A 144,179-nucleotide genomic window follows, 5' to 3' on the forward strand; every position below is an offset into this window, starting at 1 on the left:
CTTTTATACCTTCAAGCATCACCCCTCGGCAAAGGACTGGTGGTATTTTTCCCTCCAGTTTGGCATGAAAGGGTTGCTGAAAGGTGCTCCCTCTTCAATCCATAACTGGAAGGAGAAGTACCTCTTCGTCCATTGCCCGACCTTGAGGCTGGGATTACCCCCTTGGGGCTCCCTAAGGGACTCTGTCCGCCAGGCTCCTAGCCTAGAGGAGGATGACCTTCAGGCCGCCCAGAGGCTTCTTGGCTATTCGGCTCCTTCCCTTCCCAACCTTCTGAAGGAGCAGTTTTTGTTCAACATCAGCCTGAGCCCCCTGGATCCTGCGAGTATCTCATCTTTCCTTTCCTCTTTTTTTTTTCTTTCTTTCTCTCTTTCTCTTTTTTTTCTCTCTTTTTTTTTTTTTTAGGTGCCACTTCTTCCTTTTTTTACCCCGTCACTAATTTTTCTTCTTTTTTCTCTCTTCTTCCCCCCCCCCTTTTTTTTTTTTTTAGGGATGGACGTCGAGGCAGCACGGATGCTCGCCAGGGGTCTCAAGGCCCACAAAAGAAAAGGCACCACGGCCTCCGGATCGATGAAGAGGGCTAGAGCGGAGGAGACGAGCTCGGCCGCGCCTGCCCAGGCAACCTTCACAGTCGAAGTTCCTTCAGATGCCGAACCTCCGGCTCCCCAGGCCTCTTCCAGGAGTCCCCCCACTGAGGTTCCCATTCTGGGGGTCCGTTCCAAGGAGGCGCCCGGGGTCGAGAGGGGGAGGAGAAGAAAGTCGGTGGCCTATAGGGCGAGTGGCCGTCGGGCTGCCATCGAAGAGTCCCACGGTTCTGAAGAAGAGCCAGGGAAGAATCCCTTCAATGATAGGGACTTAATAAAGTGGCTGATTGATGGCTGCATCCTGCCCGAGGTCATCCAGAGGATTGATCGTGCCGATCCCGAACAGCGGGTTTGGGACTCCCTTGGGTCCTTTCTTAAGGTAAACAGATTCACCTCCCTTCTTCCTTTCGCGCCTTTGTTTAATTAGTTCTCCAACTCTTATTCTGACCTCCTGGCCACCCTTACAGATTGGGCACTAGCTCCTCGCCAACATCGAGGCGACAAACCGGGCGAGAAGGGATGCCATCCAGGCGGAGGAGCATCGTCGGACCGAAGTCATCCGCCTTCAAGAAAAAGTTGCTGAGGTAGCCAACCTCCATGAGGCCCTGGAGAAAGAAAAGCAGGCCCTGGAGCAAGAGAAGCAGACCTCGGAGGAGACGGCGAGGAAGGCGGAGGCCGAGGTCGCCAATTTGGCGGAGCAGATCTCGATCCTGGTCTCGGAGGCCAGGGTTCTGACGGTGGAGGAGTTCAAGGCCTCTGCGGAGATGAGGGACCTGAACGTCAAGTTCGGCTAAGAGGCCTTCATTAAAGGATTCGAGCTCTGTTAGGAGAAGGTGGTCCAGAGATTTTTCGAGCTCGACCTCAGCTTCTTGGGCGAGGCATCTGAAGATGAAGCCGGTCCCTCTCCCACTGCTACTGCAGCCCCTCTTTCGGGGACACTGAGCTCCCCAGCCCCTACTTCAGAGGTCTGAGACCTCTGACCTTGTATTTTTTCTTTATTGCAATTTTTTTTTCTTTTCCCTCTTGTCCTTAAGAAATATTTATTCAATAAAATCAGGTTTCTCCTTTTGGAGGGCTTCTCCACTCTGCTCCCCCTCTCTTTTTTTCTTGCAATGAGATGCACCTTGACGCTTTTGCCTCCCGATGGCAGTGTCCTGCCGAAGTGCTTCTCCTGCCACAGGAAATTTCACTGAAGTCCATTATCCAACGTCTGAAGAAGGAAGTTCATCATTTGATAAAGAGATCGAAGAAGATGGAGGGCGAGCTTCGCAGGTTGAGGGAGAGCCACTCTGAAGCCACCGCGGAGGCCACCCACTTTCAGAACCTCCACGTGAAGGAGATCATGGAGTACAACCGAAGGAAAGTGAACTTCGAGAAAAAACTTGAGGAACATAAGAAGTGCGCCAGCGATCGAACTTGGGCTCAAGCTGCCAAGATCAGTTCCCTCAGAGTGGAGCTGTCGGCTGCACAGAAGAGGATTAGCCAATTGGAAGGAAGCTCATCCCGGCTTCTGACTTGAGCCGACAGCGATCGAGAATGGTCGAAGAAGGTCTCCGACCTTCAGCAGCAGCTCCAGGATGCCGAGGTGAGCTATGAAACGTACCAGGCCGATTGGTGCAGGCAAGTGGACGAATACAGGGAGAAGCTCAGGATGGCGACCGACGAGGTTGCCCACCTTCAGAGGCAGCTAGCTGGAGGGGCTCAGCCTGCTCCCACTCTGAATTCCAGCGAACTCCAATCCCTGAGAAGAACCATAGAAGAGCTATCTGTCGCCCTCGAGGAGGGGAAGGCTGAGTTGCAGCAATTGAAGATCCAACTGGTATGCGAGCAGCAGGCCGTTAAGGATGCGGAGGCAGAATCCGAGGTCCTGAGAAATAGGTGTCGAGAGGCGGAGAATGAAAGCCAACGATTTCATCGAAGATACATGGAGATATTAATGAGAGAGAGGGAATTGAAAGTAGAAGTCGAAAGTTTAAGGCGCTCCCTGGCGAGGGTCGAAGCTGAAAGTTCGAGGTCGGAGGAAGCCGGACCCCCTTAGGGCTCTTTTGTCATTTGTTCCTCTAAGTGTCTTCTTTTGTCGCTTGTCTGTTTGTCGTCGCCATTGTCGCTGTCGTTGTTGTTATTTTTTCTTCTTCAAGCTTCCAGGCTCTGTAACGCATGTTTTGCTAATGAAATGAAAAGGTCTTTGCTATCTTACCCGTATGTCGTGTTGAACTGTCGTGTGCCAGACTTCTTTCATTTTTGTCCAGCGTGATGTCGATGTTGTTCGAGGATTTCTTGTTCATTTGTGTATTAGGTCATCATTGTCGAGTTTCTGGTTCGGCATCGACGCCGCTTGGAGGTTCCTGGTTATCGCCGTGTCGGTTTGCCTTTCGTTTGCGACCGTAGATCTTACTTTCTCTTCCTCCCTCTTCATAGAGATGAGGTTCTTTGTGCTTTTAATGTAGTTCGACCTCCATTTTTTGTTGGGGTAGGGGGTCGTGGTGGCGTAGAGGGGTCGTCGTGAAAGTTTTCTTTTTCTTGTCGGGTCTCGAACGGTCGGACCTTAGTCGGCGTCGCGACGAGGTTCTTCCTCTATTTCTGATGTGGTCAGTTTCAGCCCAGGTTAGGACGAGGTTCTCCTTCTGTTCCTAACGGGGCTGTGGGGGCACATATGGGCGCTGTACGACCTCTCCTCCCACCCGGTCTGAGTGTAACCGGGCCTTCGACTTTGCTCATGTTAGGGCGAGGTTCTCCTCCTGTCCCTAACATGACTGTGGGGGCATATATGGGTGCTGTTTGGCCTCTTCCCCCATCCGATCTAAGGGAAACTTGGCCTTCGACTTTGCTCATGTTAGGGTGAGGTTCTCCTCCTGTCCCTAACATGGCTGTGGGGGCGCATATGGGCACTGTTTAGCCTCTCCCCCCATCCGATCTAAGAGGAACCGGGCCTTCGACTTTGCTCATGTTAGGGCGAGGTTCTCCTCTTGTCCCTAACATGGCTGTGGGGGCGCATATGGGCGGTGCAGGGCCTCTCCCCCCATCCGGTCTAAGGAGAACCAAGCCTTCGACTTTGCTCATGTTAGGGCGAGGTTCTCCTCCTGTCCCTAACATGGCTGTGGGGGTGCATATGGGTGGTGCAGGGCCTCTCCCCCCATCCGATCTAAGGAGAATCGGGCCTTCGACTTTGCCCACATTAGGATTTGTTTTTGTTGCCCGAAGGGGTCATCCCCTATCGTTACAAGTCCGTGCCAAAAGAAAAAGATGTGTAGATCTGAAAGGAATTTTGATTTGAAATAGAGTCGTTCGTTGTATATTTACAAGTTTTCAAATCCTAGTGCTGTGGAAGGTCTACTTCTTGCCAAGGTCCTCCAGAGACGGAGTTGATGATCCCGATTGGAGGCTGATCTTCGGGCTGCTCTTCCCTCCTTGGCGGCTCAGGCTACGGCAGGGCCCTTGGCCGATCTTGTCTACCCTTAGGTCGGCGTCGAATGAATCTGTCGAGCCGACCTCATCGGATGAGTTCCTCGATCTCATCTCGGAGCTGGATGCATTCCTCCATGTCGTGGCTGTGGTCACAATGGTAGAGGTAGAACTTGTTCGGATTGTACTTTTCGGGGTGCGTGCGCATCCTCTCTAGCCTAGGGAGCTGCTATCTGACCTCCATCAGCACCTGGGTTTTCGATGCATTGAGGGGGCATAGTTGCAGAATCTTCTTGGGGGAGAACCCCACCGAGCCCGACGATCCGAGCTTCCCTGCCTGCATGCTTGAGGAGGAGTCTGGACGCACTTGTGCCCGGGAGGAGTTCGAGAACATGACCGAGCTTCTCTCGGCCCTTTTTCGACTATGGGCTTACTCGAGTCTCCCGCCTGCCGCTCTCTCGCAGTCTCCTCATCCTTCATTTTAAAGGCTTCTTCCGCTCGGGCGTACCCTTCGGCCCGAGCCAACAGGTCAGCAAAATCCCTGGGATACTTCTTCTCCAGGGAGAATAAAAGGTCATTCTTCTGAAGGCCGCCCTTCAGAGCGGCCATTGCTACCGACTGGTCCAAGTTCCGAACCTCCAGCACGGCGACATTGAAACGGTTGATGTAGGCCCGAATGGACTCCCCCTCCCTCTGCTTGATGTTGATGAGGGACTCTGAACCCTTCCGGGGATGCCGACTGCTAATGAAATGAGCCACAAACTAGTGGCTCATCTGATCAAAGAAAAAATGGTACCCGACTTCAGCATCGAGTACCAGTTTCTCGCCGCGCCCTTTAAGGTGGATTGGAAGGCTCAGCACAGGATGGTGTCGGGCATGCCATGAAGTAGCATCATTGTTCGGAAGGCCTCCAGATGATCAACCGGGTCTGAAGTCCCATCGTAGCTTTCAAATTGAGGGAGCTTGAAGTTTGGCAGAATCGGTTCCTGCATGATCATTTGAGAAAAGGGAGGATCAGTACAAATATCCTCACCATAAGCGAGGGGAACGTAGCAGAGCTCTTCGATCCACCTGTTCATCTCCTGGAGCCTCCGATCCAGGAAATCCTCTCGACTGCAGGTCTCGAGGGTCTTCTGGCAGAATGGAGGTAGAGATATTCCAGGGGTGGAATCATGGTCTGATTGAGGGCTCTCCACCCTTGGATTCATCTTTCTGGGAAAGATGGGGCGGCTGGCCCAAGTGGCCCGTTCCACCATCAGATTTTGGAGTTCCGGTGATGCTCTTTCTAGTCGCACTGATGCCTACGGCTGCTGCGCTGTTGCATGGCCTGCACAGCTTTAGTGAGGCCTCTGACTTGCTGCACCAGCAGGTCGAATTGCTCCACGCCAACTGCCGTTATCGGAGGAGGAGGAGGCTGGAAAACTGGAGGTGAGGCCAGAGCCTGAGATCTGGCCGCGGAGGTCGTGGATCATCGCGTGGATACTTTGCGGGGAGGCATCGGGCAAAGACCTAGTGGGGAAAGGAGGAGTGGATGTCGGAAACGATGACCGAAGGTGGTCCCGTTGAGCACTCCTTTAAGAACAAGGGTACTGCGAAGACACACCCCTTCCTTTAGCGCCAATCTTGTTGGTGCAAAAATCTGCCTGCGTCGGAGAAGCTGGAGTCGAGGGAGTCGCGGTCGCCGTCGGGACCTGCAAAAGAAGTCTAAACCGGAGGTGGGGTTGCTCCGGCAAGACCCTCCGACGCTCAAGTCAGTTCTCTAGCTCAACAAGAATGGAGTGTTCGAACGGAAATTTTAGCAGAGTTTTTAGGTAAGAAATGAGAGCTTAGAGAATAACGTATCTGGGGTCCCCCTTTTATAGGTGGAGGGGGCAACAGACTGATAGCGATGTTTGCCACTGTCTGGTAGTAGGCTGCCCAGGGTCAGGAGGAGTTTGTTGCGAAGAGTAGTGGAGTGGAATCGTGGCTATCACCGGGACATGCCATGTGGAGTCTGTTGTGGGGAGTGGAGCGATGTTCGTTGTCGCGACTTGCCAGAGGGTGGAGGAACCATGCGGTATCCATCGCAGGAAGTAGAGCAGGATCGTGGCCATTATTGTGGTCTGCCAGGGAGTGATGGAGATGCGTGGAATCCATCGCAGGAAGTGGAGCAGAGTCATGGCCATTGTTGCGGCCTGCCAGGGAGTGATGGAGCCGCACAAAATCCATCGCAGGAAGTGGAGCGGAGTGGTGGCCGTTATTGTGGTCTGCCAGGGAGTGATGGAGCCACGTGGAATCTGTCACAGGAAGTGGAGCAGAGTCATGGCTGTTACTACGGCCTGCTAGGGGGTCCAGGCCTGTTGGCCGAAGTTCGGTTGGAGTCTGGTCTCCACAGAATCTCGGATGGGGATCATTTATCGAGGAGTCTTGGCCAACGCCGCTCGTGGTAGTAACTTGAAGTAGTTCATTTGCAGCGATAACTTGGAGTGGGTTGCTTGCAAAAGGAGCTCGAAGCCCGACTCTCGTAGGAGTTCGGATGAAGTCTGCCTGCAGTTGGAGTCGGAGATGAGGTCCAGCTCCCATAGGAGTCCGGACGAGGCCTATCTGCAATTAAAGTTGGGGGCGAAGTCCGGCTCCCATAGGAGTCCGAACGAAGTCTACCTGTAATTGAAGTCGTAGGCGGAGTCTGGCTCCCATAGGAGTCCGGACGAAGTCTGCCTGCAGTCGAAGTCGGGGACGAGATCTGGCTCCAGCAGGAGTCCGGACGAGGCCTTCCTGCAATTGGAGTCGGGGATGAGGTCCGGCTCCCGTAGGAGTCCGGGCGAAGTCTACCTGCAATTGAAGTTATGGGTGGAGTCCGGCTCCCGTAGGAGTCCGGACAAAGTCTGCCTGCAGTCGAAATCGAGGATGAAGTCCGGCTCCCGTAGGAGTTCGGACGAGGCCTTCCTGCAGCTGGAGTCGGGGATGAGATCCGGCTCCCGTAGGAGTCCGGACGAAGTCTACCTGCAATTGAAGTTGGGGGTGAAGTCCAGCTCTTGTAGGAGTCCGGATGGAATCTATCTGTAATTGAAGTCGGGGGCGAAGTCCAGCTCCCATAGGAGTTCGGGCGAAGTCTCCCTGCAGTCGAAGTCAGGGATGAGATCCGGCTCCCGTAGGAGTCCGGACGAAGTCTACCTGCAATTGGAGTTGTGGGTGAAGTCCGGCTCCCGTAAGAGTCCAAACGAAGTCTACCTGTAATTGAAGTCGTGGGCGGAGTCCGGCTCCTGTAGGAGTCCAGACGAAGTCTGCGGGTGAAGTCGTGGGCGGAGTCCGGCTCCCTTAGGAGTCCGGGTGGAGTCTTCCTGCAGCCGGAGTCGGGATGAGGTCCGGCTCCCGTAGGAGTCCGGACAAAGTCTACCTGCAATTGGAGTTGTGGGCGGAGTCTAGCTCCCGTAGGAGTCCGGATGAAGTCTACTTGTAAGTGAAGTCGTGGGTGGAGTCCGGCTCCCGTAGGAGTCCGGGCGAAGTCTTCCTGCAGCTGGAGTTGGGGATGAGGTCTGGCTCCCGTAGGAGTCCGGACGAAGTCTAGAAGATGGTCGATCATCGTGGAAATTTGGGTGGAGTCCGTCCGTCGTGAAGAATCCTGTCGACGCTAGTGGGGGCTTATCCGTCAGCAAAACTTGGGAGTGTTGCGAAGGCTAGGCCACTTGGGGGGTTTGAAGAGACGTCGTTGGAGGTCGGAAGTCGGTTGGATCCCCGGAGGGTCACTCCTGTCACGAACTTCGGCTAGGGAATATTTTATACCCAACACTGTGCTATTAACTGTAATACTCTTTTTGAGTTATTATTTTTATTTTGGAAGGGTTCCAAAACATGGGAAGGTTGATCCGAACCTTGAATCGGATTGTATTGGGTTGGCTTGTACCCGAAAAATAAGTGGACTAGCTTGGGATAGCTAGAGTTGGAGTTTTTGATGAGTGTATTCAGGTTGAATACAAGTTAGTGGATTGAAATTCTCAAGTAGGAGCTTGGGGAGTGGATGTAGGTGCAAGGTTGGCACCGAACCACTATAAATCCTCTTATTTGTGTTGTGCCTAATTGCTCTTCTTTAGAACTTCTTTATTCTCTTGCATTTTTACATTCAACCATTAGCCTTGAATCAATTACACTCTTCTTACTTATCTTGCTATTGTTAAATAATCTTCATAAATTGAAAGTTAAGTTTAAAATTTTTAGAAACCCAATTCACCCCCCCCTCTTGGGTTGCATAGCTGGGCAACAAAGAGGATTCAAGGGCTGCATTGGATGAGTCAAGCACCAAGATGGTGCAATAGCCATCTACAGGTGAGTGGGTTTTTCTATTTAACTATGGTGATTCCTCCACTATATTTTGCTATGAAAAAGAAAGCTATATTTCAGTTATTCTATAGCTTATTTATATATAATCAAGCATGGAAATAGAAAGTGGTATCTTATTAGGTGTTGTTTATAAATATATATATTTATGTATAGCTGGTTTGACCAACATAGCATTTTTGGCTTGAAAATATTTAAAACCAGCTTATCAGCTTTGAGAATTTATCGAGCATATTTTTTCAGTAGGATACTCATAGGAGTGATCAACCTATGGGGTGTGCTAAAGTATCAATCTGTGAAATAGCAAAAATAGCCGATACCTCCATAGCAAAATAGCATGCCTAGTGGGGCTCTACAATATCAGATGCTCCATATCGATTGCCCATAGTAGGGGTTTGCTGTGGTATAGTCGACGGTAGCTAGCAAATTTTCTTGATCTAAGATGATTTTGTACATAGCTTATTCTTGTTTAGCATATAACATGTATTGATACAGCATAATTCAATAGCTTTTATCAGTATTTTTCAGCCTTTTTCTAGTAAAATTTTTGAAAGCATATCAGTAGTTTCAGCTATATGTTATGATGAATATAAAAGCTAAGCATTCCTATTTACCCATTGTTAGATGGTTTATCCATTCACTGGAACTAGTGCCTCATTATGTGTTCTCTTTTCCTTTTTTCCTCGGTATGCTTAAGGCATTATAGCTCAACATAGCAGTTGCATCTTCAACACTTATTCTAGCAAAGGTTGGTCATGTCAACTAGTGGGTGAAATAGTCATTTCGATCATGTCGGCTTAGGGAAAAATATCTTTTTCTTTTGATCATTCTATCTCACGTAAGGAGCTTATTTGGGATTATATTTTGGGGTTGTATTCTATGTTGGGCTATGTTTTGGGTTAAGTTTGTACAAACTAAAAGAAAGTGATAATGGAATGTACTTTAAACCTAATGTAAAAGTTATGGATGATGAATGAAAACCTAGTGTTGCTCTACAACTATGTTAGATGATGGAGACTTGACTTTAACTTGAAGTTGTGTTGATTGTTGAATAATTTGAGTATGATATTTAAATTGAATTGTAGCAGGTTGAGTACTTAAATAGAGCTGTAGCCAGTTGTAGTAAACGGTCAGAGTTTAATAGTGTCTTTTGAACCACGGCATAAGATGCTACCAAAACTCTACCTAGTTGCCACACCCTTGCGCGAACTAGGGAGTGGTGTGACATTTGTTGGTATCAGAGCAAAGGTTATGGGTTGCATGGGCATATGCATAGCATAATTAATTCTATATAGTGTTGCCTAAAAAATTAACTTTAAAAAAGAATGAGTAGTCCTTGAATCGACTTAGCCGATTAATGAGTCGACTCACTCAATTGGCAGAAACTGGCCTTTTGTTTGCTAAGACTGAGCTGACTCAATTTTTGTTTGAGTCAACTTGATTTTTTTTTGAGCCAACTCAAAAATATTTGGAGCCAACTCAGTCTCAGGCCATAGAAATTGACCCTCTATTCCTCTATAGTTGAGTTGACTCAATTTGGTGTTGAGTTGACTAACTGTCGTGCCAGTTAGGTGTGCTAGTTTCTAAAGCATGTCGGAGTCAACTCCAATCCATTTTGAGTCGACTCAATTTTTTCAGATGCTTTTTTACATTGGATTTGTCTCCAATTCATGTTTAATTTGCTCAAGGTATTTTTAATTAACTCCAATCTGCTTTTAATGGTGTATTCCATCTATAAAAAATATTTTTAAGAGTAGTTTGAAGAATAATTTTGTGTTTCAATATCTAGTTGTCATCAAATTATCTTTGAGGTTAGTAAATTTGATTGCTTCAATTATATATTATAGGAAGATGGTACAGAGAAAATCAGGACTTGATGGAGAACAACCACCAGTAGGAGTTAGAGGTCAAGGATGTGCCCTAGGTAGGGGTAGAGGCTGAGGTCAAGGTAGATTAAGAGGAGTTGATAAGGATAGCCAACCTCATAGGACATCTATTGAAAAATATATCCTAAAACCACTCATTTGGATGATTATGCTCATTTTATAATATGTATATGAATTATTTATCAATGAATAGAAGTTATTTTGGCATCTTTCATCACAAAGTTACATCTTCCTTGCTAGAACTCTTATGTTATGATGAAGTCCTTAGAACTATAAAGTAATCGATAAAAGAGGATTTATCATATAGTTCTTAAACATGTTCATGACCAAATGATATATCATCAAAGGGCGATGATGTTTTATCGAGTAAAGGTCATTGCGTGTCATATAGGTTGGTTGTCCTCTTAATCAAAGAGTGTAGAGATACTGGTATGACATACAGGTGAGATGTAGGAGTACATCATCATTAAATAAGTGACTCACCGACTGAGCACTCTACTGTCAAGAGCAGCTCATGAAGCATATGGGTATAAGTGTCCTTTTGACCTGAGATCATCATAGTGACTTACAAGCAACTCACTGTGCTTTGATGCTGGGCTATCTGTATTTTTGATACAGTGATAAAAGACTACTAGGTATAGTCAAGTACTTGCGAAGTCTATGTGTGGATCTGGATGGAATTTATTCCTTCAGATTATAAGAGCTGATGTATCACAGTATTTCAATTTAATAAAATCTTGATCAGAATAATCTATGTGATAGATTTGAAATATTGGAATACAATATGGATGATCTTTTAGGGTTGACAGTTTATTCCTAGATCATCCTAGAGCACTCAGGGTCAAAGGGATTAATTACATGATAACCATATGCATAGGTTCTTGAATATTATCTTACAAATATTTGATCTATCCAGATGTCGGAAACCATTACTAGACGGTAACTTCAATTAGTATAGAAAAATGATTTCTGTGCTAATGACTTAGCGTTCAAATCTACAGAGTCACACACAAAGTCAAGCAACGTAGAAAAGAATTGACCTAAGTCTATATATTCAATTTGAAAGTATATGACTTAATTTAACAAATAGATTAACTTGATTAAAAATTAAGTTATGGATCATAAGGGATTAAACAGTTGACTATGTCTAGCTAGCACTGGACATGATGTTCAGGTTCAATTCTGGGAATGAATAAGATTTGATCTGTGATCCAAGGAGTCTATGAAAGATTGAATTTAAGAGCTAATTAATTTTAGATTAGATCTAATTTAATTAGACTTAATTGGGTTGAAAATCTAAATTAGACTTGATACTTGTTGGTGCAGAATTTCATCGATGCCGGAGAAGCTGGAGTCGAGGGGATCACGACCGCCGTCGGGACCTACAAGGAAAGTCTAAATCAGAGTTGGGGATGCTCTGGCAAGACCCTCCGACGCTCAAGTCAGTACTCTGCTTCAACAGAAATGGAGTACTCGAATAGGATTTTAGCAGAGTTTAGAGATAATGCTTAGAGCTTCGAGGAGAACGTATCTGGGGGATCTCTTTTATAGATGGGAGAGCGTAACCAATTGACAGCGACATCCGTAACTGTCTGGTAGTGAGCCATTCGGGGCTACGTGGGATTTGTTACGGAGAGTAGTGGTGTCCATTGTCGCAACTTGCCGGGGAGTTCGGGCTGGACGGCTGAAGCTCGATTGGGACATCTGGTGGAGCAGAATAGCTCTCTGTCTCAGCAATCTAAGAGAAGCTCGGATGTTTTTGAGATTGCTGACGGGTTAACTATTGTTAGGTGCCTTAGGCGTTGATGTTGTAGATGGAAGTCATCTGCTGTAGAAGCTCGGACGAAAACTTTCTATTGGAGAAATTCGGTTGGAGTCTGATTGCTAGAGAAGTCCGTCTGAAATTTGTCTGATGTAGAAGCTTGTCTGAAGACTATCCACTGGAGAGGTTTGGTTGCATGAGGAATCCGACAGAAGGTCGACCGATAGCGAAATTCGGAAGGCATTGTGGAAGTTCATCTATTGGAGGAGTTTGGAGGACACTATGGAAGGTCGACCACTGGGGGGGTCTGGAGAAAATTTATCTGTTGGAGGGGTCTGGTTGGCACTGTTGAAGTTCGGTTGGCGCTGTTGAAGGTCGATGGCTGGAGAGGTACGGAAGACACTGGAGACAGTCGGTCATTGTAGAAGTCCAGCTGCTGAAGCCCATCCATTGTAGAAGTTCGTCTGGAATCCATCCCCTGTAGAAGTTCAGATGGAGTCCGATTCTTGTAGGAGTCTGAAAGGAGGCCACTTACTGTAGAAGCTCGGATAGAGACTGAAAGGCGGTCGACCACCATTGAAACTTAGATGGAGTATGGTTACTGTAGAAGTCCTGCTGCTGGAGAAGCCCGGATATTGACAAAGTCTGAAAGAGGCTCAGAGTAAAGTCGATCGCTGTAGAAAATTGGCTGATAGTGAAGCTCAGAGAGCATTTGGAGCAGTCCGATAGAAGATTGAAGGAGCTCATTATTGGAGAAGTCCGGAGGGTACGATAGGAGTTCGTCCGTTGGAAGAATTTGGAGGACACTGTGAAAGGTCGACTGCTGGAGGAGTTCGGATGGTACTGTGGAAGCTCGGATGGTCGGGAGAGTTCAGAAAGATGCCGCACAAGGTCGGAAGCCAGAAGAGTCCTGGGAGGGTTGGCCTCTTACGAACTTCGGCTGGGGTTATTTTATACCTAACAATACTAAATTATAAACAGTTTGGGATTGACAGTTTATTCAAAATTGATTCGAATCAGATTCGAATTAGATTCGAATTGACCCACATTTGGATTGAATCCTTAAAGTTCACTTTTGCTAGGACTCTCTCTCCTCATGGCCAACCAAAAGGGGATGGGATGCTGGTTATTGCTACCCCACTCTTGGGTGTAAGCGTGGGTGCATGGGGGTGCCTCATTAGGTGCCCATCCTATCTCAAACAGGATTCTTTATTAGATAAGAGAAGGATTAATTTAAAGCTGATTTGAATTAGGACTCCTAGTCTATTAGATCATAAAAAATCATCTATAAATATGGAGGACCTCTAACCATCAAAATATAACAATTGGATTCTTTGCTAAGGTGAGAAAGAGAGAGAGAAGAGGCATGCAAGAGTGGGAACCGATCCCTCTTCCTTGGTGTGTGGAGTTTGAGCGTCCAACTCCTTGGCATGCCAACTTACAGGTGTGAGGCATCACACCTAAGTTTTTCTTCCTCCCCTACTTATTGCCTTAAGAAGGTACATCAATTTGAGGTTTCATCCTGCTTTCCTGCGAAGCTTGGAGTGCGTGTGAAGTAGAAGGTTTGTACGTTCAAACCTTTGTGAGACTTTGAATTCAGAATCTTTTGAGAATTTGATCTTTATTTCACTGTGAATCAGATAAAAGATAAAATATTTGTTAGCTTATTATAGAAAAATTTTTAGATGCTCCCTGATAATCCATTCATGAATTGGTCCCCTTTTCGTCAATCTGGTATCAGAGCAAGGTTTTGATACATGAATGCATAATTGATTTTTTTCTAGCTAATTTACATATGATATATAATTAAAATTTTATGTTAGATATTAAATCTAATTTATATCTATTTAACTAAAATTTATGATCTGATTTTTATTAGATCTCATGAGCCTAATCATTTGGTTGGTTAAGGTTTGTTATAAATCTATTATAACAAAATTTTATTATTATAATTTTTTTATTGGAATGATGACCTCTTTTAAAATATATTTAAATTAATTTTAACAAAACTTTTTTATTATTATTTCAAGTTGAAAGTTAGACTTATTTCAGATCTGAATTGAATTTGTTTTGATAGATTTTAAATCTAATTTCTATAAAAAATCTGCACAACATTGAAACAGATCTAACTAAAAATTTAATCTTTATGTGTTCATATGTACATCTAATTATTTTTCTATATGATTTTAGATTTAAATTTAATATTTTGTATCTTGTATAAATTAAGTTTCAGATTTGATATTATGTATATGATGCATTAAATCTAATTAGATTAGATGAAGAACATGGTTGATATGGTCAAAGTTATGTTCATACTTGTTTTGTTTTGATAATTACATGTAGATGTGATTTTTATTTGAAATTAGATTTCAGATCTTACTAGCCTATTACTCAGATTGATGAGATCATCAGACCATCTGGTTATATGAGAAAGTAGGGATTGATGTCTCTATCTTGCCCATTTGATGGGTTCTCTTATGACGTGTAGGATTATCATTGTGATCTTATTTCATGAAGAAGGATAGTGAATAGATTTTTATAAACTATTTTGATCATAAATAGATCTAAAGTGATTTATAACTCATTACAATAAGATAAATTTAGATATAAAAATTATTTTAAAATATGAATAGCATGCTGTATTAGATGTAATTGGTAGTGATCTAAAAATAATCATAATATATGTGATGTATATATAAAGTTTAGATCATACTTATGCATGTTTAATCATTAAACATAGATATGAAAATTAGTTTTCATGATATGAAATATATGGTATGCTTCACTTGAAATCCTAGAAGAATAGTTTTACAAATTGAAATAAATATTTCACACACTTAATTTAGAATTAACTTTTAAAGTAATCTAGATTTGAGAATTGAAGATTTTAAGACACCACATAAATAGATGGGCAATGGATTAGCATGAATCAGATCATCCTATTGGGTTAGACCTAGGATTAGAAACATATATTGACTAAATAGAAAAATTGGTTAAATCTAATTAAGGGTTGAATTAGATTAGTTTGAAATTTTTTTAGATCAACCTCAATAGTTGAAGCTTAATCAAGTCCATATTTTCTGAACTTATTAAATGGACCATGATCATGGCTCAGTGGTTGAGCTCGAATCTTCTGGTAAATCAAACTAAAATTAATTAATCAGTTGATGTCTAAGATAAATTTGACAGTTTTGATCGGTGGTTATTAATTGGGAGCTACTCACCTAAATAGCATCTATGGCTAGTTAATGGCATGTCCCTCTCACCGATCTCACTTATCTGACCAGCATGGTAGATTATGTTTTGATTAGATCACTAATTGATTCGAGCTGACTCATGCTATTAAGATAATTAGTATGATTGATTTAGGTATCTTTAGATCAGCTTGTTTAAAGTCTTTTTCATGATTTGGTGAAGTCAGTGGGAGCATTTACTACTTGCAGGTCAATTTTTCTCTTATTCTCAAATCATTAAATCAAATCTTCTAATTATTAGGTTCTTAAAATGATATAGTTATGAGGATAACTGGTTCATAGCCTCCTATTAATGTGTGTGATAAATGAGTCCAATATTCTAAATAGTCATTGGAGGTGCCACACGCCTGATGTCTATTGGGTATTAAAATTATCATTCATCATATGACCATCTTATTGTGCTCTTTAGATCAATGCTCAGGTTAGCCACACTAGGGCTTGGACATTTGTTTGCTGGATACGCTTGGTGTAGTCATGTTGATGGTTGGACCTAACCAAAATTTTCAGTGGAGGCACCACATGCCTGTTGAAGAGATGTCTGGGGCAAAATCAAATTGTTGGAAGTTGTTTGGAGAAATAATTGGTCATGAATCTATCCATGGATGCATTAAGATTGGCTGAGCCATACTCAAACCCAAATACAGTCTGTGTGGATTCTAGTACCCACTAAGAAATTAATGTAATTTCTCAAATTAGAGGTAGAGGCTATCAATTCCTATAAAATAATGAAAGAACTTTTAGACTAAAGTCTATGTCTTTATGATAAAAATAATTCATATGCTAATAGGTTTATGTTTCTTCTTTTCAGCTATGACCACACACTATCGCTCCATTCGCTGTTGGATAGTGATAAGCTAATCGAACCCAACTTTCCTAGTTGGTATCAAAAGTTGAAGATCATTCTGAAGCACGAAAGGATCTTGCACATGCTTACATATCCAGCACCTGAAGAACCTACTGCTAATGCACCACATGCTGTGAAAGATACTTATTTGAAGTGGCTCAATGACCGTATGACTGTGCATTGTATCATGAGTACAGCCATGAATGATGAACTTAGCCATAAGTTCTGGGATGCGCAACCAGAGGATATAATTCAAATGTTGAATGAGTCCTTTGACCCCCCTGAGGATGTGGAGAGACATAAAATCTCCTGCACTATGTTCAATGCCTGTATGCGAGAGAGGGGCATCAGTCACTGATCATGTATTGTACATGATCGAGCAAATTGAATGCTTAAGTAAACTTGGCTTTCCATTACGTGAACAATTGGGCAAGGATTCTATCCTGACCTCTCTACCGAAATCCTACCTACCCTTTTTAAGTCATTACAGAATGACCAAGCCTACAGTGAACTACCATGGTCTGCTAAGATTGCTACAGACATTCAAAATGGACCATCAGCTCCAGAAAGAACCGGTGCATATAGTGAGAGATTCATTTGTAAATCGCCGATTTTCTAAGAGAGAAAAGAAAAAAAAATACAGAAGAATCATACCACAGATTCAAAGCCAAAGCAGAGCAAAAAGTTGAAAGTCGACAAGAGCCAAAAAGAATGCTTCTTTTGCAAGAAGTTGGATTATTAGAAAAGAAATTGTCCAGCATATATAGCTTTTCTTGACCCAAACTGATCAAAGAGCAGGAGAAACAAGCCATCAGTTGCTTCGTAAGGTACTAATATGATAACTCCTTATAATTTTTCTATTTGTGATACTACTACTTGAGTATTGGATATCAAAAGTCTGATTAATATTTACAATTCATTGTAGGGACTGCAGATCAGTAGAAAATTTAGAGAAGATGAGCAGTTCCTGAATGTTGGAGATGGAAGCCTTATTCCAGTTCCAGCTTTAGAAACTATGCAGCTTGTTTTCGAGTCTAATAATGTCATGTTAGTTGAGTGTCATTATGGTCCTTCCTTTTTGATGAATGTCATCTCTATAGGCCTTTTGGCCAAACTTAATTTTAAGTTTCTAATAAAAGATGATTTTTATGATATTATTGTGAATGATACTATAATTATACGTAGATAATTAAAATATGACATATATATATTATCACAGCCTGTTAGTGTAATGTACATATCGAACAAATACCCTAGGATAGATAATGTCAGTGATTTCTATCTTTGGCATTGCATGCTAGGTCATGTGAATAAGAATAGGATAGATAGATCAAAGAGGGTATCCTTTAAATTAATGATTGTGAATCATTACTGACCTATGAATCATATCTACTTGGTTAGATGATCAAGTCACCTTTTAAAGAAAAAGGTGAATGAGCTAGTGATGTTCTAGATCTAATACATAGTGACGTATGTGGACCTATGAACATAAGTGCCAAAAGAGAATACTATTACTTTATTATATTTATAGATGATCTATCGAGATATGGGTACATCTATCTTATGAAGCACCAATCATAATCATTTGAAATATTCAAACGATTCCGTAGTGAAGTAGAAAAATAAATTGAAAAGAGTATTAAAACTCTTCGATCAGACCGAAGAGGTGAATATCTTACTAGTGATTTTTTGATATATCTAGAGGAGAATAGAATTTTCTCACCATGGACCCCTCTTGGAACACCATAATATAATGGGATGTCTGAAAGGAGGAATCGAACCTTATTAGACATAGTTCGATCCATAATGAGGTTTGTAAATATATCAATCTTTTTTTGGAAATACGCTCTTGAAATTGCCTGCTATATTTTTAACAAGGTTTCGAGTAAGTCTGTCGATAAAATTTCATATGAGATATGGATAGGACATAGACCAATGCTCTCACATCTTAGGATTTAGGGGTGTCCAACTTTTGTTAAGCATTTAAAGATAGATAAGCTTGGACCAAAGTCCAATAAATACTTGTCCGTAAGGTATCCAAAAGAAACTAAAGGGTACTACTTCTACCTCACTGAAGAACAAAAGGTGTTCATTAGCAATAGGATAATCTTTTCGAAAAAGAAGTTTCTTGGAGAAAAAACTAATGCCAGTAAAATTGAACTTAGTGAAGTTCATGAGGTAGAAGAACCAGCACACACAAAATCAGATTCGATTGGAGAATCAAATCCAGAGCCTGTAGAGGTACTATTAAAGAGATCTGATAGAGTACTACATCAACCAGACAGATACTATGGTTTCTTGATCCAAAATAGTGTTCCTATCGAACTAGATGAGCATGATGAGGATCCAATCACCTATATGGAAGCCATGCAAAGATCCGACTTTCAGAAGTGGCTTGAGGTAATGAAATCTGAGATAGAGTCCATGATAATCAATAGTGTATGGACACTAGTTGATACGCTAAACCCATGGGGTGCAAGTAGATTTTCAAAAGAAAAAGAGAAGCGGACGGAAAGGTGGAGACCTATAAAATCCATCTAGTTGCCAAGGGTTACCATCGATGTTATGGTATTGACTATGATGAGATGTTCTCACCTGTGGCAATACTCAAATCCATCTAGATTATGCTTGCAATAGCAGCATACTTAGATTACTAAATCTGGTAAATGAATGTCAAAACTACTTTCCTTAATGGAGAGCTGGAAGAAGAGGTGTATATGATACAACCTGAAGGGTTCACATCCATAGACGAATCTAAGGTGTGCAAACTAAATAGGTCCATCTACGGACTTAAGCAGGCATCTAAGAGTTGGAACATATATTTGGATAAGGTGATGAAAATATATGGCTTCGTTAGGAATGGAGAAGAGTCTTGCATCTACAAATGGACTAACTTTCTATAGTCATCTTCTTTGTACTGTATGTAGATGACATACTGCTAATAAGAAATGATATTCTACTTTGCAAAGTGTTAAGCTATGGCTCTCATCATAATTCTTCATGAAAGATTTGGAAGAAGCATCCTACATCCTAGGGATGAAGATCTATAGAGATAGATCTAGAAAGTTAGTTGGACTCTCCCAATCCACATACATCGTTACCATGTTGAAACGGTTCAACATGAAAAATTTCAAGAAAGGCATCTCCCAATAGGCCATGGGATTACTCTGTCCAAGAAGAATTATCCGACAACCCCTCAGGAGAGAGAGCATATGAGTAGGATCTTATATGCTTCGGTAATAGAATCTATCATATATGCCATGATGTGTACGAGATCGGATGTGGCCTACTCAATAGAGGTAGTGAGTAGGTATCAGTCTGATCTAGGTGAAAACCATTGGAAGGTTGTGAAGATAATCCTTAAGTATTTGAAAAATACTAAGGACCAATGGCTTATCTATGGAGACACTGATTTGCAACTTGTGGGATATACTGATTTTTATTTTCAGTCAGACCATGATGATAGTAGAAGCATATTGGACTACGTATTTACCTTAAATGGAGGAGCAATATCCTAAAAAAGTTTCAAGCAACATATTTTGGTCAATTTTATATACAAAGCAGAATACATTGCTACATTCGATGCTGCAAAGGAGGAGATGTGGTTGCAAAAATTTTTCACCGATCTTGGAGTTACACCTTCTGTTGATGGCCCTACTCTGCTGTACTATGACAGCACTAGAGCCATAGCTCAAGCAAAAAAATCAAAGTCACATCAGTGTACCAAACATATTTTGTGTCACTATCATCTTGTACGTGAGATCGTGGATCGAGATGATGTCGAGCTTTAGAAGATCAACGGAAAGGAGAACATAGCCAACCCCTTCACTAAAGCTCTCGAGATCAAAGAGTTTGATGATCATAAGTGAATGATGGGTATAAGATACTACCTCGATTGACTTTAGTTCAAGTTAGTTGTTGAAAAATACATCTTAAAGCCAATTATTTGGATGATTGTACTTATTTTGTAATATATATATGAATTATTTATCAATAAATAAAAGTTATTTTGGCATCTTTCATCATAAAGTTACATCTTCCTTGCTAGAACTCTTATGTTATGATGAAGTCCATAGAACTATAAAGTAATTAATAAAGAAGGATTTATCTTATAGTTCTTAAACATATTTGCGATCAAATGATATGTCATTAAAAAATGATGATATTTTATTGAGTGAAGGTCATTGTGTGCCATATAGGTTGGTTGTCCTCTTAATCAAGGAGTCTGGAGACACTAGTATGGCAGGTGAGATGTAGAAGTATATCATCACTGAATAAGTGACTCATCGGCTAAGTGCTCTGCTGTCAAGAGCAACTTATGAAGTGTATGGACATAAGTGTCCCTCTGATCTGAGATCATCATAGTAACTTACAAGCAACTCACTGTGCTTTGGTGCTGGACTATCTGTATTTCTAATGCAGTGACGGAAGGCTACTGAGTACAGTCAAGTATTTGCGAAGTCTGTATAGATCAAGAGAGAATTGAGCCCTCCAAATTATAGGAGCTGATGCATCACTATATTTTAATTTAATAAAATCTTGGATAGGGTAATCCATATGATGGATCTGAAAGGTTGGAAAATAATGTGGATGATCTTTCAGGGTTGACAATTTAATATAATGTGGATGATCTTTCAGGGTTGACAATTTAACCATAGATCGTCCTAGAGCATTCATTGTCAAAAAGATGAATTATGCAGTAATTATATGTATAAGTTTTTGAATATTGTCTTACAAATATTTGATCTATCCAGACATCGAGAACCATTGCTAGATGGTAACTTCGATTAGTGCAGAAAAATAATTTCTGTGCTACCAGCTTAGTGTTCAAACCTATGGAGTTATGCATAAAGTCAAGCAATATATTAAAGAATTGACCTAAGTCTATATATTCAATTTGAAAGTATATAACTTGATTAAACAAATAGATTAACTTGATTGAGAATTAAGTTATAGGTCATACAAGATTAAACAGTTGACTATATCTAGCTAGCACTAGACATGAGGTTTAGGTTCAATTCTGGGGATGAACAAGATTTGATCTATGATCCAAGGTGTCTATAAGAGATTGAATTTAAGTGCTAATTAATTTTAGATTAGATCTGATTTAATTAAATTTAATTGGATTGAAAATCTAAGTTAGATTTGGTACTAACTCCTAAATAGTTTGGGATTGACAGCCTATTTGAAATTGGTTCGAATCAGATTCGAATTGGATTCGAATTGACCTACATTTGGATTGGATCCTTAGAGTCTATTTTTATTGAGTCTCTCTCTCCTCATAGCTAACCAAAAGGGGATGGGGTGCTGGTTATTGCCGCCCCACACTTGGGTGTAGGTTTGGGTGCATGGGGGTGCCTCATTAGGTGCCTATTCTATCTCAAACAGGATTCCTTATTAGATAAGGGAAGGATTAATTCAAAGCTGATTTGAATTAGGACTTCTAGTCTATTGGGTCATGAAAAATCATCTATAAATAGAGAGAATCTCTAGCCATTAAAGTATAACAATTGGATTGTGTGTTAAGGTGAGAAAGAGAGAGAGAGGAGGTGTGCAAGAGAGGGAGCCGGTCCCTCTTCCTTGGCATGTGGAGTTTGGGCATCCAACGCCTTGGCATGGAGACCCTTAGTGTCCCAACTTTTAGGTGTGAGGCATCACACCAAAGGTCTTCTTCCTCCCCTACTTACTGCCTTGAGAAGGTACATCGATTTGAAGCTTCATCCTGCTTTCCTACGAAGCTTAGCATGCATGCGAAGTAGAGGGCTTGTGCATTCAAACCTTTGTGAGGCTTTGGATTCAGAATTCTTTAGGAATTTGATTCCTATTCCACTACAAAATAGATAAAAAATAAAATCTTTGTTAGCTTATTATAAAAAAATTTTTAGATACTCCCTGACAATCCATTCATGAGTCAGCCCCCTTTTCTTCAACGTCATCTTGTTCCTCATCCTCTGCCTTGAGGGTGGAGGCAGAGGATTCATAGTTGCATGGTCATATGCATGACTCTCTATCCATTATGCCAACATCAGCACAGATAAGGCACCTATTCCTGGATTACAGAAATTGATAGGTATAATCACTCAGGCTGTTGCTATTGCTATCACTTCTGTTCCTAGTTTTCAAACTCAAAATACAGATAGAGAAGAAAATTATGAAAGAGCTAGAAAATTGGGGGTGATAGAATTTTAGGATACTACAGATCTGATGAGGTCAAGAATTAAATACAAAAGATAGAGAGGGTATTTGCATTGATGAAGAGTACTGATGAGTAGAAGTTGAGCATTGCCACTTTTCTATTAGAAGGCTGAGCTCGACATTAGTGAACATCCTATGTTGACAGGTACTCACAAGGTATTGTTATTTCTTGAAATGATTTTAGAAGAGAATTCTATCAGCAATATTACTCAGCTGTATGTCAAGATGAGAAGAGAAGAGAATTTTTCAGTTTAATATCTGTTCCAAGATGGGTTGCACCTTGAGATTAAGGCAAAGACATAGATGCACAATTATGATAGTTTCACATAGTTGATTGCAGGAGCCATTAGGGTAGAAGAGATTAAAAAAAAAATTGATAGCCGTAGGTAGGAAATAGGCAAGACAAGTGCACAGAGTTTCTCCATGGGTACAAGGGGAAGTCAGCCATCAAAGAAGGTTAATGCTTTAGGGCAGCCCAATCAAAGTTTCAAAGCATCAGCGGAGTTAGGTGTAGAATCTTTTGCTTTTACCAGCCCAAAGTAGAGGAGGACATAATGGAGATTTGTGTCACACTGAGTAGAAAGTAGAGTAACAGGTGGAAGGGAGAATTAGGACATCTCTAATACGGGTCCCAGTCTAGTTGCTACTTCACTAAGCCAGATCCCCCAGTGTGTTAATTGTGAGAAGTTCCATTTAGGAGAATGTAGATAGAGATTTAAAGGATGTTTCTGATATGGTCAAATGGGTCATCAAAGGAAGGATTGTCCTAAGAATGCTCAGGCTAAGGGTTTTCCACCAAGGCCAAATGCTCAATGAGGATTCCAAGCTAGGAATAATTCACAAGCAAATCAGTTGGGGACTAGTACTAGTAGATAGAATGCCATACTAGACAGATCGAGAGCTGAAGCAAGGATGTTTGCCATGACCAGGTTGGAGGCGCAGGCTACTTTTGATGTGGTGATAGGTATGTTGTCCATATTTGATCATGATGCATATATATTGGTTGACCCTGGGTCCATGCATTCATATCCATCATCTATATTTTTCATGCATGCCAATAAAAGTTTGAGCCAATTAGACTATAGTTTGGTAGTGTCTATACTAGTGGGAGAGCCATTTATTGCAAATCAGATATATAGGGATTGTTTGGTTTGAGTAGGTGGGCATGAATTAGCAGCAAATCTGATTCTTTTAGATATACATGAGTTTGATGCTATTTTGGGCATGAATTGATTATCTGTACATTGAGCAAAGGTAGATTGTTTTAGAAAGAAAGTGGGTTTTCAAACCCCAGATGGTAGATAGGTATGTTTCTTGGGTGAACACTGTGTACTTTCCTCATGTGTGATCTCAACTTTGATAACTAATAAGTTACTTAAAAAAGGGTGTGAAGCCTATCTAGCATGTGTGGTTAATGCAAAAGTATGCAAGCCGGATTTAGCAGACATCCTAACAGTTTTTGAATTTTCAGATGTCTTTCTAAAAGAACTTCTAGGGCTACCACCAGATAGAGACATTGAGTTTGGCATTGACTTGATTTCAGATATCAGACCAATATCTAGAGCGCCCTATAGAATGGCTCCAGTAGAACAAAGAGAGCTCAAGACACAGTTGCAAGAGTTATTAGACAAGAGGTTTATTAAGCCAAGTATTTCACCTTGGGGAGCCCCAATATTATTTGTTAAGAAGAAGGATGGCACTATGAGATTGTACATTGATTATCAACAACTTAATAAGGTAACCATCCAAAATAATTATCCACTGCCACATATTGATGATTTGTTTGATCAGCTCTAAGGGGCTAGAATGTTTTCAAAAATAGATCTTAGATTAGGATATCATCAACTTAAAATCAAAAAAGAGGATATACTAAAGACAGCCTTCCAAACCAGATATGACCATTCTGAATTTCTAGTGATGCCATTTGGTTTGACAAATGCCCTAGCAGCTTTTATGGATTTGATGAATCGGCTATTTCAACCGTATTTGGATAGGTTTGTGGTTATCTTTATTGATGATATATTGATATACTATAGAGATGAAGTAGAACATAGTGAACATTTGAGGATTGTTTTACAGATACTTTGAGAGAAATAGTTGTATGCTAAATTGAGCAACAGCGAATTTTGGCTAAATGAAGTAGTTTTTCTCGGCCATGTGATCTTAGTAGAAGGTATATTGGTTGATCCCTAGAAAATTTATGCCATTATAAATTGGAAGCCACCCACTAGTTTGTAGAGGTGAAAAGTTTCTTGGGTTTGGTAGATTACAACCGACAGTTTGTTAAAAATTTCTTCATCATTGCATCCCCAATGACAAAATTGCTTAGAAAGAATGTTAAATTTGAATGGACTGATGAATGCCAGAATACTTTTGATGAACTAAAGAAATGGTTAACCACTACTCCAGTACTTACTTTTTGTTCTAGTAGAGAAGGTTATGTGATATACAGTGATGCTTCCTGTAAAGGTTTGGGTTGTGCGTTGATGCAGCAGGAAAAGATAATTACTTATGCTTCTCAATATTTTAGACCATATGAATTAAATTATCCTACTCATGATTTAGAACTTGCTACAGTTATTTTCCCTTAAGATTTGGAGACATTATCTATATAGCGAGAGATGTCAGATATTCACAGATCATAAAAGTTTGAAGTATGTATTAACCTAGAAGGAGTTGAATCTTAGATAGCAAAGATGAATTGAGCTTATCAAAGATTATGACTGCATAATTGATTATCATTCAAAAAAAGCTAATGTGGTGGCAGATGCATTAAGCCAAAAGTCCACAATCATTTTATCTTATATTAAGGCTGTATATTTATCGTTGATGGTGGAGTTGAGAGCATTGGATGCTGAATTATCAGTAGGAGATTCTACAGCTTTGTTAGCTAATTTTCAGATCAGGCCTACTTTGGTAGATGAGATATGTAAGGCTCAAAGTCAAGATCTTTAATTAATGAAAATTATGGATGCTGTTCAGAATGGGTCTCGAGTAGATTTTATAATTGAAAAGGATGATATTATGATGCACAGGAATCATGTATGTATTCCAGAAGCAAGAAATTTTAGGAAGCAAATAATGGAGGAAGCTCATTGTTCAGCTTATATTATGCATCCAGAAAGTACCAAAATATACTGAACTATCAAACAAAGCTAGTGGTGGAACGGCATGAAGAGAGAGATAGCTGAATTTGTATCTATATGTTTGGTGTGTCAATAGATAAATGCAGAACATCAGAGCCTAGCTAGAAAATTGCAGCCACTTCCTATTCCTGAGTGGAAGTGGGAGTACCTCAGTATAGACTTTGCCTCAGGTCTTCCAAAAACAAAGAAGGGTAATGATGCAATATGGGTGATTTTTGATAGATTAACCAAGTTAGCTTATTTTCTTCCTATTAAAATGACTTTTGCACTGATAAGTTGGCAAAGTTGTATGTTGATGAAATTATTAGCAGCCATGAAGATCCTATTTCAATTGTATCTGACTGGGATTCCTAATTCACTTCCCAATTTTGGCCAGGTTTACAGAAGGCATTGGATACTAAATTGAGTTTCAACACTATATTTCATCGACAAACTAATGGACAGTCAGAGAGGACTATTCAAACTTTGAAAGATATGCTATGGGCATGTAGAGTTTTGGGGTGGACATGCATAGTGGAAGAATAATGGATTTCAAAATTTTAAATTAAAAAATTTTAAATATTAAACCCTTAAACTAGCACCTTCTTGATGATAAATAATCATATATAATATACTCATAATAAAATTTAAACTATAGAAGAAGACCTGTAATGCTTATTCCAAAACTCCAGCAGAACCTCTATCAGGTACCCAAGCGTTCGCCCTCCAACAATGATCCACACAGAGCTATGATCAGGACACCAACTCCTTAGGATGATTTCTCCTCTAAAATTTTCACTCTGAGAATTCTTTTGGACAGCAAGACCTCAAGACCATCTTCCTCTCCTCCTAGCCTTCCTATCCCTACCTTTCTTCTCTCCTTGTCTTCCTTATATCTCTTTCTAGGTTCTTGTCCTAAAATCGGACTTGTCCTTATTAATTTTTAAACTTATCCTAACAAGAAAAGGAAGAGAATAATTGGATAATAGAGAGAGGATGTAAAAAAAAAGAGATAAGAGAGAATTTCTGAATGAAACAAATCTCCGACGTAGCCCCCTTTAAATAGTTTGCGATGGGATGCTCTCAGAAATGTCACGCGCCATCTCTACGCACCATCTCACATCCATCCAGAATATCTCACACCCCAAGTTAAATTTTCATGCCAATTTGGAAGGATTTGATACAAGGCAATCATCAGAAAAAAAATTTGAGAGATGCTTCACGTGGAAAGACTATTCGAAACATTTTTTTCAATATTTCTCCGATGCATCGCGAGGCTTCTCTTGGCACATTTTTTCTCCACCACACATTAGCACATTTTGACCATCCAAGGACCAAAATTGAGGGGCTAACCTAGAGATGGTGTGTTAAAAAAAATCTAAGATTAGAAGAGGCATGACAATTAGCTAAGAGTCCTTAACATCATGCACTCTAGGTTAGGTGCATGGATAGATTTGGCTAGGTTTCAAGCTATAACCAATTTCCTCATCTAAACCACGAAGTAATTTAGCCACAGAAGGACTCCTCTGTGCCCAGAATTAAATCATGATTCTCCAAAAAATTATTTCATCATGGAACAAGAGGATAAAGATGAGGAAGGGGCATCTCATCTCATGGGACGCCACCTGATCTTTTGTGCACAAAACACATCTCACATGCAAGAAAAAATTCTTTATGCATGGGGACCTAGTTATATGGTGCCAAATCCCTAGTTCAACTACCCATGGTTGACTCAATTCAAACTCAAAATTAGTTTGAATTAATTTGGATTTAATTAGCCCAATCTGGAATCAATTTCAAATCTGATTTGAAATGCATGTCTATTTTGCAAACATGATCTAATTTAATTAGACCCCGAATCAATTTTATTTATGTGTGACCCATTGAGTTTTACATCTAGTTAGCTATGGGTTTGAGTGCAAGTCGATCTGATTTGATTAGAATTTAATCTAACCAATCTAGATCCAATCGAGCTAACCCGATTTCAGCAATTAGAATCCTTTCTAATTGGTGATCGAATTAAATTTTTTAATTCGATCAAATTCATAAGACAAGATGATGTCTAGTAGTATATCATGTCTATCTAAAAGATATAAAATTTTGATAGAAATATCCAAAATATCCTTTAGTGGAAAGCTACCATGCAATTCGATCCTGCGATCACCCTGCATCCCAAATATGACTCTGGATATGGAATGATGTCAAATCCAATATTATATTCATATTTCTCTTAATCTTTAATGATAATTTTTTTAATAAAATATTAAAAAAAATTTCTAATTTTTATTCCGCTTTGATCAAAGGCTTCTTGAATCATTAATTGATCAAAGCAAGTAGGAGGCGATCTCTTCTTACTAGGAGTTATCGATTCCATGTTAACCTACTCACAACCTCCATACACATTCTATCATATCCAGATCACCCCATACATGTCTAAATCATGAATGAGTATGAATCAAAATATAGATTCATGTATACAAGATTCTATAGTAGTCTCAGGTCAAAGAATTATATGCACAACTCCCACTTTAAGAAAATATTTTTTGATGAATAAGTATATTCCATAAGATGTTTCTTAAGTCAAATCAATTCAGTAAACTCATTCTCTAATGAGCACCTATATTTTTGTATTAGTATTTCATACAAGTAGCTTATGAGATTAGCCACCCTCTCCATCGAGCATACATAGGAAGTGCTAGTCTATCCAAAATATTGATTCCCTACTTAATATTCCTATGACTAGGAATATTCTAAATCAGGATTTTAAAGATTTTAGATCTCATAGGTATGATCTCATCATAACCCTAAAACTATTATCTTGATTTATGGAGTTCATCATAATCATTACAAAAGTAAGATGAAGCATATGATGAAAAATACCTTTTATTCATAAAATATCAATTACATTAGTCTGGAAGATTACAAGGAAAATCCATCAAAATATAACTTTCGATTGGCTTGTAGGGCATATTTCTTTCAATCTCCCACATGCACTAAAGCCAATCATCCTTATATTTTATCTCCATACAATCGAGGTGGTGATCGAACTGCTACTATGGTAGAGCCTTAGTGAAGGGGTCTGCTATGTTGTTCTTTGTTTCTACTCATTCAATGACTACATCTTGTCTTTCAACTATTTCACGAATGAGATGGAAGCATCTTAGAATGTACTTGAATTTATGATGAGATCTCAATTTCTTTGCTTGAGCAACTGCTCCAGTATTATCACAAAAAGTGATACTAGATTCTCAATCTCAGGAATGACACCCAACCCAGTGATGAACTTCTTCATCCAAACAACTTCCTTAGCGGCTTCACTTGCAGTTATGTACTCTGCCTCAGTGGTTGAGTCAACTACAGTCTGCTGCTTAAAACTTTTTTAACTTATAGCTCCACCATTTAGAGTAAAGATATACCTTGAAGTGGACTTGCTATCATCAGAATCTGATTGGAAACTAAAGTTAAAATAGCTTTTTAGTTTTAGATCAGATCCTCTATATACTAAAAAAATATATTTAGTCCTTATCAAGTACTTAAGAATATTTTTCACTATTTTCTAATGATCCTCTCCTGGATCAGTCTGAAATCTACTAACTATGCCGAAGGCATAGGCAACATTAGGCCTGGTACATAGCATAGCATACATAATTGACCTTACTACCGAAGCATAGGGTATAGAACTCATTCTATTTTTCTCTTCCGGTGTTTTAGGGGATATCCTTTTAGAGAGATATATGCCTTGACTCATGAGTAAGTAACCACTTTTACTCCCATCCATGCTAAACCTTTTTAGTACTAAATCTATATACCTGCATTGGAACAAGCCTAACATTCTCTTAGATCTATCCCTATAGATCTTTATACCTAGTATATAGGATGCTTCACCTAAATCCTTCATGAAAAATTTACTTGATAGCCATGTCTTGATCTATTGGAACATTGGGACATCATTCTCAATGAGAAGTACATCATCCATATATAAAACTAAGAAGACAATGGCACTCCCACTAGTCTTCTTGTATACATAAGGTTCATCCATATTTTTGATAAAATCAAACTCTTTGACTATAACATCAAAGTGGATGTTCCAACTCCTCGAGGCCTACTTTAATCCATAAATAAATTTTTTAAACTTGCATACCTGATTTATTCTTCCTTTTGAAACAAATCATTCTAGTTGAGACATGTAAACCTCTTTCTCAAGATAACTATTAAGGAAGGCAGTATTCACACCCATTTGTCAAATCTCATAATCATAGTATGTTGCTATTGTAAGCATAATCTGTATAGATTTAAGTATAGCAATAGGTAAAAATATTTCATCATAATCAATACCCTATTTTTGTCTAAAACTTTTAGCCACCAATCTGACTTTATAGGTTTCAACTTGGCCATCTGCTCCAATCTTTTTCTTATGAATCTATTTGCATTCAATAAGAGTCACACCCTCTAGTGCATCAACCAAAATCCATACTTGATTGGAATACATAGAGTCCAATTTAAATTTCATAACCTCTAGCCATTTGTCTAAGTCCCTACTCATGATGGCTTCTGTATAGGTCAAAGGTTCATCAATCTCAATAATATGGGCTTCATTATTCTCAATAACAAACTCATACCTAAGAGGTGCATTTCGCACTCTATCCGACCTTCGAAGAGGTGTATTTTATGGTTGTACCTTATCAATAGGTATTTCTGATTGAGGATTATCTTGTGCTTCTATTTGTAGGTCTTGAACTTCTCCAAATTCAATTTTCTTCCCACTACCTCTTTCTAGGATAAACTCCTTTTCTATAAAAGTAGCATGTTTGCTGACAAACACCTTTTGTTTAGTAGGATGGTAAAAGAGGTATCTTATATACTCTCTTTTGGATATCCTACAAATGGGCATTTATCTGCCCTAGCACTCAGCTTATGTCTAAAGTTTTTTTTAACATAAGCTGGATAGCCCCATATCTTAAGATACTTAAGATTAGGCTTTTTTTCTTTCCATATCTTATATGGAGTGCTTGGCATAGATTTTGAAGGTACTCGATTCAGGATATATACAGCAGTCTCTAGGGCATATCCCTAGAAAAAAATAGGTAAGTCTGTAAGGCACATCATGGACTGCACCATATCTAATAAAGTATGATTTCTTCTTTCTACTTCACCATTTAGCTGTGGTGTATAAGAAGGGGTCCACTATGAGAGAATTTTATTTTCTTTAAGATGATCTAAAAATTCATTGGATAAGTATTCTTCTCCTTGATCAGATTGAAAGATTTTAATATCTTTTTTAATTTATTTCTCGACCATACTTTGATACTCTTTAAATTTATCAAAGGCTTTGAATTTGTATCTCATAAGATACACATATCCAAATCTAGATAAATTATCAGTGAACATAATAAAATAAGAGTATCCTCCTCTGACTTTTGTGATCATAGGACCACATACATCAGTATGTACAAGTCCTAATAACTCATTTATCTTTTCTCCATGTCCACTAAATAGAGTCTTGATCATTTTTTTCATAAGACAAGACTCACAAGTTCTTAATGATTCATAATCATAAGGATCAAAGAACTCTTTTTTATATAACTTGTTAATTGTCGTCTCACTTATATGACCAAGTCGACAATGCCAAAGTAAAGTATTATTTATTTCTTCTCTCTTTCATTTTTTGCTTTCATCAATATAAAAAATATTATCATTAAATAGAATCAGAAGTTCATTATTAACAATGTCATGATAAAGAATTTCTTTAGAAAAAGAAACTGAGCAACTATTGCTCTTTCCATTAATTTCAAAATGTCGTTGCAATAGCAACAATACAGAGATAATATTTCTAATGATTTTAGGCAAATAATAATAATTTTCTAGCTCTAAGATTTTTTCAGATGGTAACTTCAACATATATATCCCTACAGCCTCTACCTGGATAGACTATCCTCTAGCACCATGGAGTTTGAAGTCACCCTTCCTCAACACTCTAATATTCTGTAGCCCCTGCAATGACTTGCATATATGAGAACTGCAGGCGGTATCCAATATCCAAGAGTTTGAATTGGAAGAACTTAATGATAAAATTATATGTATCTCATACACCTTTTGGTGCATTATTTGCACCAGCCTTTATAGTTGCAAGATATAACTTGCAATTCTTTTTCCAATGTCTTGCCTTGCCGTAGTGAAAGTAGGTACCTTGTTTGGAGACTTTCTTCTCCTTCTTTTTCATCTTACCACCCTTAGGGTTCAATGCTTTCTTTGAACCCTTAAAGTTTGACTTCTTCTTAGAGATTTTACCCATAAGAAGAAGTGGAGTCTTTTCTTTCTTTATGTAGCTCTCTGCTATTTTAAGCATGTTCAACAGCTCAGGCAAGGAGATATTCAGTTTGTTTATTTGATAATTCACAACAAATTGAGTGAATGATTTGGAGAGAGATTGTAGGATCAAATTCTGACTTAATTCTCCATCCATCATAAAGCCCAATTGACCCAATCTGGTAATCAAGTCAATGACCTTCAGGACATGATCTTGTACAGATGACCCTTCAATCATTCTAGTATGGAATAACTGCTTAGATATCTCATATCTAGCAGTCTTACTCTGTTCTCCATACAACTCTTTAAGATTGAAGAGTATGGATTGAGTATCCATACTCTCATGCTGCCTCTGTAATTCATTGCTCATAGAGGTTAGTATGATGCATTTGATAGTTAAACTGTCATTATTCCACATCTTGTATATGGATACCTCCTCCTCGATGGCATCATCCCCAACCTCTTAAAGTTCAGAGACATTAAGAATATAAGAGAGCTTCTCCTAAGGGAGTACAATCTTTAAATCCCGTAATAAGTCCACATAATTGGGACTGATCGACTTGTTGGAATCTAAGATTTCTCATAATGATATTGAAGATGCCATTTGTAGAATTTAATCTACAATAAATAAAGAACATTACAGAAGCAAACAACCCATGTTGACTTACACAATTAAATAAGATCTTTAAATTTAATTGTGCTTCTCACTATTTTATCGAACATCATAACCCTTTACTATGATGAACGAGATATATTGCATATTTATCTTAGTGGGATTAAGACCCTAATTTCTCGTAATGATCTTATGTTAACACAACAAACTCTTATGAGTTCATAGGTAAGAAACTCTTTCCAATTGACCTCTAAAATATTATTAGCCTTGTGGTAATACAACATGCTATAATATTTTAGTTAAGTAAGATCTTTTATTTCAATCAAGTCAAATTTGAATATAACTACCCTTATGGTAACACAGCAAAGCAGCACATCCAAAATTGTCATAAGTATCTTTTATACACCAGGATTATATAATATCAGTCCTAATAACAAGCTTTATGGTAACACAACAAGCTCGCCATAATTCATGATATAATACTAACCTAGCATGAAGGAAGGCCCGTAGTAGTGTTTTCAACATTAGAGTTTTTCAATATCAAAATCACTTAACCAAATTGGCCAGATAAGTAGGTGGGGGTCCCCCCATTACTTTTCTTAGACATCAATAAATTGATCAAGTCAGTCAACAGAACCAATTAAAGAACCACTAATTGATCAATTGATCAAGAATTGATTAACCCATTGTTGCTTATCACTACCACTTAATATAATTTTTATGAGGGCTTCTTCGATCTCATGCATATTCTAACTATATAATGCTAATTCATACTAATATATTTTAGTATTAAAATATTTTATATGTGTCAGTGTAACATATGAATATTTATTATCTTAGGACAACCTTGCAGGATAACCCCGTTATGCTAGGACAACCTTATATCAGGATGATGAAGTGGTGCATCAATTCATATCATCACATGAAAGTATAATTTATAGCATAATTAATTTTATAGCATGAATCATAATATGCACCATATAAATATTATGTATATATGATTGAACCAAACAAGGCCGGCTCTGATACCAATGTAGGGTTTCGAGATGGACATGCACAGTAGAATCATAATGAATTTTAAAAATTTAAATTAAAAAATTTTAAATATTAAACTCTTAAACCAACACCTCTTTGATGATTAATAATTATATATAATATATTCATAATAAAATTTAAGCTATAGAAGAATATCTGTAATGCTTATTCCAAAACTCTAACAGAACCTCCACCAAGTGCCCAAGCATTTATCCTCCAATGGTGATTAATGCTTATTCCAAAACTCTAACAGAACCTCCACCAAGTGCCCAAGCATTTATCCTCCAATGGTGATTTACACAAGGCTATGATCAGGATACCAACTTCTTAGGATGATTTTTTCTCCAAAATTCTCACTGTAAAATTTTTTTTGGGCAACAGAACTTCAAGACCTTCTTCCTCTCCTCCTAGCCTTCCTATCCCTACCTTTCTTCTCTCCTTGTCTTTCTTATATCTCTTACAAGACTCTTATCCTAAAATTGAACTTATCCTTACTATTTTTAAACTTATCCTAATAAGAGAAAGAAGAAACTAATTAGACAATAGGGAGAGGATGTAAGAAAAAAGAGATAAGAGAGAATTTTTGAATGAAACAAATCCCCAACACAGCCCCCTTTAAATAGTTAGCGATGGGATGCTCTCAGAAATATCTCGCACCCTCTCCACACGCCATCTTGCATCCATCCAGAATATCTCACACTCTAAGTTAAATTCTCATGTCAATCTGGAAGGATTTGACACATGGAAATCATCGAGAAAAAAATCCGACAGATGCTTCACGCAGAAAGACCCTTTGGAACATTTTTTCGATGTTTCTCGGATGCGTTGCGAGGCTTTTCTTGGCGTATTTTTTCTCCACCACACATCAACGCATTTTGGCCATCCAAGGGACCAAAAATGAGGTGCTTACCTAGCAATGGCATGGAAAAAAAATCTGAGATTAGATGAGGCATGACAATTTGCTAAGAGTCCTTAACATCATAGACTCTAGGTTAGGCACATGGATAGATTTGGCTAGGTTTCAAACTTTAACCAATTTTTTTATTTAAATCATAGTCATTTAGCCATAGAAGCACTCCTCTGTACCCAAAATTAAATTATGATTCTTCAAAAAATTATTTCACCATGTAACAAGGGGATAAAGATGAGGAAGAGATGTCCCATCTCATGGGATGCCACTTGGTCTTTTGCGCACAAAACACATCCCACGTCCAACAAAAAATTCTTGATGCATGGAGACTTGGTTATATTGCACCAAATCCCTGGTTCAACTAACCATGGGTTGACCCAACTCAAACCCAAAATTGGATTGAATTAATTTGGACTTAATTAGTCCAATCTGGAATCAATTTCGAATCTAATTCGAAACAAGGAGCTAGAATTTGCAACATGTGCTAGTATGTCTATTTTGCAAATATGGTCTAATCTAATTAGACCCCTGATCAATTTTCTTTGTATGTGACCCATTAGGTTTTACATCTTGCCTATAGTAAATCTGAGTGCAAGTTGATCTGATTTGATTAGAATTTAATCTAACTGATCTAGGTCTAATCGAGCTAACTTGATTTTAGCAATTAGAATAATTTTTAATTGGCAATCGAATTAAACTCTTTAATTCAATCAAATCCACAAGATAAGATGAACATCTTGCTCTAGCAATATATCATGTCTACCTCAAAGATATAAAATTTTGATAGAAATATCAAAAATATCCTTCAGTAGAAAGCTACCATGCAATTTGATCCTGCGATCATGCTGCATCTCGAATATGTCTCTGGATATGGAATGATATCAAATCTAATATCATATTCATTTTTTTTTAATCTTTAATGATGATTGGATTAATAAAATATTAGAAACTCTTTCTAATTTTCATTCCATTTTGATCAAAGGCTTCCTGAATCATCAATCGATCAGAGTAAGTAGGATGCGATCTCCTCTTACCAGGAGTGATCGATTCCATATTGACCTACTCATAACCTCCATACACATTCCATCATATTCAGATCATCCCGTACATGACTAAGTAATGAATGAGTATGAATCAAAATACAAATTTATGTATGCTAGATTCTATGATATTCTCAGGTCAAAGGATTATATGCACAACTTCCACTATAAGAAAATATCTTTTGATGGGTAAGTAGATTCCATAAGATGTTTCTTAAGTCGAATCAATTTAGTGAACTCATTCTCTAATGAGTACCCACATCTTTATATTAGTGTCTTACACAAATAACTAATGAGATCAGCCACCCTCTCCATCAAGCATACATAGGAATTGTTAGTCTATCCGAAATATTGATCTCCTAATCAATATTTCTATGACTAGGAATATTTTAAATCAAAATTTTTAAGATTTTAGATCTCATAGGTATGATCTCATCATAACCTTAAAATCATTATCCTGATTTATGGAGTCCATCATAATCATTATAAAAGTAAGATGCGACATATAATGAAAAATATCTTTTATTCATAAAATGTCAATTATATGAGTTTGAAAGATTACAAAAAAATTTTATCAAAATATAAATTTTGATTGGCTTGTAGGGCATATTTCTTTTAGGGCATGTGTTATGGAGTTTTCAGATAGTTGGGATGAACATTTACCACTGATGGAATTTGCATACAACAACAGCTATCACTCTAGCATAGGTATGGCACCCTATGAAGCTTTATATGATAAAAAATGCAAAACTCCAATGTGTTAGGATGAAGAAGGGGAAAAAAACTTTTGGGCCCAGAGATAGCATAGATTATAGCTGATCAAGTTAGATTAATTAAAAAAAGGTTGAAGGCAGCACATGACCGATAGAAAAGCTATATTGATCTAAAATATAGAGATGTAGTATTCAGTGTGGGTGATAAAGTATTCCTTAAAGTCTCTCTTTGGAAAGGTATATTATAATTTAAGAAATAAGGAAAGCTAAATCCAAGGTACATCAGGCCATATGAGATCACAGAGTGTAATGGGTCAGTAGCGTGTTGTTTGGCACTACCACCAGAATTTTTTCAAATTCATAATGTGTTTCATATTTCTATGTTATGGAGGTACATTTTAGATCCATCACATATTTTATAGTCCAGATGATATAGTCACGATGTTGTCGTTAGGACACCATGATTATCAATCTAATTTTGACTTTAATAAAAATTAAAAATACATAGAAAGTAGCAAGTCGGGTTGAATCTATAGAAAAGGTAGAATTTTGATTTGAAATCTTTGATTTTGTAAAAAAAAAAAAAATTGAAGAAAGAAATTTAAGTCAAAAAATAAGAATTAAAAGTGCAAAAAATAAATCGGATACTAAGATCTACTATTTAGTTCCTAGCATCTACTTATAATAAAAATAAAAAATAAAAATTTAAAGAGCATAAAATAAATTGGTACTAAGATCTACTAATTAGATCATAGCATCTTTGTGCAAAAATTAAAAGACAAAAATTTAAAGTGCAAAAAAATAATTTGCATTAATTGAAATTAAAATTCAAATACAAAAAAATTTAAAAAAATAATAAAATAAAACTATAATAAGGATCTGATATTGATCAGTCCAATCTCATTGGAAAGATGGTTGATGATCTCTCATTCTTCTTTCGTACTCCATAGAGCGAACCGACTTTTCTCTTTCTTCCCCTTGGATCCCTAAAGCTCTAATATTTTTTTTTATTTTTTTCCTAGCTTTTCACTAAATGTTTCTACTCTCAAGACTTATTCCCAAACCTTCTATTTATAGATAAATTTTTTATATTTTTTTGATAGAAAAAGGAGTCCTAAAACTCTTAGAAAATGTATTAAACACTTAGGAATTTTTCTGACCGTTGGATGGAGGTTAGACCACCCAGATCTGTCCAAAAAAATAGAGTTGTATTCCTTATCAAAGTTGGATCAATTGTCAGCCATCCAATCGCACCTTTAATTAGTTTTTGACTATCAGATCGCACTTGTTGGTGCAGAATTCTGCCGATATCAGAAAAGCTAGAGTCGAGGGGATCACGGCTGCCATTGAGACCTACAAGGAAAGTCTAAACCAGAGTTGGGGGTGCTCCGGCAAGATCCTCTGACACTCAAGTCAGTATTCTGCTTCAACAGAAATGGAGCACTCGAATGGGATTTTAGCAGAGTTTAAAGATAGTGCTTAGAGCTTAGAGGAGAACGTATCTAGGGGGTCTCTTTTATAGACGGAAGAGCGTAACCGATTGACAGCGACGTCCGTAACTGCCTGGTAGTGGGCCATTCGGGGCCACGTGGAGTTTGTTATGGAGAGTAATGGTGTCCGTTGTCGTGAATTGCCGGAGAGTGGTGGGGCCACGTGGAGTTTGTTACAGAGAGTGGAGTGGTGTTCGTTGTTGCGACTTGTCGGGGAGTTCGGGCCTGACGGCTGAAGCTCGGTTGGGATGTCTGGTGGAGCGGAATAGCTCTCTGTCTTAGCAATCTAAGGGAAGCTCAGATGTTTTCGAGGTTGCTGATGAGTTAACTGTTGTTAGGTGCCTTAGGCATTGATGCTGTAGACGGAAGTCATCTGCTGTAGAAGCCCGGACGAAATCTTTTTGTTGGAGAAATCTGACTGGAGTTCGATTGCTAGAGAAGTCCATCTGGAATTTGTCTGATGTAGAAGCTTGTCTGAAGACTGTCCCCTGGAGAGGTCTGGTTGCATGAGGAATCCGATAGAAGGTCAACCGATAGCAAAATTCGAAAGGTGCTATAGAAGGTTGACCAATAGAAGAGTCTGAAAGGCATTGTAGAAGTTCGTCCGTTGGAGGAGTCTGGAGGACACTGTGGAAGGTCGACCGCTGGAGGGGTCTGGAGGAAATTTGTCCATTGGAGGGGTCTGATTAGCACTGTTGAAGTCTGGTTGGCACTGTTGAAGGTTGATGGCTGGAGAGGTATGGAAGACACCGAAGACAGTTGGTCACTGTAGAAATCCGACTGCTGGAGCCCATCCATTGTAGAAGTTCATCTGGAATCCATCCACTGTAGAAGTTCGGACGGAGTCTGGTTCTTGTAGGAGTCCGGGAGGAGGTCGCTTGCTGTAGAAGCTCGGATGGAGATCGGTTGCCATGGAAGCCCAGATGGAGACCACTTATTGTAGAAGCTCGGATGAAGTTCACTTACCGTAGAAACTCGGATGAAGTCCGCTTGCAATAGAAGTTCGGACGGAATTCGCTTACTGTAGAAGCTCGGATGAAATTCGGAAGATGGTCGACCACTATAGAAACTTGGATGGAATCTTGTTACTATAGAAGTCCTGCTACTGGAGAAGCCCGGACATTGACGAAGTCTGGAAGAAGCTTGGAGTAAAGTCGATCATGACAGGAGGAAGTTTGGAAGAGATTCGGAGAGTAGTCGATCACTGTAGAAAATCGACTGATAGTGAAGCCCAAAGAGCATTTGGAGCAGTCCGATAGACGACTGAAGGAGCTCATTATTGGAGAAGTCTGAAGGGTACGATAGGAGTTCATCCGTTGGAGGAATCTTGAGGACACTATGGAAGGTCGACTGCTGGAGGAGTCCGGATGGTACTGTGGAAGCTCGGACGGCTGGGAGAGTTCAAAAAGACGCCGCACAAGGTCGGAAGCCGGAAGAGTCCTGGGAGGGTTGGCCTCTTACAAACTTCGGCTGGGGTTATTTTATACCCAACACTAGTCCCCCTACTTTCGAGTTTGGGTTTCGAATGAAGGAAGTACAGAAAAATTTTCACAGCCGAAGTTGCCCTCCTTGATTTTCATACTCGATTGTTTTCAGATGTTTTGGCATTTGGCGCATTGGTGTTGGAGTCTTTTCAAATCGAGGCAATCCGAAAAGATTTTTTTGGAATTTTCGCTGGAGCGTCACCCCAGGTACGGTGCGATAATGATTCTGTCAGTCGTCAGCCATCTACCATGATGAATGGGACACGCGGCGGTTGTAGGTCGGCCAAAGGAGATCTGCAATCATTATTGCACCGGACCCTGAGGTCTATTTAAACCCATCCCCCTCTTTCAGGGGTTTCACCTTGCCTGAGATTTTTCTTCGATCCCCTCTTCTTCTCCGAGAGCTTCATCCTCCTTCGATGTCCCTCTCAGTCTTAGGCACCCTTCAGGTCAACCTCCATCGCCTTCGCTGCCCTCCTACACCTCTCGAACCAGCCTAGGTTAGTTTTAGAATCCTTCTTTTTCTTGCTGTTCTTCCATTTTTTCTCTTCTGCATTCCGCCCGTTCAGTTTCTCTGCGGGTGCCTTGTTTCCTATTTTTTTCAATTTTTTCTAGATTTTCATTTGATTCAAAATGTCCTCCAATACTTCCTCCTCTAGCAGTTCTAGAAGTTCGTCAGCTCCAGCCCCCCAAAATCCTAGTACTATAGATGAACCCATACTTAGGGTCGGACCTCGTCCGATCTTTGTACCAGACACCATTCCCAGTTCTTTGACCTAGGACAAACTCTCGCTGATTAGGATTCAGTATGGGGTTCCTCCGGAGTATGAGCTTGAGCTTCCCAGGACAACGGCCGGGCTAGCGCCCCTCCCCCTGGCCGCTTTTGTTTATACCAGGAAGCCTTCCGCATCGGGCTTCGACTTCCACTCCTATCTTTTGTTGTTGCTCTTTTTCGCTTTTTAAACATTTCTCTAGTTTCTGTAGCTCCAAACTCCTTTAGGTTTCTGATAGGATTTCTTTCCCTCTGTTATTTAGTTGAAGTCCGGCCAACTCTTCCCTTGTTTAGAAACTTTTATACCTTTAAGCGTCACCCTTCGGTAAAAGACTGGTGGTACTTCTCCCCATAGTTCGGTAGAAAGGGGTTGCTGAAAGGTGCCCCCTCTTCTATCCACAACTGAAAGGAGAGGTACTTCTATATCCAATGCCCGACCCTGATGCTGGGGTTGCCCCCCTGGGGCTCCCTGAGGGACTCCATCCATCGAGCTTCTAGCTTGGGAAAGGACGACCTTGAAGCCTCCAATAAACTTAAAACTTATCCAGCTCCTTTCCTCCCCGACCTTTTGAAAGAGCAACTTTAATTCAATGTCGACCTTGTTGGGAATAGTATCCCAAAGCCAATCGTCAGCCTGTTGACGATTGTGCTCTTTGTTGTATTAGTATATAAATTATAAATAAATAAAAGTTATTTTGGCATTTTCATCACAAATTATTTCATCTTCTAATGAACTCCTATGTTGTGGTGAAGTTCTTAGGACTATTTAGACTCGACAAAGGAAGATTTGTCGTTTAGTCCTTAAACCTGTTTGTGACCAAATGATACGTTGTTACCAAGGATGACAACGTTTATCAAGCATAGGTCGTTGTGTGCCATATGGGTTGGTTGTCTTCCTAATCAAGGAGTGTGGAGACACTGGTATGGCATACAGGTGAGATGTAAGGGTACATCTGCACTGAACGTGACCGACTCTGGAGCTTTTTCTGCTGTCAAGAATTTCTCCGATGGGATATGGGTATAACTGTCCCTCCAATCTGAGACCACCACGGTGACTTGCAAGCAACTCACTGCACTTAGGCACTAGACTACCTGAATTTCTAATTCAGTGATGGAAGGCTGCTGGGTGTAGTCAAGTACTTGACTTGTCAGTGCGTGTGTCAAGAAGGGACTGACCACTCCAGTTCAGGAGCCGTATACAGTCGTGTTTCAATTTAGCAAAACCTTGGCCAGGGTAGTCCTAGTGAGGAGTCATTGGACTGTTTGAGTTGAGCACGATTCGGATGATCTGATCAGGGTTGACAGTTTAACCCTGAGTCGTCCTAAACACAGGGGTCAAAAGGGATGAATTATACAGTAACCATATTCACGTAGGTTCTGAGTATTGCGATTGTGACTATTCGACCTATCCGAATATCGGGTACCATTGCTAGATGGTCACTTCGATTAGTACAGGAATTGGTTCCTGTGCTACCGGCTTGGTTCGAACTTGTGGGGTCACACACATTAGAGGTTCCTATCTGATCTGATGGCTGATGAAGAGTCCTAATGTTTGTGGACTATGAGTCCTACATATCTGAGACTCTGTGATCAAGAATTAGGATTCTCTGATCATGAGTCCCACATATTTTGGATACCGGGGTCAAGAGTCCCACTGGTTTGGGACTCTTCGATCAAGGTTTCATATCGATGGACTTTGATACCCGATAGCCCATCAGATTTGGACTCAGTATTTATGAGAGATTTAATTAGTAATTTGATCACTAATTAACTCAATTTGATTGAGTAATTATTTTTAAATCAAGTCTAATTGATTTGGATTCAGTTGGGTTTGACCCGATTAGGTTAAGAGTTGACCTAATCGTCGAGATGGTTTGGTCCCTGATTTGATCAGGGGTTGGGCTTAGTCAATTTCTGATTTGATTAGGATTTTATTGAGCCTAATTAAGTCTAATTAAGTTGGGTTTAAATTAGTATAATTGGGTCTAGCTTATTTTAATTAAATTGGTTCAATTAGGTTAGTTTAAAATGAGAAACCACATTGACCCAAACTCCCTGCGCCATCTCACTTCTTCTGCGCCCATTTGAATTCACAAGAAGGAACTTCTCATAAATTTTCTCTCACACAAAGGCCATCCCATGCCCATCCTTTTTGTGCCAAATGGATAGGTAAAGATGATTGGTTGGCCATTCAAATTCAAATGAAGTTTGAATTTGAATGGGCAACCAACCAACTCCATGCACCCCCTCTTATCTTGTGCGCCACTTTATTTACATGAGAAAGAGTTTCTCGTGTAAACTCTCCATGCACAAATGAAACCATGCCCCTTCTCTTCTCATGCCCAAGTGGATAGGAATGAGTTGGTTTGCATTTGAATTCAAATTCGATTTGAATTCAAATGTGCAACCACTTATCTTTATCCTCTCACGCGGATAAGACACGTCTTGCATTGTTTTAAAAAGAGGAGAAAGGTGGGGTGTGTATAGAAAATTTTTGAGAGATAGCTTAGGGCATGAGAAAGCCTTGTGCATGAAGTGAAGGTCCAAAACCTTCTGAGAGAAAAAGAAAGAAAAGAAATAAAAGTGGGCACAGGGTTTTCAGTGTGTTCCCTAGGGTTTCAGCCTGGGGTTTGGGAAGTGAGTTAGTGAGCTACGAGTGTCGTGAGCCCACCAAATTCAAGGGAGAGCATCATCTACCTCTCAAGCATGTTTGTTGATGATCTAGAGCATCCGTAGAATCGGTAGACATCGATCGAAGGAGTTCGATCAGCATCGACCGTTGAAAGGGCTCTACAATAAGCTAGCACTCGTGAGGAGTCGATCAGATCGAAAGCTTCATGTGAACGATCCACAGAGGCCAGACACACTATATGGCTATATTACGATGATCAGACCCTTCCGACGATGATCAGATTGCGGCGATGGACTACCCGCACAAAGGTATTGTGTTATAAACACAGAACAGTAAATTATTTACTGTTCAAATTTAAATTTCAAATTTAAATGCATGCATGCTATATATTATATTTAGATCTTAGTGTAGGATAAATATATATTATTTAATTAGATTAATTAATAATTTCTACTTTAAAATAGTGATTTTAAAAAAGTATTAAAATTACTATTTTACCCCTGCACTCAAATTTCTCTTCAAATGGTATCAGAGCGGGTTCTAAGATATGATATATGAATTTGCATGTGTAGATTAAGTTGTAATCTAAAAGTTTAAATTTAAAATTTGAAATTTAAAATTTAAAATTTGAATTTTGAAAGTTGTTCGAAATTCAAAATTCAAAAATTCGAAATTCAAAATTTGAATTTTGAAATTTGAAATTTGAAATTTGAAATTCAAAATTCAAAATTCAAAAATTTGAAATTTAAAATTTGAAATTTGAAATTTAAAATTTGGTTGAAATTTTAAATTTGAAATTCAAAATTTAAAATTCAAAATTTGAAATTTAAATTTTAAAATTGGTATATTTAGATATACTTGATCCAAGTAGCAAGTAATCTAATTGGGTTGGTTGCCATGGTCATCCAGTCATAGGAGAAAAATAGGGTTTAAAGGCCCTCTCCTCCCATTCGATGGGGTCTCCTATGGCGGTAGGGGTGCCGCTGCAATTATATCCCATACAGATGAAGCAGCGAAAGGACTTAATTGTAAAGGTTCAATTGTAAAATTTATCATGAATGTGTTAGATTAGATCTAAAGGATTATTCATGATTTATTTTGATTGAGTTATTTTCTGTTATGTAATTAGCAATAGGATTGCTATTTATGAAATGTGCTGATCTATTTGTGAAATGAGTCAACATATTTGGTGAACAGAAAATAAAACCTTACAAATTTGAAAATTATTTTTGAAATGACAAACCCTGACCCATCAGCCCAAATACTTAATTAAAAGAATTAAGTGTTGTCAAGTTGGTCTAGAATTGTGAATTAAGACCTAAGACAATTGCATAAACTTGTGGGTCAATGGGTTAGATGGATTAGGTCCATAATTGGGTTAGACCTAAGGTTAGCTTAAAGAAATGGACTAAATTAGAGTAATTGGTCAAATCTAATCAAAAGTTGAATTAGATTAGGTCAAGGACACTCTAGACTCAACTCCAATAGTTGTAGTTGAATGGGTCCATGTCTTTAACTAGACCAAGATGGACTTAATTCATGGCTATGTGGTGGAACCCTATTTACTAAGTTGATCAAATTAAAACTAATGAACCGATTGGTGTCTAAGGTAAGTTCGACAGTTTGACCAGTGGTTCTTAAGTGGGAGCTACTCGCATTGATTTGATCTCTAACGAGTTAATGGCATATCCCCACCACTGATCTCACTTACCTGGCCAACCTGGTGAGTTAGGTTTTGATTAGATCACTTGGTGATTAGGGCTCACCCATGTCATTAGGTAAATCAGTGTGACTGATTTAGGTGCTCTTAATGTCGGCTTTAATTAAATCCTTTTTAATTTGACTTGGTGAAGTCAGTGGGAGGATTGAAATTGGCTGGTTAATTTCTTCTCTTCTATCCTTTAAGAAATCCTCAAAAATTATTAGGTCCCTAAAATGATTAAGTTATAGTGATAACTAAGTCATAGCCTCCCATTAAGTGAGTGATAATGAGTCCATTAGTTTAATAATCATTGGAGGCCCAAAGGCCTGGTGCTTATTGACTAATGGAATTATCATTCATAGTATGATAATTTGGTTGAGTCTTTCTGATGGTGGTCAGGTTGGCCGACCAAAGTCGGGCCTGATCATTTATTGGTTCGATTCACCAAATCAAGTCATGTTAATGGTTGGACCTAACCAGTTCTTTTCAGTGGAGGCCAAAGCCTACTGATTAGGTTCTGGGGCAAAATTAATTACTAGAAGTTGTTTAGAGAAACAACTAGTTATGAACCTACCCATAGATGCACATGGGTTGACCAACCAAAGTTGGGCTCATGTGTAGTCTCTGTAGATGCTAGTACCCACTAAGGAATTAAAGTAATTTCTCGAATTGAAGGTTGAGGCTATCAGTTCATAAAAATATTGGGAGAAACTTTAGACTAAAGTCCAAGTCTTTAGTATTAATAATTTATATACTAATAGGGGTCTGATTTTCTTTTATGCAGCTATGACCACTACCTTGTCACTCCGATCATTATTTGATAATGACAAGCTCATGAGATCAAATTTCGATAGCTGGTATCAAAAATTAAAAATCATCCTTGAGCATGAGCGGATCCTTTATGTAGTAACGGATCTTGCACCCGAGGAGCCAGCCCCGAACATGAGAGGGACGGTCCGAGACACTTACCAGAAGTGGCTCAACGATCGCACGATCGTTCGGTGCATAATACTGGTGACAATGAATGATGAGTTCAGCCATAGGTTTGAAAACGCCCAGCCACAGGAGATGCTTCAAATGTTGAACGACTCCTTTGGCACGCCTAATGATGTTGAAAGGTACAAAACTAGTTGTGCCATTTTCAATGATCGGATGAGGGATGGGGCCTCAGTCATCGATCATGTACTGTACATGATCGAAATGATTGAGCACCTAAGTAAACTAGGCTTTCCCCTGCACGAGTAGCTCGGTAAGGATGCGATCCTTAATTCATTGCCCAAGTCCTTCCTCCCCTTCCTTACTCATTTTCAAATGACAAAGCATGCAGTGAACTACCATGACTTGTTGGGGTTGCTGCAGAACTTTGAGAAGGCCCACCAGCTCCAAAAGGAGTCGGTGAATGTTGTGGGAGGGTCTTCTTCTGGTCATCGACCCTTTAAGAAAGGGAAGAAGAACAAGAAGAAGAAGAATAAGAAGGTGCAGCCGCATGCTGGGACGTCTGCACAGGGTCAGACCAAGAAGTGCAAGCCCGACCAGAGCCAGGCGGAGTACTTCTTTTGTAAGAAGCTGGGGCATTGGAAGAGGAACTGTCCTCTATACATTGCCTCCCTGGACCCGAACAGACCGAAAAAGAAGCAAGGTAATTATATGATAACACCTTGCAACTTTTTCATTTGTGATACTGCTGTCTGGGTATTGGATACCGAAAGCCCTTATCATATTTGCAATTCGATGCAGGGTCTGCAGGTCAATAGGAGATTTGATGACGGTGAGAGGTTCCTAAACATTGGAGATGGAAGCAAAGTTCCAGTTCTAGCTTTAGGAATCATGAACCTTGTAATCAATTCTCGTAATGTAATTCTGAGTGAATGTCACTATTGTCCAAGTTTTTTATTAAATATTATTTCTGTAGGCCTTTTGGCCATGTAGGGTTATGAATTTTTAATAAAAAGAAATGTTTGCAATATCATTTTGAATGGTGTTATAATGTTTGTTAGATGAATAAATAATAGAATTTACTTACTATCACAACCTGTTAATGTGGTTCAAACCTCCGGTAAATGCCCTAGAATAGATAATATGTCAGAAGTCTACCTTTGGCACTGTAGGCTAGGTCATATCAATAAGAACAGGATAAACAAGTTAGCTCAAGAAAGAATTCTTGAAGTTGGTGATTGTGAATCACTTCCAACCTGTGAGTCCTGTTTTCTTGGAAACATGACCAAGTCACCTTTTACTGGAAAAGGTGAGCAAGCCAGTGAACTCTTAGGTCTGGTACATTCTAATGTATGTAGACCCATGAGCTCAAGTGTAAGAGGTGGATATTTCTACTTCATAACCTTCACAGACGACCTATCGAGGTATGGGTATGTCTACTTAATGAAGCATAAGTCAGAGTCATTTGAAATGTTCAAACTATTTCGAAATGAGGTAGAAAAATAAATTAAAAATGTATTAAAACTCTTCGATCTGATCGAGGAGGTGAATACCTTTCTAATGATTTTCTGACATATCTTGGGGAGAATGGGATTCTCTCTCAGTGGACACCTCCTGGAACAACACAGCATAATGGTGTGTCTGAAAGGAGGAATCGGATTTTGTTGGACATGGTTCGATTCATGATGGAGTTTGCTGGTCTGTCGAACTTTCTCTGGGGATATGCGCTCGAATCGGCTTGTTACCTTCTAAATAAGGTTCCAAGTAAGTCTGTAACCAAAACACCATATGAGATATGGATAGGACGTAAGCCAGTACTCTCACACCTTAAGGTTTGGGGGTGTCCGGCTTATGTTAAATGTTTAATTACGGACAAGCTTGGACCTAGGTCTGACAAGTGTAATTTTATAGGGTACCCAAAAGAGACCAAAGGGTATTATTTCTACCTAGCTGATGAGCAAAAGGTGTTTGTCAGCCTTAAGGCAATCTTTTTAGAAAAGGAGTTCCTTGGTGAAGAGACTATTGCCTCTAAGGTCGAACTTGAGAAAGTTTGGCAAGTGAAAAAATCGACACAAGTAGCTGAACCTGAACCGGATTTGGTTAGATCAGATCCGGAGCCCATTGTTCCTGCACCCTTAAGGCGATCTGGTAGAGTACCACATCAACCGGACAGATACTATGGTTTCTTGGTCCGAGACGGCGATCCTATCGAACTTGATGAAAATGATGAGGATCCGATCACCTACATGGATGTAATGCAGAGACCTGACTCTGAGAAATGGCTAGAGGCCATGAAATCCGAAATGGAGTCCATGAAGGTCAACGATGTGTGGACATTGGTTAACCCACCCGAAGGAGTAAAACCCATAGGGTGTAAATGGGTCTTCAAGAGGAAGAGGGACGCAGACGGAAAGGTGGAAACCTATAAAACCCGTTTGGTTGCCAAGGGATATCGTCAATGTTATGGTATAGACTATGACGAGATATTTTCTCCTGTGGCAATGCTCAAATCCATTCGGATTATGCTTGTGATAGCTGCCCATCTGGACTATGAAATTTAGCAGATGGATGTAAAAACAGCTTTCCTAAATAGAGAGCTGGATGAAGAGGTGTATATGATACAACCTAAAGGATTCACATCCACAAATGAGTCTAAGGTGTGCAGGCTACAAAGGTCCATTTATGGACTTAAGCAGGCATCCCGGTGTCGGAACATACATTTTGATAAGACGATCAAGATGTATGGCTTCGTTAAGAATGGAGAAGAGCCCTGCATTTATAAGTGGGCTAATGATCCAGTTGTGGTATTTCTTGTATTGTATGTGGATGACATTCTCTTAATCGAAAATGATGTCCCTGCATTACAGGGAATAAAGATTTGGCTGTCGTCACAATTCTCCATGAAGGATCTAGGAGAAGCTTCCTACATCCTAGGGATGAGAATCTATAGGGATAGATCTAAAAGGTTGCTTGGCTTATCCCAATCCACGTATATTGATACTATGCTGAAGAGGTTCAGCATGAAGAATTCTAAGAAAGGCTATCTACCGATAGACCATGAAATTTCTCTCTCGAAGAGGGATTGCCCGATAACACCTCAAGAGAGAGAGCGTATGGGTAGAATTTTATATGCTTCGACAGTGGGATCTATCATGTACGCCATGACATGTACATGACCAGATATGGCATACTCACTAGGGGTAGTGAGTAGATACCAATCTGATCCAGGAGAGAATCACTGGAAGGTTGTTAAAACCATCCTAAAGTACTAGTGGCTTGTTTATGGTGAATCGGACTTGAGACTTATAAGGTTTACAGACTCTAGTTTTCAATCTGATCATGATGACAGCAAGAGTGTGTCGGGATTTATTTTTACCCTTAATGGTGGGGCTGTCTGCTGGAAAAGTTCCAAGCAGCACACTATGGCTGATTCAGTTTGCGAGGTGGAGTATGTCACTGCATCAGATGCTGTCAAAGAAGCGGTGTGGCTGAGAAAATTCATCATCGAGCTCGGAGTAGCACCCTCTCTTGTTGGTCCAGTTCTGCTCTACTGTGACAGCTCTGGAGCCATTGCTCAGGCGAAGGAACCAAAGGCACACTAGCGGATGAAGCATATTCTACGCCGCTACCATCTCATCTGGAAAATCGTGGATCGAGGTGATGTCGACCTTCAGAAGATCGATGGAAAGGAGAACCTAGCCGATCTATTCACTAAAGCCATTGCGGTGAAGGAGTTCGATGACTTCAAATCGAAGATGGGTATTAGATACTGCACCAATTGACTTTAGGCCAAGTGGGAGATTATTGGAAATAGTGTCCCAAAGTCAATCGTCAGCCTGTTGATGGTTGTGCTCTTTGTTGTATTAGTATATAAATTATAAATAAATAAAAGTTATTTTGATATTTTCATCATAAATTGTTTCATCTTCTAATGAACTCTTGTGTTGTGGTGAAGTCCTTAGGACTATTTAGACTCGACAATGGAAGATTTGTCGTTTAGTCCTTAAACCTATTTGCGACCAAATGATATGTTGTTACCAAGGACGACAACATTTATCAAGCATAGATCGTTGTGTGCCATATGGGTTGGTTGTCCTCTTAACCAAGGAGTGTGGAGACACTGGTATGGCATACAGGTGAGATGTAAGGGTACATCTGCACTGAACGTGACCGACTCTGGAGCTTTTTCTGCTGTCAAGATTTGGTCCGATGGGTTGTGGGTATAACTGTCCCTTTGACCTGAGATCGCCACGGTGACTTGCAAGCAACTCACTGCACTTAGGCACTGGACTACCTGAATTTCTAATTCAGTGACAGAAGGCTGCTGGGTGTAGTCAAGTACTTGACTTGTCGGTGCATGTGTCAAGAAGGGACTGACCACTCCAGTTCAGGAGCAGTGTACAATTGTGTTTCAATTTAGCAAAACCTTGGCCATGGTAGTCTTAGTGAGGAGTCACAGGACTGTTTGAGTTGAGCACGATTCAGATGATCTGATCAGGGTTGATAGTTTAACCCTGAGTCGTTCTAAACACAGGGGTCACAAGGGATGAATTATACAGTAACCATATTCACGTAGGTTCTGAGTGTTGCAATTGTGACTATTCGACCTATCCGAACATCGGGTACCATTGCTAGATAGTCACTTCGATTAGTACAGAAATTGGTTTCTGTGCTATCGGCTTGGTTCGAACCTGTGGGGTCACACACATTAGAGGTTCCTATCTGATCTGATGGCTGATGAAGAGTCCTAATATTTGTGGACTATGAGTCCTATGTATCTGGGACTCTGTGATCGAGAATTAAGATTCTCTGATCATGAGTCCCTCACATTTTGGGAATCAGGGTCAAGAGTCCCACTGGTTTGGGACTCTTCGATCAAGGTTTTATATCGATGGACTTTGATATCCGATTGTCCATCGGATTTGAACTCAGTATTTATGAGAAGTTTAATTAATAATTTGATGACTAATTAACTCAATTTGACTGAGTAATTATTTTTGAATCAAGTCCAATTGAATTGGATTAAGTTGGGTTTGATCCGATTAGGTTAAGACTTGACCTAATCATCGAGATGGTTTGGTCCCTGATTTGATCAGGGGTTGGGCTTAGTCAATTCCTGATTTGATTAGGATTTTATTGAGCCTAATTAAGCCTAATTAAGTTGGGTTTAAATTAGTCTAATTGGGCTGAGCTTATTTTAATTAAATTGGTTCAATTAGGTTAGTTTAAAATGAGAAACCACATTGACCCAAACTCCCTACGCCACCTCACTTCTTCTGCGCCCATTTGAATTCACGAGAAGAAACTTCTGGTGAATTTTCTCCCACACAAAGGACATCCCACGCCCATCCTTTCTGCACCAAATGGATAGATAAAGATGATTGGTTGGCCATTCAAGTTCAAATGAAGTTTGAATTTGAATGGGCAACCAACCAACTCCATGCGCCCCCTCTTATCTTGTGCGCCACTTTATTTACACAAGAAAGAGTTTTCGTGTAAACTCTCCATGCACAAATGAAACCACGCCCCTTCTTTTCTTATGCCCAAGTGGATAGGGATGAGTTGGTTTGCATTTGAATTCAAATTTGATTTGAATTCAAATGTGCAACCACTTATCTTTATCCTCTCACGCGGATAAGACATGTCTTGCATTGTTTTAAAAAGAGGAGAAAGGTGGGGCATGTGTAGAAAATTTTTGAGAGATAGCTTAGGGCATGAGAAAGCCTTGTGCATAAGGTGAAGGTCCAAAACCTTCCGAGAGAAAAAGAAAGAAAAGAAATAAAAGTGGGCACAGGGTTTTCAGTGTGTTCCCTAGGGTTTCAGCCTGGGGTTCGGGAAGTGAGTTAGTGAGCTACGAGTGTCGTGAGCCCACCAAATTCAAGGGAGAGCATCATCTACCTCTCAAAAATATTTGTTGATGATCTGGAGTATCTGTAGAATCAGTAGACATCGATCGAAGGAGTTCGATCAGCATCGACCGTTGAAAGGGCTCTAGAAAAGCTAGCACTCGTGAGGAGTCGATCAGATCGAAAGCTTCATGTGAACGATCCACAGAGGCCAGACATACTGTGTGGCTATATTATGATGATCAGACCCTCCCGACGATGATCAGATTGCGGCGATGGACTATCCGCACAAAGGTATTGTGTTCTAAACACAGAATAGTAAATTGTTTACTGTTCAAATTTGAATTTTAAATTTAAATGCATGCATGCTATATATCATTTTTAGATCCTAGTGTAGGATAAATACATATTAATTAATTAGATTAATTAATAATTTCCACTGTAAAATAATAATTTTGAAAAGTTTTAAAATTACCATTTTACCCCTGCACTCAAATTTCTCTTCAGGCCTGAGCCCTCTTAACCCTGCCGATATTTTTTCTTTCTCAGGTCATTCACTGCTTCCTCTTTCTTTTATTCTATTTCTAAGCTGTGTCGATCTTTTTTTATTGCAGACATGGATGCAGACGCAGCTCAGATACTAGCCAAGGGTCTTAAAGCCCATAAGAGGAAAGGCGCCACAACTTTTGGGTCAGCGAAGAAGACGAGGGTTGAGGAGACAAGCTCGATCGTGCTTGCTCAGGCGGCCATTGTCGTTGATGCCCCCTCCGACGTCGAGCCCGTAGTCCCCCGAGCTTCTTCAAGAAGCCCTCCGACTGAGGTTTCTGCTCTAGAGTCTCGTCCCGAGGAGACGCCGGGAGTCGAAAGGAAGAGAAGGAAGAAGACGGTGACCCGCAAGATCAGCAGTAGTAGGGCTGCTATCGAAGGATCCAATAGTCCCGAAGAGGATCCGGGGGAGAATCCCTTCAATAATAGGGATTTAATAAAAAGGTTGGTCGACAGGTGCGTTTTCCCTGAGATCGTCCACAGGATCGTCCATGCCGATCCTGAACAGTGGGTTTGGGACTCTCTGGGGTCCTTTCTTGAGGTAGGCTGATTTACTTTTTTTTTCCTTTCGCTTCTTCACTTAGTTTATTTTTTAGCTTTCATATTAACTTTTTGGCCGCTCTTGCAGATTGGACACCTGCTCATCACCAACATCGAGGCGATGAAAAATGCAAAGAAGGAAGCAGCCCAGGTGGAGGAAGGTCGTCAGGCTGAGGCTGTCCGTGTTAAAGAGAAGGTCGCCAAAGTCAGGAGTCTCCAAGAGGTGCTCCGAAAGGAGGAACAAACTTTGACAGATCTGAAGGCTGCTTTGGAGGAGGAAAGAAGGAAGGCAGAGGCTGAGGTCTCCAAGCTGAAGGAGCAGATCCCGACCCTAGTCTCGGAGGCAAGGGCCCAAGCAGTGGAGGAGTTCAAGACCTCCTCCGAGATGAGGGATCTAAATATCAAGTTCGGCCAGGCCGCCTTTATCAAAGGCTTCGAGCTTTGCCAGGAGAAGGTGGTCAGAAAATTTTTCGAACTTGACCTCAACTTCCTGGATGAAGCGTCCGACGATGAAGCCAGACCTTCTAAAGCTGCTGCCGGTCTCCCTCCAGCTGGGACCTCTTCAACTGCCGTAGCTACCGTGACCGACCTTCCGGGGGTGCCGAGCTCCTCCACTTTTGCTCCAGAGGTCCGAGACCCCTAATTTTGTACTTTTCTTTTGTTACAACTTTTTTCTCTTTCTCTTGTACTTAAAAATTATTCAATCAATGAAATTGGATTCCTCTTTATAGAGAGCTCCTTTTTCTTCTTCTACTTCCTTTTTCTTTTTTTTCTCCTTGCAATGATTTATGTTGTGACGCTCTTATTTCCTGACAACAGTGTCCTGTCGAAGCTCTTCCCCTACTGCAAGGAATTGCTTTGAAGTCTATGATCGAAGATCTGAGAAGGAAAGTTCATCACCTAACAAAGAAATCAAAGAAGATGGACGACGAACTTCACAGGCTGAGGAAGAGCCATTCGAAAGCCACCATGGAGGTTACTCACCTTCGAAACCTCCACAAAAAGGACTTCATGGACTACAGCCGGAAGAAGGCCAACTTTGAGAAGGAGCTTGAGAAACTCCAGAAATGCGCCAGCGATCGATCTTGGACACAGGCCTCCAAGATCAACTCCCTCGAGGTCGAGTTAGCGGCCGCACAGGAGAAGATCGGCCAATTGGAAGAGAGCTCATCCTGATTTCCAACTCAGGCTGACTATGACTAGGACTGGTCGAAAAAATTCTCCGACCTCCAGAAGCAGCTACAGGATGTCGAGACGAATTACAACACTTATCGAGTCGGCTGGTGCGGGCAAATAGACAACTACAGAAGGAGGCTCAAGATGGTGACCAATGAGGTTGCTTGCCTTCAGAAGCAGTTGTTCGAAAGAGCCCAGGCTATTTCGGTTCAAGGCTCCGACGAGCTCCGATCCTTGAGGCAGACCACGGAAGAACTGTCCGTAGCCCTTAGGAAGGAGAAGGCCGAACTACAGCGGTTGAAAATTTAGCTGACCTATGAGTAGCAGGCGGTTAAGGATGCAGAAGTGGAGTCCGAAGTTCTGAGGAAGAGGCTTCAAAAATCGAAGGGCGAAAGCCAGTGGTTTCACCAAATATATTGGGAGATGCTGTTAAGAAAGAAGGAACTGGAAGAAGAAGTTGAGAACTTAAAGCAATTCCTGATAATGTCTGGAATCAAGAGTCCATTAGAAGAAGTCAAGCTTTCTTAGAGCTTCTTTTACCTTTTGTTCCACGTATTCTTTTCTTTTCTTGTTGTTTTTTTTTTTTGGCCTTCAAAGGCTTTTGTAATGCTCTCTTTACTAATGAAATGAAAAAAAAAATTCATTACTTTATCTATTCTTGCTCTGAGTTGTCGTTTACCGAGCTTCTTTTATCTTTTGTCTTATTCGATGTCGACGTTGTTTGAAGGTTCCTGGTCATCGCCGCGTTGATTCACCTTTTTTGTTCATGATCGAAGGTCTTTTCGAGGCCATTCGAATTTGATGCTTTCTCCCGGTGTTCGAGCTTGGAGCCCGAACTTCTTGTTACTTTGAGGAAGTCTATTTTCTCTTGCTAGTGTTGGGTTCCTCCTTAGAGATTGAGGATTTTTCACAAGAGTTTTCTTCCTCGTTGAGACGAGGTCCCTTGTGTCTTAGATGTAGTTCATTTTTCCCTTATCTTTGGTATAGCTCATCACTTTTCCTTTTTCTCTCTCCTTTTTTTTTTATGTTTGGGCGAGGGTTTTTCCTCTACTCCTAACGGGGTTGTAGGGATGTAGAGGAGCCATTGAGGAGGCTTTTCCCCTCATCCGATCTTAAACGACTAGGTCTTCGTTTGTGTCAGGACGAGGTTCTCCTCCTGTTCCCGACACAGTCAATTTCAGCTCATGTTAGGATGAGGTTTTTTTCCTGTTCCTAATAGGGCTATGGGGGCACATAAGGGCCGTTGCGAGGGCCTCTCCCCCCATCCGGTCTCTTAATAACCGGGTCTTCGACTTTGCTCATGTTAGGATAAGGTTCTCCTCTTATTCCTAATATGGTTGTGGGGGCGTATAAAGGCCATTGCGAGGGCCTCTCTCCCCATCCGATCTCTTAATAACCGGGTCTTCGACTTTGCTCATGTTAGGATGAGGTTCTCCTCCTGTTCCTAACATGGCTATTGGGGCGTATAAGGGCCGTTGCGAGGGCCTCTCTCCCCATCCAGTCTCTAAATAATCGGGTCTTCGACTTTGCTCATGTTAGGATGAGGTTCTCCTCCTGTTCCTAACATGGCTGTGGGGGTGCATAAGGGCCATTGCGAGTGCATCTCCTCCCATCCGGTCTCTAAATAATCGGGCCTTCATTTTTGCTTATACTAGGATGAGGTTCTCCTCCTGTTCCTAACATGGCTGTAGGGGCGCATAAGGGCCATTGCGAGGGCCTCTCCCTCCATCCGGTCTCTTAATAATCGGATCTTCGACTTTGCTCATGTTAGGACGACATTCTCCTCCTATTCCTAATACGCTTAGTTTCAATTGTCTAAAGGAGCTACTCCCTGTCGTTATAAGCTCATGCCAAAAACAAAGATATGCGAATATGAAACTTTTATTTAAGGCAAAGTTATCGATAATACATTCGTAAATTTTTTGAATTCCATGGTCGCGGAAGGTCCGCTCCTTCGAGCTCATTTAGATAGTATGTTTCAGGCCGGACTACCTCCTCAACTTCATATGGGCCTTCCCAATTTGGGGCAAGTTTTCTTTGGTTCTGAGATTGTGAAACATCGGCTCGTCGAAGTATTAAGTCTCCCGCTCTGAAGGCTTTGCTTTTGACCCGGGAGTTGTAGTAGCGAACTGCTTTCTGCTTGTAGGTCGCCGTCCGAACTTGAGCTGTCTCCCATTTTTCTTCTAACAAGTTGAAGTTGGCCTTGAGATCCTGTGAGTTGCACTACTCATCGAATGCCATGACTCACACTGACAGAAGCTTGAGTTCAATCGGGATAACGACTTCTATTCTAAAGGCTAAGGCAAAGGGGATCTTTTTCGTGGGCAGTCTTTGAGTAGTTTGGTATGCCCATAACACATGATAAAGCTCGTCTGCCCAAGTTCCCTTTGCTTTTTCATGTTTGGCCTTGATTTCTTGCAACAGAGTCCTGTTAGTCACTTCGGCTTCATCGTTTGCCTGCGGATGGGCTACTGATGTGAAGTTATGGGAGATGTTTAAGTCTTCATAAAATTCAGCAAATCTTGCTCCAGCAAATTATCGCCCATTATTAGTAATGAGAGTTCTAGGTAAGCCGAACCTACAAACGATTGACTTTCAGATGAAGTCCTGCACTTTAGCTTCTGTGATTTTTGCCAAAGGTTCAGCTTCGACCCACTTGGTGAAGTAGTCAATTGCCACGAGGAGGAACTTTCGCTGCCCGGACATCATGGGAAAAGGTCCAAGGATATCCATCCCCCATTGTGCAAATGGCCGTGGGGCACTCAAGGGTGTAAGTTCAGAGGCGGACTATCTTTGGATATTCATATGTCTCTGATACCAATCACACTTTTTGACATATTCAATGGAGTCGTGGTACATTGTAGGCCAGTAATAACCTCGTCAGAGCAGTTTATGGGATAAAGATCTGGCCCCAAGGTGACTTCCGCAGACTCCTTCATGTACCTCCCACAAGGCAAAGTCGGCTTCAGAAGGTCGGAGATATTTCAGGAGGGGAAAAGAGTATGACCTCTTGTACGGCTTGCCCTCATAAAGGATATATCGAGAGGCCTGGTTTCTAAGCTTCCGAGCTTCTTTTGCATCATGAGGAAGAACCCCGTCTTTGAGGTATGCAACCAGTGGGTCAATCCAGCTGGGTTCATGGCTGATCTCCATTACAAGCTACGGTTCTTTTGTACTTGGACATTTCATAACTTCGAAGAGGATTTTCTTGGGTAGTTCAACCAGAGCCAGTGTAGCCAACTTGGAGAGAAGATCGGCCCTGGTATTTTTTACTCTTGGAATCTGCTTGATGTCAAAGCTGCCAAAAGCAGGGATGATCTCTTTTATCTTTTCGAGATACTTGGCCATACTGTCCTACCGAGATTCATAGTTTCTGCTGACTTATCCCACCACCAATTGGGAGTCACTGTAGACTTGGAGTCGATCTACTTCTAATTCTTTGACGATCTTCAGTCCTGCAATCAGAGCTTCATATTCTGCTTCGTTATTTATTGCAGAGAATTCAAAGCGCAGCGCGTACTTCGTGATATTTCCTTTCAGATTGATCAAGATCAGGCCCGCGTCCGTGCCTGACATGTTGGAGGAACCTCCACATAGAGGGCCCAAAAACCATCAGGGAGATCTGCTCTTTCCTCAGGGGAGTTCGACTGGAGTCCTGGGTTGTCAGCTTCACCTCGTTCAAGTTCGGCTTCTTCCTGGATAGTGCATTCCACTATGAAGTCTGCTAATATCTGGGCTTTTATCATCGATCGAGGTCGATAGTTGATGTCGAATTCTGTGAGCTCGATCATCCATTTTGCTATCCTTTCGGAAGCATCCACTCAATGCAGAACTACCTTAATCGGCTAGTCGGTGAGCAGTGTTATGGTGTGCCCTTGAAAGTAAGGTCGGAGCCTTCGGACTGCAATCAATAGGGCGTAAGTTAGTTTCTCTAGCTTAGTATATTTGGTTTCGGCATCTCTCAATACTTGACTTATGTAGTAGATCGACCGTTGAATTTTTGCTTCTTCCTTAACCAGAACTGCTGCGAGAGCCATAGGGGAGACCGCCAGGTACAGGAACAACTCCTTTCCAGATTCGAGCTTTGCCAATAGCGAAGGTGAGCTGAGATAGTTCTTCAATTTTTCGAATGCTCGCTGACATTCAGTGGTCCAATAGAAGTTCTTCGACTGCTTGAGAGTCTGAAAGAAAGGTAGGCACCGTTCGGCCGACCTTGAGATGAAGCGATTCAGAGCTGCTACTCTTCCAAAAGGGTGCTGAACTTCCTTTATTGACTTCGGGATGGTCATTTCCTGGATGGCATGAATCTTTTTCAAATTTGCTTCGATCCCGTGCCCCGATACCATAAAGCCCAAGAATTTTCCTAAGGTTACTCCAAAAGTGCACTTGGTTGGGTTCAGCTTCATCTTGTATTTTCGGAGGGCGCTGAAGGTCTCCTCAAGGTCGGTGACGTGGTTCATTGAGGATTTGCTTTTTACAAGTATGTCGTCCATGTAGACCTCCATGTTGCAGCCGATCTACTCTTTGAAGATCTTGTTTACCAACCGTTGATAGGTCGCCCCTACATTTTTGAGGCCAAAAGGCATGACCTTGTAACAGTAAAGACCACGGTTAGTGATAAAATCAGTCTTTTCTTCATCCTCTGGTACCATCCTGATTTGATTGTAGCCAAAAAATGCATCCATGAAAGTGAGAAGCTCGTGGCCCAAGGTTGCATCCACTATTTGGTCAATTCTAGGCAGAGGGTAACTATCCTTCGGACAGACTTTGTTCAGCTTTTTGAAGTCTATACACATCCTCCACTTGCCGTTCACCTTCTTGACGAGAACCACATTGGAGACCCAATTCGGATAGTTGACTTCTCTGATGAACCTGGCTTTCAGGAGTTTATCAACTTCATCAGCTATTGCCTTCTGCCTTTTCGATGCATGACCTCAAATTTTTTCCTTCATCGACCGATGTTTGGGATCAACAGCTAGACGATGTTTCATGACTTCCGCATCAATCTCCGGCATGTCCGTCGGAACCCAAGCGAAAATATTCGTATTCTTTTGTAGAAAATTGATGAGCTATGTCTGTACCTCTTCTCCCAAGTTGGAGCCGATCTTCACCACGTGCTCTTCATTCCCATCGTTCAAAGGAATTGAGACAAGATCTTCAATTGGCTCACCCCATTCTTCAGCAACGTCATCGTGGGTGTCTAATCCATCAACCGGACAGGGGTCAGACCGACCATTTCTTTGTAAGGCTATGTTATAGCAGTGTCTTGCCAGGACTTGATCTCCTCTGACCTCTCCAACCCCTTGGCTTGTAGGAAATTTCAATTTCAAATGATAGGTCGATACGACAGCTCAGAGGGCATTGAGGCCAGATCGGTCGAGTATTACGTTGTAGGCAGATGGCGCCCTTACTATCAGGAAATCTACTTGTGCTCTAGATTATTTCGGGCACCAACCTACAACTACGGTCAAAGTTATTACTCCTTCCACTGGCACAACATCGCCAGTGAACCCTACCAATGGGGAGCTTATCAGCCCTAATCGATTATCCAGAATGGATATTTTTGAGAATGCATCGTAAAATAAAATATCGGTCGAGTTTTCATTATCAACAAGAATGCGGCGTACATCATAGTCTGCAATATTTAAAGAAACTACAACCGCATCATTATGGGGGAATTGAATCTCTTTGGCATCTTCTTTAGTAAAGGTTATAGATTCTTCAGTCCTCTGCTGCTTGTGCGGTCCGATCGATCCACTGGCTGCTCTCCGTCGGGGTCCTCTAGAGATGGTGTTGATGATGCCGATTGGAGGTCAATCTTCAGGCTGTTCTTCCCTCCTTGGCGGCTCTGGTTGTGATAGGGCCCTCGACCAATCTTTCCTACCTTCAGGCCAGCGTCAGATAAATCTGTTAAGCCAACCTCGTCTGATGAGCTCCTCGATCTCATCTCGGAGCTGAATACACTCCTCTGTGTCGTGGCCGTAGTCACGATGGTAGAGGCAAAACTTATTAGGATTGTGCTTCCCGGGGTGTGTGCGCATCCTTTCCGGCCTTGGCAGCTGCTCCCTGATCTCCATCAGCACTTGAGTTTTTGGAGCATTGAGAGGGGCGTAGTTATGGAATCTTCCTGGGGGAGAGCTCTATCAAACTCTGCGGTCTGGGCTTCTTTGCCTATGAGCTCGGGGGGAAGTTCGGACATGCTTGTATCTGGGGAGAGTTCGAGAATGTGGACGAGCTTCACTCGACCCTTTTTCAGCTACGGGCTTGCTGGAGTCACCCGTCTGCCGCTCCTTCTTGGCCTCCTCATCCTTCAGCCTGAAGACTTCCTCTGCTCGGGCATATCCTTCGGCCCGAGCCAGCAAATCAGCGAAGTCTCTGGAATACTTCTTTTTCAAGGAAAATAGAAGGTCATTCTTTTGAAGATAACTCTTCAGGGTGGCCATTGCAACTGATTAATCCAAGTTTCGGACCTCCAATGTGACGACGTTAAAATGGTTGACATAAGTTTGGATGAATTCTCCCTCCTTCTGCTTGATGTTGATGAGGGACTCTGAACCTCTCTGGAGACATCGGCTGCTGATGAAATGAGCCACAAACTGGTGGCTCATTTGATCAAAGGAGAAGATAGTACCTGACTTCAGTGCCGAGTATCAATTTCTTATTGCTCCCTTCAAGGTAGATGGGAAAGCTCGGCACAGGATGGCATCTAGCGCACCATGGAGCAGCATCATTGTCCGAAAGGCCTCCAGGTGGATAACCGGATCTGAGGTCCCATCGTAGCTCTCAAATTGGGGAGCTTGAAGTTCAATGGGATCGGTTCCTATATAATCCTTTGAGAAAAAGGAGGGTCAGTATAGATATCCTCACCGTAAGTAGGGAGAGCATGGCGGAGCTCTTCGATCCGTCGGTTCATCTCTTGTAACCTTTGATTCAGGAGATCCTCTCGATTAAGAATCTCGAGGGTCTTTTGACAGAATGAAGGTAGGGACCCTCCGGGGGTGGAATCATGATCAGACAGAGGGCTCTCCGCCCTCTGCTTCCCCTTTTCAGGGGATACAGGGTGACTGGCCCAAGTGAGCCACCCGATCGTCGGATTCTGGAACTCCGACGATGCTCTTTCCAGCCGCACAGATGCCTGTGGTTGCTGCTGCTGCTGCATGGCCTGCACCGCTTTGGTGAGGCCCCTGACCTGCTGAACCAATAGGTCGAATTGCTCCATGTCGACTGTCGTTGTCAGAGGAGGAGGAGCCCGAAAAATTGGAGACAAGGCCAGAGCTGGCGGATCTTATTGAGATCTGGCCATGGAGGCTGTAGATCGCCTGGTGAATGCCTTTCGAGGAGGCATCAGGTTGGGATCTGGCCGGAGAAGAAGAAGAAGATGTCAAAGAAGATGACCGGAGACAGTCTCGTTGAGTACTCCTTTAAGAATAAAGATTCTGCGAAGACACAGTCCCTTCCTCTAGCGCCAATTTTGTTGGTGCATAATTCTGTCGATATCGGAGAAGCTGGAGTCGAGCGGATCACGACCGCCATCGGGACCTACAAGGAAAGTCTAAACCGGAGTTGGAGGTGCTCCGGCAAGACCCTCTGACGCTCAAGTCAGTATTCTGCTTCAACAGAAATGGAGCACTCGAATGAAATTTTAGCAGAGTTTAGAGATAGTGCTTAGAGCTTAGAGGAGGACGTATCTGGGGGGGTCTCTTTTATAGACGGGAGAGCGTAACCAATTGACAGCGACATCCGTAACTGCCTGGTAGTGGGCCGTTCGGGGCCACGTGGAGTTTGTTACGAAGAGTAATGGTGTCCGTTGTCGCGACTTGTCGGAGAGTGGTGGGGCCATGTGGAGTTTGTTACAGAGCATGGAGTGGTGTCCATTATCATGACTTGCCAGAGAGTTCGGGCCGGATGGCTGAAGCTCGGTTGGGACGTCTGGTGGAGCGGAATAGCTCTCTGTCTCAGCAATCTAAGAAAAGCTCGGATGTTTTCGAGGTTGTTGATGGGTTAACTATTGTTGGATGCCTTAGGCGTTGATGCTGTAGACGGAAGTCATCTGCTGTAGAAGCCCAGACGAAAACATTCTGTTGGAGAAATCCGACTGGAGTCCGATTGCTAGAGAAGTCCGTCTGAAATTTGTCTGATGTAGAAGCTTGTCTGAAGACTGTCCACTGGAGAGGTCCGGTTGCATGAGGAATCCGATAAAAGGTTGATCGATAGAGAAATTCAGAAGGCGCTATAGAAGGTTGACCGATAGAAGAGTGCGAAAGGCGTTGTGGAAGTTCGTCCACTGGAGGAGTCTGGAGGACATTGTGGAAGGTCGACCGCTGGAGGGGTCCGGAGGGAATTTGTCCGTTGGAGGGGTCTGGTTGGCACTATTGAAGTCCGGTTGGTGCCGTTGAAGGTTGATGGCTGGAGAGGTACGGAAGACACCAGAGACAGTCGGTCACTATAGAAATCAGGCTGCTGGAGCCCGTCCGTTGTAGAAGTTCGTCTGGAATCCATCCGCTGTAGAAGTTCAGACGGAGTCCGGTTATTGTAGGAGTCTGGGAGGAGGCCGCTTACTGTAGAAGCTCGGATGGAGATCGGTTACCGTGGAAGCCCGGATGGAGACCACTTATTGTAGAAGCTCGGATGAAGTCCACTTACCGTAGAAACTCGGATGAAGTCTGCTTGCAATAGAAGTTCAGACGGAATTCGCTTACTATAGAAGCTCAGATGAAATTCGGAAGGCGGTCGACCACTATAGAAACTTGGATGGAATCTGGTTACTGTAGAAGTCCTACTGCTGGAGAAGCTCGGACATTGACAAAGTCTGGAAGAAGCTCGAAGTAAAGTCGATCGTGACAGGAGGAAGTCTGGAAGAGATTTGGAGAGTAATCAATCACTGTAGAAAATCGACTGATAGTGAAGCCCAGAGAGCATTTGGAGCAGTCCGATAGATGACTGAAGGAGCTCATTATCAGAGAAGTCTGGAGGGTATGATAGGAGTTCATCCATTGGAGAAATCTGGAGGACACTGTGGAAGGTTGACTGCTGGAGGAGTCTGGATGGTACAGTAGAAGCTCGGACGGTTGGAGTTCAGAAAGACACCGCACAAGGTCGGAAGCCGGAAGAGTCCTGGGAGGGTTGGCCTCTTACGAACTTCGGTTGGGGTTATTTTATATCCAACAGTGCTGTTTATCTCTTATTCTCAGTCGGAAGCATCCTCAACTGTCTGATTTCATGATGGATCACATCTGGGCCATCAGATTATGCCCAGGAGTCCTTTCAACTGGCAACAAATTTGAACCGTTGGATCTAGGTGAGGATGAATATGGACCATTGGATCACGTGAAGAGACTTTTGCCCGCCATGAGCCACACCTGTGGACCGCGTAACATTCCCGGTGGACCACGCCATTGACTCTGTGGACCGAGAGGCTGGTCCACCATGCATCGAAGGTAATATTTTTTATTTTTTATGATATTTTGGCTCAATTTTTGCCTAAAAAATTAGAAAAAATATACATTAAATTCTTTAAAAATTTTTCATCATTTTGATGCTTAAATTGCCTAATTTAATTAACATCTATTTTTCATAAATATTCTCTACTTTTATATTTTTTTAAAATTATTTATTTTTATAAGAAAATTTAATTTATTCATGAAATTAGATTTTTAAGAAGATGTTAGCATCATAAATTATCAAAAATACCTTCAATAAATGCAAAAATATATCATTTATCACACCCCTCAACTTGATCTTTGCTCGTCCTCGAGTAAAGAAAGAATTTAGAATTAAGTACCGTTTAACTTAAGGTTTTGAATTTTATCAAATAATTTTTAAAAGACCATTGATGTTTAGTAGAGCATGAGTGAGATATGTCATTGAAGTATTAATACTAATCAATATGAGAGTTAAACTAAGAACACTAAACTTTTTCTAATTTTTTTCAAATTTATTCCTACCTTTATCTCCAAATCATTAACCTTCATATGGATAAGTATATTGTTACTTCCATTCTTTATTTATTGATTAATTTTTTTTTTTAACGTTGTACTGCTATTGAATGTCTTAACCCCTTAAGCTTTCTGTTTGACCCATGTAGCAATTTTTCAATTAATGACTCCTAAACTAGATGGCTTTAGGGCACTAGATATAGAATATCCCTCAGACCTACTTGCTCAAATCAAATAGGCTACGAGTTAAAACTAGCTTTACAACAAAGCTTCTTTGCCCTTCATATCTTTTGACGTAAAACTCAATGCTTGTTTAGGCAAAGAGACCCAGTTACTCAGCATGAAGTACTTGAAAACTTTTTTTTTTTAAAAAATACATAAAAAAATGTATAGTTACTCTACACAAGCTCATAAAAAGTAAACTCTTTTTTAATGCTGGTAGAAAAATTTAAAAATACTCAAAAAAAACTGTTTAAGCTCTAAACTTAACTTTTTATTGAGTTTTCTTAATACTGAATCCCTTAATATCTCACAAACTCTCTGATCTGTGCATCAATTTTTTTTAAAAATACATGGTTTAACTTAATTCTTAAGTGTAATCAGGTGCTTAAATACTAAATACTAACTTACTTGAGGATTTTAGAAATTCAAAAAATTTTATTATTCTCCCCCCCAAACTTAATCGACATTCTTCTCAATAGAGTAGGAAAAATGAAGGGTGCATGCAAAAAGAAAGAAAAGGAGAGATGTCACCTCATCCAAAAATCTTTTTCAAAATTGATTCTCCCCCCCAACTTGATCAAGATTGTCTTCAGATCCCTACAAAAGACTCTAAGTAAGACTTGATTGACCTAAACAAAATACAAAAGATAGCAAAAAGTATAAAACTAAAAATTAAAAATTGGGTTGCCTCTTAGGAAGTGCTAAGTTTACCATCTTCAGTCAGACCATACTGATTCTCTTACCTATCCTGTGTCAAATATTGGATTGACAAATTTCAATAGTTTTGGATTGCCAATCTTTGGAAGATGGCTTATAATAAATTTTAGTATTTTATTGCCAATCTTCAGAACGTATTGTATATCCCTGTTCTTAATTGTAGTAAGATAATTCACAAACCTATTTAAAGACTCTTGTTTGTTGAAAATTTCTCCTATTTGTTCTTCTAAAATGCTCATGAACTGAGTTTTTAGGTTAGGAGTTGAGTTTGAAGTAATGGGTTCTGAAAGGGTGTCAGTTGATTTTAAACATGTGTACTCAGATGTGATCAAGGTGAATTTCAGTTCTGGAGGAGGTGATTCTAAAGTGGAAGAACCGACTTGTGGGGTTGAAGAAAATGAAACTTTTGGTGAATATATCTCGAGTAACTCACCCGCTCTCTTCTCTTTATCACTTAGATCAGTAACAATTTTGAACTCAGATTCTTCTATTGGGTTAGTCTCAGTACTAATCTCCTCTTTCAAATTCTCATTTTTGCTAGCATCAATACTAGCCTCTTTCATCCGGTCTTGGTATGGGTCCTTAAGAATCCTATCACTTCTAAGCTCAGAGATTACTTTGTCATTTTTAAATTGAAGATTCTTAGGTGGGATATTAGATTGATGACTAGGTCCAGGTGGTTGGTGGATGAATGGGTTATTTTCAAAATTCGATATTGATTGGCTCGATAATTGACCTAGTTCTCTCCTCATGGTAGACTCAGCTAATTGACTTATTTGTACTTCTAGCCTAGTGAGAGATTGCTGTTGGGTCATAATAATTTGTTGAAGTTGGTTGAATCTATCATCAGCTAGATTGGTCTATTGAGGAGGTGGGTGTGATGGCTGATTGTAATAGGATGGTTGAGTAGGCTGACTAAGCCGACCTCTATTATAAGCATAATTTTGGTATTGAGGCCTATTCTGAATGTTCTACACAGAAAAAATTTGGGTCTTAGCCTGAGTCTATTGGAGTCTCCAAGAAAAATTAGGGTGGTTCCTCTAATCTTGGTTATATGCATTTAGGAATGGGTCATGGATAGGATTGGAGTAACCTTGAGCAGCTTGAACTTGTTCTTAGATGAAAGGTGAAAACTGTGCAGCCATAGGATATTCACTAACATGATGGGCTGGGCTAGCATAGATAGAACAAATCTCCTGATAATTGAGAGATGGTGTGTATTGCGTAGGAGATTGTAGACCTAGGGCTAAGTATTTATCTATAAGAAGGTTGATTTTATCTAATTTTTGGGCTAAAAGATTCAAATCGACCTCTAAACTAGAGTCAGAATATTTGATCCCATAGAATGATGGAAACATCGATGGATTAAAGGTGGAAGGAATAAAATATTCTTTCATCTACCTAGGTGATTCTTAGAATTTCTAGCCATTTGATTATCATGTTTAATATGGATCAGTCATTCAATTTCAGAATTAGGTTCAACTAGGTCAGAAAAAATTATACCGTGCATGTACCAATACAAACCCTAATATGTGTGGTTCAAATTTTTTTTTTAAATTTTATTTTTTAAGAAGAGGGAGAAAGGAAAAGAAAAGAGAAAGAAAGAGAGAAGTTCTAAAGGTGAGATCCTTAAGAAAGCCCTAGACCTAAAGATGAAAGGTGGGAAGAATTAGTTGTGATTGAGTGTTAATTGTAATCAAGTTAGTAGATAATTAAACCTAGACACCTACGGATTTCTTAGACCAAATAGTTCTATACAGAATGGCTTAGCCTAAATATAAATTGGGTTTGTTCTCACTTCCTTCAACTAGCCAGGTAAGAAGTGGGGTCGTGGGGGTCCCCCCATTGCTTGCCTTAGACATCAATTGGATTGGTCAGGTAAGCTAACAGAACCAATGAAATAATCATGAGTCCACTTAGGCTGAGCCTTTGTAACCTCTTGCCTTAGACACTAGTTTCAGAGGTGAGTCCAAACTTACTTTGCACTTGACTTCACCACAATACTCAAACTGAACTCAATTGATCCTAGGGGTCAATGTCTACTAAATTATAATTAGATTAGGGTTAATGCAGGATGCTGGTTGGTTGTTTTTGGGCTAAGAAAGGGTGATAAAATCTATACCTTATTTTGTTATGGATGCTGCCCTTAAATTGATTTGAGATGAATATGTACAACCAATTTCAAACAAGGGGGTTCTATGCAACTAAATTAGATGCATAAAATTAAACAAACTTGAAAGCTTACCTTATCTCCAGCAATCACCAAAAGATATTCTAAGATGATGAATGCTTCTAACAATTAAGTTTCCACTCTTGTCATGTGATTTTTATTAGATTTATGTGGGTAAATTTTAGGTTAATTTGAAAAAAAATAGTAATTAATACTAAAAAAATAGTTAAGATTAGGGTTACAAAAATTGATATGATCGCGATGTTGTCATTAGGACATCATGATTATCAATCTAATTTTGACTTCAATAAAAATTAAAAATATGTAGAAAGTAGTGAGTCAGATCAAATCCACAGAGAAGGTAGGATTTTGATTTGAAATCTTTGATTTTATAAAAATAAAATAAAATTTTGAAGAAAGTAATTTAAGTCGAAAAACAAGAATTAAAAGTATGAAAAATAAATCAGATACTAAGATCTACTATTTAGATCCTAGCATTTACTTGCAATAAAAATAAAAGATAGAAATTTAAAGAGCATAAAATAAATTGGTACTAAGATCTACTAATTAGATCCTAGCATCTACATGCAAAAATTAAAAGATAGAAATTTAAAGTGCAAAAAAATAAATTTCGCATTAATTAAAATTAAAATTTAAATATAGAAAATTTAAAAAAATAATAAAATAAAATAAAAATAAAACTATAACAAAGATCTAAAGTTGATCAGTCCAGCCTTATCGAGAAGATGGTTGATGACCTCTCCTTCTTCCTTCGTACTCCGTAGAGCGAACCAATTTTTCTCCTTCTTCCCCTTGGGTCTCTAAAGCTCTAATATTTTTTTTTATTTTTTTCCTAGCTTTTCACATAATTTTTCTACTCTCAAGACTTATTCTCGGATTCTCTATTTATAGATGAATTTTTTATATTTTTTGGTAGGAAAAGGAGTCCTAAAATCCTTAAAAAATATATTAAACACTTAGGAATTTTCCTGACCGTCGGATAGAGCTTAGATTGCCCAGATCTGCCCAAAAAAATAGAGTTGTATTCCTTATCAAAGTTAGATCAACTATTATCCATCCGATCGTGCCTTTAATCAGTTTCTGACCATCGGATCACACTGTTTATCTCTTATTCTCAGTCGGGAGCATCTTCAACTGTCCGATTTCATGATGGATCACATCTAGGCCATCGGATCATGCCCAAGAGTCTTTTCAACCGACAACAAATGTGAACTGTTGGATCTGGGTCGGGATGAACGTGGATCATTAGATCATGTGAAGAGACTTCCACCTGCCATGAGCCGTGCCTATGGACCGCGTAACGTTCCCGGTGGACCAAGCGACCGGTCCACCATGCATCAAAGGTAATATTTTTTTTTAGGATATTTTGGCTCGATTTTTCCTTCGATTTTTGTTTGAAAAATTAAAAAAATATATACATTAAATTTTTCAAAAATTTCTCATCATTTTGGTGCTTAAATTGCTTAATTGAATTAACATCTATTTTTTATAAATATTCTCTAATTTTATATTTTTTAAAATTATTTATTTTTATAAAAAAAAATTAATTTATTCATGAAATTAGATTTTTAAGAAGATGTTAGTACCATAAATTATCAAAAATACCTTCAATAAATGCAAAAAATATATCATTTATCATCAAATTAGTTGAATTAAAAGAAGACTTATCTTATTCAGAAGAACAAGTACAGATTTTGAGTAAAGAAGTGAAACAATTGTGTTCTTGAGTTATACCATGAGTTAAAGTATTGTGGCAGAACCACAGTGTAGAAGAAGCTTCATGGGAGAGGAAAGGTGAGATGAAAGACAAATATCTACATCTATTTTAGATTGAAAGTAACAAAATTTTGGGATGAAATTCTTTTAAAGAGGGGGGGGGATGGAAAAATGTAACATCCCAAATTGAGGATGTGGTAGCCTGAGAAACTTACATTTGCATTTAGCATTTATGTATGTAAATATGGCATAGCATTTCATTCTTGATACACTGGAGCATTTGAAACCTAATTGATTAGCATTAGTGAAGTATAAATTTATGGGACACTTGAGGAAGAAATTGATTTGGAGATTGAATAATAAAAATGATATTGAAATTGAATTATTGGAGGACTATTTAAAATTGAATAAGCTAATATTTTTGTGCGATAGATTTATGTGGGGTCGACTGTGTCGACTCATCTGCAAGGAGATAGCAAGAACAGAGTGGATCCCAAGAGCTTTGTGCTTTGATTTAAAAAGAAATTTTAAGAGAATAGCTCAACAGCCTTGTTATAAAAAGAAAAAGTATAAATTTCTCTTAATAGCACATTAGCAAATGCATTAATTACAAGTCTTTTATGAGGGCGACATGTGACAAGTAGCTCTTTATTTTATTTATATTTCAAATTTTAGCATATGTTCCTTTTTGCTATCATTTGGACACCTTAAGTAAAACATATCGAATAGAGAGGGAGTAGAGATATAGAGGGTCATGTTCTGAGCTAAAATTTAAGAAAAATTTAGCTAGAAAATGGTGAATTCAGATTGAAAGAAGAAGGGTTGCTAAAATTGCTGGTTTTAGAAAAGAGAGGAAAGTTGTGTTGATTTCTACAGAATTTTAGTCATTTAAGGTAAAAATTTTAATTCCTAAATTAGATTTAAATTAAGCCTTGAATAATTACTATCAGATTTGATATTTTAGTGGATCAAATTATGAGTTTAAATTTTAATTAAAGATAAATTACTGCTATAATTTTTGTTGAAAATAGAAAATAGTTTGAAATCTTTTCAGTAAATAGGTTGAAAGATGTGTTGGCTGAACTTAGGATAAATTATAACGATGAAATATAATTAAATTTATTAAAATTTTTGGTTCATATTAAGGTTTAGCTAACCCTAAAATAAGGCAAAACGGGGCAGAGTAAAAGTAAAGATTAGAAAGGTTAAAGAACAAGCATAAGAAGTAAAGCATGCATTCTCATACTCATGTATCATATAGTATTGTGTTAATAAGTGTGTGTGCCGACTTTATAGGGGAAGAAGAAGATTCAAGGGCAACGTCGGGTGACTCAAGACCAAGGTGGTGCAATAGCCATCTAGAGGTGAGTGGGTTTTCTTATTTAACTATGGTGATTCCTCCACTATATTTTGTTATGAAAAAGAAAGCTATATTTTAGTTATTCTATAACTTATTTGTATATAATCAAGAATGAAAACAAGAAGTGGTGTCTTATTAGGTGTTGTTTATGAATACATATATTTATGTATAGCTGGTCTGAACAGCATCGCATTTTTATCTTGAAAATTTTTAAAATTAGCTTATCAACTTTGAGAATTTATCGAGCATGTTTTTTCAGTAAGCTACCCATAGGAGTGATCAACCTATGGGGTGTGCCATAGTATTAGTCTGTAAAATAGTAAAAAATAGCTGACAACTTTTTAGCGAAACAGCATGCCCAATGGGGATCAGCCGTATCAGATGCTTTGTACTGACTACCCATGGTAGGGGTGCGTTGTGGTGTAGTTGGCAATAGCTAGCAGATTTTCTTGATCTAAGATGATCTTTTACATGGCTTATTCTTGTTTAGTATATAACATATATTGATACAGCATAATTTAGCAGCTTTTATCAGTATGTTTTAGCCTTTTTCTAATAAAAGTTTTGAAAGCATATTAGTAGTATCAGCTATATGTTATAATGAATATAAAAGCTAAGCATTATTGTTTTTCCATTGTTAGATGGTTTATCTATTCACTAGGACTAGTGTCTCATTATGTGTTTTCTTTTCTTTTTTTCTTGGCAGGCTTAAGGTATTATAGCTTAGCATAACAGTTGCATCTTCAACACTCATTCTAGCAGAGATTGGTCATGTACACTAGTGGGAGGAGTACTCATTTTAGTCACGTCAGCTTAGAGAAAAGTACCTTTTTCTTTTGATCATGCTAGCTAGTGTGAGGAGCTTATTTGGGATTATATTTTGGGATTGTATTCTATGTTGGGCAATATTTTGGGATGAGTTTATACAAACTAAAAGAAAGTGGTAATGTAATGTTTTAAGCCTGATGTAAAAGTTATGGATGATAAATGAAAATCTAGTGTTGCTTTACAACTATGTTAGATGATGGAGACTTGACTTTAACTTGAAGTTGTGTTGATTGTTGAATAAATTGAGTACGATATTTAAATTGAATTGTAGCAGGTTGAGAGCTTAAAAAGAGCTATGGCCGATTGTAGTAAATAGCCAGTATTTAATAGTATCTTGTAAATTGCGGCCTAAGATGCAATCAAAACTCTACCTGATTGGCACACCCTTGCCTGAACTAGGGAGGGATGTTATGTTTTCAGCTATTTTTAACATATTTAATAGCTTTGGTAGGGATGTGTCCAGTTTGTTCATGTGATAATTCACCATAAATTGGGAGAAAGAGTCAGGGAGAGACTAGAGGAGTAGATCTTGACTGAGTTCTGCATCTATGGTAAAACCTAATTGACCTAATCTGATGATCAAGTTAATCATCTTCAGCACATGATTTTGAATTAGAGTGCCGTCAGTCATCCGAGCCCAGAACAACTGCTTAGATAATTCATACCTAGCAGTCCGGCTCGATTCTCTATATAGCTTTTTCAAATTAAGCAGTATGGAGGATGAATCCATATCCTCATGTTGTCTCTGTAATTCATTACTCATTGAGGCCAATATTATGCACTTGACAGTCATGTTGTCATTTTGCCAAATTTTGTATGTGGCCTTCTCCTCAGAAGTATCTTCACTGATCGAACCAGGATCAGGCATGTCCAGAATATAAGACAACTTTTATTGCGCAAGCACTATGCATAAGTTTCTTAACCAATTCACATAATTGGGACCAATTAATTTATTTATATCAAGGATGCAATGTGGTGAGAGTGAAGAAGCCATAATGCAGAGTTTTAATCTACATGAATTAAAAACAATCATATAAGCAGACCTCTCATGGTGGCATGTATAACTAGATGAGATCTTTTATTCTAGTTATTACTCTCACTATTTTATTATATACCATAGCCCTCTCTATGATAGATGAAAAAATTCTAAACTGGTTTCTTAGTGGAGTTGAGATCTTTATTTATCAAAGAAGCCTTGTGGATAGCACAACAAACTCCAGTGAGTTCAAAGATAGGAAAACCTATCCAATTGTATTTCCTTTGTTGCTCTCAACATAACCTGGCTTTAAAATATTTATAGTCTTATGGATAGCACAACAAACTATAATATTTTAGTTAAGTCAAATCTTTCATTTCCATACATTCATTTTTGAAAATAATATTGCTCTTGTGGATAGCACAACAAAGTAATAAGAAATCAAATATGCCATAAGCATTCTTAACACATCAAGATATTATCATATTAGTCCTCATGGTAAGCCTTATGGATAGCACAACAAACTTATTATGGTTCTTGAAATAATAATCATCTTAGCATGAAGGAAGACAATAGTAGTGTAATAAACACTGAGCAATCTGATGCTTTCTTTAGACTCCCCACTTGGCCAGAAAAATGTTAAGATTTGTGGGAGGCTCCCAGATGCTTTCTTTAGACCCCAATAAGGTGGCCAGATAAGCAAACAGACCTAATTAAATAACCACCACACTTGAAATACTCCTTAGACACTAATTGATCAATCGATTCAAGAATTGGTTAGCTTTTGAGTCCCAATACTATAACTTAATATGATTTTTATAAGGGCTTTAATGGTCTCATGCACTTCCTTACATATAAACAATCACACTGTGCCATTTATAATATGAATCATGAAAAGTAACTACTAATTTTAATTATCACATAATAATGCATAATCAAATTTAAAATTATGACAATATAAACAAGATCATAATCATAACATTATGCATCTAATCATATCTCTAAGATAAATTAGGCTATGCATGTTCAATCGAGCTCAACCCTTGATCCAACTTGAACCAAATCGAAACCCTTATATGATCACTATCAAAATCATATATCAACCTTTGATTGTATTAATCAAGGTTAGCTCTGATATCACTATTGGGTTCTGGTGGTGTAGTAGAATACCTAGGTGTTTAAAAGAATTTTATTCAAAATACCTAATGCACCAAAACCCTAATGCCCAGGTCACTTTGATAATAGCAATCAAAATATGATCTAAGAGAAGTTATAGGATGCATACCTATTATAATATAATTTGGTGATGATTATTTTTATGAAACATCCAAGTGTCCACCCTCCAATGATTATCCACATAGGAACTGGTTCAAAGAGATGCTCCTTCCGAATCCAAACGCCAGACCCGAGTACACCTTGATTCAGTTTGGTCGAACCACTTTTTGAATCTAACTCGAACCTCTTCTTGGCTTCTTTGCTAACTCTTTTAAGACTCTCTAGAGTCTTGTCCTAATCCTAATCAGACTTAGATTAGGCTAGAAAGACTTGTCCTAAAAGGCTAAAGATGTAAGAAAGAGAGGGAGAGGAATTTTTGTCTTAATAGGATAAGAAAGATAGATTGCTTCGGATACCTTCAACCCTTCTGCTGCCCCCTATTTATAGTTGAAGAAGGGGCATAGAAGCATACCTCCATCTATCTCAACCACCCCATAAAATAGTGTATCAAAGAAATTAAGAGACTTATCACATAAGTTCTCTTCAAGATGAAACATTGGTTTGCTGCCTTTCCTACGCACACGCCCGCAGAGAAAAGCATATGGCATCCCAATTCAAATGAAAAAAATTCTGAGATTTTATCATGTGGCAAGAGAGCCTTATCTAATTCAAATCCATGCCTGAAACCCTTTTGATAAGGGCCTTCTTCTATGTTAAAATAAAAGGCTCTTTTCCTTATAATCTTCCAGACTCATGTAATTGATATTTTATAAATAAAAGGCACTTTTCATTATATGTTGCATCTTACTTTAGTAATGATTATGATGAACTCCATAAATTAGGATAATAATTTTAGGGTTATGATGAGATCATACCTATAAGATCTAAAATCCTAAAAATCTTGATTTAGCATATTCCTAGTCATAGGAGCATTGAGTAGGGGATCAATATTTTAGAAAGACTAGCACTTCCTATGTATGCTCGATGGAGAGGGTGGCTGATCTCATAAGCCACTTGTATGAGATACTAATACAAAAAAATAAGTGCTCATTAAAGAATGAGTTCACTGAATTGATCTGACTTAAGAAATATCTCATAAAATCTATTTATCTGTCAAAAGATATTTTCTTATAGTAGAAGTTATGCATATAATCCTTTGACCTGAGACTACCATAGAATCTTGCATACATGAATCCATATTTTTGTTCATACTCATTCATGACTTAGTCATGTATGGGATATTCTGGATATGGTGGAATGTGTATGGAGGTTGTGTGTAGGTCAACATGGAATCGATCACTCTTGATAAGAGGAGATCGCATCCTACTTGCTCTGATCGATTGATGATTTAGGAAGCTTTTGATCAAAATAGAATGAAAATTAGAAAAAGTTTTTAATATTTTATTAATCAAATTATCATTTAAGATTGAGAGAAATATAAATATGATATTGTATTTGACATCATTCCATATCCAGAGTCATATTCGAGATGTAGGGAGATCGAAGGATCGAATTGCACGGTAACTTTCCACTGAAGAGTATTTTCGATATTTTTATCAAAATTTTATATCTTTTTGATAGACATGATACGTTACTAGATGATAATCTTGTCTTGTAGGTTTGATCAAATTAAAGAGTTTAATTCCAATGCCAATTAGAAAGAGTTCTAATTGCGAAAATTGGGTTAGCTCGATTGGTTCTAGATCGGTTAGATTAAATTCTAATCAAATCAAATTGACTTGCACTCAGACCCACTACTAGCTTGATGTGAAACTCAATGGGTCATACATAAAGAAAATTTATCAGAGGTCTAATTGGATTAGATCATATTTGCAAAATAGACATGCTAACACATGTTGCAAATCTTAGCTCTTTGTTTCAAATTGGGTTCGAATTTGATTCCAGATTGGGCTAATTAAAGCTAAATTAATTCAAACCAATTATGGGTTTGAGTTGGATAACTCTTGACTGCAAGTATCAAAAATTTAGAGTCAAGAAACCTGGTGCCCACATGTCAAAATTTTTTTTTGCGTGTGGGATGCAGTCTTTGCACGCAGAAATAGGTTTCACGCCCCATGAGATAGGATGCCCCTTCCTCATGTTTATCCAATGTTCCATAATGAGAAAAAATTCTTGATGATTCTTGACTTAATTCTAAGCACTAAGGAGTCCTTTTTTGAATTAATCACTTTTTTATTTAATCACGAAAATTGGTTGAAGTTTGAAATCCTGCCAATCTGATCCATACACCTAACCAAGAGTCCAACTTGTGAAGGACTCTAATCTATGTGTCACGCTTCATCTAATTTTTAGATTTTTTTCACACTATCAGCAAGTTAGAACCTCAATTTTGGGCCATTGGATAGAGAAAAGTCGTTGATGGTGGTGGATAAAAATTATGCCAAGGGAAGCTGCACAACGCATCGAAGAAACATCGAGAAAAATATTTCGAAGAGTCTTTATGTGCAAAGCATCTCTCAGATTTTTTCTAGATGCTTTCCATATGTCATGAGGTTCTTGATGGGTGTGGAAAATTAGCTAGGGGTATGAGAAATTTTTTGGGGTGCGAGATGGCACGTGGAGGGGGTGCGAATCATTCCCGAAGGCAACCTATCGCTAAGTATTTAAAGGGGGTGCGCCAGGGGGATTTGATTCATTTAGATTTTTAATTCTTTCTTTCTTTCTAATATCCTCTCCCTATTATCCAATTAGTCTCTTCCTTCTCTTATTAGGATAAGTCCAAAAATAGTAAAGACAAGTCCGATTTTAGGACAAGAGCCTAGGGAGAGAATTAAGGAAGACGAGGAAAGAAAGGTAGGGATAGGAAGGCTAGGAGGAGAGGAAGAGGATCTTGAGGCCCTGGTGCCCAAGAAAATTCTTAGAGTAAGAATTTTTTAGGAAGAATCATCTCAAGGAGTTGGTGTCCTGATCATAGCCCTGTGTGGATCACTGTTGGAGGGCGAACACTTGGGCACCTGGTGAAGGTTCTATCGGAATATGGATTAAGTACTATAGGTATTCTTCTATAGCTTGAATTTAATTTTGAATATATGTTATATGATTATTAATCATCAAAGAAGAATTGGTTTAAGTATTTAATATTTAAAATTTTTTAATTTAAATTTTTTAAAATCTGTTATGCCTCCGCTGTGCATGTCCACCCTGAAACCTTACAGTGGTATTATAGCCGGTCTTGTTTGGTTCAATCATATATACATAATGTTTATGTGATGCATATTAGAATTTATATTATAAGATAAATTATTCTATATAATTATACTTTCATATGATGATATGAATTGATGCATATATGATCCACCATTTCATCATCCTGACATAAGGTTGTCTTAGCATAATGGGGTTATGTTGCAAGGTTGTCCTTGGATGATGAATGTCTATATATTATACTTACATATATAGAATATTTTAATATGGATATATATTAGTATGAATGAGCATTATATAGTTAGAATGTGTATGAGACCAAATAAAAGCCCTCATTAAAAATTATATTAAGTTGTAGTCATATGCAACTAAGGGTTAATCAATTCTTGATCAATTAATCAATTGGTATCTAGGAAAGTGCTACAGGTGGCTCTTTAATTGGTTCCGTTGTCTGACTTGACCAATTTATTGGTGTCTAAGAAAAGCAACAGGGGGACCCCCACCTTACTTACCTAGTCAATTTGATTAAGCAATCTTGATATTGAAAAATCCTAATGTTGAAAATACTACTAGGGGCCTTCCTTCATGCTAGGTTAATGTTACATCATGAACTATGGCTAGTTTATTGTGTTAACATAAGGCTTGTCATAAAGACTGATATAACATAATCCTGATAATAGAAGATGCTTACAGTAATTTTGGATGTACTACTTTGTTGTGTTAACACAAGAACAGTTATATTTGATTTTGACTGTATTAAAATGAAGGATCTTACTTAACTAAAATATTATAGCTTGTTGTGTTAACACAAAGCTAATAATATTTTAGAGGATAAGATATGATATTGGGAATTGTATGAGATGTAATTAGAAAGAGTTTCCTACCTATGAACTCATAAGGGTTTGTTGTGTTAACACAAGATCATTATGAGGAATTAAGATCTCAATCCCACTAAGATAAATACGTAATATGTCTCATTCATCATAGTAGAGGGTTATGATATTCGATAAAATAATGGGAGGCACAATTAAATCTAAGGACCTTATTTAATTGTGTGAGTCAACATGAGTTATTTTTTTATGTAATATTCTTTATTCATTGTAGATTAACTTCGACAAATGGTATCTTCACTATCATTACGAGAAATCATAGATTCCAACAAGTTGACCGATCTCAATTATGTGGACTGATTGAGAAATTTAAAAATTATACTCAGTCAGAAGAAGCTCTCCTATATTCTTGATGTCTCCGAACCACAGGAGGTTGGGGATGTTGCCATAAAGGAGGAGATATCCATATATTGGATGTGGAAGAATGATAGTTTGACTGCTAAGTGCATCATACTAGCCTCTATGAGTAATGAATTGCAGAGGTAGCATGAGAGCATGGATACTCAATCCATACTCTTCAATCTTAAAGAGTTGTATGGAGAACAGAGTAGGACTGCTAGATATGAGATATCTAAGCAGTTATTCCATGCTAGAATGATTGAGGGGTCATCCATACAAGACCATGTTCTGAAGGTCACTGATCTGATCACCAGATTGGGTCAATTGAGTTTTATAATGGATGGAGAATTAAGTTAGGATTTGATCCTGTAATTTCTCTTCGAATCATTCACTTAGTTTGTTGTGAACTATCACATGAACAAACTAAATACATCCTTGCCTGAGCTGTTGAATATGCTCAAGACAGCTGAGAGCCACATTAAGAAAGAAAAGGCTCCACTTCTTCTTGTGGATAAAACCTCTAAGAAGAAGTCAGGCTTTAAGGGTTCAAAGAAAGCACTGAACCATAAGGATGGCAAGATGAAGAAGAAGGAGAAGAAAGTCTCCGGATAGGGTACCTGCTGTCACTGCATTAAGGCAGGACACTAAAAAAGAATTGCAAGTTATATCTTGCAACTATAAAGGCTGGTGCAAGCGATGCACCAAAAGGTATGTATGAGTACATACAATTTTTTCATTAAGTTCTTCCAATTCAAACTCTTGGATATTGGATACCGTCTATTGTTCTCATATCTGTAAGTCATTGCAAGGACTGCAGAATATTAGAGTACTAAAAAAGGGTGACTTCGAGCTCTATGGCGCTGGAGGAGAGTCCATCCAAGCAGAGGCTGTAGGGACATATATGTTGAAGTTACCTTTTGGGAAGATCTTGGAGCTAGAAAACTATTATTATATGCCTAAGATCATTAGAAATATTATTTCTATACCATTGCTATTGCAACGAGGTTATAAAATAAATGGAAAGAGCAATAGTTGCTCAATTTTTTCTTCTAATAAATTTTTTTGTCATGACGTTATTAATAATGGTCTTCTGATTCTATCTAATGATAATATTTTTTATATTGATGAAAGTAAAAGGTGAAAGAGAGAAAAGATGAATAATACTTTACTTTGATATTGTCGACTTGGTCATATAAGTGAGATAAGAATTAATAAGTTATATAAAGAAGAGTTCTTTGATCCTTATGATTATGAATCATTAAGTACTTATGAATCTTATCTTATGGAAAAAATGACTAAGACTCCATTTAGTAGACATGGAGAAAGGACAAGTGAGTTATTAGGACTTGTATATATTGATGTATGTGGTCCTATGATAATAGAAGTCAGAGGAGGATACTCTTATTTTATAACGTTCACTAATGATTTATCTAAGTTTGGATATGTGTATCTTATGAAATATAAATTTGAAGCCTTTGATAAATTTAAAGAGTATCAATGTATGATCGAGAAACAAACTGAAAAAGGTATTAAAATCCTTCGATCCGATCGAGGAGGAGAATACCTATCCAATGAGTTTCTAGATTATCTTAAAGAAAATAAAATTCTCTCAAAATGGATCCCTCCCTATACACCATAGTTAAATGGTGTAGTAGAAAAAAAGAATCACACTTTATTAGATATGGTGCTATCCATGATGTGCCTTACAGACTTGCCTATTTTTTTTTGAATAATGCCCTAGAAATTACTATCTATATCCTAAATAGAGTGCCTTCAAAATCTATGCCAAGCAATCCATATGAGATATGGAGAGGAAAGAAGCCTAATTTTAAGTATCTTAAGATATGGGGCTGTCCAGCTTATATTAAAAAAAATTTTAGACATAAGCTGAGTGCTAGGGTAGATAAATACTTGTTTGTAGGATATCATAAAGAGTATATAAAATACCTCTTTTACCATCCTACTGAACAAAAGGTGTTTATTTGTAAATATGCTACTTTTATGGAAAAGAGTTTATCCTAAAATGAGACAGTGGAAAAAAATTTAAACTTGGAGAAGTTCAAGACCTACAAATGCTAGCACAAGATGATCCTCAACTAAAAATATCCATTAATAAAGTACAATCACAAAATACACCTTCTCTCTGAAGGTCAGAAACAGTGCGGAATGCACCTATAAGGTATGAGTTCGTTATTGAGAATAATGAAGCCCACATCATTGAGAATGATGAACCTTTGACCAATATGAAAGCCATCATGAGTAGGGACTCAAACAAATGGCTAGAGGCTATGAAATCCGAAATAGACTCCATGTATTCCAATCAAGTGTGGACTTTTGTTGATGCACCAGAGGGTATGACCCCTATTGGATGCAAATGGATCTATAAGAAAATGATTGGAGCAGATGGCCAAGTTGAAACCTATAAAGTCAGATTGGTGATGAAAGGTTTTAGATAAAAATAGGGTATAGATTATGAGGAAACATTTTTACCTGTTGCCATGCTCAAATCTATATGGATTATGCTTGCAATAGCAGCATACCATGATTATGAGATTTGATAAATGGATATGAAGACCATCTTCCTTAATGGTTATCTTAAGGAAGAGGTTTACATATCTCAACCAGAAGGATTTATCTCAAAAGGGAGAGTAAATTAGGTATGCAAGCTTAAGAAATTAATTTATGGATTAAAGCAGGCCTCGATAAGTTAGAACATCCTTTTTGATGTTACAATCAAAGAGTTTGGCTTTATCAAAAATATGGATGAACTTTGTGTATACAAGAAGACTAGTGGGAGTGCCATTGTTTTCTTTATTTTATATGTGGATGACATACTTTTCATTGGGAATGATGTCTCAATATTACAATCGATCAAGACATGGCTATCAAGTAAGTTTTTCATGAAGGATTTGAAGAAAAAATGGATAGTTCAAAGCATATATTTTTAAAATTTTACTGCAGAATAATAAAAAATTAAATTTTTTAAATTTTTTAAATATGTCTTAGATTAGATCTAAACTACCATTAAGAATCTATGACGTAAAAAATTTACATATAAAATTTGATATAAAATAGAAAACTGCATCACTCACATCGATGCTCTGAAGCTGATCTAACTTTTAGATTATGTCGGTAGAGTTCAGAACTCATCACCTTTTCATGGATCAATGATCTTTGCTGCTGGTAAGTATGGTACAAAGCTCTTGCTAATGTCGAGCAGTTACACTGGTCATCCAGCCTCTACAGATTATCCACTCAAAGCTCTGATCGGATCTTCCTTTGCGAGAGTGCTAGCTCGTGTTGAAGGCTCTGGATTGCTGATCCAAGCTCCTTTCTTTGGATCTCTCAGGCTCTTTCAGATTAGAAGATGAAGCTATACGAGGAGGTGGTAGTGTGAAAGATTGGACAAGACTCACTCTTGTATTTTTCTACTCACAAAATCTAGAGATGAAACCCTAGAACCCACAGCTCATGCCTGAGAAAAAGAACACTTCCTCTGTTTCTCATGCACGGCAGCCCAACCCACTCTCAACCTTTTACATCCCCTCTCTCAGATTTCATATATCAAAAATCACTTTTATTCTCACATAAAACTGATCTCCTTTTAAGGTTGGCGTCCTATAAAAGATAAGGATAAGAATAAGGTAGTTTCGGTTCAAATTCAAATGTTGGTTGATCCTTATCACCAATTCAAATCAAATTTAAATTAAATTTTAAATCAAACTTTATCTTTATCTTATAAACTCAAAGAATGATTGACCAACATTAGAATGGTGCAAAAAATCTCATGCAAAAATACTTTATGCATGGAGAAATATGATGGCGAGAAGAGGAGAGTCCAACTCAATTTGGACTCTAGGTTTTCATTCAAATTCAAACTAATTTGAACTCAAATTTAAACCAACCAATTTCTAATTCAAAAAGACTCAGATAAGAATATAGAAAAGGCTTTTAGATATAAGAAAAAATTATATAAAATTTTTTTGACGTGAAGAATAAAAGGGTGCAGATAAAAGAGGTGCAAAGGATTCGAATTCAAATTATTTTTCTCATCCAATTAGTTTCTTAACCTAACCAAATTAGGTTAAATCAAATTGGACCATTAAACCTAATCTATTTAGGTAGAAAATAGCTTTGATCAAATTTTAATCAAATCAAAAATTAATCGAGCTCAAGTCCTGATCATATCAGGAATCGAACACCCTTAGCGATTAGGTCATCTCATAACCTAATCGGGTTAAACCAAATTGAATCCAATTCAATTAGATTCGATCTAAAACTCAATGCTCAATCAAATTGAATTATTAACAATCTAATTACTAATCAATCCTTCAATAATTTATCAACAATTAATGAATTGGTTTATTGTAACTTTGGCATAGAATTAATCATCAATCGAATTGACTGTTTTACCCTAGAACGATTCTTAATCGTTGATCAGCCATATGATCAGTCAGAAACTTCTTTTGAGTGTAACCCCATAGGTTCGAACCTAAACTGGTAGTGTGAAAATAATCTTTCTATACCAATCAAAGTGATCATCTAGCAATAATACCCGACGTCCGGATAGGTCGAAAGATTGCAAAGCTTCATTCAAGAACCTATTGGCATATGGTTAACATATAATTCATTACTGCCAGCATAATACATCGGACGGTGGTGCGGTCATTGAGCCACTTCTGGTAAGTATCTCGGATCGCCTTACTAGCGTTCGGAGCTGGCTCCTCAGGTGCTGGATCTGTTACTACATAAAAGAGCTGCTCATGCTCAAGGATGATTTTCAATTTTTGATACCAGCTATCGAAATTAGGTCCCATGAGCTTGTCATTATCTAATAATGATCGGAGCGACAGGGTAGTGGCCATAGCTGTATAAAAGAAAACCAGATCTCTATTAGTACATAAATTAATACTAAAGACTTGGACTTTAGTCTAAAGTTTTTTCCAATATTTTTATGAATTGGTAGCCTCAACCTCCAATTCGAAGAATTACTTTAATTCCTTAATGGGTACTAGAATCCACACAGACTACATACGAGCTCAACTTTGGTTGGTCAACCCATATGCATCTATGGGTAGGTTCTTAACCAGTTGTTTCTCTAAACAACTTCTAGTAATTGATTTTGCCCCAGAACCTAATCAGTAGGCTTTGGCCTCTACTAAAAAGATCTGGTTAGGTCCAACCATTAACATGACTTAATTTGGTGAATCAGACCAATAAATGATCAGGCCCAACTTTGGCCGGCCAACCTAACCACCATCAGAAAGACTCAACCAAATTATCATATTATGAATGATAATTCCATTAGCCCATGAGCACCAGGCCTTTGGGCCTCCAATGATCATTGAACTAATGGACTCATTATCACTCACTTAATGGGAGGAATTGACTTAGTTATCATTATAACTTAATCATTTTAGGGACCTAATAATTTTTGAAGATTTTATTAAAGGATAGTAGAGAAGAAATCATCTAGCCAATTTCAATCCTCCCACTGACTTCACCAAGTCAGATTAAAAAAGATTTAATTAAAGCTGGCATTAGGAGCACCTAAATCAGTCACACTGATTTACCTAATGACATGGGTGAGCTCTAATCACCAAGTGATCTAATCAAAATCTAACTTACCAGATTGGCCAGGTAAGTGAGATCAGTGGTGGGGATTTGCCATTAACTCGTCAATGATCGAATCAATGCGAGTAGCTCCCGCTTAAGAACCACTGGTCAAAACTGCCGAACTTACCTTAGACACCAACCGGTTCATTAGTTTTAATTTTGATCAACTTAGTAAATAGGGCTCCACCGCGTAGCCATGAATTAAGTCCATCTTGGTCTAGTTAAAGACATGGACCCATTCAACTACAACTATTGAAGTTGAGTCTAGAGTATCCTTGACCTAATCTAATTCAACTTTGATTAGATTTGACCAATTACTCCATTTAGTCCATTTTTTAAGCTAATCTTAGGTCTAACCCAATTATGGACCTAATTCATCTAACCCATTGATCCACAAGTTTATGCAATTGTCTTAGGTCTTAATTCATAATTCTAGACCTACTAGACAACACTTAATTCTTTTAATTAAGTACTTAGACTGATGGGTCAGGGTTTGGCATTTTGAAAATAATTTTCAAATTTTGAAAGATTTTATTTTTTGTTCACTAAATGTGTTGACTCATTTCACAAACGGGTCAGCACATTTCATAAACAGCAATCCTATTGCTCATTTCATAATAGAAAATAACTCAAAATAAATCATGAATTTTTTTTTAGATCTAATCTAACACATTCATGATAAATTTTATAATTAAGTCCTTTTGCTGCTTCATCGGTATGGGATATAATTACATCGACACCTCTATCGCCATAGGAGACCCCATTGAATGGGAAGAGAGGACCTTTAAACCCTACTTTTCTCCTATGACCGGACGGCCATGGCAACCAACCCAATTAGATTACTTTCTACTTGGATCAAGTATATCTAAATATACCAATTTCAAAATTTAAATTTTGAATTTCAAATTTCAAATTTCAAATTTCAAATTTGAGATTTCAACCAAATTTCAAATTCCGAATTTCCAATCTTTGAATTTTAAATTTTTGAATTTTGAATTTCAAATTTCAAATTTTAAATTTCAAATTTGAAATTTCAAACAAATTTCAAATTTCAAATTTCAAATTTCAAAATTCAAATTTTAAAATTCAAATTTTGAATTTTGAATTTCAAATTTGAAACTTCTAACAAATTTCAAATTTCAAATTTCAAATTTTAAATTTTGAATTTTAAATTTAAACTTATAGATTACACCTTAATCTACGCATGCATATGTATATCATATTCTAGAACCATGCTCTGATACCATTTGTAGCGAAAATTCAGTGCAGGGGCAAAATGATAATTTTATTTTTTTTTAAAATTACTATTTTACAGTGAAATTATTAATTAATCTCATTAATTAATACTAATTAACCCTACACTAGGATCTAAATATGATACAATAGCATGCATTTAAATTTGAAATTCAAATTTGAAACAGTAAACTTTTTACTGTACTATGTTCAGAACACATCACCTTTTGTGGGTAGTCGATCACCGCAATCTGATCACCGTCGGAGGGTTCTGATCATCATGTCACAACCACACTAATGTCTGACCTCTGCGGATCATCCACACGAAGCTCCCATCTGATTGGCTCCTCACGAATGCTAGTTCGTGATTTCATCCTTTTGATGGCTGATGTTGATCGAACTCCTTCGATCGATGTGTGCCGACTCCTCGGATACTCTGGATTGTCTGCATAATTGGTTGAGAGGCGGATGGATCTCTCCTTGAAATTTGGTGGACTCACGACACTCGTGGCACACAAATCTCACTTCTCGAACCCTAGGTACAAACCCTAGGGTACACACCAAAAACCCTGCGCCCAATTTTCTTTCTTTTCTTTTTTTTTTCTCTCAAAAGGTTTTGGACCTTCACCTCATGTACAAGGCTTCCTCACATCCCACTTTCTTTCTCAAAATTTTTCTACATACGCCCCAGCTCCCTATCTCTTTTAAAACAGTTCAAAACGTGTCTTATCCATGTGAGAGGATAAAGACAAGTGGTTACACATTTGAATTCAAATCAAATTTGAATTCAAACTAAAACCAACTCATCCCTATCCACTTGGGTGTGAGAAGAAAAGGTGCGAGTCTGCTTTGTACATGGAAAGGTTTTATGAGAAACTCTTTCTCGTGTGAGATGTGGGGCACTAAAGTGGATAATGTCATGTATGCGCAAGAGATAAGTTATCCATTCAAATTCAAACACGCTTTGAATTTGAATGGCTAACTAATCATCTTTATCCAAATATTGGTGCACAAGAGTGGGCATGAGAAGGGCTTTGCATGAGAAAAAATTCACGAGAAGTTTCTTCTCATGAATTCAAATGGGCGCAGAGATTTAAGGTGGCGCAGGGATTCAAATTCAAATGGTGGTTTGATCTTAATTGAACCAACCTAATCAAAATAGGTTAAGCACAATTAGACTAAATTAAACCCAACTTAATTAGGCTTAATTAGGCTCAATAAAATTTTAATCAAATCAAAAATTGATTAAGCCCAACCCCTGATCAAATCAGGGATCAAACCATCTCGATGATTAGGTCAACTCTTAACCTAATCGGGTCAAACCCAACTGAATCCAATTCAATTGAAATTGATCCAAAAATAATTACTTAATCAAATTGAGTTAATTAGTGATCAAATTACTAATAAAACCTCTCATAATTATTGAGTCCAAATTTGATGCGCAATTAGGCATCAGAGACCATCGATATGAAACCCTGATCAAAGAGTTCAAATTTCAAATTCAAAATTTGAAATTTAAAATTTTGACCCTGGTACCCAAAATGTGTGGAACTCATGATTAGAGAATCCTAATTCTCAATCATAGAGTTTCAAACACATAAGACTCATAATCAGCCATCAGATCAGAAAGGAACCTCTAATGTGTGTGACCCCGCAGGTTCAAACCTAAGCCGGTAGCACAGGAACCAATTCCTGTACTAATCGAAGTGACCATCTAGCAATGGTACCCGATGACCGGATAGGTCGAATAGTCACAATCACAACATTCAGAACCTACGTGAATATGGTTACCATATAATTCATCCCTTTTGACCCCTGTGTTTAGGATGACTCAGGGTTAAACTGTCAACCCTGATTAGATCATCCGAGTCGTATTCAACTCAAACAGTCCTGTGACTCCTCACTAGGACTACCCTGGCCAAGGTTTTGCTAAATTGAAACACGACTGTACACAGCTCCTGAACTGGAGTGGTCAATCCCATCTTGACACACGCACTGACAAGTCAAGTACTTGACTACACCTAGCAGCCTTCCATCACTAAATTAGAAATTCAGGTAGTCCAGTGCCTAAGTGCAGTGAGTTGCTTGCAAGTCACCATGGCGGTCTCAGGTCGGAGGGACAGTTATACCCATATCCCATCGGAGCAAATCTTGACAGCAGAAATAGCTCCGGAGTCGGTCACGTTCAGTGCAGATGTACCATTACATCTCACCTGTATGCCATACCAGTGTCTCCACACTCCTTGGTTATGAGGACAACTAACCCATATGGCACACAATGACTTATACTCGATAAACGTTGTCATCCTTGGTAACAACGTATCATTTGGTCGCGAACAGGTTTAAGGACTAAGTGACAAATCCTCCTTTGTCGAGTCTAAATAGTCCTAAGGACTTCACCACAACATAAGAGTTCATTAGAAGATGAAACATTTGTGATGAAAAAATATCAAAATAACTTTTATTTATTTATAATTCATGTACTAATACAAAAAGAGCATAATCATCAACAGGCTGACGATTGGCTTTGGGACACTATTCCCAACAAATCGAAGGTCTACTGAAGAAGATAAGAGATCTAATCTCTTTCTTCTTCCATCTTGCCCAACCCTTGGACTAGATCTGAGAAAAGGGAAAGGAGAATTTTTGTATCCATCTTATGGATCAAAAAGGAGAGAAAAATCAGATCAAATCTAATTTTTATTTATATCCAACTCTTGGACATCTTTGTAAGAGAGGGTGAGGGAAACTTGTCCAACCTTTAGACAAAGGAAAGAGATGAAGTTACCTACCAACAACCCACACTTGGTTATAGGAAAGAAGAGATAGGGAGAGGGGGAGAGGCGCCAACCACTTGAAGCTACCCATTCCAATCTTTATCCTTTGTGCGTGTTTTTCTTCCAATGAGAACCCCTTGCTCATGCCCTCTTTTTTTGATCTTATCAACTAGGGAGACACCATCTTTATCCCTTATTTAAAGGTTAAGGTTAGTTAGGGATAGAGTTCTAGAGAAATAGGACTCTTCCTTTATGTTGCCACCCTATATCTCTCCTTTATTTTTCTCCACACCCTAAGCCCCCACACCCTCCTTGTTTTAACATGAAAACATTATGGAAAACAAGTGGGGCGTGGACTCATGAGGTGCCTTTTGAATAAGGATCCAATCCTTGTCCAATTCAAAATCTAGTTTTAAGTCCTATTCATCATAATTGAAGTCCAATCATATTAGACTAATGAAACCAAATTCAAGTCAAATTGAAACTATATCTAATCAAATTAAATCTGATTTAATTTGACTAGGATCCAATCCAAATCAAATATTGCTAAAGATTAGGTCAAACCTAATCTACATAGGTTTGGGTCAAGTATCTATTAAATCTAATCCCATTAGATTAATGAAATCTAGTTTGAGTCAAACTAAAATCAAATCTAATCAAATTAAATCTGATTTAGTTTGATTAGGATATAATCTCAATATTTGATCAAATCAAATAATATGCAATAATTGCAATTAAGTCCTTCTATAACTTACTAACTCCTACCAAGTCCTCAATGTAATTTTTACATTTCAGTCCAATAATCAATCTAATTGATAAATAAGATCACTTCCAATTTGTGATTCAAAATTGTGATTTAACAATCTGATCAGTCTAGATCTCTTTTATGTGTGACCCCATTGATTCTATTCTGTCTAGTAGTGATAAATATTTTGATCTCTATTAAAATATTATTGAAACTTCTTTTAATTTATTGAAATAATTTTAACTTACTAATCAAAAATTATTGGCTATCAAAATAATTCTCGTTGGTCTCACAATCCACTAGTGATGCCTAGTAGCATATAGTGGCAACCTAGTAGAATAGAAGGATGAATCTTTTGGTGTAGTTATCGTATGATTCAGTTCTTCTATCGTGAGTTTCGATAAGAAGGATGTTATGAAAACTCATCAAACCCCATCGTCTGTCATATGTAAGATTTATTCGACTTGAGTTCATTTGTGAAATCTAATGGGAACTACTTTTCATCATTCACACTACACTTGAGTTCATTCGATCTAAATCTCATAAATCACATAGGACTACTCCTTAACTACTAAAGTCGATAGATTCTATCCAGATGCACACCCTACTCCTATAATGAATCTACTACAGCCAACATATACCTCAAGGCTTCATATGGCTAGGAGACTGAGTTATGGTGCAGTCAAACTACATTAACCTTATTATGAACAGTTGAAGCACCACAGGTCTAAGTATTAATCACACCACTACAGCATCAAGAATGTTACTAACTAGTGAGTAGACATTCAAGTAACTTCTCGTATTAATCATGCTCGGTACTATTATTTTCTAATAATCATCTATACTTTTGCTCTAGTGTTCTTACACTATAAACTCGAGTCTCATCTATCCTAAGTGAAGTGATCCGTGCACCAATCTTATTGGATCATTGACCATCTCCGTGATGATCCTTTGATCGAGAGTAATTTGAGAATTAACTATCAATGACACATGCCTCAAATTCTCAACTCTTGAGAATATGTGTCATCATCTTATTAATTCTTTGAATGATTCATGGACACATGCACTACATGAGTGGAATTAACTGTCCTAATTAATTTGATCAAACATAAAATTATATCCTAAAAAAAATTAATATATTGATCTGATTGACTTTTAGGGCATATGTTGCCCAGCTATGCAACCCAAGAGGGGGGGTGAATTGGGTTTCTAAAAATTTTAAGCTTAACTAATGACTTATGAGAAATGTTTGACAAAGCTAAATAGATAGAGTGAGTAGAATTAATTCAAGGCTAATAGCAAGAGCAAGAATGCAAGAAAATAATGAAGAGATAAAGAAGAGCAATTAGACACACACCAAACAAAAGGATTTATAGTGGTTCGGTGCCAACCTTGCACCTACATCCACTCCCCAAGCTCCTACTTGAGAATTTCAATCCACTAATCTTGTATTCAACCCGAATACAAATGTCGGAAACTCCGACTCTAGCTATTCCAAGCTAGTCCACTTATTTTCCGGGTACAAGCCAACCCAATACACTCCGATTCTAGGTTCGAATCAACCTTCCCTTGTTCTGGAACCCCTCCAAAATAAAACCAATCACTCAAACTGAGTACAACAATTTATAGCGCAAATAAGCACAAAGAAAGCTCCTTCAATAAGCGAATATAACTTTAAATATACTTTACTTAAGAGAAGAAGATCCTTTTTGGATTTTCTCAAGGTGGATGGAGACTTGAAAGTGCACTTGAGGAGTTGGTGAGCTTGGATTAAAGGCTTCTTGAAAGCTTTGAATGAGCTCTTACATAGGGCTGAAGCGTTGGCTTGAAATCTCTTTTTCAAAATCTCTCTCTTTGAATCCTCTCTTTTTCTTCTTGTTGTTCTTCTTATTGATTTCCACATTTTTGTCCCTTTTATAGCTTTAAGAAATAGTAAAAAACATTCTAGGCTGAAAAAGAGCCGTTAGACTGCATTAAATGAGCATTAAAACTATTTAAAACGGGTTAAAAACTAGCCGTTGCAAAAAAATCCCGTCACAGGGGTCGACTCATGAGTCGACTCATGTCTGGAGGTCGACTCATGGGTCGACCTCTATGGAAAATCATCACAGAATCGAACGGGATCCGAGGTTCTTTAAAACTGGCAAAAAGACCCGTAGAAGTCGACTCATGAGTCGACTCATGCCTTGGGGGTCGACTCATGGGTCGACTCACAGGGTGTGCCAAGACTGTGCCGGCCAAGAATTTCAGCGTGCCAGTCATCTCATGTGCCATGAGTCGACTCATGATTTTCAATCATGCATATCTTTCAAAATACAAGTCCAAAATCAATAAAATTTTCATCATTGAATCACAAATTTTTTGTTCTATCATTTGATACTATCAAATCAGGGTTTTGGTAAAATTATAATTTTGCTCCTGAAGAGCAATAAGACTTTTTCAAGTGAAAAATATTAGTACCCCTTCAACTGCTTTGTAATCATCAAAATCAATCTAAGGAGCAACAATCTCCCCCTTTTTGATGATGACAAAACATTTGAACAAAAGCATTTATATGAATCAATGATCATGAATTTCAAAGGGATGAAATGCATTACAGGTAGTTTAAAGATAAATAAGAAATTTACTACCAACTTATAAGTGCATTTGCATGAAAAAAAGATTGATTCTTTTGGCATGTGATACATGTGCCCATTTGCATAAATAATTTGCCCATTGCTTAATGATTTGAAAATTTGCTCATTTGATTATGTGATTTTGGTATCAGAATAGAAAATTTGTTTTTATTATCAAAGCAAAGTAGAATTTATATTAGAATTTGAAAATTGCATGTTTGAAAATATTTTATTTGCTCATTTGCTTGTTTTTCAAATTTCTTAGCATCTTGAAAATTCGCTCATTCTCATTTGATTATTTAGTTTTAGTATCAGAGCATGTTTAACAATTAAGTGTATCAATGCATGTCTAAGAATTAATTTTAAAGCATGTCAGAGTATGTCAAATTTTAAGATGTATCAGAGCATGTCTAATTTTAAAGCATATCAGAGCATGTCTTAGAAGTAATTTTAAAGGTTGCTCAATTGCTTTGTGCTTAGCAATTCACTCATTTTGTTATCAATCGTGTTTTTGATATTTTAATTTCTCTCAATTCACTCATTTTATTTTTAAGTCTTTTATTTATCTTTCTTTTGATACTTTTGCTTAGCAATTCACTCATTGTATTTTTAAGTCATTTAATAATCTTGCTTTTGATATTTTTCTTTAATTTCTCCTCCTTTTTGACATCATCAAACATTGTTAACTCCCCCTCTTTTTTTGAATACATTTTCTCTTTGCTGTTTCTTCAAACTTCTTGTGCTAATCATTAATGTTTACTCCCCCTGAATACAGCAATCATAAAACAAAATATGCCATTGAGTACCATAGATATGAATTAGCAACAAAGAGAGGATATATAATCAAAAGATGATTGATACCATTATAAAGAGTAGATATATAATTAAAAGATGATTAAAACTATAGTTATTTCAATACATATTTCATAATATAAAAGTCAACTAGTTAACATCATTACATGACCCAAATGACAGATCCTAGAAAGAACAACAGACATGACTAAACAACAAGGATCTAGTAGAGCTCATGACTCTATGGATCAGAATCAGATGTATCAGAGATGGGGTGGGGAGATGATGGATCACGACCAGGGACTCGTCCTCTACCCCGTCTGCCTCTGCCACGAGTGGAGGTGCTGGCATGAGTAGGTGGGCGAGATGATCCTGAAGGCTGAGAACGTTTAGAGGCCAAAGACTGGACTGCAAGAGAGAGCCTGATGGAATCAAGAACATCCAGAGCTCTCGAAACAGACTGAAGCAGTGCAGTGAACTGTGTAGAAGCATGCTCACTTGAGCCTCTGATCTCTCTCCTCAAGAAATCAAAACCACCCTCCAAAACACCTCTGAGTCTGCCAGCCTCCGCAGTTAGGTCTGTGACCTCAATAGTGCTCTCCTGTGGCTGAGGATGGGCCAAAGCTAAGACTTGCGCCTGCAAGTCAAGTACTCTCCCAGTCAATCTCAAAATGTAATCCTTGAGCTGCTGAATCTGAACTGACTGATCTGTGATCATCTGAAATACAGTGAAGATATGGGAGATCAAGGTCTGATCAGATGCATCTAATGATGTGGATCCCGGTGCAAACGCAGAAGTGCTCCATTGACGAGAAAGCAAGGAAGCTACACGCTGAGAAATCTGCTCAATCTGATCATCAGCCAATCTGAACTCTGAGGGAGGTGCTCTGCTGTCTGGCTGCTGAACTGGTGTGTACCTCCTGGTGGACTGTGAAGGGCCAGCCTCTGGATCTGAAACAAACTGGATATCTGGAGATGCTGCCCTGAAGTCATGGAGAGGTGATGAGGGACCTTCTTTCTCAGCTCTGTCCTCAATTCTGTCTTCAGCTCTCTCTCCTCAGCTCTTTCTTCTGTACCTTTGATCCAACCACCATCAATCCTAGTGAATCCCATGCGGTGCAGAGTGTGTTGGTTGATGGTGTCAACGTGAGAAAGCCTAGCAGATGCCTCCCCCTCAAAACTGACTCCAAACCTCCTGAAAATCAGTGTGAGGGCCATACCAAAAGGCAGATGTGCCTTGGATCTATTCAGTGTTTCTCTCATGGCCTCAATCATTAAAGCAGGGAGGTTTAAGGGAGTTTGGGTGATCACATGAAATATTATGCATATGTCTCGGCTAGAAAGGAGGTCATGCCTACCACTCCTCGGAAAGAAAAGTTTTGTCACTAATTGATGTAGAATTCTCATTTCAATTGACAAGATTTTGGCTTCTAATTTATTTAGACTTCCCGAGTAGGTTCCTCCTAAAATTACATTGATCCCTTCTTCCTTCACTGGGAGTTCCATGTTAGAATATCCCTCACAGGGCAAATGCAGAATCTCTCCCAAAATAATAGGATCTAAGTAGATATCAATTCCCTTAACAGTAGAAGTTACTGTTCCATTACCATAGTGCAGATTCAGATAAAACTCTCTAACCAAGTCTACATATGTAACTTCCTTGAGAGAACAGTAAAATTCCCAACCTTGGTTTTTGATCTTTGACCGAAAGGAGAAACCTTCTTTTTCAAAGAATCTAAAGTCCACATTCTTGCCAGTTTCTACCTTTCTGTCAGAGAGAGGAATTTTGCTAGGGCTAAGAGGAGACTGAGAGGGACCTGGTGCAGACACTGAAGCCGGAATGGGAGCAGAGGTGGTTTGAGAAGCTTGCCTTTTCCTGCGGACGCCTTCTTCCAGCGCACGGACTGATTTCCTTCTTTGAGAGAGTTTCATCTTTGGGGCCATTCTCACCACAAGAGTAGGCAGGGAGACTCGGAAGATCAAATGGGTGAGGAGAAGGAAGGTTACTAGAGGATGGAAAGAGATTTTGACAGAGAGAAATGACGATTTTGAGAAGAACGGTGGAAGCTAGGGCACGCTCCAACCGCTTCAATCAAGGGAGAAAGATGCGAGAAGCTCCTTTTCCAAGGGGTGATTTGAGGTGGAGATGTGAAGGGAGAATGATCTTTGGGCTAAATCCTTGATTTTGGAGAGAAAGAAGATGAGGACAACGAGTCTTGGAGGGAGGAAGACGAAGAAGAAGAAGGAGTCGGCTCATGAACAGGCTTCAAGTTAAAAAGAAAAGAACCCGTGGGAAGTTGGCCAAGAATTTCAAGTATGCCATTGAGTCGACCCTAGGGGGTCGACTCATGATTCACAAAATTTTAGAAAAAATATGAATAAATTCCAAAAAAAATCAAAATTTTGGGAGAAGAAATTTTGCTCAATGACAAGTTGTGAGAATGATAATCTTGAGCTTTTAGGTCCAAGAGAGATGATGAAAATTGAGCTCAAAGAAATTTTGACATCAATTTCTTGGAATTGGAGAAACATTTAGGCAAAAGGATCAAGAATTCCTAGATTTCTCCTAATTTCACAGAATCTATCCTCACTAAGGGCCTTTGTAAAGATATCAGCTAATTGATTTTCAGTGCAAACATATTCAAGAATTATATTTTTATTTTGAACATGTTCTCTTATAAAATGATGTCTTATTTCAATATGTTTAGACCTTGAATGTTGAATTGGATTTTTAGTAAGGTTTATGGCACTTGTGTTGTCACATCTTATGGGTGTTTCATTAAGTTTGATACCAAAGTCTTTGAGTTGTTGCTTAATCCACAAGATTTGAGCACAACAACTTTTGGCTGCAATATATTCGGCCTCAGCTGTAGACAGTGCTACGGAATTTTATTTTTTGCTAAACCAGGAGATTAGGTTAACTCCAAGAAATTGGCAAGTTTCACTAGTGCTTTTTCTGTCTAATCTACATCCAGCAAAATCAGCATCTGAATATCCTATTAAGTCAATTAATGAGTCCTTAGAGTACCATAATCCTAGAGTTTGAGTACCATTTAAATATCTAAGGATTCTTTTAACAGCATTCAAGTGAGACTCTTTAGGATTAGATTGAAATCTAGCACATAAACAAACACTAAACATGATATCAGGCCTACTTGTAGTTAAATATAATAGAGAGCCAATCATACCTTTATAATATTTTAAGTCTACACATTTACCTTCTTCATCTTTGTCAAGCTTACATGAGGGACTCATGGGTGTGCCAATTGGTTTGGAGTTCTCCATTCCAAATCTTTTGAGTACTTCCTTGGTATACTTGCTTTGGGTGATGGAGATTCCCTCTTTTATTTGTTTGATTTGGAGTCTGAGGAAGAAAGTAAGTTCTCCCATCATGCTCATCTCGAACTCCCCCTGCATGAGCTTAGCAAAGTCTTGACAAAGAGATTCATTAGTAGACCCAAAAATAATGTCATCAACATATATTTGTATAATTAACATATTATTTTGATTTCTTTTAATGAAGAGGGTTGTGTCTACATTACCTCTTGAAAAATCATTATTTAGTAAAAATTTGCTTAGCCTATCATACCAAGCCCTAGGTGCTTGTTTTAATCCATATAGAGCTTTATTTAATTTAAAAACATGATTAGGAAAAGCATGATTTTCAAAACCTGAGGGTTGTTCTACATAGACTTCTTCAGTAATATATCCATTCAAAAATACACTTTTGACATCCATTTGAAATAATTTAAATTTCATAAAGCAAGCATATGCAAGTAGAAGCTAATGGCCTCTAATCTAGCAACAGGTGCAAAGGTCTCATCAAAATCAATTCTTTCTTCTTGATTATAACCTTTAGCAACCAATCTTGCTTTATTTCTTATTACATTTCCATGTTCATCTAATTTATTCCTAAAGACCCATTTTGTGCCAATTATTGAATAATTTTTAGGTCTTGATACTAAAGTCCATACATTATTTCTTTCAAATTGATTAAGTTCCTCTTGCATTGCATTAATCCAATTATAATCATTTTCAGCTTCTTCAATAGTTTTTGGTTCAAGTTGAGATACAAAAGCACAATGATTAAAAACTTCTCTAAGTGAAGAACGAGTTTTTATCCCATGCATAGGATCACCAATAATTAGCTCCTTAGGGTGATTGTGAACATACCTCCATTCTTTGGGTAGGTCATTTGTACCTTGAGGTTGTTCTTGATGTTCTTCACCTTCCTCATTCTGTTTGTCTTCATGTTCCTTATCTTCTTGAATTGTTGAATCTTTCAGAGTGATCTCCTTCATTCCTTCTATAAGAGGATCTGCATCATCAACACCTTCATTCTTCCTTGAAGGAAGATCGTTAGATTCATCAAAGACAACATGTATGGACTCCTCTACTACTAAAGTTCTTTTGTTAAAAACTCTAAAAGCTTTACTAGTGGAGGAGTAACCAAGAAAGATTGCTTCATCTGATTTTGCATCAAATTTTCTAAGTCTTTCTTTACCACTATTTAACACAAAATATCGGCAATCAAAAACATGAAAATAAGCAATATTAGGTTTTCTTTCTTTCCAAAGCTCATAGGGGGTTTTCTTTAAAATTTGTCTAATCAAAGCACGATTTAAAATGTAACATGCTGTGTTAATTGCTTCCGCCCAAAAATATTTTGGAAGGTTGCTTTCACAAAGCATGGTACGGGCCATTTCTTCTAAAGTTCTATTTTTCTTTTCTACTACCCCATTTTGTTGGGGTGTCCTAGGAGCAGAGAAGTTATGGCCAATTTCCTTTTCATCACAAAAGTTTTCAAAGTCTTGATTTTCAAATTTAGTTCCATGATCGCTTCGAATATTTTGAATTGAAAATCCTTTCTCATTAGTGATTTTTCGGTAAAATTTAGTGAAAACATGAAAAGTTTCATCTTTGTGTGCTAAAAAGAAAACCCAAGTAAAATGAGAGTAATCATCTATAATTACAAAATCATATCGTTTTCCTCCTAGACTAGTGGTTCTAGTAGGTCCAAATATGTCCATATGCAAAAGCTCCAAAGGTCTAGAGGTTGAAATAATATTTTTGGATTTAAATGAAACTCTTGTTTGTTTACCTAGTTGGCATGCATCACAAATTCTATCCTTTTCAAAATTCAATTTTGGCAAACCAAGAACTAATTCTTTCTTAATTAATTTTGAAAGAGAATGCATGCTAATGTGTGCAAGTCTGCGATGCCAAAGCCAACTAGTCTCATTAACTTTAGCATTCAAGGATACTAGGCATTGCATGTTTATTTTGGCTAAATCATTTAAATCTACCATATAAATATTATCATGTCTATGTCCAATAAATTTAATGCCATCATTAATAGGACTAGTTACAATGCAAACAGATGATTCAAAAATAACCTTATATCCTTTATCACAAAATTGACTAATGCTTAGTAAGTTATGCTTTAAACCATCTACTAACAAAACATTTTCAATGTATTTGGAGGGAGTGATACCAATGTTACCTATACCGATGATCTTTCCTTTGCCATTATCTCCAAAGGTGACCATCCCTCCATCCTTAGCATCAAGAGTGATGAATTGGGATTCATCACCAGTCATGTGTCTCGAGCATCCACTGTCAAGCTACCATTTTCTGTTTCCTCCTTGGGATGCTAGACACACCTGCAAGCAAAAGTCAAGTTTTTGTTTTAGGTACCCAAGCTTTCTTGGGTCCTTTTTGGTTAATCATAATGGTTCCTTTTGGAACCCATATTTTCTTTATAGTTGAGTTTGCAGACTTGTTAGAGAAGCAAGTGTATGACTTATGTCCTACTCTACCACATTTGAAGCAAGTAATATTGGAAGACTTGTTACTTAAAGTGTTTACATAAATATTTTTCAGATATTTTTATTTCTTCAAGGGGTTATAGCCAAGTCCAGCCTTATCATACACGGCTTTTTGATTATCAAGAATCATATTGAGTTTATTTGAACTCAAGGTGAACTTTTCTACTATTGGTTTTAGCTTGGCAATTTCATTCTTTAAGCTTTGATTTTCTTGAAGCAGGGTGGATTTTTCAATTGAAATATTTTCAGTTTATTTTAATAAAAATTGATTTTTCAATTTTAGATCTTTGTTCTTCATCCCTAGTTTCTTTAATTCATCAACTAAATCATAGAATGCTTCATGTAATTCTTCAAATGTAAAGTCACTAGGAGTTTCAGAAATTACCTCATTTTCGTGTGCCATAAGGCACAGGTTGGCTTGTTCGGTTGAGTTTTCCTCATCGGAGCTTGAGTCATCACTCGCACTCCAAGTGGCCATCATGGCCTTCTTTTTGTACTTCTTGGGACCTTTCTTCAGTTGTGGGCATTCAGATTTGAAGTGTCCCGGCTTCTTACATTTGTAGCAGATAAGGGGTTGGTCTTTCTCTTTTTTTTTGCTCTGTTCTCCTTTTGTGAATGGCCTCTTCCTCATCCCCTGTTTCCTTTTTCTCAAAAATTTCTTGAATCTTCGAGTAATGAGTGCCATCTCTTCATCCTGTTCTTCATCTTCAGTGTCATCAGTTTCTTCATCTGGTGGAGCTGTGGATTTGAGGGCAATGGTTCTTTTCTTTTTGACTTCTTCCTCTTGATGTTGCTTCATGCTCAGCTCATGAGTCATCAATGATCCTAGAAGCTCTTCCAAGGGTAGATGTTCAAGTCCTTAGCTTCTTGGATGGCAGTCACTTTGGCTTCTCAAGTTCTTGGTAGGGATCTGAGAATCTTTCTTACAAGCTCACTGTTAGTATAGGACTTATCAAGACTCTTTAAACCATTAATAATATCAGTAAAGTGAGTAAACATTTCGGTTATGGACTCATCATGCTTTATTTTAAATAATTCATATTTATGTACAAGCATGTTGATTTTAGACTCCTTTACTTGATTGGTTTCCTCATGGGTTACTTCTAACCTATCCCATATTTCTTTAGCAGATGAGCAAGAGAAATGCGATTAAATTCGTTTGCATCAAGAGCATAATAAAGAATATTCATTGCTTTAGCATTTAATTGGGCCATCTTCTTATCAACCTCATCCCATTCTTTCTCGGGTTTGGCTGATTCCACACCATCTATAAATTTAGTGGGTGTGTGAGGATCGTTCACTATGATACTCCACATATCATAGTCGAGTGCTTGAATGAATATTTTCATCCGAGCTTTCCAATAGGTGTAATTAGACCCATTGAAAAGTGGAGGTCGGTTGGTAGATTGCCCCTCGGCTAGAGAAGTACCGACTTGAGTTGCCATAGATCTTTGGCTCTTTGATTGTTTAGATCAAAGTAGGGCTAGAGCACTGGGCTCTGATACCACTTGTTGCCCAGCTACGCAACCCAAGAGGGAGGGTAAATTGGGTTTCTAAAAATTTTAAGCTTAACTAATGACTTATGAGAAATGTTTGACAAAGCTAAATAGATAGAGTGAGTAGAATTAATTCAAGGCTAATAGCAAGAGCAAGAATGCAAGAAAATAATGAAGAGATAAAGAAGAGCAATTAGACACACACCAAACAAAATGATTTATAGTGGTTCGGTGCCAACCTTACACCTACATCCACTCCCCAAGCTCCTACTTGAGAATTTCAATCCACGAATCTTGTATTCAACCCGAATACAAACGTCGAAAATTCTGACTCTAGCTATTCCAAGCTAGTCCACTTATTTTCCAAATACAAGCCAATCCAATACACTCTGATTCTAGATTCGGATCAACCTTCCCTTGTTCTGGAACCCCTCCAAAATAAAACCAATCACTCAAACTGAGTATAACAATTTATAGCATAAATAAGCACAAAGAAAGCTCCTTCAATGAGCGAATATTACTTTAAATACACTTTACTTAAGAGAAGAAGACCCTTTCTGGATTTCCTCAAGGTGGATGGAGACTTGAAAGTGCACTTGAGGAGTTGGTGAGCTTGGATTAAAGGCTTCTTGAAAGCTTTGAATGAGCTCTTGCTTAGGGCTAAAGCGTTGGCTTGAAATCCCTTTTTCAAAATCACTCTCTTTGAATCCTCTCTTTTTCTTCTTATTGTTCTTCTTATTGATTTTCATGTTTTTGTCCCATTTATAGCTTTAAAAAATAGTGGAAAACATTCTAGGCTGAAAAAGAGCCATTAGACTGCATTAAATGAGCATTAAAACCATTTAAAATGGGTTAAAAACTAATCGTTGTGGAAAAATCCCGTCACAGGGGTCGACTCATGAGTCGACTCATGCCTGGAGGTCGACTCATGGGTCAACCTCTGTGGAAAATCATCACAGAATCGAACGAGATCCAAGGTTCTGTAAAACTGGCAAAAAGACCCGCAAAAGTCGACTCATGAGTCGACTCATGCCTTGGGGGTCAACTCATGGGTCGACTCACAGGGTGTGTCAAGACTGTGCCGGCCAGGAATTTCAGCATGCCAGTCATCTCATGTGCCATTAGTCGACTCATAATTTTCAATCATGCATATCTTTCAAAATACAAGTCCAAAATCAATAAAATTTTCATCATTGAATCACAAATTTTTTATTCTATCATTTGATACTATCAAATCAGGGTTTTGGTAAAATTATAATTTTGCCCCTGAAGAGCAATAAGACTTTTTCAAGGAGAAATATTAGTACCCCTTCAACTACTTTGTAATCATCAAAATCAATCTAAGGAGCAACAGCATATATCTAACATTATCGATATTTATTTACTCATTAAAGGAGCTTTTTGTTGTTTTATCATCTTCATGTCAATCATTTTGCTGTAACTAGCTTCAATTTGGGATTAAAGCTAGAGGTAGACTCATCCAAGCCTTATAATTCGATTGTAAGCTAGGAATTGGCTTGAGTTACATTTTAGTTGGTGATACCATGCAAAACCAACTGAGTTTTGGGTAGTGAGCTCAAAAAACTATCGGGTTGTAATCTTGGATAGGTTATGGTGAAAATTTTCAAAGAGTTCTTCGAGAGTGGATATAGGTACTGGGGGTGTACCGAACTACTATAAAATTTATGGTATTTGTATGTTGCTTGCCTCTTCTATTGCTTTTCATTTATCTTGTTGGGTATAAAATACCCCTAGCAGAAGTTTGTAAAAGACTGACCCTTCTAGGGCTCTTCCGGCTTCCGACCTTGTGTGACGTCTTTCTGAACTTCTTCGATCGTCCGAGCTTCCATAATATCATCCAGACTTCTTCGATAATGAGCTCCTCCATTCATCTACCGGACTGCTCCGAACGCTCTTCGAGCCTCACTATCAGCCAATTTTTTATAGTGTTCGACTATTCTCTGAATCTCTTTCGGACATCTATCGGCCACGAATGACCTTACTCCGAACTTCTTCCAGGCTTCGTCAATGTCCGAACTTCTTCACTAGCAGGACTTCTACAGTAACCAGACTCCATCCAAGTTTCTACGGTGGTCAACCGCCTTCCGAATTTTATCCGAGCTCCTACAAGAGCCAGATCCCAGCCGAACTTCTACAGCGGATGGATTTCAGACGAATTCCTACAATGGACGGGCTCCACCAGCTGGACCTCTACTCCAAACTTCTATTGCAAGTGGACTTCATCCGAGCTCCTACCAGAGCCGGGCTCCGTCCGAACTTCTACAGTGGATGGATCACAGATGAGCTTCTACAACGAATAGGCTCCACCAACAGGATCTCTACTCCAAACTTCTTCTAGATTTCATCAATGATCGAGCTTCTCCAGCAGCGGAACTTCTACAATAAAAAGTCTCCACCCGAGCTTTCACAACAACTGGTCTTCGTTCGAGCTTCTACAATAAGCGAACTTCATCCAGACTCCTACAAAAATCGGACTCCGTCCGAACTTCTACAGCAGAATTGAATCCCGGACTTCACCAACAGAAAGTCCCCATCTGAGCTTCTACAGTAGATGACTCCCACCTATAGCATCAGTGCCCAAAGCATCCGACAATAGTAGACTCGTCAGCAACCTTGGAAATATCCGAGTTTCTCTTGGATTGCTGAGCCAGAGAGCCATTCCGCTCCATCAGACATCCCAACTGAACTTCAGCCGTCAGGACCGAAGTCTCTGGCAAGTCACGACAATGGCCACTACCCTACTCCACTCTCTGTAATAGATTCCACATGGCTCCACCACTCTCTGGCAAGTCACAACAACGAACACCACTCCACTCTCCATAACAAACTCCACGTGGCTCTGAATGGCCCCCTAACACCACTACTCTCCATAACAAACTCCATGTGGCCCGGAATGGCCCACTATCAGGCAGTTATAGATGTCGCTGTCAATCAGTTATGCTCTCCATCTATAAAAAGGGACCCCCAGATACATTCTTCTCTAAGCTCTAAACTCTATCTCGAAATTCTGCTAAAATTTCATTCAAGTGCTCCATTTCTATTGAGGCAGAGTACTGACTTGAGCGTCGGAGGGTCTTGTCGGAGCACCCCCAACTCCGATTTAGACTTCCCTTGTAGGTCCCGATGGCGGACGTGATCCCCTCGACTCCAGCTTCTCCGACGTCGGTGGAATTTTGTACCAACAAAATTGGCACTAGAGGAAGGGCCTGTGTCTTCGCAGTACCCTTGTTCTTAAAGGAGTACTCAATGGGACTGTCTTCGGTCATCTTCTTCGATATTTTCTCCTTCTTCTCCTGCTAGATCTCCACCTAATGCCTCCCCGAAAGGCATCCACCAAGCGATCCACGACCTCCACGGCCAGATCTCAGCGAGATCCGCAAGCTCCAGCCTCATCTTCGATTTCCCAGGCTCCTCTTTCTCCGACAAGGTAGTTGGCATGGAGCAGTTCGACTTGCTGGTTCAGCAGGTCAGGGGCCTCACCGAAGTAGTGCAGGCCATGCAGCAGTAGCCGCAGTAGCCGCAGGCATTAGTGCGGCTGGAAAGAGCATCGCCGGAGTTTCAGAATCCAGCGATCGGGTGGGCCACTTGGGCCAGTCACCCTGTCTTCCCTGGAAAGGGGAAGCAGAAGGTGGAGAGCCCTCTGTCCGATCACGATTCCACCTCCGGAGGGTCCTTACCTCTGTTCCACCAAAAGACCCTCGAGACTCGCAGTCGAGAGGACCTCCTGGATCAAAGATCTAGGAGATGAACCAATGGATCAAAGAGCTCCGCCATGCTCCCACTACTTACGGTGAGGACATCTGCACTGACCCTCCTTTCTCTCAAATGATCATGCAGGAACCAATCCTACCGAACATCAAGCTCCCCCAATTCGAGAGCTACGACGTGACCTCGAATCTGGTTGACCACCTGGAGTCCTTCCAGACAATGATGCTGCTCTATGGCATGCTAGACGCCATCCTATGCCGAGCTTTTCCATCTACCTTGAAGGGAGCGGCAAGAAATTGATACTCGACACTGAAGCCGGGTACTATCTTCTCTTTTGATTAGATGAGCCACCAGTTCATTGCTCATTTCATCAGCAGTCGGCATCCCCGGAGAGGTTCGGAGTCCCTCATCAACATCAAGCAAAAGGAGGGAGAATCCATCCGAACTTACGTCAATCATTTTAATGCTGCCGCGTTGGAGGTCTGGAACTTGGATCAATCGGTTGCAATGGCCATCCTGAAGAGCGGTCTTCAAAAGAACGATCTTCTATTTTCCCTGAAAAAAAAGTATCCCCGGGACTTCGCTGATCTGCTGGCTCAGGCCGAAGGATATGCCCGAGCAGAGGAAGCCTTCAAGCTGAAGGATGAGGAGGTCGCAAAGGAGCGGCAGGCGGGCGACTCCAGCAAGCTCGCAGTTGTAAAAGGGCCGAGTGAAGCTCGGTCACATTCTCGAACTCCCTCTGGACACAAGCATGTCCACACTCCTCCACGAGCTCGTAGGCAGAGGAGCTCGGACCACAGGGTTCGACAGAGCTCTCCCTCAGGAAGATTCCATGGCTACGCCCCCCTCAATGCTCCAAAAGCCCAAGTGCTGATGGAGGTCAGGGAGCAACTGCCAAGGCCGAAAAGAATGCGCACACACCCTGAGAAGTGCAACCCCAACAAGTTCTACCTCTATCATCGTGACCACGGCCACAACACGGAGGACTGTATTCAGCTCCGAGATGAGATCGAGGAGCTCATCAGACAAGGTCGGCTCGACAGATTCATTCGACGTCGGCCTGAAGGTAGGAAAGATCGACCGAGGGCCCTGCCACAATCGGAGCCACCAAGGAGGGAGGAGCAGCTTGAAGATCGACCTCCAATCAGGATCATCAACTCCATCTCTGGAGGATCCCGACAGGGAGCAGACCTTCCGCGACTATGGGATTCGAAAGATCTACGAATGTATTACCAATAACTTTGCCTTAAATAAAAGTTTCTTTCATATTTGCATATCTTTTCTTTTGGTATGAGCTTGTAATGATAGGGAGTAGCTCCTTTCGACAATCGAAACTAAGCATGTTAGGAACTGGAGGAGAACGTCGTCCTAACATGAGCAAAGTCGAAGGCCCGATTATTTAGAGACCGGATGGGGGGAGAGGCCCTTGCAACAGCCCTTATGTGCCCCCACAGCCATATTAGGAACAGGAGGAGAACCTCATCCTAACATGAGCAAAGTCGAAGGCCTGGTTATTTAGAGTCTGGATGGGGGGAGAGGCCCTTGCAACGCCCTTATGTGCCCCCACAGCCATATTAGGAACAGGAGGAGAACCTCGTTCTAACATGAGCAAAGTCGAAGGTCCGATTATTTAGAGATCGGATGGGGGGAGAGGCCCTTGCAACGGCCCTTATGTGCCCCCACAGTCATGTTAGGAACAAGAGGAGAACCTCATCCTAACATGAGCAAAGTCGAAGGCTCGATTATTTAAAGACCAGATGGGGGAGAGGCCCTTGCAACGGCCCTTATGTGCCTCCACAACCATGTTAGGAACAGGAGGAGAACCTCATCCTAACATGAGCAAGGTCGAAGGCCCGGTTATTTAAAGACCAGATGGAGGGAGAGGCCCTTGCAACGGTCCTTACGTGCCCCCACAGCTCTGTTAGGAACAGGAGAAGAACCTCATCCTAACATGAGCTGAAATTAACTGTGTCAGAAATAGGAGGAGAACCTCATCCTGACACAAACGAAGACCTGGTCGTTCAAGACCGGATGAGGGGGAAAGCCTCCTTAACGGCTTTTTTACACCCCTACAACCTCGTTAAAAGCAGAGAGAAAACCCTCACTCGAACACAAAGAAAAAGGGGGAAGAGAAAAAGGGAAAGCGACGAGCCATGCCAGTGATAAGAAAAAAATAAACTACATCAAAGACACAAGGAACCTCATCTTAACGAGGAAGGAGACTCTTGTCAAAAACCTTCAGTCTCTAAAAGGGAACCCAGCACTGGTAGGAGAAAATCGACTTCCTCAAGGTAATGAGAAGTTCGGACCCCTAAGCTCAAGCACCGGGAGGAAGCATCAAACTCGAGTGACCTCGAAAAGACCTTCGGCCATGAACAAAAAGGGCAAATCAACATGGCGACGACCAGGAACCTTCAAACAACATCGACATCGAACAAGACAAAAGACAAAATAAATTCGATGAACGACAACTTAATGCAAGAATGGACAAGGTAATGAAATTTTTTTTTTTCATTTCATTAGTGAAGTGTACATTACAAAGCCTTTGAAGGTCAAAAAAAAAATGATAAGAAAAAGAAAGAATACATAGAATAAAAGGTAAAGAAGCTCTAAGGAAGCTCGGCTTCTTCAGACTTCGAACTCTCGGTTCCAGCCATCATCGAGAATTGCTTTAAGTTTTCGACTTTTTCTTCCAGTTCTTTCTTTCTTAATAGTATCTCCCGATACATTTGGTGGAACCGCCGACTCTCGCCCTCTGACTCTCGAAGCCTCTTCCTCAGAACTTCGGACTCCACCTCGTCATCCTTGACCGCCTGCTACTCGTAGGCCAGCTGAATCTTCAGCCACTGTAGTTCGGCCTTCTCCTACCCAAGGGCCATGGATAGTTCTTCCATGGTCCCCCTCAAGGAGTGGAGCTCGTCGGAGCCTTGTGTAAAGATGGCCTGAACTCTCTCAGACAACTACCTCTGAAGGCGGGCAACCTCGTCAGTCACCATCTTGAGCTTCCTTCGGTAGTTGTCTACTTGCCCGCACCAGCCGACTCGATAGGTGTTGTAGTTCATCTCGGCATCCTGCAGCTGCTTTTGAAGGTCGGAGAATTTCTTTGATCAGTCTTGATCGCGGTCGGCCTGAGTTGTGAGCCAAGATGAGCTCCCTTCCAACTGACCAATCTTCTCCCGTGCAGCCGCCAGCTCGACCTCAAAGGAGCTGATCTTGGAAGCCTGAGCCCAAGATCGGTTGCTGGCATATTTTTGGAGTTCCTCAAGCTCCTTCACGAAGTCAGCCTTCCTCTGGGTGTAGTCCATGAAGCCCTTTTTGTGGAGGTCCCGAAAGCGAGTAGCCTCCGTAGTGACTTTCAAATGGCTCTTCCTCAGCCGGTGAAGTTCGTCATCCAGCTTCTTTGATTTCTTCGTTAGGTGACGAACTTCCCTTCTGAGGTCCTGGACCATCAACTTCAAAGGAATCCCCTGTGGCAGGGGAAGAGCTTCGGTGGGACACTGTCGTTGGAAGATAAGAGTGCCACAACACAAATTAGTGCCAAAAAATAAAAGAGAAGAAAAAGAATGCAGAGTAAAAAAGAGGAGCCCTCTGTAAAGAAGAATCTGATTTCATTGATTAAATAGTTCTTAAGTACAAGAGAACGAAAAAAAGTTGCAACAAAAAAAAAAGAAGAAGAGAATACAAAATTAGAAGTTTCGGACCTCTGGGGCAGAAGTGGGAGAGCTCAACATCCTCGGAAGGTCAGCCGCGGCAGCCGCGGCAGTGGAGGAAGTCCCGACTGGAGGAAGATCGACAGCAGCTTCAGAAGGCCCGGCTTCGTCATCAGACACCTCATCCAGGAAGCCATGGTCCAGCTCGAGAAACTTTCCGACCACCTTCTTTTGGCAGAGCTCAAAGCCTTTGATGAAGGCGGTCTGGCCGAACTCGACCTTCAGATCCCTCATCTCGGAAGAGGTTTTGAACTCCTCCACTGCCCGAACCATTGCCTCCGAAACCAGGGTCGGGATTTGCGCCTTCAACTCAGAGACCTCGGCCTCTACTATTTTTCTTTCCTCCTCCAGGGTGGCCCTCAAGTCTGCCGAGGTCTGCCCCTCCTTCTGCAGCACCTCTTGGAGACTCGTGACTTCGACGATCTTCTCCTTAAGACGGGCGGCCTCGGCCAGGTGACCTTCCTCCGCCTGGACGGCCTCCTTTCTAGCATTGTTCATCGCCTCGATGTTGGTGATGAGCTGGTGTCCAATCTACAAGAGCGGCCAGGGAGTCAATATAAAAGCTGAAGAATAAGCTCAGCAAAGAGGCGAGAAGAAGAAAAGAGTAAATTGACCTACCTCGAGAAAGGATCCCAGAGAGTCCCAGATCCACTGCTCAGGATCGACGTGAACGGTCCTGTGGATGACCTCGGGCAGGATGCACCCATCGACCAATCTCTTTATTAGATCCCTATTGTTGAAGGGATTTTCTCCCGGATCTTCTTCGGAGCCATCAGCCTCCTTGATGGCAGCCCTACTACTGTGGCTCTTGCGGGCCAATGTCTTCTTTCTCCTTCTCTGTTCGGCCTCCGGTACCTCCTCGGATCGAGCCTCTGGAGTGGGAACCTCGATCGGGGGGCTCTTTGAAGAGACCCGGGGGACTACGAGCTCGACGTCGGAGGGAGAGTCGATGGCAATGGCCGCCTGGGCAGGCACGATCGAACTGGTCTCTTCTGCCCTTGCCCTCTTCGCCGCCCCCAAAGATGATGTGCCTTTCCTTTTGTGGGTCTTGAGACCCTGGGCTAGCATTCGAGCTGCGTCAACATCCATATCTACAGTGAATGAAGATCGGCATAGCTTAGCAAAAGAACAAGAAGAAAGGGAAAGCAGCGAATATATATATATATATATATATATATATATATATATATATATATATAATAAAATAAAATACCGACAGGGTTGAGAGGACTTAGGCTGACATTAAATAAGAGTTGTTCTTTTAGGAGGTTGAAGAGAAGAGGGGCTGGATAAGCCTCGAGTTTATTGGAGGCTTCAAGGTCGTCCCGTCCCAGGCTAGGAGCCCGACAGATGGAATCCCTCAGGGAACCCTAAGGGGGCAACCCCAGCTCCAAGGTCGGGCATCGGACATAGAAGTACCTCTCCTGTAGGAACCATATCTAGGGTTTCAGGGTTAGATCTTGAAAAAGAGGGTTAGATCTTGAAACTTTTTCAAGATCATACAGCGGAAGACTAAAATAAATCAAAATTTTTTTCTAAGATCAGAAAATCCCTAGATCTAAGATCCTATTACATGATTATTACATGGTATTAAATCAGAAATTAAAATATATAAATATAGCATGAACTACATGTTGATCATATCAACATGTTTTTATACTACATCTAATGTATGTATTAAATAATAGATCAGATCTATTACCTTGCAAGTTAGACATTCTAACCTTGCTGATCTGGGCTTGAGGATGATGTTGCAAGCTGCACATGCGTCGGCCTCTAGGAGTCGTCCACACGAGCCCACGAATCTCGATCAGAAGTCCTGCTTCAGGAAATCAGCACAGTATGCTAGTACTGCGCTGATCCTTCTTTGATGGTTGATCAGGTGCCTCCTTCTTCTTGATTTGGACTCTTCCAAAGATGGAAAGTAGAAGGAGGAGCTTTAGATCTGAGACGCTCTCAGAAAACTCAAGATGGAAGGAGGAAAGATATGAAAATAAAAACCCTAGAAGAAGACCCTCTTCTTCTTCACGTTTTTCTCTCTAGACACCCAAACTTGCGTCTTTTATATCTCCACGACCCAAAGGTATTTCATTCTAATTTTTGGATGGCAGAAAGGCCTCTCAAAAAACTATCTCCTCTTAAAATTTCACGAAGAAACTCGTCTTTTATAGAGAGATATGATAGAGTCCTTGTCTAGGTCAAACACCTAGTCAAGGCTTATCCAAACATGGCAAGTAAAGGGACGCCCAACTCTTGAGCACCTCCTTCATATTTTTGTGGATGGATCAACAGAAAAGGGTGCACAATGTAAACCCTAAAAGCCACAAAAATTCCAAAAAAAAAATTTGGATAAATTCGGTGCAAAATTGAAAGAGTTTTGGATTTCTAAAACTCTATCTCATAGAATTCGAAATCCAAACTTATTCCTTTTAGATTTGATCCAAATCACCTTCCATGTAAGAAAGAAGAGAGGAGACCTTTTGTGAACGTGGGAGAGATCTGGGAGAGGGCTTTTGTCACACAAAATAAGTGGAGATTGGCGTTGAATAAGAGAGAGGGCGTGGAGAAGGTTTATGTGGTGCAAGGTGGAATCCTAGTCCTACTAGGATTCTGTCTCATGACTTGTTTTAATTTGGTTTCCCAAACCAAATCAAATCAAAATTAGATCAACTCAATTAAAATAGGTCTTAACCTAATTAAAAACTTAAATTAATCAGATTAAATTATATTTAAATCTGATTTAATTTTCTAATCAAATTAGAAATTAGATTGACCCAAGTCCTAGTTGAACTAGGACTAGTTTTTCCTTGCACTTGGCTTATCCAATAAACCAATTGGACTTGATCCAATCAAGCCCAAACTAAATCTAATTAAATAATATTTAATTAGACTTAATCTCAGCCCATTGGCTTAATCAAATTAAGCCAATTAGCAATCGAATTGCTAATCGATCCTCCTGCAACACTTGCACTGGGTTAAATGTCAATCGTATTGATTATTTAACCCTATAATGATTCTTAATCATTGATCAACCATCTGATCGGATCATGAACTCTAATGTGTGTGACCTCATAGGTCCGAACCTAAGCCGGTAGCATAGAAATAAATTTCTATACCAATCGAAGTGACCATCTAGCAATGATACCCGACGACCGGATAGGTCGAATGTGTAGAACAACATCCTTAGAACCCATGCGGATATAGTTTTCATATAATTCATCCCCTTGACCAAAATGATCATAGGACACCCCAGAGCTCAACTGTCAACTCTGATCAGGTTGTCCACATTGTATTTCAAAATATCAAATCCATCTGATGGATTACCCTGGCCAAGGTTTTGCTAAATTGAAATACAGCGACTCATTCTTCTCCAACTCTTGGAGTGGTCAATCCCATCTCGATCACACTCTGACTTCGCAAGTACTTGACTGTGCCCAGAAGCCTTCCGTCCCTGAATTAGAAATTCAGTTAGTCCAGTACCAAAGCACAGTGAGTTGCTTGCAAGTCACTGAGGTGATCTCAAGTCTAAGGGACACTTATACCTATATCCCATCAGAGACATTCTCGACAGCAGAATGCTCTGGAGTTGGTCATGTTCAATGATGATGTACCCTTACATCTCACCTGTATGCCATACCAGTGTCTCCACACTCCTTGGTTAAGAGGACAACCAACCCATATGGCCTACAGCGACCTATGCTTGATAGAAGCTGTCGTCCTTATTAACAGCCTATCATTTGGTCGTGAACAGTTTTAAGGACTAATCGATAAATCCTCTCTTTATCGAACTTAAATAGTCCTAAGGACTTCATCATAACAACGGAGTTCATTAGAAGATGAAAGCTTATGATGAAAATGCCAAATATATTTTATTTATTAACAAATCAATTACAATACTTGGTTGCTCAACCGTCAACAGCTTGACGATTGGCTTTTTGGGACACATTTCCCAACAACTCCCACTTGTCCTAAAGCCACTCGGCACAGTATCTAATACCCATCTTCGACTTGTGGTTGTCGAACTCCTTTATTGCCAGGGCTCTAGTGAAGGGGTCGGCTAGGTTCTCCTTTCAGTCGATCTTCTGAAGGTCGACGTCACCTCGATCCACGATCTCTCAGACCAGGTGGAAGCGGTGCAAGATGTGCTTCATCCGCTGATGTGCTTTGGGTTCCTTCACCTGAGCTATGGTACCAGTGCTGTCGCAGTAGAGCAGGACTGGACCATCGAAGGAGGATGCTACTCCAAGTTAATTGATGAATTTCCTCAGCCACACAGCTTCCTTCACGGCATCCGATGCTGCGATGTACTCCGCTTCACAAACAGAGTCCGCCACAGTATGCTGCTTGGAACTCTTCCAGCAGATGGCTCCACCATTCAGAGTAAAGATATAACCCGACACACTCCTGCTATCATCATGGTCAGATTGAAAGCTGGAGTCTGTGAACCCCACAAGTTTCAGATCTGACTCGCCATAAACCAACCATTGGTCCTTAGTATTTCTCAAATACTTAAGGATGGCTTTAACCACTTTCCAGTGGTTTTCTCCAGGATCAGATTGGTATCTACTCACTACTCCTAGTGAGTATGCCACATCTGGTCTTGTACATGTCATGGCATACATGATAGATCCCACGGCTGTAGCATATGGGACTCTACTCATACGCTCTCTCTCTTCAGGAGTTGTCGGACAATCCTTCTTAGAGAGAGAAATTCCTTGGCCTATCGGTAGATAGCCCTTCTTGGAATTCTCCATGCTGAACCTCTTCAGCACAGTATCTATGTACATGGACTGGGATAACCCAAGCATCTTTTTAGATCTATCCCTATAGATCTTCATCCCTAGGATGTAGGATGCTTCACCCAAGTCCTTCATGGAGAACTGTGATGACAACCAAACTTTTATTCCCTGTAGTGCGGGGATGTCATTCCCGATTAAGAGAATGTCATCCACGTACAAGACAAGGAATACCACAACTGGACCATTTGCCCATTTATAGATGCAGGGATCTTCTCCATTCTTAATGAAGCCATACGTTTTGATCACCTTATCAAAATGCATGTTCCAACTCCGAGAAGCTTGCTTCAATCCATAATTGGATCTCTGAAGCTTGCACACCTTGGACTCATCTGTGGATGTAAACCCCTCAGGTTGTATCATATACACCTCTTCGGTCAGCTCTCCATTCAGGAAAGCTGTCTTTACATCCATCAGCCAAATCTCATAATCCAGATGGGCAGCTATTGCAAGTATTATCCGAATAGATTTGAGCATTGCCACAGGGGAAAACGTCTCGTCATAGTCAATACCATAACGTTGACGATACCCCTTGGCAACCAGACGGGCTTTATAGGTCTCCACCTTTCCGTCTGCGCCCCTCTTCCTTTTGAAGACCCATTTACACCCAATGGGTTTAACCCCTTCAGGTGGGTCAACCAATGTCCATACATCGTTGACCTTCATGGACTCCATTTCGGATTTCATGGCTTCAAACCATTTCTCGAAATCAGGTCTCTGCATAGCATCCATATAGGTGATCGGATCCTCATTATTCTCATCAAGTTCAATGGGATCACCATCCCGGATCAAGAAACCGTAGTATCTGTCCGGCTGACGCGGTACTCTATCGGATCACCTTAATGGTGCAGGTATATTGGGCTCCGGATCTGATCTAATCATATCCGACTCAGGTTCAGCTATTGGTGTCGGTCCTTCTACCTGTTGAACTTCATCAAGTTCAACCTTAGAGGCAACAGTTCCTTCACCAAGGAACTCCTTTTCTAAAAAGATTGCCTTAAGGCTGACGAACACCTTTTGTTCATCAGCATGGTAGAAAAAATATCCTTTTATCTCTTTGGGGTACCCTATGAATGAGCATTTGTCAGACCTAGGTCCAAGTTTGTCTGTGACTAATCGTTTGACATAGGCCGGGCACCCCCAGACCCTAAGGTGTGAAAGTGCTGGCTTACGTCCCGTCCATATCTCATATGGAGTCTTAATTACAGACTTACTTGGAACCCTATTTAATAGATAACAGGCCGATTCGAGTGCATATCCCCAGAAGGATATCGACAAGCTAGCAAAACCCATCATGGATCGGACCATGTCTAACAGAGTCCAATTCCTCCTTTCAGACACACCATTATGCTGTGGTGTTCCTGGAGGAGTCCATTGAGAGAGAATCCCATTCTCTCTTAGATATGTGTGAAACTCACTAGAAAGGTATTCTCCTCCTCGATCAGATCGAAGAGTTTTAATACTCTTCCCAGTTTGTTTTTCTACTTCACTTCAGAATCGTTTGAACATTTCAAATGAATCCGACTTATGTTTTATCAGATAGACATATCCATATAGGTATAGGTCATCCGTGAAAGCTATGAAGTAGAAATATCCACCTCTAGCACTGGTGCTCATGGGCCCACATACATCAGTATGTACTAGGCCCAAGAGCTCAGTAGCTTTCTCACCTTTTCCAGTAAAAGGTGACTTGGTCATTTTACCAAGAAGACAGAACTCATAGGTTGGAAGTGATTCACAATCACTGACTTTGAGGATTCCCTCTTGAGTCAACCTGTTTATTCTGTTCTTATTTATATGACCTAGCCTCCAATGCCATAAGTAGATATTTGACACACTGTCTAATCTAGGGTGCTTGCCAGTAGAATAGACTCTTATCAGGCTTGATCTTTTTGGTCTGGCTCTGCACAGATGTCCCAGCCAGAACTTGCACCTTCTTGACTTTCTTCTTCTTGTTCTTCTTTCCTTTCTCAAAGGGTCGAGAACCAGAAGATGAACCTCCCACTGAGTTCACTGAGTTCACCGACTCCTTGAGGAGTTGGTGATCCTTCTCAAAGTTCTGAAGCAACCCCATTAACCCATGGTAGTTTACTTCAGGCTTTGTCATTCTATAATGAGTGAGGAATGGGAGACAAGACTTGGGCAGCGAGTTCAGTATTGCATCTTTCCCAAGCTGCTCATGCAAGGGAAAGCCGAGCTTGCTCAATCGTTCCATCAGCTCGATCATGTACAATACATGATCAGTGATAGAGACTCCATCCCGTATTTTGGCGTTGAAGATGGCACAACTAGTCTTGTGCCTCTCTACGTCATCGGGTGTGCCAAAGGTATCCTCCAACACTTGAAGCATGTCCTTTGGCTGAGCCGTCTCGAATCTGCGACTGAACTCATTGCTCATGATAGCAGCCAGCATGATACAGCGCACCGTGGTCCGGTCACTGAGCCACTTCTGGTAAGTGTCTCTAACTGTTCCACGTGCATTGACAGCTGGCTCCTCAGGTGCAAGATCCATTATCACATATAGGATCCGTTCATGCTCCAAGACTATCTTCAACTTTCGGTACTAGCTACCGAAGTTGGGTCCCACCAACTTATCATTGTCCAACAATGATCGGAGCGATAGGGAAGTGGCCATATTTGCACAAAGGAGAACCATAACCTAATTAGTAATTGATTCATTAAACCTAAAGATTTGGACTTTAATCAAAAGGTTTCTCCCACTATTTTATTCGAATTGGTAGCCTCTACCTCCAATTCGAGGAATTACCCTAATTCCTTAGCGGGTGCTAGAATCCACTTAGACTGCACACAAGCCCAACTTTGGTTGGCCAACCCATGTACATCTAAGGGTAGGTTCATAACCAATTGTTTCTCTAAACAATTTCTAGTAATTTTAATTTTGCCCCAGAAACCTAATCAGTAGGCTTTGGCCTCCACTGTAAGGATCCGGTTAGGTCCAACCATTAACATGATCATACTTGGTGTATCTAACCAACGAATGATTAAGCCCAACTTTGGTTGGCTCACCTAACCACCATTAGAGAGACACTTCCAAGTCGTCATATGATGAGTGATAATTCCATTAGTCAACAAGCACCAGGCCTTTGGGTCTGCAATGATTATTGAGTTCATGGACTCATTATCAAACACCTTAATGGGAGGCTATGACTCAGTTATCTCCATAACTTTATCATTTTAAGGATCTAATAATTTTAGAGGATTTAAATAATATAGAGGATGAGGTCAGATGAACCAGCTTATCATGATCCTCCCACTGGCTTCACCAAGTCAGCTTAAGGGAGACCAGGGCTGGTCTAGGAGCATCTAAATCAGTCACACTGATTTACCTAGCTGACATGGGTCAGCTCGAATAGTCAAGTGATCCGATCAAAACATAATTTCACCAAGAGGCCAGGTAAGTTCGTTCAGTGGGAGGGTCTGCCAAAGCTTGCCTTAGACACCATCATGAATGGCCAGGTAAGCGGGCTCCCAATTAAAAACCACCGGTCTGGTTTACCTTAGACACCAACTGGTTTAATTAGTTTCGATTAGATCAACCTAACAGTTCGTGCTAGACCGCTTAGCCAAGAATCAAGTCCATTTGGTTCTCGTTAAAGACATGGACTTGACCAACTACAACTATTGTAATTGATCTAGAGAATCCTTGACCTAATCTAAGACAACAATTGATTAGATTTAGTTAATTCTCTAATTAAGTCCATCTTTAATCTAACCATAGGTCTAACCCAATTAATGAACCTAATTTCCACTAACCCATTAACCCAATGTGTTATGATTTGTGTCTTAGGTTCTTCAATTCACAATCCTAGAACCTAATCAAACAACTTCTTAATTCTTAATTAAGTTTTGGGCTGAGGGTTGGGTTTGGCTTTTCAAAAAATCATTTTCATATTTGTAAAATAATTTTACAATATGATTCTATTAACCATATTGCATGTTTGATTCCGAATCAAGATGCAAGTGAAATAAACATGAAACTACTTTAGATCTAATCTAAACAGGTTCATGTAATTGAAACAATTTCAACTTTAAACAATTTCTTTGTACAAAAATTATTAACAAAGAGATTTTATTTCAGATTTAAACATCTTTTCAATCTAATAAATCATAAATTTAATCTAGATCATATCTAACAAATTTATGATTAAAGATAGATCTACACAAACTAGGACAACCTTTGCACTGTAAGGGGTAAACCTTACAGCAGGACAACCTTGCAGTTTGTGATTGATCTAAAATTTTAATTTCAGATTTAATAATCAGATTATAAATTAGATCTAATCTAAAAAATAATCTAAGCATGTATAAATAATCATGTAATAAAGAACCTAGGCTCTGATACCAATTGAAGGAACCATATCTAGGGTTTCAGGGTTAGATCTTGAAAAAGAGGGTTAGATCTTGAAACTTTTTCAAGATCATACAGCGGAAGACTAAAATAAATCAAAATTTTTTTCTAAGATTAGAAAATCCCTAGATCTAAGATCCTATTACATGATTATTACATGGTATTAAATCAGAAATTAAAATATATAAATATAGCATGAACTACATGTTGATCATATCAACATGTTTTTATACTACATCTAACGTATGTATTAAATAATAGATCAGATCTATTACCTTGCAAGTTAGACGTTCTAACCTTGCTGATCTGGGCTTGAGGATGATGTTGCAAGCCGCACATGCGTCCGGCCTCTAGGAGTCGTCCACACGAGCCCACGAATCTCGATCAGAAGTCCTGCTTCAGGAAATCAGCACAGTATGCTAGTACTGCGCTGATCCTTCTTTGATGGTTGATCAGGTGCCTCCTTCTTCTTGATTTGGACTCTTCCAAAGATGGAAAGTAGAAGGAGGAGTTTTAGATCTGAGACGCTCTCAGGAAACTCAAGATGGAAGGAGGAAAGATATGAAAATAAAAACCCTAGAAGAAGACCCTCTTCTTCTTCACATTTTTCTCTCTAGACACCCAAACTTGCATCTTTTATATCTCCACGACCCAAAGGTATTTCTCTCTGATTTTTGGATGGCAGAAAGGCCTCTCAAAAACTATCTCCTCTTAAAATTTCACGAAGAAACTCGTCTTGTATAGAGAGATATGATAGAGTCCTTGTCTAGGTCAAACACCTAGTCAAGGCTTATCCAAACATGGCAAGTAAAGGGACGCCCAACTCTTGAGCACCTCCTTCATATTTTTGTGGATGGATCAACAGAAAAGGGTGCACAATGTAAACCCTAAAAGCCACAAAAATTCCAAAAAAAAATTTGGATAAATTCGGTGCAAAATTGAAAGAGTTTTGGATTTCTAAAACTCTATCTCATAGAATTCGAAATCCAAACTTATTCCTTTTAGATTTGATTTAAATCACCTTCCATGTAAGAAAGAAGAGAGGAGACCTTTTGTGAACGTGGGAGAGATCTGGGAGAGGGCTTTTGTCGCACAAAATAAGTGGAGATTGGCGTTGAATAAGAGAGAGGGCGTGGAGAAGGTTTATGTGGTGCAAGGTGGAATCCTAGTCCTACTAGGATTCTGTCTCATGACTTGTTTTAATTTGGTTTCCCAAACCAAATCAAATCAAAATTAGATCAACCCAATTAAAATAGGTCTTAACCTAATTAAAAACCTAATTTAATCAGATTAAATTATATTTAAATCTGATTTAATTTTCTAATCAAATTAGAAATTAGATTGACCCAAGTCCTAGTTGAACTAGGACTAGTTTTTCCTTGCACTTGGCTTATCCAATAAACCAATTAGACTTGATCCAATCAAGCCCAAACTAAATCTAATTAAATCATATTTAATTAGACTTAATCTCAGCCCATTGGCTTAATCAAATTAAGCCAATTAGCAATCGAATTGCTAATCGATCCTCCTGCAATACTTGCACTGGGTTAAATGTCAATCGTATTGATTATTTAACCCTATAATGATTCTTAATCATTGATCAACCATCTGATCGGATCATGAACTCTAATGTGTGTGACCTCATAGGTCCGAACCTAAGCCGGTAGCATAGAAATAAATTTCTATACCAATCGAAGTGACCATCTAGCAATGATACCCGACGATCGGATAGGTCGAATGTGTAGAACAACATCCTTAGAACCCATGCGGATATAGTTTTCATATAATTCATCCCCTTGACCAAAATGATCATAGGACACCCCAGAGCTCAACTGTCAACTCTGATCAGGTTGTCCACATTGTATTTCAAAATATCAAATCCATCTGATGGATTACCCTGGCCAAGGTTTTGCTAAATTGAAATACAGCGACTCATTCTTCTCCAACTCTTGGAGTGGTCAATCCCATCTCGATCACACTCTGACTTTGCAAGTACTTGACTGTGCCCAGAAGCCTTCCGTCCCTGAATTAGAAATTCAGTTAGTCCAGTACCAAAGCACAGTGAGTTGCTTGCAAGTCACTGAGGTGATCTCAAGTCTAAGGGACACTTATACCTATATCCCATCAGAGACATTCTCGACAGCAGAATGCTCTGGAGTTGGTCACGTTCAATGATGATGTACCCTTACATCTCACCTGTATGCCATACCAGTGTCTCCACACTCCTTGGTTAAGAGGACAACCAACCCATATGGCCTACAGCGACCTATGCTTGATAGAAGCTGTCGTCCTTATTAACAGCCTATCATTTGGTCGTGAACAGTTTTAAGGACTAATCGATAAATCCTCTCTTTATCGAACTTAAATAGTCCTAAGGACTTCATCATAACAACGGAGTTCATTAGAAGATGAAAGCTTATGATGAAAATGCCAAATATATTTTATTTATTAACAAATCAATTACAATACTTGGTTGCTCAACCGTCAACAGCTTGACGATTGGCTTTTTGGGACACATTTCCCAACATCTCCTTCCAGTTGTGGATAGAAGAAGGGGTGCCTTTCAGCAACCCCTTTCTACCGAACGGGAGGGAGAAGTACCACCAATCCTTTGCCAATGGATGGCGCTTGAAGGTATAAAAATTCCTAAACAGAGAAAGGGTGGGTCGAACTTCAGCTAAGCTACAGAGAGAAAGAAATCCTATCAGAAATCTAAAGGAGTTCGACGCTACTGAGACTAAAAAAATGTCTAAAAAGCAAGAAAGAGCAATAACAAAAGGTGAAAGTGGAAGTCGAAGCCCGACACAAAAAGCTTCTTGGTATAAACAGAAGCAGTCGGGGGGAGGAGCACTAGCCCGATCAGTCGGTCTGGGAAGCTCCAGCTCGTACTTCAGAGAAACCCCATACTGAATCCTAATCAGTGAGAGTTCTTTCGGAGTCAGAGAGCTGGGGATGGTGTCTGGTACAAAGATCGAACGAGGTTCATCTACAGAACTAAGATTTTGGGGGGCTAGAGCAGATGAACTCCTAGAACTGCTAGAGGAGGAAGTGTTGGAGGACATTTTGAATCAAGTGAAAACCTTAAAAATCTTGAAAAAATTGGAAAAATAAGAAATGAGATGTTCGTGGAAAATCGAACAGGTGGAATGTGAAGGAGGAGAAACGAAAGAAGAACAGTAAGAAAAAAAAAGAGGAGAGTTCTGGGACTAACCTAGGCTGGTCTGAAGGATGCAGAGATGGGGATGACTCGAAGAATGCCTAAGGCCGAAAAAGACGCTGGGGAAGAACGGAACTCTCAGGAAGAAGGAGAGACTGAAGAAACTTTCAGGCAAAGTGAGACCCCTGAAGAAGGGAGGCGGGTTTAAATAGGCGACGAGGTCTGACGGAATAATGATCGTAGATCTCCTCTGGCCGATCTACAACCGCCACATGTCCCACTCATCATGACAGGCGGCTTAAAGTGGCCGATGACTGACAGAACCATTATTGTGCTGTACCTAGAGCAACGCTTCAGTGCGAATCCCGAAAAAATCTTTTCGGATCATCTCAATTTGAAAAGGCTCCAGCACCAGCGTGCCAAACGCCAAAATATCTGAAAATTACCGAGTATGAAAATCGAGGGAGGCAACTTCGGCTGTGAAAATTTCTCTGTACTTCCTTCATTCGAAACTCGAACTCGAAAGTAGGGGGACTAGTGTTGGGTATAAAATACCCCCAGCCGAAGTTTGTAAAAGGCCAATCTTTCCAGGGCTCTTCCGACTTCCGACCTTGTGTGGCATCTTTCTAAACTTCTTCGATCGTCCGAGCTTCCATAATACCATCCGGACTTCTCCGATAATGAGCTCCTCCATTCATCTACCAGACTGCTCCGAACGCTCTCCGAGCTTCACTATCAATCGATTTTCTACAGTGATCGACTATTCTCTGAATCTCTTCCGAACTTCTATCGACCACGGATGACCTTACTCCAAACTTCTTTCGGGCTTCATCAATATTCGAGCTTCTCCAACAGCAGGACTTCTAGAGTAATCAGACTCCATCCAAGTTTCTACGATGGTCTACCACCTTCCAAATTTCATCCGAGCTCCTACAAGAGTCAGATCCCAGCCGAACTTCTTCAGCGGATGGATTTCAGATGAATTCCTACAATGGACGGGCTCCACCAGTCGGACCTCTACTCCGAACTTCTATTGCAAGTGGACTTCATCCGAGCTCCTACCAGAGCCGGGCTCCATCTGAACTTCTATAGTGGATGGATCACAGATAAGCTTCTACAACGAACAGGCTCCACCAGCAGGATCTCTACTCCAAAATTCTTCTAGATTTCATCAATGATCGAGCTTCTCCAGCAGCGGGACTTCTACAATAAGAAGTCTCCACCCGAGCTTCCATGACAACTGGTCTTCATCCGAGCTTCTACAATAAGCAGACTTCATCCAGACTCCTACAAAAACTGGACTCCGTCCGAACTTCTACAGCAGAATTGAATCCCGGACTTCACCAACAGAAAATCTTCATCCGAGCTTCTACAACAGATGACTCCCACCTGTAGCATCAGCACCCAAGGCATTCGACAATAGTAGACTCGTCAGCAACCTTGAAAACATCCGAGTTTCTCTTGGATTGCTGGGCCAGAGAGCCATTCCGCTCCATCAGATGTCCCAGCCGAACTTCAGCCATCAGGATCGAACTCTCTGGCAAGTCACAACAATGGCCACTACCCTACTCCACTCTTTGTAACGGATTCCACGTGGCTCCACCACTCTCTGGCAAGTCACGACAACGGACACCACTCCACTCTCCATAACAAACTCCATGTTGTCCTGAACGGCCCCCTGACGCCACTACTCTCCGTAACAAACTCCGTATGGCCCTGAACGGCCCACTACCAAGCAGTTACAAACATCGCTGTCAATCAGTTACGCTCTCTGTCTATAAAAAGGGACCCCCAGATACGTTCTTCTCTAAGCTCTAAACTCTATCTCGAAACTCTACTAAAATCCCATTCGAGTGCTCTATTTCTGTTGAGGCAGAGTACTGACTTGAGCATCGGAGGGTCTTGCCGGAGCACCCCCAACTCTGGTTTAGACTTCCCTTGCAGGTCCCGATGGCGGATGCGATCCCATCGACTCCAGCTTCTCTGACGTCGGTGGAATTCTGCACCAACATATCTTATATCTTAGCTTGCTTAATTACATCAATTTCAACTCTCACTTTATTCATTATTTTGCAAAAGCAGCACATAATTATCTTGAATTTTTGAAAACTCAATTCACCCCTTTCTCTTGGGTTGTCTCGCTGGGCAATAGTACTGATAGGCGGCTCCTAGATTTTTTAGTCCAAAAGGCATCATTTTGTAACAATATAAACCTTTGTTGGTAATGAATATAGTTTTTTCCTCATTTTTAGTTGCCATGCAGATCGAATTGTGTCCCGAGAAGGCATTTATGAAGCTAACAACTCATGACTCGAGGTGGGGTCTATGAGCTGGTCATTTCTTAGGAGCGAAAAGTTGTCTTTTGGACATACCTTATTGAGGTTAGTATAGTCAATGTAGATCTTTTACTTGCCATTAGATTTTCTAACCATATCGAAATTGGTGGGCCACTCTAGATAGTGGGCTTCCCAGATGAATCCCACCATTAGGAGTTTGTCCACCTCCTCCTCAATCGTCTGCTATAGCTTTAAAGTAAAGCTCTTCTTCTTCTATCAAATTAGATGGTGCTTTGAGTCAACATTCAACTTGTGAATAATGACATCAGATGGTATACCTAGCATGACAGATGTCGGCCAGATAAAGATAGGCTCATTGGCTCAAAGGAAGGCCATCAGATGATCTTGAAGGTCTAGGTTTACCTACATTGTGATCTAAATGGTTCTACTTAGATCATCTCCAAATGGGATTGAGACAAGTTGGTCGGTTCACTTTAGACCTCTTTAGATTCTTCTCTATGGTCTAGTCCTTCGATCGATAGTATCTCCATTGATTTTTCACTTTCATTATTACCAAAATCATTATCGGGCTAGCACCTAATCTTCTCAGACTTCTTGGACCCCATTTCAAGTCAAGAATCTCATCAAGAGGTGGAATGTGAAGACAATCGCTCATAGTGCATTCAAACTAGGCCATCCTAATATAACATTGTAGGTGGAAGGCACCCGAACTATGAGGAATGGAAGCTGGATAGTTGCTTGCTGTGATTCTCACCCTGTTGTTATTGGCAATGTAATTTTCCTCTTAATTGCAATGGAATCTCTGAAAAGTCTGATCAGGAGCATATTTACCTTCCTTAGTCCATTAGTGGGTAATCTCATTCTTTGGAATTCATCATAAAAATTAGAACATCAGTCGAGCTTTCATTATTAATTAAAATATATTTTATATCACAGTTTGCTATTATCATTGATATGATGATAGTATCATCATGAGCATTTTGAACTCCTTGGAGATCATTATCAAAAAAAGAAACAACTTCCCTAATGCATTGCCTCTTTGATGATGATTCTCCAATTTGGTCTCTCACGTCCCTATCGCTAGTGAACCTTGAGATCATATAAATAACACTAGTCATTGGTCGATTACTATTGTTCTCCTCATTAGGCCAGTGCCAAGGTGGCTCTTTGGCTACCCGATTTTTCCATTGTCGAACATACTTGCTAAGGTAGCCCCTCTAGATTAAGGCTTCGATCTCATCCTTTAATTGGAAGCAATCCTCGGTGTCATGGCTATGATTATAGTAGAAGTGGTAGTACTTTTTCTTATTCCTCCTTGTGAATGTAGCCTTCATCAGCTGAGGCTAGCGAATATACCCCTTGTTGGGAATAGTGTCCCAAAGCCAATCGTCAGCCTATTGACGGTTGTGCTCCTTTTTGTATTAGTACATGAATTATAAATAAATAAAAGTTATTTTGGTATTTTTTCATCACAAATGTTTCATCTTCTAATGAACTCCTGTGTTGTGGTGAAGTCCTTAGGACTATTTAGACTCGACAAAGGAGGATTTATCGCTTAGTCCTTAAACATGTTCGCGACCAAATGATACGTTGTTACCAAGGACGACAACGTTTATCGAGCATAGGTCATTGTGTGCCATATGGGTTGGTTGTCCTCATAACCAAAGAGTGTGGAGACACTGGTATGGCATATAGGTGAGATGTAATGGTACATCTGCACTGAACGTGACCAACTCCGGAGCAATTTCTGCTATCAAGATTTGTTCCGATGGGATATGGGTATAAATGTCCCTCTGACCTGAGACCGCCATGGTGACTTGCAAGCAACTCACTGCACTTAGGCACTGGACTACCTGAATTTCTAATTTAGTGACGGAAGGTTGCTGGGTGTAGTCAAGTACTTGACTTGTTGGTGCGTGTGTCAAGATGGGATTGACCACTCCAGTTTAGGAGCTGTGTACAGTCGTGTTTCAATTTAGCAAAATCTTGGCTAGGGTAGTCCTAGTGAGGAGTCACAGGACTAATTGAGTTGAGCACAATTCGGATGATATCATCAGGGTTGACAGTTTAACCCTGAGTCGTCCTAAACACAGGGGTCAAAAGGGATGAATTATACGATAACCATATTCACGTAGGTTCTGAATGTTGCGATTGCGATTATTCGACCTATCTGGTCGTCGGGTACCATTGCTAGATGGTCACTTCGATTAGTACAGGAATTAGTTCCTGTGCTACCAGTTTAGGTTCGAACCTGCGGGGTCACACACATTAGAGGTTTCTTTCTGATCTGATGGTTGATTATGAGTCTTATCTATCTGGGACTCTATGATTGAGAATTAGGATTCTCTAATCATGAGTTCCACACATTTTGGGTACCAGGGTCAAAATTTTGAATTTCAAATTTTGAATTTGAAATTTGAACTCTTTGATCAGAGTTTCATATCGATGGTTTCTGATGCCTGATTGCCCATCAAATTTGGATTCAATATTTATGAGAGCTTTAATTCATGATTTAATCACTAATTAACTCAATTTGATTGAGTAATTATTTTTGGATCAAGTCCAATTGAATTGGATTCAGTTTGGATTGACCCGATTAGGTTAAATGTTGACCTAATCGCTAAGGTGGTTTAGTCCCTGATTTGATCAGGAGTTAGGTTTAGTTAATTCCTGATTTGATTAGGATTTTATTGAGCCTAATTAAGCCTAATTATGTTGGGTTTAATCTGATCTAATTATGCTTAACCTATTTTAAACTAGGTTGGCTCAATTTGAATCAAACCACCTTGTTTTAAATTCCCTGCGACACCCAACTTCCTTGCACCCATTTGAATTCACGAGAAGAAACTTCTCATGAAATTTTTCTCATGCAAAACCCTTCCCCACACCCTCATTTGTGTGCCATATGGATGGATAAAATAATTAGTTAGCCATTCAAATTCAAAGCATGTTTGAATTTGAATGGATAACTTATCACTTGCCCTTTCATCCTTATCCATTTTGTACGCCACATTACTTACACGAGAAAAGATTTCTCATGAAATATTTTCCATGCACAAAGAGCCATGCCCCTTCTCTTCTCACGCCCAAAAGGATAGGGATAAGTTTGTTTTCGTTTGAATTCAAATTTGATTTGAATTCAAATGTGTAACCTCTTGTCTTTATCCTCTCACGCGGATAAGACACGTTCAACGTTGTTTTAAAAAGAGGAGAAAGGTGGGACGTGCGTAGAAATTTTAGGAGAGAAACTTTGGGGTGTGAGGAAGGCTTCTGCACAAGGTGAAGGTCCAAAACCTTTCGAGAGAAAAAGAAAGAAAAGAGAGAAAATTGGATGCAGGGTTTCTGGTGTGTACCCTAGGGTTTCTACCTAGGGTTCGGGAAGTGAGATTGGTGTGCCACGAGTGTCGTGAGTCCACCAAATTTCAGAGAGAGATCCATCAGCCTCTCAAGCAACTGTGCAGATAATTCAGAGCATCCAAGAAGTCAGCACACATCGATTGAAGGAGTTCGATCAACATCTGCCATCAAAAGGGTGAAATCACGAACTAGCATTCGTGAGGAGCTGATCAGATGGGAGCTTCGTGTGGATGATCCGCAGAGGTCAGACATTTGTGTGGCTGCGACGTGATGATCAGAGCCCTCCGACGGTGATCAGATTGCGATGATCAACTACCCGCAAAAGGTGATGTGTTCTGAACACAGTACTGTAAAATGTTTACTGATTCAAATTTGAATTTCAAATTTAAATGCATGCTGTTGTATCATATTTAGATCCTAGTGTTGGGTTAATTAGTATTAATTAATGAGATTAATTAATAATTTCATTGTAAAATAGTAATTTTGAAAAAGTTTTAAAATTATCATTTTGCCCCTGCACTAAATTTTCGCTTCAAATGATATCAGAGCATGGTTCTAGAATATGATATACATATGCATGCGTAGATTAAGGTGTGATCTATAAGTTTAAATTCAAAATTCAAAATTCAAAATTCAAAATTCAAAAAGATTTAAAATTTGAAATTTAAAATTTGTTAGAAGTTTCAAATTTGAAATTCAAAATTTGAAATTTGAAATTTGGTTGAAATCTCAAATTTGAAATTTGAAATTTGAAATTTGAACTTTGAAATTCAAAATTTGAAATTTAAAATTAAAAATTAAAAATTTGAAATTTAAAATTTGGTTGAAATCTCAAATTTGAAATTTGAAATTTGAAATTTGAAATTCAAAATTCGAAATTTAAAATTCAAAGATTGGAAATTCAAAATTTGAAATTTGGTTGAAATCTCAAATTTGAAATTTAAAATATTAAATTTGAAATTTGAAATTTAAAATTTAAAATTTGAAATTGGTATATTTAGATATACTTGATCCAAGTAGCAAGTAATCTAATTGGGTTGGTTGCCATGGCCGTCCGGTCATAGGAGAAAAGAAGAGTTTAAAGGCCCTCTCTTCCCATTCGATGGGGTCTCCTATGGCGGTAGGGGTGCCGATGCAATTATATCACATGTCGATGAAGCAGCGAAAGGACTTAATTAAGAAATTTATCATGAATGTGTTAGATTAGATCTAAAAGAAAATTTATGATTTATTTTGAGTTATTTTCTGTTATGAAATGAGCAATAGAATTGCTGTTTATGAAATGTGCTGACCCGTTTGTGAAATGAGTTAACACATTTGGTGAATAGAAAATAAAATCTTTCAAATTTGAAAATTATTTTCAAAATGCCAAACCCTGACCCATCAGCCCAAGTACTTAATTAAAATAATTAAGTGTTGTCTAGTAGGTCTAGAATTGTGAATTAAGATCTAAGACAATTGCATAAACTTGTGGGTCAATGGGTTAGATGAATTAGGTCCATAATTGGGTTAGACCTAAGGTTAGTTTAATAAATGGACTAAATAGAGTAATTGGTCAAATCTAATCAAAAGTTGAATTAGATTAGGTCAAGGATGCTCTAGACTCAACTTCAATAGTTGTAGTTGAATGGGTCCATATCTTTAACTAGACCAAGATGGACTTAATTCATGGCTACGCGGTGGAGCCCTATTTACTAAGTTGATCAAAATTAAAACTAATGAACCGGTTGGTGTCTAAGGTAAGTTCGGCAGTTTTGACCAGTGGTTCTTAAGCGGGAGCTACTCGCATTGATTCGATCATTGACGAGTTAATGGCAAATCCCCACCACTGATCTCACTTACCTGGCCAATCTGGTAAGTTAGATTTTGATTAGATCACTTGGTGATTAGAGCTCACCCATGTCATTAGGTAAATCAGTGTGACTGATTTAGGTGCTCCTAATGCCAGCTTTAATTAAATCTTTTTTTAATCTGACTTGATGAAGTCAGTGGGAGGATTGAAATTGGCTGGATGATTTCTTCTCTACTATTCTTTAATAAAATCCTCAAAATTATTAGGTCCCTAAAATGATTAAGTTATAATGATAACTAAGTCATAGCCTCCCATTAAGTGAGTGATAATGAGTCCATTAGTTCAATGATCATTGGAGGCCCAAAGGCCTGGTGCTCATAGGCTAATGAAATTATTATTCATAATAAGATAATTTGATTGAGTCTTTCTGATGGTGGTTAGGTTGGCCGGCCAAAGTCGGGCCTGATCATTTATTGGTCTGATTCACTAAATTAAGTCATGTTAATGGTTGGACCTAACCAGATCTTTTCAGTGGAGGCCAAAGCCTACTGATTAGGTTCTGGGGCAAAATTAATTACTAGAAGTTGTTTAGAGAAACAACTGGTTAAGAACCTACCCATAGATGCACATGGGTTGACCAACCAAAGTTGGGCTCGTGTGTAGTCTGTGTGGATTCTAGTACCCATTAAGAAATTAAAGTAATTCCTCGAATTGGAGGATGAGGCTACCAGTTCATAAAAATATTGGGAAAAACTTTAGACTAAAATCCAAGTCTTTAGTATTAATTTATGTACTAATAGAGGTCTCATTTTCTTTTAAGCAGCTATGGCCACTACCCTGTCGCTCCGGTCATTATTAGATAATGACAAGCTCATGGGACCCAATTTCGATAGCTGGTATCAAAAATTGAAAATCATCCTTGAGCATGAGCGGATCTTTTATGTAGTAACGGATCCAGCACCTGAGGAGCCAGCTCCGAACGCTAGTAAGGCGATCCGAGACACTTACTTGAAGTGGCTCAATGATCGCACCACCGTTCGATGTATTATGCTGGCAGTAATGAATGACGAGTTCAGCCGAAGGTTTGAGAATGCCCAGCCACAGGAGATGCTTCAAATGTTGAACGACTCCTTTGGCACGCCTGACGACGTTGAAAGGCACAAAACTAGTTGTGCCATTTTCAATGCTCGGATGAGGGATGGGGCCTCAGTCACTGATCATGTACTGTACATGATCAAGATGATTGAGCGCCTAAGCAAATTGGGCTTTCCTCTACATGAGCAGCTCGGTAAGGATGCGATCCTTAATTCCTTGCCCAAGTCCTTCCTCCCATTTCTTACTCATTTTCGAATGACAAAGCCTGCAGTAAACTACCACGGATTGTTGGGGTTGCTGCAGAACTTTGAGAAGGATCACCAACTCCATAAGGAGTCGGTGAATGTAGTGGGAGGGTCTTCTTCTCATCGTCAACCTTTTGGGAAGGGGAAGAAGAACAAGAAGAAGAAAAATAAGAAGGTGCAATCTCATGCTGGGACAGTAGCACGGGGTCAGACCAAGAAGTGCAAGCATGACCAGAGCCAGGCGGAGTGCTTCTTTTGCAAGAAGCATGGGCATTGGAAGAGGAACTGTCCTCAATACATTGCCTCCCTGGACCCGAACAGGCCAAAGAAGAAGCAAGGTAATTATATGATAACTCCTTGCAACTTTTTGATTTGTGATACTACTGCCTGGGTATTGGATACCGGAAGCCCTTATCATATTTGTAATTCGATGCAGGGTCTGCAGGTCAGTAGGAGATTTGATGAAGGCGAGAGGTTCCTGAATGTTGGAGATGGAAGCAAAGTTCCAGTTCTAGCTTTAGGAATCATGAGTCTTGTAATCAATTCTCGTAATGTAATTCTGAGTGAATGTCACTATTGTCCAAGTTTTTTATTAAATATTATTTCTGTAGGCCTTTTGGCCATGTACGGTTATGATTTTTTAATAAAAGGAAATATTTGCAATATCATTTTGAATGGTGTTACAATATTTGTTGGACAATTAAATAATGGAATTTACTTACTATCACAGCCTGTTAATGTGGTTCAAAAATTCGATAAATGCTCTAGAATAGATAATGTGTCAGAAGTCTACCTTTGGCACTGTAGGCTAGGTCATATCAATAAGAACAGGATAAACAGGTTGGCTCAAGAAGGAATTCTTAAAGTTAGTGATTGTGAATCACTTCCAACCTGTGAGTCCTATCTTCTTGGGAAGATGACCAAGTCACCTTTTACTGGAAAAGATGAGCGAGCCAGTGAACTCTTAGGTCTGGTACATTCTGATGTATGTGGACCCATGAGCTCAAGTGCAAGAGGTGGATTTTTCTACTTCATAACCTTCACAGACGACCTATCTAGATATGGGTATGTCTATTTAATGAAGCATAAGTCAGAATCATTTGAAATGTTCAAACTATTCCGAAATGAGGCAGAAAAACAAACTGGGAAGTGTATTAAAACTCTTCGATCTGATCGAGGAGGTGAATACCTTTCCAATGAGTTTCTGACGTATTTAGGGGAGAATGGGATTCTCTCTCAGTGGACTCCTCCTGGAACACCACAGCATAATGGTGTGTCTGAAAGGAGGAATCGGACCCTGTTAGACATGGTTCGATCCATGATGGGGTTTGCTGGTCTGCCGATCTCCCTCTGGGGATATGCGCTCGAATCGGCTTGTTACCTTCTAAATAGAGTTTCGAGTAAGTCTGTAGCCAAAATGCCATATGAGATATGGATAGGACGTAAGCCAGTACTCTCACACCTTAGGGTTTGGGGGTGTTCGACTTATGTTAAACGTTTAATTACAGACAAGCTTGGACCTAGGTCTGACAAGTGTAATTTTATAGGGTACCCAAAAGAGACCAAAGGGTATTATTTCTACCTTGCTGATGAGCAAAAGGTGTTTGTCAGCCTTAAGGCAATCTTTTTAGAAAAGGAGTTCCTTAGTGAAGGAACTGTTGCCTCTAAAGTCGAACTTGACGAAGTTCGACAGGTGAAAAAACCGACACATGTTACTGAACTTGAACCGGATTTGATTAGATCAGATCCGGAGCCCATTGATTATGCACCCTTAAGGTGGTCTGGTAGAGTACCACATCAACCGGACAGATACTATGGTTTCTTGGTCCGGGATGGTGATCCTGTCGAACTTGATGAAAATGATGAAGATCCGATCACCTACATGGATGCAATGCAGAGACCTGACTCTGAGAAATGGCTAGAGGCCATGAAATCCAAAATGGAGTCCATGAAGGTCAACGATGTGTGGACATTGGTTGACCCACCCGAAGGAGTAAAACCCATAGGGTGTAAGTGGGTCTTCAAAAGGAAGAGGGGTGCAGATGGAAAGGTGGAGACCTATAAAGCCCGTCTGGTTGCCAAGGGATATCGTCAACGTTATGGTATAGACTATGACGAGATATTTTCTCCTGTGGCAATGCTCAAATCCATTCGGATTATGCTTGCGATAGCTGCCCATCTGGACTATGAAATCTGGCAGATGGATGTGAAGACAGCTTTCCTAAATGGAGAGCTGGACGAAGAGGTGTATATGATACAACCTGAAAGGTTCACATCCACAGATGAGTCTAAGGTGTGCAAGCTACAGAGGTCCATTTATGGACTTAAGCAGGCATCTCGGAGTTGGAACATACGTTTTGATAGGACGATCAAAACGTATGGCTTCGTTAAGAATGGAGAAGAGCCCTGCATTTATAAGTGGGCTAATGGTCCAGTAGTAGTATTTCTTGTATTGTATGTGGATGACATTCTCTTAATCGGGAATGATGTCCCTGCATTACAGGGAATAAAGATTTGGCTATCGTCACAGTTCTCCACGAAGGATCTGGGAGAAGCTTCCTACATCCTAGGGATGAGGATCTATAGGGATAGATCCGAAAAGTTGCTTGGCTTATCCCAGTCCACGTACATTGATACTATGCTGAAAAGGTTCAGCATGAAAAATTTCAAGAAAGGCTATCTACCGATAGGCCATGGAATTTCTCTCTCGAAGAGGGATTGTCCGACAACACCTCAAGAGAGAGAGAGCGTATGGGTAGGATTTCATATGCTTCGGCAATGGGATCTATCATGTACGCCATGACATGTACACGACCAGATGTGGCATACTCACTAGGGGTAGTGAGTAGATACCAATCTGATCCAGGAGAGAATCACTGGAAGGTTGTTAAAACCATCCTGAAGTATTTAAGAAATACTAAGGACCAGTGGCTTATATATGGTGAATCGGACTTGAGACTTATAGGGTTTACAGACTCTAGTTTTCAGTCTGATCGTGATGATAGCAAGAGTGTGTCAGGATTTATTTTTACCCTTAATGGTGGGGCTGTCTGCTGGAAGAGTTTCAAGCAGCACACTGTGGCTGATTCAGTATGCGAGGCGGAGTATATTGCTGCATCAGATGCTGCCAAAGAAGCGGTGTGGCTGAGAAAATTCATCATCGAGCTCGGAGTAGCACCCTCCCTTGTTGGTCCAGTTCTGCTCTATTGCGACAGCTCTGGAGCCATTGCTCAGGCGAAGGAACCAAAGGCACACCAGCGGATGAAGCATATTCTGCACCGCTACCATCTCATCCGGAAGATCGTGGATCGAGGTGACATCAACCTTCAGAAGACCGATGGGAAGGAGAACCTGGCCGACCCATTCACTAAAGCCATTGCGGTGAAGGAGTTCAACGACTACAAGTCGAAGATGGGTATTAGATACTGCACCGATAGGCTTTAGGCCAAGTGGGAGATTGTTGGGAATAGTGTCCCAAAGTCAATCGTCAGCCTGTTGATGGTTGTACTCCTTTTTGTATTAGTACATGAATTATAAATAAATAAAAGTTATTTTGGTATTTTTTCATCACAAATATTTCATCTTCTAATGAACTCCTGTGTTATGGTGAAGTCCTTAGGACTATTTAGACTCGACAAAGGAGGATTTGTCGCTTAGTCCTTAAACATGTTCGCGACCAAATGATACGTTGTTACCAAGGACGACAATGTTTATCGAGCATAGGTCGTTGTGTGCCATATGGGTTGGTTGTCCTCATAACCAAAGAGTGTGGAGACACTGGTATGGCATACAGGTGAGATGTAATGGTACATCTGCACTGAACGTGACCAACTCTGGAGCTATTTCTGCTGTCAAGATTTGCTCCGATGGGATATGGGTATAAATGTCCCTCCGACCTGAGACCGCCACGGTGACTTGCAAGCAACTCACTGCACTTAGGCACTGGACTACCTGAATTTCTAATTCAGTGACGGAAGGTTGCTGGGTGTAGTCAAGTACTTGACTTGTCGGTGCGTGTGTCAAGATGGGATTGACCACTCCAGTTTAGGAGCTATGTACAGTCGTGTTTCAATTTAGTAAAACCTTGGCCAGGGTAGTCCTAGTGAGGAGTCACAGGACTAATTGAGTTGAGCATGATTCGGATGATATCATTAGGGTTGACAGTTTAATCCTGAGTCATCCTAAACGCAGGGGTCAAAAGGGATGAATTATACGGTAACCATATTCACTTAGGTTCTGAATGTTGCGATTGCGATTATTCAACCTATCCGGTCGTCGGGTACCATTGCTAGATGGTCACTTCGATTAGTACAGGAATTGGTTCCTGTGCTACCAGTTTAGGTTCGAACCTGCGGGGTCACACACATTAGAGGTTCCTTTCTGATCTGATGGCTGATTATGAGTCTTATCTATCTGAGACTCTATGATTGAGAATTAGGATTCTCTAATCATGAGTTCCACATATTTTGGGTACCGGGGTCAAAATTTTGAATTTCAAATTTTGAATTTGAAATTTGAACTCTTTGATCAGAGTTTCATATCGATGGTCTCTGATGCCTGATTGCCCATCGAATTTGGACTCAATATTTATGAGAGGTTTAATTAGTAATTTAATCACTAATTAACTCAATTTGATTGAGTAATTATTTTTGGATCAAGTCCAATTGAATTGGATTCAGTTTGGATTGACCCGATTAGGTTAAATGTTGACCTAATCGCTAAGGTGGTTTAGTCCCTGATTTGATCAGGAGTTAGGTTTAGTTAATTCCTGATTTGATTAAGATTTTATTGAGCCTAATTAAGCCTAATTATGTTGGGTTTAATCTGGTCTAATTGTGCTTAACCTATTTTAAACTAGGTTGGCTCAATTTGAATCAAACCACCTTGTTTTAAATTCCCTGCGACACCCAACTTCCTTGCACCCATTTGAATTCACGAGAAGAAACTTCTCATGAAATTTTTCTCATGCAAAACCCTTCCCCATGCCCTCATTTTTGCACCATATGGATGGATAAAATAATTAGTTAGCCATTCAAATTCAAAGCATGTTTGAATTTGAATGGATAACTTATCACTTGCCCTTTCATCCTTATCCATTTTGTGTGCCACATTACTTACACGAGAAAAGGTTTCTCGTGAAACATTTTCCATGCACAAAGAGCCACACCCCTTCTCTTCTCACACCCAAAAGGATAGGGATAAGTTGGTTTTCGTTTGAATTCAAATTTGATTTGAATTCAAATGTGTAACCTCTTGTCTTTATCCTCTCACGCGGATAAGACACGTTCGATGTTGTTTTAAAAAGAGGAGAAAGGTGGGACGTGCGTAAAAATTTTAGGAGAGAAACTTTGGGGTGTGAGGAAGGCTTCTGCATAAGGTGAAGGTCCAAAACCTTCCGAGAGAAAAAGAAAGAAAAGAGAGAAAATTGGGCGCAGGGTTTTTGGTGTGTACCCTAGGGTTTCTACCTAGGGTTCGGGAAGTGAGATTGGTGTGCCACGAGTGTCGTGAGTCCACCAAATTTTAGGGAGAGATCCATCAACCTCTCAAGCAACTGTGCAGATGATCTGGAGCATCCGAGAAGTCAGTACACATCGATCAAAGGAGTTCGATCAACATCTGCCATCAAAAGGGTGAAATCACGAACTAGCATTCGTGAGGAGCTGATCAGACGGAAGCTTCGTGTGGATGATCCGCAGAGGTCAGACATTTGTGTGGCTGTGACGTGATGATCAGAGCCCCCCGACGGTGATCAGATTGTGGTGATCAACTACCCGCAAATGGTGATGTGTTCTGAACACAGTACTGTAAAACGTTTACTGATTCAAATTTGAATTTCAAATTTAAATGCATGCTGTTGTATCATATTTAGATCCTAGTATAGGGTTAATTAGTATTAATTAATGAGATTAATTAATAATTCTGCTGTAAAATAATAATTTTGAAAAAGTTTTAAAATTACCATTTTGCCCCTGCACTAAATTTTCGCTTCACCCCTAACCCTTGATCTCCATCAAGATCTGGGCTCAAGGAGTAGATAAGGGGGTGTAATTGTTATACCTTCAAGATGGGCTTCTTGGCCTTGGGTTCTTTGGTAATCAGGAGGACTCAGCTTCACTTCGAGCTCTGAGGGCTCCTCATGAGCGCACTTCTTACTGGTGGCTCTTCCTCCTTCAGGCTGTTGACATGCAACTTGAGCCTCTTCTACTTGTGCATACTTTCGAGCTCGAGCAAGAAGGTTGGTGTTGTCCTTGGAAAAATTTTTATCAAAGGAGAAGATTAATTGGCTAATCCAAAGTCCATACTTGAGAGTCGACATTGAAAGAATAGTGCCCTACAAGCCAATCGCATGGCGATGCGATGGAACTTTTCTTTATTATCTTCCTACTCATTTGTATGATATTAGATATTTTTATATGAGGTATTATGTTTTATCATTTGCTGCATCATTTTTATATGATTATGATAAATCTCATAAATTAGGATAATGATTTTAAGGCCATAATGAGATCATATCAGTGAGATCTAAAATCTTGATAGCTCCTATCTAAAATATTTTCAGTCGTTGGATCATCGAGTCGGAGATCGATGACTCCGGTAAGATTGGTACATCCTATATATGCTCGATGGAGAGGGTGGTTGATCTCACAACCACTTGTGTGGTGACACGAACACAAGGATGTAGGTGCTTATTAGAAAATGAGTTTACTAAATAGACCTGCAAAAGAACATCTGATAGAGCTTTACAGTATGTCAACAGATGGTTCTTCAGCGGGAGTAGTGCATGTGATCCTTTGACCTGAGATCATCATGGTACCTTGTGTGCATGGACCCTTACTTTGGTTTATTCTCTAGCATACCACTTTGAGATGTGTGTGGGATATTCTGGGTATGGCAAAGTGTGCATGGAGGTTATGAGTGGTCAACAAGAAATCGATCACTCCTTATAAGAGGAGAGAATATCTTATATGATCTCATGAGATGGTGACTCTGAAAGTCTCTGGTCGGAGTAGGAATGAATAGTAGAAATAGTTTCTACTAGTCTATCAACTGAGTCATCATCATTTGATCAAGATACATATAGTTAGATATTTAGGTTTGACATATTTCTATACCCATAGCCTTTTCAGGATATTGTGTGATTGAAGAATTGAATTGTATGGTAACTCACCATGGAAGGATAATTTTGATATTTTTATCAAATTTTAAATCTTTCAGATAGTCATGATACATTGCTAGATATCAATCTTGACTTGTGAACTCTCTAGAATTAAAAGAGTTTAATTCTAAAATCAATTAGAAAGAGTCCTAGTTGATTAGGACTCTTGAGCTGACCTAATCCAATCGGATTAGGATTTCGTCGAGAGTTTGGATCCACTGCTGGCTAGATTTGAAATTCAATGGATCACACACAATAGAAATTTGATCTTGGTCCAATCAATTTAAATTTATTGTAAATTCAATGGGTTAATTAAATTGCTAGCACATAAATTAACCCAAGTTCCCAATTTGGTTCAGTGCAAGGTGTTTGTGCTAACCTAGTCTTGTTGCCTTGACCTAATGTGATTGGGTTTGAACCATCTAATATATTAGTTGATTTTATTTGATTTTATGTAAGTGTTCCACATGGAATCAACCTCCTCCACATCAAAACCACACACATATTAATGGGTGGTGTCACATTTATTTTTGTGTTTAAGAAGGAGAGTCCTTCATTCTTACTCCTCTTAATTTCATTACATGTTCCACACGTCCCATTATTTTTGTGCACCATCAGATGATGCCTTGGGATGTGGGATGTGAAAGAGGAGAATGAGTCCTTCACTAGGAAGAAACTCCATGCCAAAATGATTATGGGATGCCCATTTTTATGTGATGGAAATGGAAGAGTTCATTTCTACATGGACTCTTAATTTCTTTCCTTTAATTCTCTCTGCGTTTATTAATTCACTATGTCATCAGATGACCCTTAGAATTATAGGCACAGAAGAGAAGATAGAGTCCTTCTCTGACAAGGAAACCACATGCCAAAAAATTATGGACGCCCCCTTTTGTGCATTGATTTTTTGGGAAGAGTCCTTAATGGAATGGACTCTTGGTTTCATGCCTTTTATCCTTGTCCCACGCACCAAGTGTTGGCATCTTAATTTTTTTCAAGTAGAGAAAGAGTCCTTCTACTGGTTAACTTCTTTGGTTTTCATGCAAACTCCTTGGATTACATGAAAAATTTATTTTGTGCGTATAATAGTTATGGGATGCCAAGAGTTGGCATCCCATGGAGTCGCCCCATGTTTCCTATTTAAAGGGGGTGCCACAACCTATTTCTACATGCCATTTTTGACTGAAAATGTGCATGGAAATGAGAAGAAATAATAAAAAAAAATTGGGAAAAAGATAAGAAAAAAAAGAAAGTACAAGTTACTTGTCCTAAAATCAAATTGTTCATGTGTTGAATATAAAATCTGATTAGAGTGTGGTGAGATCCTTTGGGAAAGAGTTTTTAGAGTGATCCTAGTAGAGGTCATGAAGGCATACAAGCAATGGTGTATCGAGTTCTTGTGAAGGACTAACAGCAGCGCACTTAGGAAGAAGGCTGCAGCACTATGACGAGTTTGGAAGCGCCCTGATCAATCCTGTGTGGATCGCCGTTGGAGGGCTTCTGCTTTGGAGATCTCAAAATCACTAGTTCATGGTCTTCATGGTGGTATATTATTTTTGGTCTTCTCTTTATATGCATGTTTTTGTGATTTGATTGTAATCATCAAGGGGTTCTTAGGGTTTTTGAGTTTCGGTGGTTGAGTTTAATTGTTAAACTTAGTTTTCATTATTGTATGTATGTTAAAAATTTTAAAATTTATATTTTGCTACATCATTGAAATCCAACAGTGGTATCAGAGCCATCCTTGATAGATTCAGTCAAATTTTATGTTATTCTTGTGATATGGATTAGATCCAATTTGAATTATGTCAAAATTAGATTTTCTGATTGATGTTTTCTTGATGATTTTGATGCATCTTTGTTTTTGATAAAGTGTTATTGATCTATGATCAAACCTTGGATATAAAATTCCATGGTCTATAGACTTGTGTGATAAGTTTAGTTTAGATCCTATGATCTAATTTTTAATGAAATTGAAATTCAGTGCGTGTGATATGTGGGGGCCTTGGAATACTGCATATGGATGTACATTGTCAAGGATTAAGGTTTATACATTTGATGCATTTACTTAAGATCCAAGGGCCAACCACCATGCTATCGGGCACTCACCTTTGTGGGTTGACCATCTTGGTTGTTGTCTGAGGTGTGTCTGGGGTCGAAAAATTTTTGGTCATGGATAGGATGCATCAGACAATGGATTAGGATTTTCGTGCCAATAAATTGGTTTAACTATAATTCATTATTCTAATATGATTAGAATTTAATGATTATAGATTAAATCAATATCATAGTTTTAATTTGATTAGAAGCTATGTTTAATTTTGGTTAATCAAATTTGTCATTTTCTTAGTTGGATTAGGGTTTGAGTTATGGATGACCGAATCTGAGTTGACCTAATTGAATTAGATCTAACCTAAGAATTGATCAACTCAACTTAAATGAATAAAAATTGATTAATTTAAAAGTTAAAATTTGGGTTAAGTGTTGAACTCGAATCAAAAATCCTAGATAAGTCATATGCCTATTATTTTGGACATCTTAATTGATATGTGTTTGAATGATATCGTAATTGAAATAATATGAGTTGTATGTTATAATGTTTTATAACTGTTACAAAATACTATGTTGATTTGTTATGGACTATGAAACATCCATGTGATGGATATATGCATGAATGCTTACATGCTAGTTGATTATATAATGCATTTGCAAGAGTTGCAATTAAGACTAGGTGTCCCTGATGCATTATATTATCAGTAGAACCTCTCCTTTCTATATTTCTAAATGTTGATTGAAATTTTTATATAATGATATAAAATTATAAAAAAAAATTATTTGAGAGCAAATTGAAATTGTTTCATTCTATTTTCAAATAAAGATCAAGCATTCATGGTTGTTTTTATGGTGATGAAGACTGAACTACCACACTTCTGAAGAGCATAGGCACATTAAGACTGACCATGAGATGGTTTAATCTATGATGCACCTAGGGTTAGACCCTTAGATCATCTTGTGGCTCAGATGATTTTTAAAGTCCATAACTATTTGTATTCCTTGATATGTGCTCTTATATGCTAGTAGTTAAGAATTTGTATTTACGTTGCATATGATGCATGATTAAATAGTTTAGGATGTGCATGAGACCTAAGTCCCTCGATTAAATTATATAATGATGAAGTGTTAAGAATACTACCCATGCCTTCCTTCATGCTAAGCCAGTGTTATGTGAAGAATCATAGTAGACTTATTGTGCTATCCACAATGGTTGCTGTGGGAACTAGCTTAATTATCTTGGTGCATAATGAAGCTAATGATACTTAACTCATCCTAGGTCAATAGAGTATATCAAAAACTGTAATGAGTTTGTTGTGCTATCTACATGGCTTACTATAGTAATTGGTATGATGTTGACTTAGTGATGCTTATGGCATATTCTGATAGTTCTATCTTGTTGTGCTATCCACAAGGACAGTTTTATTCAGGTATAACCATATAAGATTGAAGGGTATGACTTAACTAAAATACTATAGTTTGTTGTGCTATCCATAAGGCTATAAGTATTTTAGAGGCAAAAGTTATGTTGAGAGTAGCATGAGATGCAATTAGTAAAAAGTTACTTACCCTTGAACTCATAGGAGCTTGTTATGCTATCCGCAAGGCCTTTTTTGAGGAATTAAGATCTTAACCCCACTAAGAAACTTCATGATAAGATTCTTCGATTTTATACTTAAGGGCTATGAAATTTGTTAAAATAGTGAGAGACACAATTAGATAAAAATCCTCATCTAACTTGTGCATGTCATCATGAGTAGTCCTATTTATGTTCTTATATTCACATTTGCATCTTTACATCACTACTTAGGATATTTTTAAAAATTGACCGAATGTCAGGGATTGGTTGAGGAAAGAAGGTGAAGATTGTCTTCACTAAAGATAAATTGCAAGAATTGTTTTTGTGTTTAAGAAGGAGATTCCTTCATTTTTACTCCTCTTAATTTCATTACATGTTCCACACATCCCATTATTTTTGTGTGCCATTAGATGGTGCCTTAGGGAAATGGGATGTGGAAGAGGAGAAGGAGTTCTTCACTAGGAAGGAACTTCACACCAAAAAGATTATGGGACACCCACTTTTATGTGATGGAAATGGAAGAGTTCATTTCTACGCAGACTTTTAATTTCTTTCCTTCAATTCTCTCTGCATTTATTAATTCACCGTGTCATCAGATGACCCCTAGAATTATAGGCACAGAAAAGAAGGAAGAGTACTTCTCTAGCAAGGAAACCACATGCCAAAAAATTATGGATGCCCCCCTTTGTACATTGATTTTTGGGAAGAGTCCTTCATGGAATGTACTCTTGGTTTCATGCCTTTTATCCTTATCCCACGCACCAATTGTTGGCATCTTAATTTTTTTCAAGGAGAGGAAGAGTCCTTCTACTGGTTAACCTCTTTGGTTTTCATGCAAACTCCTCAGATTGCATGAAAAAATTATTTTGTGCATGTAATAGTTATGGGACGCCAAGAGTTGGCATCCCATGGAGTCGCCCTATGTTTCCTATTTAAAGGGGGTACCACAACCTATTTCTACATGCCATTTTTGGCTAATAATGGGCATGGAAATGAGAGGAAATAATAAAAAAAAATCTAAGAAAAAGACAAGAAAAAAAAGAAAGTATAAGATATTTGTCCTAAAATCAGATTGTTCATGTGTTGAACATAAAATCTGATTAGAGTGTGGTGAGATCCTTTAGGAAAGGATTCCTAGAGTGGTGTTAGTGGAGCTCATGAAGGCATACAAGCAATAGTGCATCGAGTTCTTGTGAAGGACTAACAGCAGCATGCTTAGGAAGAAGGCTGCAGCACCATGACGAGTTGGGAAGGGCCCTGATCAATCCTGTGTAGATCACCGTTGGAGAGCTTCTGCTTTGGAGTCTTGTGGAGATCTCAAAACTACTAGTTTGTGATCTTCATGGTGGTATATGACTTCTGATCTTCTCCTTATATTTATGTTTTTGTGATTTGATTGTAATCATCAAGGGGTTCCTAGGGTTTTTGAGTTTCGATGGTTGAGTTTAATTGTTAAACTTAGTTTTTATTATTGTATGCATGTTAAAAATTTTGAAATCTATATTCCACTATGTCACCAAAATCCAATAGGTATGGCAACCAACTCATCAAAGATGCGCACCTTGAGCATGGCTGCATTGAACCACACATGTAGTCATGTAGTGACTCTCCCTCTCCTTCCTGAATCAAAAAGTGATTGTCAGAGTTCTTCAACTGTGATCCATTATAGCAGAAGTGCACAATGAACTTCTTTCCAAGTTGCTTAAATGAATGAATGGACTCCGATTGTAGATTGGAGTACCATATGTGCACCGACTTTTTAAGTGTGGTAAAAAAAGCAAGGCTGAAGAAGACATCCGAAGCCCCCTTAAGCATCATGAGGGCCTTGTAGCCCTCTAAATAGTCGAGTGGATTTGAGGAGCCATCATATGTCTCCATTTATAGCATCCTGAATTGGCTTAAGATCAGTTCTTCTTGTATCTTTTGGGAGAATGGGGGACACAAGTTGAAATTGAGGCCATTATCCTATCTCTCATCTCCAAACCAATGTCTTATTTTCTTAACCATTTATTTGAGATCGGCCTCTTGTGGAGATCTACCTTGGATGTGGAGAGTAGTGCAAAGTCGAGTCTCCATCAAAAGAGTCTAGGGTTCATCAGCATCAATCCTCTCCACTGGGCCTCCAACGTTAGGAAGCAGATCGTCGGGTGGTGGGAGTGAAGTGGTGTGAGCATTGAGCAATCAATTTTGGGCTTCTAGAGTGAGATCGATGGCTATGTCAAGATGGAGCCACCTAATGCATGGGCTCCTTCTGCTGCTGCATCTCCATAGCTTGTTGGAGTTGTTGTACTATAGTGGTCAATGCCTGAACTTGCTAGACCAGGGCATCAAACAATGATGGATCTACTGTTACTATGGGTTGTGTGGACCCTGCTACTACTAAAGGATGTACATCCCATTTTCTTTACCGAGATGATTGATGGCATGAAGTAGCAAAATTATTCTGCACCCACATCTCACCATTTTTCTCCTTCCTTCCAAGTTAGGGCAAGACCTTCCTTTAGTGTCAATCTATTGCTGCAAGTCTCCTATTGACCTAAAATTCGATGCCATGGTGAGGACTAGCTCTCCTTGAAAATCTTGAAAAGAAAGTTTGCACTCATCAGAGGTTCTTTGGTGAGGGACCTTTTGATGCTTAAGTCAGCCAAGGCCTATAGGTGTAGTTAGTGTCATTGAAAAGTGGATGTCGGTTTGTGGATTATCTCTCGGCAAGTGAAGCATCAATTTGGGTTACCATAGATCTTTTGCTCTTGATGGTGAGATTAAAAAAGAGCTTGGGTATTGGGCTCTAATATTACTTATTGCCTAGCTATGCAACACAAAAGGGAGTGCGGGGGTGAATTGGGTTCTTAAAAAATTTTAAGTGATATGTGTCACAAAAATATGCTTTTGAGGATACATGTGATGTGAAGTGGCAAGCATAGATAATATGTAAGATTAGAAGGCAAGTAAATAAGTAATCAATACCAGAGAGCAAGATAGGAGATCAACATATCACAAACACAAGGGTTTATAATGATTTGGTGCCAAATCCTACACCTATATCCACTTCCTAAGCTTCTACTTAGAAATTTCAATCCATTAATCATTCTCAAACCATTATAACATCAGATCCCACTGACCAATCATCCTAGCTCTCTCAAGCTAGTCATTCATTTCTCAGATATGAGTAAACCCAATACACTCTATTTCAAGATATGGATCATCCTTTTCAAGAAAGATACAATGAGAAACAATCAAAGCTCCTTAAATGAGCAAAATGTGAGCAATAAAAGTACTTTACAAATGACTAAAGAAGCCTTTGAATGCATTTCTTAGTTGAAAGAGAGCAATGAAACCTTTGGAAGAGATGGTTGGAGTTGAAATAAATGCTTCTTGCACTAGATGCTTCAATCCTTTTGGAGAGTATTTTTTTATTATTCTTAATATATTTTCTCTCTTTTTGAAACCCTTTATAACCTTAATAAATGCTAGAGAACCTTTACTAGTCATTTTAAGTCATTACAGAAAGGTTGGAGAGCATTAAATGCATCAAAAATGAATTGAAAAACTAGCCATTGTAGGTTGTCAGGGCCTAGGGCTCACCCCCTATGGCAAAACGAAAGCCCGAGCCTTTGTTTGGCCCTATGGCACAACAGGGGACGTCCCTAGGGTCACCCTTGGCCTAGGGGTCGACCCAAGGAGTGCCCCCTATGGTGTGTGATGTGCAAATCTTAAAATTTATAAATAAAACCGCAAGCGCACAGTGTGCAGAGTAGCACGACTAGCGAGTACGGATCGATCCCACAGAGACTTGGTTTAAAAATGATTTTCAAATCTATGCTCAAGCGAGCTTTAATGAAAATCGAAAATCGAAAGTTGTTTGCTAAAGACAATAAGACTAAGGATCTAGGGTTTTTGAATCCACTAGATCTAGATTAGGGAATTCTACCTAGAATTTTTCTTATTAATCCTAACGACTACTCCTCTTGTCTTTCCCAAGCATAGATTATGAAGGGACTAAGGCCCAATGATAACCCATCAAGATTCTTTACAGGGGAGTAGTAACTAGGATCCCTTAGGATTTTCTCCTCCTATGCACTGAATCAAGCATGAACTATGAAGGGACTCTGACCCAACTGTAGTTCATCAAAAATTCTTAGCAAAAGAGGAAGAAAAAGAAACCCTAAGAAAAAGAAAGAACCCTATGTAAAACCCCTACTCATGATCTAGCTTTATCGCAAACCCTAGAAGGGATGCTTAGCTAGACATGATCTAAATCTACTTGCAAAATTTAAATACAGAAAAATAAACTACCCTAATTTCATAAATTAAACTATCCTAATTGCATAAATTTAAACTGCATAATTTAAACTAACCTAATTGCATAAAATTAAATTGCATAAATTAAACTATCCTAATTGCAAAAAAAATAAATTGCATAATGTAAAGAGATAAAATTGTATAAAAATAAGATTTTATATAAAAAAAATTATTACAAAAATCTCAAAGCTCGAGGCTTGAGAAGAAAGCTAAAAACCCCACTATATAGGGTTACAAGCTTGATCGGAAGGAAAGAATCATTAAAACAAGGGCCTTTGGGGGCTTTTTATAGGCATTTGGGGGTTATAAGGTTTTCAAAACTTTAGATGTGGGACTAAGAGGTTTTAGAGGGCTGTTAGGGGGGTTTAGGGGCTCAAATCTCGCTCAAAAAGCACTTAAATCCATCAAGAAACCCTACAAATTATTTTAGCCGTCCAATCTTCATCTAAAGGACCCAATTCATCTAATAAATCAAGCCGGAAGCGATTCTGGGCCGTCGGATCATGATCTGGGTGAAGCGCTGTCGTTGGATCGTACTGCAGAAGGATCCCGTGTTGTCCTAGTGTTTATTGATTCTAGCAATTGCCTTGATTACGGTTGGATCTTGACCGGCTGCGATGGTGGCCGTCCGATGGCGCAAAAATGTGGAGCGTTGGATCTTGATCAGAGAAGATCGGGCCATCGAGTGATGTGAAGTTACCAGGTTGCCCTTCGGACCTTCTTCTCTCTCCTCATGAGCCCTGGACCGCGCGCATGGATCGGGCTCGCGATGCGTTGCGGTGAGCCGAGACTCGCTGATTGGTTGGTTTATGGTGCGCCGATGGGTCCATGGTCCAGGCACCTATTGCTGTGAATCAGGCGACTAACCAGATCACCAAATCAGTTGATTTTTGACCAATTTTGACCTGATTTGACTCGGGTTTGACCCAATTGAGTCTTCTTTCTTCATTCTTCAATTCCTGGGTCAATTTAACTCCGTTTTGCATAAAATTTGCGTCGTTGGAATCCTCTTTCCTTGTTCTTTCTATTGATAATCTCTTCTTCTGCAAAATATAATAACAAGTATCAATTTCCTAATAAAGTTAGATAATTTAGATATTAATTGATACTTTTTATGTCAATTTGTGACATAAATCACCCCCCCAACTTAATCATTGCTAGTCCCTTAGCAATGTACCAAAATAAGATCATATTCCAAAAAGATCCTTCCTTTGCAAATTAATTTAAGATCGAAATTCAAGAAGTTTTCTAGTATTACTAAGTAATGAGCTTCGAATTAGAATCGGTAGTCAGTCTACTTAGGAGCTTTCTTAGAGTACATTTAAAGTTTTATAGCACTTGTGTGAGTGATAACTAACTTAGTATTTCAGTATTAACTTGTACAGGCTAATTGTATCATTTTTCATAACTTAGTTCGATTAATTTTCTATACACCCCAGATTAAACAAAGAACTAAGATAGTTTTCACACTATTTTTTTTTTTTTTTTTTTTTTTTGCTCAGCATCCTGGCCTTCCCCCCACCGTTTGATGCGAATCTCAACACTTGACTTAGGTGAAGAGATCCGGTTACTAGGCTTAGGGCAATCCATATTTACTCTGTGTTTTGCATTTTATTTCAGGCAGGTAGCTCTTTTCTTAAATTCAAATTTCTTCAATTGGGGTGTAGAGAAAATTATCTAATTTAAATAATACTCAAATCCTTAATTGGCCTTACAATTAACACCTACTTTACCCTGTTAGTGTGCATGTGCAATTGGAAGTGCTAATAGTCTTTAAATGACCTAGGCCACCAAGAGTCTAACTAGCTAATCTTCTCCGTGACTCACTACATTTATTAGCAAATACTTTCTAACTTACTCTTATTTTTTTTCTAGATTAATTTATTTCAATTTTTTTTTAATATATTAAATGCAAGAAATAACTCATAGTGGAAGGAAAAGGAAATGATAACACCTGATTTTGTTCAAGCTCTCCCCCCAACTTGACCGACATTGTCCCCAATGGAGTTTATCTAATTTATTTATCCTAAGCAAACTGAAAACAAAGAAAGCATTAGAAATTCAAAAAGCTGGGTTGCCTCCAAGAAGCGCTAAGTTTTATGTCTTCAGCCAGACCAAACCTCGAAGCAATTTAATCAGAATAAGATGGTTCATAAAGAACCATGGCATCTTCAACAATCTCGACAGGTAATTCCAAGAATGGTTTTAATCGTTGACCATTAACTTTAAAGATAACACCATTACTTGGGTTTTCTATCTCAACAGCTCCGTGTGAAAAGACTTCCTTTACTAAAAATGGTCCTGTCCATCTAGACCTAAGCTTTCCTGAAAACAGATGTAATCTAGAGTTATATAAGAGCACCTTTTGTCCGATATTGAAAGTTTTTCTCATAATTGATTGATCATGAAATGCTTTGGTTCGTTCCTTGTATATCCTTGCATTTTCATAGGCTTCATTTCTAAGTTCTTCTAATTCATTCAACTGAAGCTTCCTATGGTTTCCAACGTCATTCAAATTTGTATTTAGTTGTTTGATGGCCCACATGGCTTTGTGTTCTATCTCAATAGGCAAGTGACATGGTTTACCAAACACAATCCTATAAGGAGACATTCCTAGATTGGTCTTGAAAGCGGTTCGGTATGCCCAAAGTGCATCAATTAATTTCAAAGACCAATCCTTTCTATTGGCACTAACAGTTTTTTTCTAGGATCTGTTTGATTTGTCGGTTTGACACTTCAACTTGCCCACTAGTTTGAGGATGATATGGTGTGGCCAATTTGT

The sequence above is a fragment of the Elaeis guineensis genome, chromosome 16 (genome assembly GCF_000442705.2).
Source record: "Elaeis guineensis isolate ETL-2024a chromosome 16, EG11, whole genome shotgun sequence".
NCBI classification, from domain to species: domain Eukaryota; kingdom Viridiplantae; phylum Streptophyta; class Magnoliopsida; order Arecales; family Arecaceae; genus Elaeis; species Elaeis guineensis.